This window comes from Salmo salar, chromosome ssa01 (assembly GCF_905237065.1).
Source record: "Salmo salar chromosome ssa01, Ssal_v3.1, whole genome shotgun sequence".
Classification (NCBI taxonomy): Eukaryota; Metazoa; Chordata; class Actinopteri; order Salmoniformes; family Salmonidae; genus Salmo; species Salmo salar.
Genome location: NC_059442.1, coordinates 125,342,961 through 125,487,139, shown reverse-complemented (window position 1 = coordinate 125,487,139; position 144,179 = coordinate 125,342,961). Strand labels below are relative to the sequence as shown.

The window sequence follows — 144,179 nt, the reverse complement described above, 5'->3', positions numbered from 1 at the left end:
ATAATGGGCACAAATGGGAGACACCTGGTGGGGGGTGGAGACTAGTACAAGACAAATGAAACAGATCAGAGCATGACAGAACCTTCAGGCAAAGACTTAGATGAGAGGATTAAAGCTCCCTAACGTGTAATTATATCAAGAAGCCTTTATAACTGCCCAAATAGGCTCTCTTTATTAAGAACTCCAATAGGCCAATTTGGGTTGACGCAGAGGAAGAATGTAATGCCCCATTTGGAGCATCATATTATCTGAGTCAACACTTAAATGTGGGACTGCAGAATCCCATAATGTCCCGTACTAAGAAATATGGCGTTAGATAAATAAGAGAGAGACATCTTCACCTTTCCTGACGAGCTCTGCTTCATTATGGAACAACCATAACTACAAATTAAGAGGACAGGTGGTTTGTCTAGAAATAGTGGTATAGGTTTTGTTTTAGCCTCAACACTAATACATTTCACTTTTGCTTTTAGTTTCAACTTGAGTGTGGCTGTGGAAGACTGGTCCCTTAATGATATCTGCAAGTGGCTGAGTAGCAATGATCGCCATGATTCCATCCCATCATTCCAAGGTTCACAATTTGTCTGAAGAATGCCAACTCTATTCAATTGTCCACTTTGCAACAAACATACTTTATCTGTGTCCAGACTACTCACACATACTGGCCTCTATCACCAGCATGAACCACATTTTATAATTACCTGTGGACTTAATGGGTGTGGGAAAACAAATAGATGTTTCAGCACCTATCGGTCACACATCTACCGAAACCACAGAGAGCTTTTAAGCGCCAACTTAGATGAGAATTGGCCTCATGATAAATTTGAGACAGGGACTGATCCCATTGAAGATGACATGAGCAATGTAGAGAGTCTGCCAGAGGCTGAACATGTTCAAGCCACAGAGATCAACACTGAGCAGCTGATTGAAGGTCTCAAAAATAATGTCTGTATTTTTATTTTGAAAATCAGGGTAGAACACTGAGAATGCTATTCATTGACTAGAGCTCAGCATTCAACATCATAGTGCCCTCAAAGCTCATCACTAAGCTTAGGACCCTGGGACTAAACACCTCCCTCTGCAACTGGATCCTGGACTTCTTGAGGGTAGGAAACATCTCCACCCTGCTGATCCTTAACACTGGGGCCCCACAAGGGTGCGTTCTCAGCCCTCTCCTGTACTCCCTGTTCACCCATGACTGCGTGGCCATGCACGCCTCCAACTCAATCATCAAGTTTGCAGACGACACTACAGTGGTGGGCTTGATGACCAACGACAAGACGGCCTACAGTGAGGAGGTGAGGGCCCTCGGAGTGTGGTGTCAGGAAAATAACCTCACACTCAACATCAACAAAACAAAGGAGATGATCGTGGACTTCAGGAAACAGCAGAGGGAGCAGCCCCCTATCCACATCGACGGGACAGTAGTGGAGAAGGTGGAAACTTTTAAGTTCCTCGGTGTACACATCACGGACAAACTGAAATGGTCCACCCACACAGACAGCGTGGTGAAGAAGGCGCAACAGCGCCTCTTCAACCTCAGGAGGCTGAAGAAATTTGGCTTGTCACCAAAAACACTCACAAACTTTTACAGATGCACAATCGAGAGCATCCTGTCGGGCTGTACCACCGCCTGGTACGGCAACTGCTCCGCCCACAACCGTAAGGCTCTCCAGAGGGTAGTGAGGTCTGCAAAACGCATCACCGGGGGCAAACTACCTGCTCTCCAGGACACCTAGACCACCCGATGTCACAGGAAGGCCAAAAAGATCATCAAGGACAACAACCACCCGAGCCACTGCCTGTTCACCCCGCTATCATCCAGAAGGCGAGGTCAGTACAGGTGCATCAAAGCTGGGACCGAGAGACTGAAAAACAGCTTTTATCTCAAGGCCATCAGACTGTTAAACAGCCATCACTAACATTGAGTGGCTGCTGCCAACATACTGACTCATCTCTAGCAACTTTCATAATTAAAAATTGGATGTAATAAATGTATCACTAGTCACTTTAAACTATGCCACTTTATATAATGTTTACATACCCAACACTACTCATCTCATATGTATATACTGTACTCTATACCATCTACTGCATCTTGCCTATGCCGTTCGGCCATCGCTCATCCATATATATTTTTATGTACATTTTCTTATTCATTCCTTTACACTTGTGTGTATAAGGTAGTTGTTGTGAAATTGTTAGGTTAGATTACTTGTTAGATATTACTGCATGGTCGGAACTAGAAGCACAAGCATTTCGCTACACTTGCATTAACAACTGCTAACCATGTGCATGTGACAAATACAATTTGATTTGATTTGACTCTGTACCGGTTCCCCCTGTATATAGCCTCGCTATTGTTAATTATAAGCTTTTAAATTATTTGTTACTTAATTTTTTTAATTACTCATCTATTTTTTTACTTAACACTTATTTTTCTTAACTGCCATGTTGGTTAAGGGCTTGTAAGTAAGCGTTTCACTGTAAGGTCTACACCTGTTGTATTTGGCAAATGTGACAAATAACATTTGATTTGATTTGAATAGCATTGTTGAGGACCTCAGAACCATTTGTTAAGCATTTATGACACACTAGTGATGCCATCAGGTTTCACTTTATGAATAAGCTAATAAATGTGGATGAAAAATGACAATCTCAGGAACTTAACAACTCTGCAGTATATGAGGAATGTATTAGATGCATAAGCTATGAGTGGATGCTGGAGCATTACTGTGTGAATGAATTGGGCATGGTCAGTCCAATTGAAGTACCCCTTGAGCAACATAGAACGTTATAAAACAGGGTCATTTCAGCATGCTTTAAAAACTAGCAAGTAATGAAGAGGTCTGGGCCACCTTTAATCTGGACCAAAAGCCACAAAATGATGAAATTCTGGAAGATTTTACTGTTGGTGAATTGTTCAAATCAAATCTCAACCTAACCTAACAAAGCAAAGCCTCCAACTGCAGTTCTAGATTCATTTGAAGTGTCAATCCATTGGGTTCTAAAGAAGGCAAGCACAAATTGACCACTTTACTGTACTTTACTGTAGATTAGGAAACCTTGACCACAAGGATACTTCCCAACTTCAAAATATATACCTCTCCACACTGGTTCATGACCGCCTCATTCAAAAACAAGTCACCACTTACGTAGAAGTGTTTGAGCCTTTGATACGTGACATCCAGGAATTGGAAACACAGGGTGTGAAGTTATCATTCAACGGTGAAAACAAAACATTCTGAGGTATAATCACAACAATCTCGGCAGATATCCTCTCTGCATATGCAGTTGTAGGGTTGAGCAAAAACTTCTCCTCTAGTCGCATTTGTCGCTTCTGCTTGGCTACCAATGGGGACATTTGCTCAAAAATTACTGAAAAAGAATTCACCATGACCCAGACAACTACCATCTGCAGGCTGTGGAAGAAAATCTAGACAATGCATCGATGTATGGCATCAAAAAAGACTCTTGCTTCTCTGCTGAATCATGTTTCATCTCCAATTTACCTATCTGTTTCCACCAGACATCATGCATGACCTTCATGAGGCCATCATACCCACAATGCTCAGACTAGTGCTGAGAGGAAGGCACTAAAAATTGTCAAAGACTCCAGACAGTCATAGACTGTTCTCTCTGCTACCGCACGGCAGGCAGTACCGGAGCGCCAAGTCTAGATCCAAAAGGCTCCTTAACAGCTTCTACCCCCAAGCCATAAGACTGCTGAACAGTTAGTCAAATATGATTTTTGAATCTGAGAATAAATGAAGACAATATATTGATAAAAATCACCTTGTCCGAGAGAGATTTACATGGTTATCAAAACGTCACGCCAGGGTAAGAATACACGAAACACAGCCCTTATTTTAAGTGTTTCTAAAATCCCCTATGGGAAAAATGGAAGGGTGGAAAAATGATTGGAATCATTTCCCTGTTTGACCACTAGGTTTTATGGGTATTATGACACCTCCAATGTGGGGCTCTATGTGCATTCCAATGTGCTGATCTAGTGATGGTTCTGTACTGATGCTGCTCATTTCATGGCAAAGTTTGCAAATAACAAATAATAGGTTTTGGGGAAAGTATTTCTGTCAACCCACAGAGTGATAGACAAACGCACGTACCACACAGACACGTGTGGGATAATGTCAATGTTGCGTTGATTATATAGTAGCTGGGAGCGCATAATCGATTAACGCTTCGAACACACCGACTGCGTCATCGCATCAATGCTGCATAACATTTTGTGCAGCTACACAACTATACTGAATGCAGGTATCTACACACGTGTTGCAGGCGGTTGCGTGCGGTTGGACACATGGAGGAGAGAATCATTTTCGCAGTGTCCTCAAAACCGTGTCTTTTTGGCAACTGCTGACAGCTACAGGGACATAAACATAAAAATGCTGCTTGGAGACAAGTGTCCATGATAGTTTATTGCCAGGTCAGTTTAGTAGTGAGCTTGTGCAAGATGTGGCTAGTTAGCTAGCTAACCTAGCTTACTAGCTTGCTAACCTAGCCAAGAGAAGAAGAGGTCTGGGTCAGCAGCTTCAGGCCAGCAGCCTTGGTGCTTCTGCCACATTCTTTCTTTCCTGGATCCATTTATTGTGCCTATGGCAACGAGTGTCAATTTTACAGCCAGACCCTCTACTACGTCATCCACAAGTGTGGGTGCCACCGGTGCATCAAGACCCTCTACGTCATCTACTAGTGCGACCATCGCCTCCACCGGTGCAGCGAGACCCTCTACAATGTCTACATCATCCACAAGTATGACCACCACCGATGCAGCCATGGAAGAGGATGAAATGGAGGAAGCACCTCTGGATCTAGGACCACCTGAGATTATTATGAACCTCACGGAAGTGACCACTGAGGACCTTGTTGAACAGGATGTGGCCGTGGAGACAAACGAGGAGAGAAACAGGGAGAGAAACGAAGAGGAACAACGTCACACCAGGCATCATCGGAGGTACCAGCCCCCAGATCCACTCAACTCATTTCAGTAGAGGCTCCTCCAAGCCGTCGAGAGGGATGCAGCCCAAGCTGATGCTCACAGGAAGGAGGATGAAGAGACCCTCTTTGCCATGAGCCTGGTGCCAACCCTGAAGAGGCTACCTCAGCAAAGAAAAGCAGCAGTCAAGGTTAAATTGTATGAGCTGCTTTTCCAAGCCGAGTTCAATGGTACATTTTTTTTTTTTTTTTTTTACACAGGTAGTGTCATAAGTATTGCGACAGTGAAGTAAAGTAGGTCATTTTTACAGTACTCATGTAGGCTAATTGGTATTTCAGATCAAAGGATTAATATGAGGCAAATGTATAGCTGCTGTATCTGGATTAGAAAATATCCCAAAACAACAGTTTGCTGTCTAAATATTTGCCTGTCATATTCATCTTTTGATCTAAAATCCAAATTCCATGAGTAAACAGCGAGTAATACCAACTATACCACACTGTTCCAATATTTATGCCTCTAACTACACTATACAAGCAGTATTTAGTTAACATAAATCTCACCTTTTATGGTGTTATATTATGTAATGCTTGTATGTGTTGTTTTTCTCTTCCCTTCCAGAGATGGAGTCAGTTTAGCCGACCAGCTCACAGGAAGGACAGGAAGAGGAGAGGAGTTGTCTGTTTGTTGTTTTGACCTCCCTCATTATACCTTTCCTTTCACACACAGTAGTTCCATTTAAATTCAGTCAAGTCATAAAATTATTTGTTTCTAAAGTCTTAGGATAGCATTCATTATTGTTACGTAGATTTCTGAATTGACAGAATTGAAACTCATACACTGGAGAATTAAGATGCTCTTGTTGGTCTCTTACAAGACTAAAGGTCAATATATTTCTTTAATTTAAAACCACTTGAAAACCAGGGTGTTGAATCTTTTTGTGAAGGTATGTTCCATCGACTGGTCCATGACGTCCAGGGGCCATGTGTTTGTTTAGCTGTGTTATGGCTACACATTATTTAATTTTTTCAGAGACAGAGACACACACACACACCTCTCCTCCACTCCTCTCTATACCTCAGATCTCCAGTGCCCTTCCCTCTCTCTCTTTATGGCCATGTCTGAAGTTCCCCTACTACGTCCAGGCTTTATGAGTGGTCCCTGTATCTGTCTGCAGTTCCCCTACTACGTCTAGGCTTTATGAGTAGAGTCCCTGTATCTGTCTGAAGTTCCCCTACTACGTCTAGGCTTTATGAGTAGTCCCTGTATCTGTCTGCAGTTCCCCTACTACGTCTACTAGGCTTTATGAGTAGTCCCTGTATCTGTCTGCAGTTCCCCTACTACATCTAGGCTTTATGAGTAGTCCCTGTATCTGTCTGCAATTCCCCTACTACGTCTAGGCTTTATGAGTAGTCCCTGTATCTGTCTGCAGTTCCCCTACTACGTCTAGGCTTTATGAGTAGTCCCTGTATCTGTCTGCAGTTCCCCTACTACGTCTAGGCTTTATGAGTAGTCCCTGTATCTGTCTGCAGTTCCCCTACTAAGTCTAGGCTTTATGAGTAGTCCCTGTATCTGTCTGCAGTTCCCCTACTTCGTCCAGGCTTTATGAGTAGTCCCTGTATCTGTCTGCAGTTCCCCTACTTCGTCCAGGCTTTATGAGTAGTCCCTGTATCTGTCTGCAGTTCCCCTACTTCGTCCAGGCTTTATGAGTAGTCCCTGTATCTGTCTGCAGTTGTGCCAAAAATACATGCTCTTGTTGTTCTCTTACAGATTACAGGCTACACATTCATTTTTTAAAAATGTTTACACACACACACCTCTTTCAATAGTTTTATTTGTAAAATTTTTACAACACACATACCTGTCATGTTCTTTCCTGTACTTGAATAATTATTAAATTCTAATGTTTTCATAGTCAGTTATTTCATTTCTTTATTAATATCTCATTTAGACTTAAATCTGCTTATCTCTTCCCTACACCTTCGCAGATCTAAGACAAGATGAAAGTAAAAACACATTCTCTTCCCAATTAGTTTTTTTTTCCACCTGCATTTTGTCAGACCAGTGAACATGGTGGTAAACTGTACTATTTGTATGGAGCATAGGTTTCCCTTTGTTATCATACTAACTGTATGTCGTATAACCTTAATTAGTGCCCCTGCTCACCTGATGTACCATGCCAGGTGTGTATAATAGTGACGTTAATGGGAGAGGGAAGGGGTTAAGGTGTGGTCTTTACTCCCAAATGTCACTTAAATATAGCTTCCAAATGAAGAGAGACAATGGTACATAAAGTAATCTGGGGAAAAAAATGCAATTTTATGGACAATGTTGGATGGTTCTTAAAATAAACTTTGCGTTAGGGGGCTCTTAAAAGAGCTGTTTCACTCCACGGCATACTGCCATGGGACTTCACCTGCTGGCGACGAGAAGTAGGTGGTCAGCTTCTCCCTCACCTGGAGTGCCTGTCTGGGGGCGTTGTTGGCACCTGCCCTGGTGACATCAGGTAAGTGACCATTTGGTGTGCCCATCTCCATCCGGAGCGGCTCCTGGAATGACCTCTGCAGGTAGTTGTGGAGAACAGATGTGGCCTTCACGCAGGCATCGACATTTGAGGGGCTGAGACCAAGCACTCTCCGATACATTCTCCACCGGGCTGCCAGAATCCCAAAGGCGCATTCAACAACTAACCTTGCCCTGGACAGTCATTTGTTAAAGATCCTTACAGGCTTTGGCAATAGCAGCTGGCGTAGGGCCTCAGGAGGTTGGGTCTCAAAGGGAAGGCCTCGTCGCTGACGAAGACGTGGGGAACGGGTCCCAGGTCTTCAGCCCCAGGGAGTGATGCAGGTGGTGGAATCTCCAGGGTGCCATCCTGAAGTGGGTCCCGCCATCACTTCCCTTGCCGTAAGCACCAACATCGACAACACGGAAACAGTAGAAGGCATGAATATGTACCCTTGTAGTTGTAGAATTGCGAACCAGAACAAGTTGGAGCCTGGTTTACTACATGTTTCCAGTCAATGGAGCCAAGACAGTTGGGGAAATTCCACCTCTCCAGGAACTCGGCAGCGATGGCCCTCCAGTCTTCCTCCTTGGGGACAGGCATGTATTCACCAACCAGACAGTCCCAAATGGCTTGTGCCACAGAGGGGACAATGCCTGCCACCGTGGACCGTCCAACTCGGAAGCTGAATCCTATGGTCCTGTAGGAGTCCCCTGTCACCAAGAATCTGAAATATAATTCAAAATAATGATCAATATTGTGTGTAACTTGAATTCCACCACATATTCTATCATATAGCTACCTCACTACTGTTTATTATGCTCTACCAAGTATATTGTAATACTCAACAACCATCATTAGCAATGCCTTGAAGTGCAATTCAGTCTGACTATTTAGTCTGACTATATCAAAAAACTGGAGCCCAGGCCTACTCTACTCTTAGAATGAAATCGGGATGCACCGATATGACATTTTTGGCCGATACCGATATCCGATATTTTCGTTGCCCCAAAAACCTGATACCGATATAAAAAATTTGAGCGGCCTTTTAAGCATTCTAGTACAGTTAAATAGTTAACACATACACACACCGGTCTAAAGCACTGCATCTCAGTGCAAGAGGCATCACTACAGTCCTTGGTTCGAATCCAGGCTGTATGACATCTGGCCGTGATTGGGAGTCCCATAGGGCGGCGCACAATTGGCCCAGCGTCATCCGCGTTTGGCCGGGGTAGGCTGTCATTGTAAATAAGAACTTGTTCTTAACTGACTTGCCTAGTTAAATTAAAGTTGCACACACACCACACTTACCGAAACGTTATTTTGTTGGCATTTACGTATGTCCCCATTACCAGTAAAACATCATCAAAACCAATTTCTTTCACTTACTTGCTGTGTTCATTTGTTCAGTTGTTTCATTCTCAACCAGGATTTCATCACACGTCACAAAGTGAAGTTTCAGCTCTGTCTGTCCATGGCCTCTCTTCCTCGGTGCGCACTGTCATGGTGTCCGTTTCCATCTTGTCCAGCTGTGTATGTAACATTTCACATAAATGTATAAACCCTGTTTCTTGTCTGCATCTAAGTAGCAGTCCTTGTACCTAGCATTGAGCATGGTGGCGACACAGTGAAGAGGCTCAAAGAGAATGCCATCGAATCGCTTGATCACAGCCTCGAGTACTTTTGTCAGTTTTAATCCCACGGTCTGTGTCGGCAGTTTTGTTGAGCAGGCGTTTCAATGCCATGACAGAGGGTATCAGGTCTGCGGCAGATGCAGTTGGTTAGCCTATTTCTCGAGTCAGTTGTTCGAATGGCGCTAGGCGTGTGTTCATGTTTCCAAGTTTCAAACATGTTCTGAAATGCCATTGAAATGGCAGCAGCAGTATGAGAACCAGCACATTCTTGAGCATGCAATATACGGCTTTTCTCAGTACGGAATCCTCGTCGACCCACTGTGCTGTCAGACTCAGCATGCTCATGGGGCTAACTAACATCGCTGGTCCAAATGTCAGTCGTGGAGTTAATAGTAGTGACGCCCATAGCAAGTAGCTCATGGATGTGTTTCAACAATACTGTGCAACATCTGAAAAATAGCGCCTACTTGGTAGCGTGTACCGGTGCTCAACCAGTCAGCGAAAGCCAACATCATCCACAACAAAGAACGGTTGATTGTCAAGGGCAATGAATTCCATTATCTTCGCGTTAATGGATTTAGCTTTTGAGCTGTCTCGCTGAAATTTCCTTACTCTTTCAAATGACAGATCAACTTAAACTTGTTTAGTTGTTGGAAGTGTGGGCTTTGTATTTTTCTGCTTTTGTTCTGTGTAGCGCTGTATTTTTTGTGGCGTCATTATGTCATGTACCTACGTTATATAGGTATGCACGTCAGCTTTGACATCGATTTTGCACATCAGCGTTAAACTAGACCTCGGGCCGATGCTGGCATTTTTAGCCAATATCGTCCGATTCCGATATGCTCACCAATATATTGTGCATCAATAGAAAGGTACTATCTATAATCTAAAAGGGTTCTCTGGCTGTCCCCATAGGATAACCCTTTGAAGAACCCTTTTTGGTTCCAGTAGTACCCTTTTTGGTTCCAAGTAGTACCCTTTTTGGTTCCAAGTAGTACCCTTCTTGGTTCCAAGTAGTACGCTAATGGGTTCTATGTATAACCTTTTCCCCAAAGGGTTATACCTGGAACCAAAAAGGGTTATCCTATGGGGAAAGCGGAAGGACACTTTTGGAACCCTTTTTTCTAAGAATGTACGTGATTCCAACAATAATGTAATGAATGACTAACTGTCTTGAACAACAAGGGGTCCTGGAGATGACTAGCCTACCTTCATCAGGGCAGAAGGCACCTCAACTTTCTTTTAATTTGGTAACATTGCATCATGAAGGGTGGTTATTATACAGTGATGGCGCTGGAAGGGATGGCTGCCGTCTTATCGGCTCTTAACAAACCATGCTATTTTGTTAGTTTTTGTGTTGTTCATAACTTGTTTTGTACATAATGTTGCTGCTACCGTCTCTCATGACCGAAGAGAGCTTCTGGACATCAGAACTGTGATTACTCACCTCAGATTAGACAAAGAGTTTTTCTTCAATGAGTCAGACGGGATATACTATAGACACTCGACCAGGCACAGATCCCTGTCATTCGCTGGGGAAGGAAACTGAGATTTTGCGGGAAAGGATCAGGGTGCCTTGTGAGGATCAGGCGACGAGTGGCTAATCTGTTTTTGCCTTCCATCCTGCTAGCTAACGTTCAATCGCTGGAAAATAAATGGGACAAACTGAAAGCATGTATATCCTACCAATGGGAGAATTAAAAACGAATATCTTATGTTTCACAGAGTCGTGGTGAACGACGACATTAAGAACATACAGCTGGCGAGATATACACTATCGGCAGGATAGAACAGCAGCCTCTGGTAAGACACGGGCGGGGGCCTATGCATATATGTAAACAACAGCTAGTGCACGATATCTAAGGAAGTCTCAAGGTTTGCTCACCTGAGGTAGAGTATCAGGGTAGCCTAGCGGCAGGGTAGCCTAGCGGTTAGAGCATTGGACTAGTTACCGAAAGGTTGCAAGTTCAATTCCCCGAGCTGACAAGGTACAAATCTGTTGTTCTGCCCCTGAACAGGCATTTAACCCACTGTTTCTAGGCCGTTATTGAAAATAAGAATTGTTCTTAACTGACTTGCCTAGTTAAATACAAATCTCAGGATAAGCTGTAGACCACACTATCTACCTAGAGAGTTTTCATCTGTATTTTTTGCAGCTGTCTACATACCACCACATACTGATGCTGGCACTAAAATCGCACTCAATGAGCTGTATACCGCCATAAGTAAACAGGAAAAACTCATCCAGAGGCGGCGCTCCTAGTTGCCGGGGACTTTAATGCGGGGAAACTTAAAAAAATTGTCGACCACCTTTAACCCACACACAGAGATGCGTAAAAAGCTCTCCCTCGCCCTCCATTTGGCAAATCTGACCATAATTCTATCCTCCTGATTCCTGCTTACAAGCTAAAATTAAAGCAGGAAACACCAGTGACTCCGTCTATAAAAAAAGTTGTCAGATGAAGCAGATGCTAAACTACAGGCCTGTTTTGCTAGCACAGACTGGAATATGCTCCGGATTCTTCTGATGGCATTGAGGAGTACACCACATCAGTCACTAGCTTTATCAATAAGTGCATTGAGGACGTTGTCCCCACAGTAAATGTACGTACATACCCCAACCAGAAGCCATGGATTACAGGCAACATTCACACTGAGCTAAAGGGTAGAGCTGCCGCTTTCAAGGAGCAAGACTCTAAGCTTATAAGAAATCCCGCTATGTCCTCCGATGAACCATCAAACAGGCAAAGCATCAATACAGGACAAAGATCGAATTGTACTACACCGGCTCCGATGCTCGTCGGATGTGGCAGGGCTTGCAAACTATTACAGACTACTAAGGGAAGCATAGTCGAGAGCTGCCCAGTAACACGAGTCTACCAGACTAGCTAAATAACTTCTATGCTCGCTTCGAGGCAAGTAACACTGAAACATGCATGAGAGCATCAGCTGTTAAGGACGACTGTGTGATCACGCTCCCCGCAGCCGATGTGAATAAGACTTTTATACAGGTCAACATTCACAAGAACACAGGGCCAGACGGATTACCAGGACGTGTACTCCGAGTATGCGCTGACCAACTGGCAAGTGCCTTTACTGACATTTTCAACCTCTCCCTGTCTGAGTCTGTAATACCAACATGTTTCAAGCAGACCACCATAGTTCCTGTGCCCAAGAACACTAAGGTAACCTGCTTAAATGACTATTATCCCAGAAACCCTAGACCCACTCCAATTTGCATACCGCACCAACAGATCCACAGATGATGCAATCTCTATTGCACTCCACATTGCCCTTTCACACCTGGACAAAAGGGACACCTATGTGAGAATGCTATTCATTGACTACAGCTCAGCGTTCAACACCATAGTGCCCTCAAAGCTCATCAATAAGCTAAGAACCCTGGGACTAAACACCTCCCTCTGCAACTGGATCCTGGACTTCCTGACGGGCTGCCCCTAGGTGGTAAGGGTAGGTAACAACACATCCACCACGCTGATCCCCAACACGGGGGCCCCTCGGGGTGCTTGCTCAGTCCCCTCCTGTACTCCCTATTCATTCATGACTGCACAGCCAGGCATGACTCCAACACCATCATTAAGTTTGTTGATGACACAACAGTGGTAGGCCTGATCACCGACAATGATGAGACAGCTTATAGGGAGGTCAGAGACCTGACTGTGTTGTGATCAAGACACAGGAGATGATTGTGGACTACAGGAAAAGGAGGACCGAGCATGCCACCATTCTCATTGACGGGGCTGTAGTGGAGCACGTTGAGAGCTTCAAGTTCCTTGGCGTCCACATCATCAACAAACTAACATGGTCCAAGCACACCAAGACAGTCGTGAAGAGGGCACGACAAAACCTCAGGAGACTGAAAAGATTTGGTATGGGTCCTCAGATCCTGAAAAGGTTTTACAGCTGCACCATCGAGAGCATCCTGACGGGTTGCATCACTGCCTGTTATGCAACTGCTCGGCCTCTGACCACAAGGCACTACAGAGGTTAGTGTGTACGGTCCAGTACTTCACTGGGGCCAAGCTTCCTGCCATCCAGGACCTCTATACCAGGCGGTGTCAGAGGAAGACCCAAAAAATTCAAAGAAACCAGCCACCCTAGATATAGACTTCTCTCTGCTACCGCACGGCAAGCGGTACCGGAACACCAAGTCTATGTTGCCAGTTGATGTTATTCTTCAATAACACAAACTCCAAAGCAAATCAGGGGGAGAAAAATTGATTTATTTGAAAAGGACAAATCATAGACGTTATGCTGGGAGGTAGATGGTAGATGTTCATTCTCCCTGTCATCAGCTTTTCTCCACAGAACAAAGCAACAGGATGTAATTTATAACCCCCTACCCTAGCCTGGGGTTAACCAATATGTCCTTGCAGTACAACTGGGCCAATGGCCAAATAACAAGTATCCTGCTCCAGACTCAATGTACAGAACATAGCACATGTAGCTCTGAGTTCAGGACTGACATTCCACAGATTCTAAAACAGCTGTTGAACTGAAAACCAACTCCTATTTACATGGACAATTCCCTATTGACCATTAGTACTCTATTTAGCTTTTAGTCCTCTCATCCTCTGCATTGTGCATTTATCTTCAAAATATTCTTATATCTAGGTCCAAGAGGCTTCTAAACAGCTTCTACCCCCAAGCCATAAGACTCCTAAACAGCTAATCAAATGGCTACACAGACTATTTGCATTGCCCCCCCCCCTTCTACGCTGCTGCTACTCTCTTATCTATGCATAGTAACTTTAACTCAAATCAAATTTTATTTGTCACATACACATGGTTAGCAGATGTTAATGCGAGTGTAGCGAAATGCTTGTGCTTCTAGTTCCGACCATGCAGTAATATCTAAAAAGTAATCTAACCTAACAATTTCACAACAACTACCTTATACACACAAGTGTAAAGGAATGAATAAGAAAATGTACATAAAAAATATATGAATGAGCGATGGCCGAACGGCAGTAGATGGTATAGAGTACATTATATACAAATAAGTTAAGTAATGTAGGGTATGTAAACATTATATAAAGTGTCATTGTTTAAAGTGGCTAGTGATACATTTATTACATCAATTTTTCATTATTAAAGTGGCTAGAGATGAGTCAGTATGTTGGCAGCAGCCACTCAATGTTAGTGATGGCTGTTTAACAGTCTGATGGCCTTGAGATAGAAGCTGTTTTTCAGTCTCTCGGTCCCCGCTTTGATGCACCTGTACTGACCTCGACTTCTGGATGATAGCGGGGTGAACAGGCAGTGGCTCGGGTGGTTGTTGTCCTTGATGATCTTTTTGGCCTTCCTGTGACATTGGGTGGTGTAGGTGTCCTGGAGGGCAGGTAGTTTGCCCCCGGTGATGCGTTGTGCAGACCTCACTACCCTCTGGAGAGCCTTACGGTTGTGGGCGGAGCAGTTGCCGTACCAGGCGGTGATGCAGCCCGACAGGATGCTCTCGATTGTGCATCTGTAAAGGTTTGTGGGTGTTTTTGGTGACAAGCCGAATTTCTTCAGCCTCCTGAGGTTGAAGAGGCGCAGTTGCGCCTTCTTCACCACGCTGTCTGTGTGGGTGGACCATTTCAGTTTGTCAGGGATGTGTACACCGAGGAACTTAAAAGTTTCCACCTTCTCCACTACTGTCCCGTCGATGAGGATAGGGGGCTGCTCCCTCTGCTGTTTCCTGAAGTCCACGATCATCTCCTTTGTTTTGTTGACATTGAGTGTGAGGTTATTTTCCTGACAACACACTCCGAGGGCCCTCAGCTCCTCCCTGTAGGCCGTCTCGTCGTTTTTGGTAATCAAGCCCACCACTGTAGTGTCGTCTGCAAACTTGATGATTGAGTTGGAGGCGTGCATGGCCACGCAGTCATGGGTGAACAGGGAGTACAGGAGAGGGCTGAGAACGCACCCTTGTGGGGTCCCAGTGTTGAGGATCAGCGGGGTGGAGATGTTGTTACCTACCCTCACCACCTGGGGGTGGCCCGTCAGGAAGTCCAGGACCCAGTTGCACAGGGCGGGGTCGAGACCCAGGGTCTCAAGCTAAATGATGAGTTTGGAGGGTACTATGGTGTTAAATGCTGAGCTGTAGTCGATGAACAGCATTCTTACATAGGTATTCTTCTTGTCCAGATGGGTTAGGGCAGTGTAATTCCAATTGCGTCGTCTGTGGACCTATTGGGGCAGTAAGCAAATTGGAGTGGGTCTAGGGTGTCAGGTAGGGTTGAGGTGATATGGTCTTTGACGGAAGTGAGTGCTACGGGAGATCAGATCCTGAAAAGGTTTTACAGTTGCATCATCGAGAGCATCCTGACGGGTTGCATCACTGACACCGCCTGGTATAGAGGTCCTGGATGGCAGGAAGCTTGGCCCCAGTGAAGTACTGGACCTACATGTACATATTACCTCAATACCGGTGCCCCCGCATATTGACTCTGAACCGGTACCCCCTGTATATAGCCCCGTTTTTGTTATTTACTGCTGCTCTTTAATTATTTGTTATTCTTAATCTCTTTTTTTTTGTATTTTCTTAAAACTGTATTGTTGGTTAAGGGCTTGTAAGTAAGCATTTCACTGTAAGGTTGTTGTATTCGGCGCATGTGAGAAATAAGATTTGTTTAAAAAAGGGATTTTAAACCAACTTTGGGAAAAGTTATAGTCATAATGAACATTCTGTAAAAGTACATCTGATATCAAATAGGGGTTATTAACTAGAGAGCCCTTTAGCTAGCTAGGTTGCACATCAAATATATCTAATATCAATCGTTTATGGTATCAAAGGCTTTAAAAATGTACTAGAATGTAGCTTACCAGAGACAAATTGCCAGACGTTCAACTGGGCTGATGGACTCCCGGTAGTCATCCATCCAGGCGATCCTGGCTCCAGCCATCTGGAGCAGGTGATCGAACTGGCTTCGGCCCAGATGAAAGTAACTTCGGAATTCCTTTCCAAACATTCAAAGTTCTTGAATGAGATGGTGGAACTCCCCTGCCTGCTTTCGGGACTTCTACCATCTCTGGACCCACACAGACCTGCGCTTTCGGCGAGGCTGGTCCCGGCCCAACAGCGCGATCAAGACCACCTTTCTCAATGTTGATCTTATTGTTTAAAGAGCCTACTCTCTGCCATCTTGACTATTTCTTATTGCATTTCGCACCAAAACTATGCATTTTGGAAGGAAATTATATTATAGGCTCTCACAATTCATTTTTAGTTGTCATCGAATAAATAATGTGCTACTTGGCAAATAAATGAATAAAAAATTTAAAGGATTCTACAGTCAAACTGTTTTTATGTAATCCCACATTTTTTTTACTGGATATGTGTGCAACAAAAATTCAACATTCACATTTTGCTACTTTCTGTTAAGTCTACCCATACAATTTGATGCATACGTTCGATAAATCCAATGTACGCACCACACAGAACGCACTGTAACTGCCTCTGCAACGCAATGCTGCAAGGCAAACGTAGGGTTCCATTGGAAATTAATGTAAAATGTACAGTCGGGGTGTTCGAACAAATTCTTATTTACAATGACGGCCTACCAAAAGGCAAAAGGCCTCCTGTGGGGACGGGGCCTGGGATTAAAAAGAAAAAATAAATACAATATAAATATAGGACAAAACACACATCACAACAAGAGAGACAACACTACATAAAGAGAGACCTAAGACACCAACATAGCAAGGCAGCAACACATGCTACAGCATGGTAGCAACACAACATAACATAACATGGTAGCAGCACAAAACACGGTACAAACATTATTGGGCACAGACAACAGCACAAAGGGCAAGAAGGTAGAGACAACAATACATCACATAAAGCAGCCACAACTGTCAGTAAGAGTGTCCATGATTGAGTCTTTGAATGAAGAGATTGAGATAAAACTGTCCAGTTTGAGTGTTTGTTGCAGCTCGTTCCTGTCGCTAGCTGCAGCAAACTGAAAAGAGGAGCAACCCAGGTATGTGTGCGCTTGGGGGACCTTTAACAGAATGTGACTGGCAGAACTGGTGTTGTATGTGGAGGATGAGGGCTGCAGTAGATCTCTCAGATAGGGGGGGAGTGAGGCCTAAGAAGGTTTTATAAATAAGTGTCAACCAGTGGGTCTTGTGACAGGTATACAGAGATGACCAGTTTACAGAGGAGTATAGAGTGCAGTGATGTGTCCTATAAGGAGCATTGGTGGCAAATCTGATGGCCGAATGGTAAAGAACATCTATCCGCTCGAGAGCACCATTACCTGCCGATCTATAAACAATGTCTCTGTAATCTAGCATGGGTAGGATGGTCATCTGAATCATGGTTAGTTTGGCAGCTGGGGTGAAAGAGGAGCGATTACGATAGAGGAAACCAAGTCTAGATGTAACTTTAGCCTGCTGCTTTGATATGTGCTGAGAGAAGGACAGTGCACCGTATAGTCATACTCCCAAGTACTTGTATGTGGTGACTACCTCAAGCTCTAAACCCTCAGAGGTAGTAATAACACCTGTGGGAAGAGGGGCATTCTTCTTACCAAACCACATGACCTTTGTTTTGGAGGTGTTCAGAACAAGGTTAAGGGTAGAAAAAGCTTGTTGTAGAGCATTTAACACAACATCCGGGGAGGGGCCAGCTGAGTATAAGACTGTATCATCTGCATATAAATGGATAAGATAGCTTCCAACAGCTATGTTGTTGATGTAAATTGAGAAGAGCGCTGGGCCTAGGATTGAGCCTTTGGGTACTCCCTTGGTGACAGGTAGTGGCTGGGACATCAGATTTTCTGACTTTATACACTGCACTCTTTGAGAGAAGTAGTTAGCAAACCAGGCCAAAAAACCCTCAGACACCAATACTCCTGCCTGCCCACAAGAATGAAATGGTCTACTGTATCAAAAGCTTTGGCCAAGTCAATAAAAAAAAAACATCACAATATTGATTAAAATCAAGGGCAATAGTGACATCATTGACGACCTTTAAGGTAGCAGTGACACATCCATAACCTGAGCGGAAACCAGATTGCATATCCGAGAGAATACTATAGACATCAAGAAAGCCAGTCAGTTGATGATTGACAAGTTTTTCCAACACTTTAAATAAACAGGGCAAAATAGAAATAGGTCTATAACAGTTAGGATCGGCTTTATCTCCCCATTTAAATAAAGGACAAACTGTGGCTGTCTTCCAAGCAATGGGAACCTCCCCAGAAAGGAGAGATGGGTTAAAAAGGTTGGCGATAGGCTTGGCGATGATAGGGGCAGCAACCTTAAAGAAGAAAGGGTCTAAACCATCTGACCCAGATGTTTTTTTGGGGTCAAGTTTAAGGAGCTCCTTTAGCACCTTGGACTCAGTGACTGCCTGCAGGGAGAAACTTTGTAGCGGGGCAGGGGAAAAAGAGGGAGAAGCATCGGGGATAGTCGCATTACATGGGGTGGGAGGTGAGGAAATGTTGGACGGGCAGGGAGGCATGGCTGAGTCAAATATGAATCCTGACTTAATGAAGTAGTGATTAAAGAGCTCAGCCATGTGCTTCTTGTCAGTAACAACCACATCATCAACATTAAAGGACATGAGCAGCTGTGAGGAGGAGGGTTTATTCTCCAGGTCTTTAACCGTTTTCCAGAACTTCTTGGGGTTAGACCCACAGAGAGAGAACTGCTCCTTAAAGTAACTAACTTTGGCATTCCGGATAGCCTGAGTGCACTTATTTCTCATTTACCTGAACGATAGCCAGTCAGCCTGAGTATGCATGTGCTGAGCCTTTAGCCAAATGCAATTCTTGAGGTGGTGTAACTCTGCAAGATCACGGTCGAACCAGGGGCTGAACCTGTTTTTAATTCTCATTTTCTTGATGGGGGCGTGTTTGTTAACAATACCATTGAAAATATAAAAAAGAAGGTCCAAGCGTCTTCGACAGAGGGGATCAAGCTGATTCTGTACCATTTTACAGAGGCCAGATCATGAAGGAAGGCTTGCTCATTGAAGTTTTTTAGCAAGTGTCTATGACATATCAGGACAGGTTGTTTCACTGTGAAGCCATTAGGAACACAGGCTGTAAAACAGTGATCACTAAGGTCATTACAGTAAACACCATAAAAGGTAAAACATATTATAAAAATCTCAACAGGCATGACACTGTCATTCAAATGGTCAGAATTGGTTAAATAAGGTTATGCATGACAACCTATTAGGCCAGAATTAAGAGTAGGCAAAGTCATCGTGTCAGGCGAAATGTATAGCTATCAAACGTTTTACCATGGCAACGTTTGATGTTGGCTACATTCACATTCACCGCGGGAGTGCTTAGAGTTCACAGGTGGCGATGCCTCATCGCGATTGGTTATTCCCCACTATTTGTAACAATGTCATTGAGTGCTATCACTATCTTTCCTTTGCCGTACCTCAAACCGTCACGATTACCAGCTGAGAAACTTTTATGAGTTGATTTTACTCCTGATTCAGAGTTTGTCTGAGCAGTGTCTTAACGTAATCCTAAAACCTACTCTGAGCTGGGAGTTTTGTTGTCTTAAAACAGGTTAACAGGACCTTTTATCTAGCCTAGTTCACCCATATTTTATTTTTGCCCAAAAAATAGTGTGTATTTCCAGTAGTTTGCTAACGTTACACTGGTACATAGCAACAAACATATGAACTACTGAAAACCCTACTTAAATTTGAATTCAATTCAACTACCACTAAGCCACTAGTTAAATTACTAGCTAGTTGCACTACGTGTGTAGTTCACTCCTCGCCAACATTTCTGACAGATTTTGGTGCGGAAACTGTAGAAGATGTAATTTAAAACTCTCCGCAGACACACCTCGGATTTGGGCACGGAAATAGCCTCATCTGCTGCATCTTGAACATTTTGGAGAAAGACATTTTTTTACTTAGTGCTGACGCGGACTGGGAGCTGGAGCAGCCGACTGGACTGTAAACTCCACCATGTTTCTTTGGGTTTTAGTTTTAGTGGCCTTCGTTTCCAGAACAGTTTGTTATTTTTCGGAGGAAAAATATCAAGAAGAATCGAAAATTCAGCAGCCAACAATTATTATTGCGATCATTGCTCGGAACGCGGCGCATTCTTTGCCATACTACCTCGGAGCGTTGGAGAGGCTGAACTATCCCAAAAACCGCATCTCTGTATGGTAAGTGGCAGCCAGCGCTGTTTCCCTGGACGCTATTTGTTCGAATGTCCATGTATCAAACTCGCGGGCGATCAAAGGTCAATCGCATTTAGTTTAGATTAAGAATCCCACCCCTCTTCTCCCCGGTCCCCACAATCCCTTTAGAACCCTCGACCGTCACCCGCAACATAAAATAATGAGTGCTTCTGCTGCTGTAGGCTACTCTAACTTTCTTTTCCAAGTCTGTGTCTAATGCAGAGTTTATGAAAATTGTAGGCTAGGCCGACTGTTGCACTGCATTATGCAATTCTATGATTTTCATTATAATAGCCTATACTTTACACTACAGTCCTGTTGTTTCTGTATGTTTTGCACAGATGGACATTTCCATGTGATTCCACTGTAGCCCTAAAGGGATTTCCCCTTGTGCATATTATGTTTTTCGTACGGAATCATTCTGCATATTCATGATCAACTCTTTATTAGGGCAAACGATGTTGCGTGGCTTTTCCCGATTGCATGTGTAATGTTACCACATTGGTTTATCCGATTTGCAGTGTCTTTGATTCCTAGATGTGTTGTGCTTGTATGCAAACCAAGTGGTCACGTTATACACACACTCCTGTATAAGTGCCAGACTGGTGTCTTTATTCCCATGTCTGCAGGGCAGCTACAGATCACAACGCTGACAACACTACAGCTGTTCTGAAAGAATGGCTGACTGTCATGCAAAAGTTCTATCACTATGTGGAGTGGAGGCCCATGGAGCATCCTACGTAAGTTCTGTTTCAGTTCAGCATTATCTTGTATTTTCCAAAAGTGTGTGTGTGTGATTGGAGACCTATAGAGGTCTCATCCTTCATGAGTTCTGTTCAGCATTATCATGAGTTCAACATTGTCATCCAAAAAGTGTGTGTTGTTGATACAGTTGTGCATTTCCCAAAACCTAAGGCCAAGGGCTTAAAAACATCTGGTCAACATCAGCCCCTGCTTTGTTGTATAATCTTACTAGCACACCCAGACTGTAATATTTAAAAAAAAAATGTTTATAAGGAATGTAACTTTTAAAAAAGGATGAAGAGAAAAGAGCGCTTCAAAAACAATGTTAGGGGATTACAGAGTATACTGATACAGTGTTACCTGACCTCAGTGGACTCCTAATTTTATCTCTAAGTACACACATACTTAAATACACATATACACACACACACACACCACAGTATGTGGAAACCCCTTCAAATAGTGGATTTGGCCATTTCAGCCACACCGGTTGCTGACAGGTGTATAACATCGAGCACACAGCCATGCAATCTCCATAGACAAGCATTGGCAGTAGAATGGCCCGTACTGAAGAGCTCAGTGACTTTCAACGTGGCACCGTCATAGATTGCCACCTTTCCAACAAGTCAGTTCGTCAAATTTGTGCCCTGCTAAAGCTGCCCCAGTCAACTGTAAGTGCTGTTATTGGGAAGTGGAAACGTCTAGGAACAACGGCTCAGCCGCAAAGTGATAGGACACACAAGCTCACAGAACGGGACCGCCAAGTGCTGAAGCATGTAGCGTTGTAACACTCACTACCGAGTTCCAAACTGTCTCTGGAAGCAACGTCAGCACAAGAACTGTTTGTCGGGAGCTTCATGAAATGGGTTTCCATTGCCAAGCAGCCACACACAAGACTAAGATCACCATCCGCGAGGCCTCCCGAGTGGCGCAGCGGCCTAAGTCACTGCATCGCAGTGCTTGAGGCATCACTACAGACCCGGGTTCGATCCCAGGCTGTGTCACAACCGGCCGTGACCGGGAGGGTCCCATAGGGCGGTGCACAATTGGTCCAGCGTCATCCGGGTTAGGGGAGGGTTTGGCCGGGGATGGTGGCTTTATTTGGCTCATTGCACTCTAGCGACTCCTTGTGGCGGGCCGGTGCCTGCAGGCTGACAGCGATCATCAGTTGAACAGTATTTTTCCTCCGACACATTGGTGCAGCTGGCCTCCGGGTTAAGCGGGTGGGTGTTAAGGAGCACAGTTTGGTGGGTCATGTTTCGGAGGATGCAAGACTCAACCTTCTCTCCCGAGCCCGAATTGCAGAGATGAGACAAGATCGTAATTGAAATTGGGAGAAAAGGAAGTAAAAAAAAAACATTACAATGTGCAATGCCAAGTGTCGGCTGAAGTGGTGTAAAGCTCACTGCCATTGGACTCTGGAGCAGTGGAAACACATTCTCTGGAGTGATGAATCACGCTTCACCATCTGGCAGTCCGACGGACGAATCTGGGTTTGGCGGATGTCAGGAGTATGCTACCTGCCTCAATGCATAATGCCAACTGTAAAGTTTGGTGGAGGAGGAATAGTGGGCTGGGGTTGTTTTTCATGGTTCGATCTAGGCCCCTTAGTTCCAGTGAAGGGAAACCTTTACGCTACAGCATATGATATTCTAGACCAGGGGTCACCAACCTTTTTGAAACTGAGAGCTACTTCATGGGTACTGAGTCATACGAAGGGCTACCAGTTTGATACGCTCTTCTGAAATAACACATTTGCTCAGTTTGCCTTTAGTTATACGTTATTAATAATGATTAATGATACTCATCTATGTGAAGACACTGATCACGTTAATAATTTCGCACAATTATCAACAATGACAGTAAGGTGGGAAACATATCAATATTCAGCACTTTAATCTCAGTAATTGTTAAATTTTCAGATGATCACTTACATCACTACATTTCATAGGAAAAATGTCCCATTTTCACTAGCCACTGACAAACCCTTTTAACAAATCATGAACTATGTTGCACTGTGTCTCAAAAAGTTATCAATTATGTAATGTTAGAAAAATCAACTTATTTTTAAATAAATCTTGTCACATTTTGAACTAATGACCAAATCTGCTGCATTTTTTAAACTTTTAAATTGAACACAATTCTTCAATAGTTTAATTCAACCTCGCCATTGCACTGCCATGTTGCCACTGACAACATCTGGTATCTGTTTCTTTGTTAGTGGGAAGACTGGCATTGCATGCTGTTCACCAGTGTATTGTAATCTGGTGTGTAACTTGACACTGCAATTGTGAGTAGTGAGTCTTTCAGATGTGCATCAGTGAGGCGTGTTCTGTGTTTGTTCTTGATGAAGTTCATGTCAGAAAACGCTGATTCACAGAGATAGGTTGCTAGCCTGTTAGGTTGAACCTTCATAGCTGCTGTGCATACTCCACTGTACTTCTGTGTCAACAAGGCTCCAAAAGTTTGATACAGCCTGGTAGGCTTTGAGGTGGAGGTCATTTTGCAATGTTATGATTTCAATCTCCACCTGTCCAGCATCCAAGTTGAACGTTGCACTTAGTTGCTCAGCAAAGAATGTTGTGTCCACATTCATGAAAGGATTGGAAATTAACGACAAACATGGCTCAAGCTGATGAAGGTCACAAAACCTATTCTCAAACTCTTGCCCAAGTCTGTTTATGACTTCACAGTACTTTTCTGCAACTTTGTCAAATGTCTCAGATGCAGAAGCATTGTCTTTCAGCACCGACTGCACAGAGGGAAAGTGCAGCACCTTTTTTTTCTGTAAATCCACAGAGAAAATGTTCATCTTGGCTTTAAATGCATTTAAAGCACTTATCAGATCAACAACAGTCTTACCTTTGCCCTGCAGTTCAAGTCGTTTAGTTTCCCAATAACGTCCGTCAAAAATGCAAGGTCAAGTGTCCACTCTGTGTCCTCTAGCAGTGAGACGTCTTCGCCTTCGGACTGCTTGAACTCTTTGATTTCACCCAAAAGTGACACAAAACGAAGTAAAACTCGTCCTCTGCTGAGCCATCGGATTTCTGTGTGTAGCAGCAGGTCACCATATTCAGCTGACATCTCCTCCAATAGCACCTTGAAAATCCTGTTCTGTTTTGCTTTGGAGCGGATGTTTATGATTTTTACAACGGGAGTCATCACGTGCTCAAAGCCGATCACTTTTGTTTTCTTCGCTGCGCCCACTAGCTTACTCTCCACGAGAACTGTTTTTTTCACGCGCACAATACTGACCTTTGAATTAGAGTAGGTCAGAGTTCACCTAAACTTATCTAAACTCATAATGAAAATATTTTTAAGATATTGTCATTTTTAAATATATATAAATGCAAGTGTGATTGAAAAAGAATAGCAACAGAATACAATTACATTTCAGACGCAGCTCACTAGTGAGTTGTGCTATTTTTAGACCAGGCCTGCGGGTGACTCATGTGGTCCCTGGGGGCGACCTGGTGCCCGTGGGCACTGTGTTGGTGACCCCTGTTCTAGACGATTCTGTGCTGCCAACTTTGTGGCAACAGTTTGGGGAAGGCTGTTCAAGGTCCATACAGAAATGGTTGGTCGAAAATCAGTGTGGAAGAACTTGACTGTCTTGCACAGAGCCCTTACCTCAACCCCATCAAACACCTTTGGGAGGAATTGGAACACCGACTGCGAGCCAGTCCTAACCGCCCGACATCACTAATACTCGTGGCTGAATGGAAGAAAGTTTCCGCAGTATTTTTTTCCAACATCTAGTGGAAAGCCTTCCCAGAAAAGTGGAGGTTTTTTTTATAGCAGCAAAGAGGGGAACCAACTCCATATTAATGCCCATTATTTTGGAATGAGCTGTTCGACGATCACATACTTTTGGTCATGTAGTGGGTACCTCAAAGCCATGCAGGCGGGGCTAGTGGGTACCCCCCCAACCCCATTTTTACTCGGCTGCTACTCTGTTTATCTATGCATTTTCACTTTACCTCTACCTACATGTACATATTACCTCAACCAACCTGTGCACCTGCAAATTGACTCATTGGCTTGTAAGTAAGCATTTCAGTGTAAGGTCTATACCTTACATACCTGTTGTATTCAGCGCAAATTTGATTTGATACTGTAGCACGTGTGTGTGCGCATGTGATTAATTGTGTGTCTTGTTCGGCCTGTGCAGGTCTTACCCAGGAGAGATGGGGCCTAAATACTGGAGCAATGGCAGATATGAATACCTGATGAAACTCAAACAGGCTGCTCTCAACTTCGCCAAGCAACGCTGGGCTGACTACATAATGGTACAGTACCAAATCTCTACTCTGTCCACTGACTAGAAGTTATAGGTTTATTGCATTAGTTCATCCACTGCCTAGAAGAAGAAATCAAGGGTTGTTGGGGTCAATTCTATTTCAATTCAGGAAGTAAACTAAAATTGCAAATCTCATTGGTTTTCAATAACCCTGCCTCTATCAAGATCTGACTCTTTACTCGAACCTAAACACTTGAAAAAAACACACTCTCATACTCCTTCAGTATGCAGACACAGACAACATCTTGACCAACCCAGAGACCCTCAACCTCCTGATAGCAGAGAACAAGTCTGTGGTCGCCCCCATGTTGGACTCCCAGGGAGCCTACTCTAACTACTGGTGCGGCATCACGCCACAGGTAAGTGTGTGCGCTTGTGTATGTGTCAGATTACAAATACCCGTGTGAAAATTAAATGTGTAATATTGCACACTGGGTTTTGTTTGAATGAAAGATTGATCTGTGTGTCTGTACTCAGGGTTACTACCGGCGTACGGCTGAGTATTTCCCCACTAGACACCGCCACCGGCTGGGCTGCTACCCGGTGCCCATGGTCCACTCTACCTTCCTGCTGGACATGAGGAAGACGGGCATGAAGAAGCTGGCCTTCCACCCCCCTCACCAGGACTACTCCTGGCCCTTCGATGACATCATTGTCTTCGCCTTCTCCTGTCGCGTCTCAGGTAGGGGCCCATAGTACAGTAAAGCACGCACAAACACTTTCGCTCGCTCTAGTAACATATCATCGCAAACGTCAGTGAGTTCAAAGAGGCCAGATGGTTACATTCACATGTTGCTGGTACTCCATGTCGACATTAGCCGTTTGATGACAGAGTTGACTGTGCGATTTCAGAGGTGCAGATGTACCTGTGCAACAAGGTGAGGTATGGATACCTGAACGTCCCAGCCAAGCCTCACCACACCATAGAGGACGACAGCATCAACTTCAGCCACCTCATCCTAGAGGCCATGAGTAAGAAACTTTATTTCATATTATAAAGTTATTTAAGAGTAGGTGCTATATTCTGTATGTTTATTATGGTCTATAACAGTGAAGATCTGTAATACCTTATAGATGTGTATTAATAACAGCTCTGTTCTCCTTCCAGTTGACGGTCCCTCCATGGCCCCCTCTAAATATGTCAGCCTCTTCCCCAAACGGAGAGACCTCATGGGCTTTGATGAGGTGACAGAGGCCAGGGGCGCCCAAACCCCTCAAGGACTAGAATAGATCAAATAAGTAGAACTGGTTTAAGGAAAACTGCTGTAGACGAATGGCGTTATACTCTCACTCAATCTATGGATCATTGTGTCTTAGTTGACCTCTGACCCTGACTCTTCTATAATGTAGGTGTACCTGATCAACCTGCGTCGGCGTCAGGACCGTAGGGACAGGATGCTGTACTCTCTCAACGAGCTGGAGATAGACGTCAAAGTGGTGGACGCCATAGATGGAGGGTGAGAATTAGCCTGATAATCCAGACCGAAGAATTCTAAACAGAGCTGAATTCAGTCTGATTTCCAGGCTGGGTGAGGATGCAAATCTTGGCAGAGCTGTAGCACTGAGGGATATGTACTTACACACACACACAGTGTCCGTCTTTCTCTTGTATCTTACAGAGCTCTGAACAGCAGTGATATAAAGATCCTGGGAGTGGACATACTGCCTGGTTACTATGACCCATTCTCTCGCCGCACCCTGACCAAAGGAGAGGTGGGATGCTTCCTCAGCCACTATTACATCTGGAAGGAGGTGAGGATCAGACACATACACGCACACGGACGCACTTGCACAAATATACATCCACAACAAGAAACCAAAAATTGTTGCTCAAACAGAACGGGGAACTAACAACAACCAAAATAAAACAGGTGGTGTTCTAGGAGGGCTTCTCAAAGACACTCATGGGGGTGTCCACTGAATGTTGACTAGCAACAAGAATGACAATTTATGACTAAATGACAATGTACTAAATGTAACTGAAAGTGAGACCTAAAAGACACCCAACCATGTGTGCCCACAAAATTCGCCCCAGACAAGGCAAACAAAAATAAAAACCCACACCAGCTTATAATATGGAGTTAAGTGGCGCAAACTAAACCAAACCCATGGCGATGCAAGACAGAAAGGCTTTGTTTAGCAACTTAAAGAAGCAACGCTATAAAAAGGTGCAGCTCTTCCAACATCTTTCATGCCAACTAGAGCATTGGGCCAGCCGCTCTTAAATATCACCTGACTAACGAGATGACAAGCCAGCACAGGTGTAACACATACTGACTGACAAGGTGACTCCAATCAGTGCTAATGTCCAACCTCGAAATATAAATGGAAAAGACAAAGCCTGTAATACCTTCCCACATATTTTTGTTGGACAAGTTTGCTCACAACCAACAGGAAATATTCAATTTCACAAAATGGTCAACTTAAATGCTTTGCTGCCTAAATGTTAATTGGTGGTCTCTCATACAAGACAAAACAGCCACTTGTTTTTATATATATATATATATATATACACACTACCGTTCAAAAGTTTGGGGTCACTTAGAAATGTCCTTGTTTTTGAAAGAAAAGCAAAAAAAATTGTCCATTAAAATAACATGAAATTGATCAGAAATACAATGTAGACATTGTTAATGTTGTAATTGACTATTGTAGCTGGAAACGGCAGATTTATTTATGGAATATCAACGTAGGCGTACAGAGGCCCATTATCAGCAACCATCACTTCTGTGTTCCAATGGCATGTTGTGTTAGCTAATCCAAGTTTATCCTTTTAAAAGGCTAATTGATTATTAGAAAACCCTTTTGCAATTATGTTCGCACAGCTGAAAAATGTTGTTCTGATTTAAAGAAGCAATAGAACTGGCCTTCTTTAGACTAGTTGAGTATCTGGAGCATCAGCATTTGTGGGTTTGATTACAGGCTCAAAATGGCCAGAAACAAAGAACTTTCTTCTGAAACTCGTCAGTCTATTCTTGTTCAGAGGAAGGCTATTCCATGCGAGAAAGCGCCAAGAAACTGAAGATCTCGTACAACGCTTAGTACTACTTCCTTCACAGAACAGCACAAACTGTCTCTAACCAGAATAGAAAGAGGAGTGGGAGGCCCCGGTGCACAACTGAACAAGAGGACAAGTACATTAAAGTGTCTAGTTTGAGAAACAGATGCCTCACAAGTCCTCAACTGGCAGCTTTAAATCCTCAAGGTCCTTGACCTCTTGAGAACCACACCACTGGTCAAAAAGACATGCTTGTTGCCTTGCGAAATTCAACATGGCTTTGTGATTCTGTCTTTTTTGTTATTTTACGGAACTGTTGTCTCTAGGACTAACTTGTAAGCCCGGAGGATAGAAGCTTGTAATCTGAACTCTGGTCAAGAGAGAAAGCGGTGTACACTTTTTTTTTAGCATTTCCCACAAAAACACTTTGGAGGAGCAGTGACCAAATATCTCACGGCCATTTTAGGGACCTGTCAAAATCCTCTCAAACAGAGGAAAATATACATCCACCTCCTTTCGTGGAAAGGCGGTACAAGCCGCCTGTTCTGACCAAAATGAAACTCTGAGGGTACAGGATGTCCCGTCTTGATTCTGAGTACTCCATCTCTTTTTGTCATGTTTCCACCGCCATCTCTTTTAATCGAATGGTATGTTCACGTTCTTGTTCTATTCTGGGTGCACATTCTCTCTTCCTTTCCTTGTGCTAAAGTTGTAATTTCTGTTGCTCCCATTTTGCCTTTAGTTGTCCTTTACCCCCTGTAGGACCCTTTTCATCATCCTCCCTCTCCAGGATTTCCTCCTCCACCAAAGCTGACTACTGCTTTTGAATCAGCATTGGCCACTTTGATGTCATAATTCTTTGTTTGCATTGATGAGCAGATTCGTCTTCGGAAATGTATCTACCAACTCCCAAGTAGGGTTTTCCACAAATTCTTCCAACTTAAAATTCCATGGCATTAAAAAAAAAAATATTAACCTGTGTGTTTATGCAACTTTCTGATCTTATAACCCCTCTGAGTGGTTGTCAGTGACAGAAACTCTACCAAAAAAGTATATTTTGAACACTCAAATATCTGGCTACAGTAGAGCTTCAGAATAGGTGATTAGAGTGACTACCATACTCATGGGGAAACAAGATCCCGGAGGAGCACACACACACACACACACACACACACACACACACACACACACACACACACACACACGAGACCTGGGGGTTTATGTTAGAAGCAGCTTAATTGACTTGTTCAGTGAAGCAGAACTGCTTCTCTGGTCTGTCATTAGAGCTTTTCTTAACTACTATTTATCACCCATTCTCATCCATCTCTGTCCCTCTCCGCTCTCATCTCCCCCTACTCTCTTTCCCTTGCTCCCCCTTCCTTTCTCCCCCTCTCTCCCCACCCTTCTCTCTCTCTGTATCTCTCTGTATCTCTCTCTCTCTCTCTCTCTGTATCTCTCTCTCTGTATCTCTCTCTCTCTCTCTGTATCTCTCTCCCTCTCTCTGTATCTCCCTCTCTCTCTCTGTATCTCCCTCTCTCTCTCTGTATCTCTCTCTCTCTGTATCTCTCTCTCTCTCTGTATCTCTCTCTCTCCCTCTCAGATGGTAGACCAGCAGATGGATAAGGCTCTGATCTTCGAGGACGACGTGCGTTTCCAGGCCAACTTCAAGCGGCGCGTGCTCCGTCTGATGGAGGAGGTGGAGATGGTGGAACTGGACTGGGACATCATGTGAGTCAGTGTCACGGTCACCCAGGCGACCATGCAACAGCCGCCCACCCGCGTTGTCATGGAGACGGAGAGGAAAGGGCCGAGCTGCCCTGGAGTCATTTCGTATGATGAGCTAAACTGGGTTGGGGGGGTGCCATTAATTGTTACATCTAATGTAATAATTGCCTATTAAGTTGATTGTTTCTTTTGTTATTACACAAGTGGAATAAGTAATAATCCAGTTCCACAGCAGTTACTACACTAGCAATATGTCATCCTCTGCCTGACCTGTTTCTCTCCGTCCTCTGTCCGTAGTTACCTGGGCCGTAAGCAGGTGACGCCGAGTGACGAGGAGGAGGTGGTGGAGAACGTGAGGAACCTAGTGGTAGCAGAATATTCCTACTGGACCCTGTCCTACGCCATCTCTCTCCAGGGGGCCCAGAAGCTGCTCAACGCTGAACCCCTCTCCAAGATGCTGCCCGTCGACGAGTTCCTACCTATTATGTACGACAAACACATCAAGTAAGTATAATTTGACATTTCTTTATTTCTTCATTTCTTTAGCCGTTCGCAAGTCCTCCTTAAGTCATTGAGACCAAACACACCAAGTAAGTGGAACTGAAACCTGAAGAATTGTGTTAAGTACACCCAAGATAATCCCCTGACTTTAGCTCAAAGGGATAACAGTCTTGTGGATTGCGGAAGACCTGGGTTCAAAACCCAGTCAGTGAGAGAACCAGTGTCACAAGTATCCAACCTGTCTTTGATGAATGCTGTCACTCTCCTCAACGAGCCAGCTCCAAGAGTCCAATACTAGGCTGAGTTTCCTGAACGTTTTGTATCACTAAGATCATCCATTGCCAACAATGGACATATAAGGATCACGCTACCAAGCTGTAACTCTGCTTTGTGCCACTCAATATTGCAGTGCATCATGAGAGGTAAACAATGTCCTGTTAAGGCTTGAACAGCCATGTCTTGAAATATGCAGACAGACAGATTTGAAAGTAAGTTTACATTGTAATACTTCTGACAGCCAACTTTCTAGATCCGCCCATAACTTTTGGACTTTATAACATAGCTGCGGAAAGTAGGGGTGCTGAATCCGAATAGATTTTATGTATTAATATTTTAAAGTCTTTTTTTCCCCTAACCCAGACGACACTGGGACAATTGTGCGCTGCCCTATGGGAGTCCCGATCACGGCCTGGTTGTGACACAACCTGGGATCGAACCCGCGATTGTAGTGACACTGCGACGCAGTGCTTTAGACCGCTGCGCCACTCGGGAGGCCTTATAAATGCTCTTAACTGTGAAGTTGTTAATGTGCCACAATTTATTACATTTCATGACTCCTTTCTATGCGCACCAAAAGTACGATGCGCTTTACTGAATTTCCCTGTGAATGCCTAACACTGTAAGATCATATTTTTATAAGTTAGCTAGTCATGTTGGAAATAGAACGAGCTTTCAAAGGATGCCCACCTGAGCCAGATTGCGATTTATAATGGGCTGTTTTTGGATTGCGTAAACAACAACAGAAATTGTTTGATGGTGGGGATGCAGGGCTGTGTTCCAAACAGAACAACTACAAGTGTCCTTGCTCTAGTTCCTCAATAGTTAAAAGACTCTTCTTTCAATCATAAAAGTGCACTGAAATTATGTAGGAACTGGGCACACTTTGGAGAGGTGTGTGTCCACTTGGAGTCACCAGTTAGTCCTCTCACTCAAACCCTTGTCATTTATTTGTCTTATGTTGCACCTACCCCACCTTTTCCAGGAATATTCTTATCGCGTCACTGAATGTATGCGGTGAAAAGTACAGTCAATGTAAAATGCACATAAACTCAATAGTGTAATGTTTGGCTTCAGTCTTGTCAGGTCAACAGTTTTGTCCTCAACTTTTGGTCTAATTTTCCAATAATCTCCAAACTGTTCCCTTTCAATTGCTGCCATGCTTATGCATATGCTTTTCATATTTCTTCTGTAAGAAACATTTCAGTTTAGCCCCGTCCATATAGGCCAATTCCCACATGTAGCGCATTCTCATTTTAGATCAATCAAAAAGCGCTGCTTTGTTCATGTGAGTGTCTCCAGGCTTTCTGCAGACTGACTTGGCTTGTTGTAGCATTCCAGTTTCATGTGGTCAACGCTCTCTCTCTCTCGCTCTCTCTCTCTCTCGCTCTCTCTCTCTCTCGCTCTCTCTCGCTCTCTCGCTCTCGCTCGCTCGCTCGGTGGCTGCTAGACCAAGTTAATAAAGCCCAGAGACTTTCTTCTGAGCCTTGGGAGAAGGCTGTTGGAATGCTTTGGTGTCCTTTTAAGACTGCCTTAGTGTTCCGTCATGCGTGGAAACCTGGCCCGCTGCCATAATCCCCATTCCCTGCTCCACCTTTCCCTCTTCCCATTCTCTTTTTCCCCTCAGTGGTTCTTCTGATTTGATAAGCTTGACTTGTCCTGAAAGGAATTCACTAGGACCACATGGAGTTGTATCTGGCCATTCTGACACACTGACTCATTTCTTCCAGAAAGTTGTCATTCCTACAGAAACCTGATATCCCCAGTACTTGCGTTTATAATAACCGTGTTTCCACAAAATGTTGAGCGTGTTCTCACATGCTTGTATTAATCTCTCACTCTTGAATGTTCTTTTGTCATTTTTAGAGGTCACGTTCAAAACTCTTATCCTCATTAAGATTATAGTTTTGTTGAGAGTAGCAGCAAATTGTGGCCAACAATAGGCTTCTATACTCAACAAAGTATGTCCGTGATCTTCTAATCTGGACAGTACTCTCAGCCATGTAGCTGCTAGTTTTCTAGTGGAATTGTACATTTCTCAACGTGTCATCATTGTCTATAGCCTGTGACCACTAGTAACTCTCTCACTTAGAAGTTTGAATATGTTAATATGGCCACCTGACCTGATATCTAACCTCCCTCTTCTGTTCCACAGTGAGGACTACAAGTCTCACTTCGCTAACCGTAACCTGCAGGCGTTCTCTACGCGCCCCCTACTGGTGCAACCGGCCCACTATGCTGGGGACCCCGAGTGGGTGAGCGACACGGAGACCTCCACGCTGTGGGACGACGACAACGTACCAACAGACTGGAGGGGTTCCCACAAAACCCTGAAGGGGGCACCTCAATCCGACATGCTGCAGGCAACGTATAAGGATGAGCTCTAGTTAAACCGTAGTAGTGCCTGATTCACACTGTAGGGGACCAACTCAAACCCTACTGGGCTGACTTGGATATTGTCTTTTCCCGTTTGTTCTTTTACAGCAAGGTTCCAGAAACGAAAGTAGCCAGCACAGATTGGATCCGTTTGGCTCATTAGGGTGAAAAGTGTAATGGGTTACTGGTTATAGTGTCACTGTTGACAGAGAGGAAGATATCTGCTATTCATAAGTGCCTTCATTTCTGACTGTTTATTTCGCCATTTTGTACTTGGTATGTCTGTGCATAGTCACTGGGAATGACTGGATATACATACAGTAGTGAAGCCGGCTGAGGCTCCAGAGAGTTGGTCTGCTCACATCAAGTGACCCCAGACCTGTTTTCAAAAGTGTTTGTGTGTGTGGCTTTGTTTGTGTAAGGATGCTGCCGGTTTTTTTATATGGCTCATGAACATTGTTCTTGGCTGTCCATCTGTACACCCGCTGAGCATTCCAGGGTCTGGGCTCACCTCACTGTACACTTAGTCCCTGGGGGTCTGACGACAGAAATACTGGAGGGGGCCATTCTCTTTTATATCACATTCTACTCTTATTCAGTATGTTGTGAGAACAGTCTTAAAAGGTTTTCTTTACTTTAGTAAAGTAACCACATACAAGTTGAACTGCGAGCCCTCACACAAGGTAAGGATCCTGTAGCTAGCAGTGTGACTGATCTAATGATAGGAGCAGTGTCTCTCTCTATGCCTGACCTCGTGGTAGAGTCTCTCACTAGAGCAGACAGAAGTCAACAGACCAGAGAGAAGCTTTAGGTGTTGTTAATGGTGCCAATTGCTACAGCGATCATGTTACAATCTGACTGAGCTCATTGGTATTGGTTTGTGTTGGTGTTTTATAAATGCATACAAATTCCATTATTTGTACAATTCTTATATACACTTTTCCTAATTTATTTTTAGCATTTTATTGTGATTTTTTTGAATGCACAATATTAAACCCAAGTGCAATGTCTTAAGGGTAGTAAAATTCCCTTTTTTGTCAAAGAAATGCATGTACACTGAGTGTACAAAACATTAGGAACACTTAATATTGAGTTGCACTCCCCCTATTTTGCCATCAATAAGGGATCACAGCTTTCACCTGGTCAGTCTGTCATAGAAAATGTTTTGTTCACTCAGTGTTTATGTCAAGCAAAAGTAGCACATTTGACAGGAGCCTTGCTTGTGTTAAAAATGGATGTTAATTGTTATTACATGAATAAAAATCTACTTCATTTTTTTTATTATGCGTTAATAGAAATGTACTCTAATTTTGAAGATACATTATGTGCTGACATGAAAGTACCACAAGAGGGCATACATACCCCTTTAACCAATCAACATGTTGGCCATAAAAAAAAAAGTGTTTAAAATATTGATTTAATCTGTTACTTATTAAAACTTTGCTGTGCAGTGATGGTATTCTGTAAACCTTGACTGGAGTTTTGAAAAGGGAAATTCTCTTTTTCCCCTTTTGTAGGAAGTGTCATTTTTAGGGAAGTGTAGTAACTCTGAAATTAGTGTCTTCTACTCACACCCAACTTGGGCAGGAGCTGGAAATGTATTTTTAAAAAAAAGTTTAAAATCTACACTAACTGTTTGCACAAGAGCTCTCTCTCTCTCTCTCTCTCTCTCTCTCTCTCTCTCTCTCTCTCTCTCTCTCTGAAACACAAACCATGCTGTGGAACAAGTTTGTCTATCCATCCATGTCACAATATTAACCCCCCCCCCCCCCCCCCAGATAACAAGACTTGCCTAAGCTGATCAGAGATGGGTCTGAAATAGGCGGGTACATAACTTCCCAGACATTCCTGAGACTCCCCGCACGCATGCATGGTAACCTATATACCAGGGTTCACTGAACTGCACACATGCGTAGTAACCTTTTAGTTAGGGACATTCTGTCAACTGCATATGATTCTGTGAACTTGATGACCTAATTTCTCCAGAGCCAATAGTCAGCAGAAGGTCCCGGAATAACATCTTCAAATGAAATCCGTCATCAGAACGTTCTATAATTTAATAGAAAAATAACTGTAGCTCAAAGACAACCTTTTCAAGAACTGTTCTTCAGGAGGAACTTGATTGAACCCGTTCTGAGTGTTCCCCGTGGCATGGGGTATGGCCAATATCTACCAATTTAGGTGTGTGCGGGGATGTGTGTCCATATGGGCGTAGTACGTAGGTGCACGTGCGTTATTTCATGTGCGCGTGTGTGGTTTGTGCTTACGTACGTTCATGCACACAGCGTGTGTGTTTATTCAAGTGTGTGCACGTGGCACAGTTTCCCACAACGTCCTCTCTTCATGCACCCTCGTCTCTATGCTGTATCTTACACGTGCATGTGTGTTTATTCAAGTGCTTGTGTGTGTGTGTGTGTGTGTGTGTGCGCGCATGGCACAGTTTCTATGTTGCAGCCAGTTCAGAGCTCTGAGTTCACTGCTCCTTCATATCTGGCTAGAGGCTGTCTGGACTGGAGAGAACCCGCTTCCAGGGGTGGGGACATCACCAAGCTCTCCAATTGGTTCTGAGGGGAAGGTTCCGTGAGGTCACAGAAATATGGGTTGGCACAAGGCAACTTTCTCAGATCTCCTTATATGACCACTGCAGAAAAACAATGTAGTATAGGTGATCCACATACCTTTGGAGGTTGCGATTGTAGGTGTGATCCGTACCATATATTTATATACTTTATATAATACACCTGCATATATACAGTCACCCTTGATAAAGATGCTAAATAATAGAAATACTGAGTTATATTGTATGCTCCAAAAAATTGGGAAATTATATTTTATACTAATACAATTGCTCAGAGAAAGTCATTTTTGTTGACTTTCTGAAAAAAATCTGAAAAAGATAGGGGTTGAAATTATTGGCACGGTGGCAGCCCTGTTGTCAATACTCTAGCACGTCCCCTTGCGAGGATGACAGTGAGCCTTTTTTCTAAAATGTTTTATGAGATTGATTGGAGAACACATTGGGAGGGATCTTAGACAATTCCTCCATACAGAATCTCTCCAGATCCTTGATATCCTTCATCTGCTCTTATGGACTACCCTCTTCAATTCAAACTACAGGTCTTCAATGGGGTTCAAGTCCGGAGATTGAGATGGCCATTGCATAATGTTAATTTTGTGGTCAATTAACCACTTATTTGTGGATTTTGATGTGTGGTTGGGGTTATGGTCTTGCTGGAAGATTCACTTGGGGCTAAATGTCAACCTCCTGGCAGAGGCAACCAGGTTTTGGGCCAAAATGTCCTGGTACTTGGTAAAGTCCATGATGCCGCTGACCTCAACAAGGGCCACAGGACCAGAAGAAGCAAAATAGCACCATAACATAAAGAATGCACTACTATATTTTACTGTAGGTATGAGGTACTTTTCTGCATATGCCTCCGTTTTTCGACACCAAACCCAACACTGGTGTGCGTGGCCAAAGAGATCAATCAGGTCATCTGACCATAGCCAGTGCTTGACTTGGACATAAATAGGTGCTGGTACTCATTTTGGCATCTGGTACTGTTTATATTTAGGTGCTAGGAGCGCCAAATTGCTTTTGAGCTAATATTCTACAAGAGGAACAGGAGCTCAAGCAGTAGATAATTTGAGGTGCCGCTACTCATCTCCGGTGAGCTCCTTCCCAAGTCAAGCATTTACCATAGCACCGCCTAGAGTTAGATAAACGGCTTTGGCACTTGGATTGGAACCGGTGCTATGGTCAGAGGACATACAAATCTATATATATATTTTTTTAAACAAATAATTTCAAATTAAGAGCTGAAATGCCTTAAGTCTATCAATATTGGCTTAACAAGTCACATAATAAGTTGCATGGACTCTTGTGCAATAATAGTGTTTAACATGATTTTTGAATGATTACAGTACCTCAACTCTGTACCCCACACATACAATTATCTGTAAGGTCCCTCAGTCGAGCAGTGAATTTCAAACACAGATTCAACCACAAAGACCAGGGAGGTTTTCCAATGCTTCGGAAAGGAGAGCACCTATTGGTAGAGGGGTAAAGAAGCAGACATTGAATATCCCTATTAATTACACTTTGGATGGTGTATCAATAGACCCAGTCACTACAAAGATACAGGCGTCCTTCCTAACTCAGTTACCGGAGAGGAAGGAAACCACTCAGATTTCTCCATGAGGCCAATGATGACTTTAAAACTGTTATAGAGATTAATGGCTGTGATAGGAGTAAACTGAGGATGGATCAACAGCAATGCCATTACTCCACAATACTAACCTAATTGACAGAGTGAAAAGAAGGAAGTCTGTACAGAACAAAAATATTCCTGTTTGCAACAAGGCACTAAAGTAATACTGCAAAATATTTGGCACATCCATTAACATTTTGTCCTGAATACAAAGTGTAATGTTTTGGGCAAATCCATTACAACACATTACTGAGTATCACTCTCCATATTTTCAAGCATAGTCGTCGCTGCATCATGTTATGGGTATGCTTGTAATCGTTAAGAACTGAAATTGGCATGCTGACTACAGGAATGTCCACCAGAGCTGTTGCCAGATAATTTAATGTTAATTTCTCTACCATAAGCTGCCTCCAACATCGTTTTAGAGAAATTGGCAGTCAGTAAAACCGGCCTCACAACCGCAGACCACATGTAACCACGCCAGCACCGGGCCTCCACATCCGGCTATTCAAACTGGTCCGCCTGGCACCTTCTACCATACTGATAAGGGAATAATATGTTCAAAGGTAAATGATTAAAGAATCCAACCCTGTCACGTAACCAATTAGTAATTAGTAGTTATGTAGCATGTATAATGAATAATTAAAGTACTAATCAAAAGGCCCATAAGGTCTAGTAGAGGCCCGGGACAAAAATTAAATGCGTGTGTGTGTGTATTAGTGGGCCTAAGAAAACAACAAGTAGACTGTGATTGACCCGACAGCTGAGGAACTTTGAGTAACTTAGAGAAGAAAGGAGTGACCCTCAAGGTCTCTCTAATCTCGGGGGAAAGGAACAGACAGCGCTGGGTAGTGATTAACAGTGGTGAGAACTCCGGGGAGGGATACAACTCACCTACTGTTTGTGTGGAGGTATGTGCGTAAGTGGAGAGTGAGCATAAAATGAATGTCTTTGTGTAATGGACTTCAGAACGTTCTCTGAATAAACTGTAGGTACCTTTTGCAGAAAGCTGAGTCCTTGACTAATTATTATTAACCCAGTGTCTTACAAACCTTGGGGATTAGTCAAGGCTTACTGATTGTTAATTATTATCATTGGGATAGTAAATTCCACTGACACATGCCCTGTTCAAAGGCACTTAAATCTTTTTTCTTGCCCATTCACCCTCTGAATGGCACACATACACAATCCATCTCTCAATTGTCTCAAGGCTTAAAACGTATTCTTTACCTGTCTCCTCCCCTTCATCTACACTGATTGAAGTGGATTTAACAAGTGACATCAATAAGGGATCATAGGTTTCACCTGGATTCACTTGGTCAGTCTATGTCATGGAAAGAGCAGGTGTTCGTAATGTTTTGTACACTCAGTGCATATATAGCTCTAGATCATTACGGTAACTTGTAATGGTAAGAACTTACAGTATGAGGAACAGATGGGCCATGTTCAGTGGGTAGACGTTGTGGAACGTTGCGGATAGAAACTTCATGAATAGAAAGGACACGATTCCTTATTCTACATGTCAGAGAACATAAACTCAGCAAAAAAGGAAACACCCCTTTTTCAGGACCCTGTCTTTCAAAGAGAATTCGTAAAAATCCCAATGACTTCACAGATCTTCATTGTAAATGGTTTAAACACTGTTTCCCATGCTTGTTCAATGAACCATAAACAATTAATGGACATGCACCTGTGGAACGGTCGTTAAGAGACTAACAGGTTATAGATGGTAGGCAATTAAGGTCACAGTTATGAAAACTTAGGACACTAAAGAGGCCTTTCTACTGGTTCTGAAAAACACCAAAAGAAAGATGCCCAGGGTCCCTGCTCATCTGCGTGAACATGCCTTAGGCATGCTGCACGGAGGCATGAGGACTGCAGATGTGGCCAGGGCAACAAATTGCAATGTCCATACTGTGAGACGCCTAAGACAGAGCTACAGGGAGACAGGACGGCCAGCTGATTGTCCTCGCAGTGGCAGACCACGTATAACAACACCTGCACAGGATCGGTACATCCAAACATCACACCTGCGGGACAGGTACAGGATGGAAACAACAACTGCCCGAGTTACACCAGGAACACACAATCCCTCCATCAGTGCTCAGACTGTCAGCAATAGGCTGAGAGAGTCTGGACTGGGGGCTTGTAGGCCTGTTGTAAGGCAGGTCCTCACCAGACATCACCGGCAACAACGTTGCCTATGGGCACAAACCCACCGTCGCTGGATCAGACAGGACTGGCAAAAAGTGCTCTTCACTGACGAGTCGTGGTTTTGTCTCACCAGGGGTGATGGTCGGATTTGCGTTTATCGCCGAAGGAATGAGCGTTACATCGAGGCCTGTACTCTGGAGCGGGATCGATTTGGAGGTGGAGGGTCCGTCATGGTCTGGGGCAGTATGTCACAGCATCATTGGACTGAGCTTGTTGTCATTGCAGGAAATCTCAACGCTGTGCGTTACAGGGAAGACATCCTCCTCTCTCATGCGGTACCTTTCCTGCAGGCTCATCCTTCATGACCTTCCAGCATGACAATGCCACCAGCCATACTGCTTGTTCTGTGCGTGATTTCCTGCAAGACAGGAATGTCAGTGTTCTGCCATGGCCAGCAAAGAGCCCGGATCTCAATCCCATTGAGCACGTCTGGGACCTGTTGGATCGAAGGGTGAGGGCTAGGGCCAGTCCCCCCAGAAATGTCAGAGAACTTGCAGGTGCTTTGGTGGAGGAGTGGGGTAACATCTCACAGCAAGAACTGGCAAATCTGGTGCAGTCCATGAGGAGGAGATGCACTGCAGTACTTAATGCAGCTGGTGGCCACACCAGATACTGACTGTTACTTTTACTTTTGACCCGCCCCCTTTGTTCAGGGACACATTATTCCATTTCTGTTAGTCACACATCTTGTTCAGTTTATGTCTCAGTTGTTGAATCTGATGTTCATACAAATATTTACACATGTTAAGTTTGCTGAAAATAAACGCAGTTGACAGTGAGAGGACGTTTCTTTTTTTGCTGAGTTTATTTCTATCTGAATCCCACATAAGGTTGTGCCCTGCTGAACACGCCCCATGTCTCATTCAGTGGCAGTGCTAATAACCATGTAGCCCTAATCCAAGTCACACCAACATTTTTGACTTCTTTATGAAGTTCACATTAATCATTCTAAAAAGTTTAGCAGTTTAGAGGACTGGACTTCTCCATGGAACTAGATATGGCCTTGGGGCAATTCCAGGGTAAACATGCGAAACAGAAAACATTGATTCAAAGTTTAACAAACCATACAACTCTATGCACAAGGGCTACCTTTAACAATTTACAATTGACAAAAACACTTTTACTGGAAGAACTTTGCAGATTGGTTCGGGAACAGAATTTCAGTAAAATCTCTCTTCAGTTTTTTATGTCCACGTTTACCAAAAACTCTTAAGTATCTGGTCCGAATTAAGATTCAACGATGTCTGCAGAAAGAATGGGTTATCAGCTATAACATGACACATTGACTTGGCGATGTATCCTAAATAGGTACACAAAGGTATTATTTTAATGAGCTCTGCTCCCAAACAAGACCACATTTCGTTTGTCCTGATAATCAAATAATCACCAATAATCAAAACCTCAAATTGTATATGTCACATGCTTAGTAAACAACAGGTGTAGAGTAACAGTGAAATGCTTACGGGTCCTTTTCCAACAATGCAGAGTTAAAGATTAAAAAAATCAAATAGAAATAGTGACACAAGGAATAAATACACAGTGAATAATGAAAAACAATAATAATAACATGGCTAAATACAGGGAGTACCAGCACTGAGTCAATGTCCAGGGGTACGAGGTAATTGAGATAGCTATGTACAAATAGGTAGGGATAAAGTGACTAGGCAACAGGATAGATAGTCGACTGAGCTGAAGCAGCAGCGTATGTGGTGAGTGTGAAAGTATGTGTGGGTGTGAGTGTGTGTGTGGCGTCAGTATGCACGTGTGGGCATGCTATGTGTGTGTGGGCGTATGTACTGTGTGTGTGTGCGTGTGTGTTGGGGTGTCAGTGTAATTATTTGTGAGTGTCTGGGTAGAGTCCAGTGTGTGTGCATAGAGTCAGTGCAAGAGAGTTATAATAAACATTTAAAAAAGGTAAATGCAGGTAGCCATTGGATTAGCTATTTAGTAGCCTTGTTTAGCAGTCTTATGGCTTGGGGGTTGAAGCTGTTCAGGACTTGATGCACTGGTACCACTTGCCATGCGGTAGCAGAGAGAACAGTCTATGGCATGGGTGGCTGGAGTCTTTGACCATTTTTGGGGCCTTCCTCTGACACCACCTGGTATAGAGGTCCTGGATGGCAGGGAGCTCAGCCCAAGTGATGTACTGGGCCATACTCACCACACTCTTTAGCGCCTTGCGGTTGGATGCCTTGCAGTTGCTGTAGCAAGCAGTGATGCAGCCAGTCTTGATGGTCTCAATAATGCAGATGTATAGGTTTTTGAGGATCTGAGGGCCCATGCCAAATCTTTTCAGTCCCCTGAGGGGGAAGAGGAGCTACCGTGCCCTCTGTGTGGGTGTGTGTGGTGGACCATGATAATTCCTTAGTGATGTGGACACCGAGTAACTTGAAGCTCTCGACCCACTCCACTACAGCCCCATCGATGCGGAGGGGGAAGTGCTCGACCCTCATTTCCTTTAGTCCACGATCAGCTCCGTTGTCTTGCTGACATTGAGGGAGAGGTTGTTGTCCTGGCACCACACTGCCAGGTCTCTGACCTCCTCCCAATAGGCTGCCTCATCATCGTCGGTGATCAGTCCTACCATCGTCGTGTCATCAGTAAACTTGATGATGGTGTTGGAGTTGTGCAGACCCACACAGTTGTGGTTGAACAGGGAGTACAGGAGGACTCTAAGCACACACCACTGAGGGACCCCCATGTTGATGCTCAGTGTAGTAGATGTGCTGTTGCCTACCCCCACCGCCTGGGGGACGGCCCGTCAGGGAGGATTCAGTTGCAGATGGAGGTGTTCAGTCCCAGGGTCCTGAGCTTGGTGATGAGTTTGGAGGGGACTATGGTGTTGAATGCTGAGCTGTAGTCAATGAACAGCATTCTTACGTAGGTATTTATTTTGTCCAGAGGGGTGAGGACAGTGTGGAGTATAGAGATTGCGTCATCTGTGGATCTATTGGGGCAGGGTGCGAATTGGAGTGGGTCCAGGGTGCCTGATATGATGGTGTTGATTTCAGCCATGACCAGCCTTTCAAAGCATTTCATGGCTATAGATGTGAGTGCTACAAGGCGATAGTCATTTAGCCAGGTTACCTTGGCTTTCTTGTGCAGGGGGACTATGGTGGTATGCTTGAAACAAGTTGTTTGTCACACCCTGATCTGTTTCACCTGTCTTTGTGCTTGTCTCCACCCCCCTCCAGCTGTAGCCCATCTTCCTCATTATCCCCAGTGTATTTATACCTGAGTTCTCTGTTTGTCTGTTGCCAGTTCGTTTTGTTTCGTCAAGCCTACCAGCATTTTTTCCCATGCTCCGTGTTGTCTCTAGTTCCTGTTTTCTAGCTTTCCCGTTTTTTTTACCATTCTGTCTGGCTTGACCCTGAGCCTGCCTGTCGTTCTGTACCTTGTCACACCACCCTGGATTACTGACCTCTGCCTGCCCTTGACCTGTCGTTTGCCTGCCCCACTGTTTTTGTAATACACTTTTGTTACTTCAAAACTGTCTGCATCTGGGTCTTCTCCTGAGACTTGACATTGGTATTACAGACAAGGTCAGGGATAGGTTTAAAATGTCAGTAAAGACACTTGCCAGTTGGTCAGAACATGCTCTGAGGACGTGTCCTGGTATTCCGTCTGGCCCCGCAGCATTATGAAGTTTAATCTGTTTAAAGGTCTTACATCAGATACGGAGAGCGAGATCACACAGTCGTCCAGAACAGCTGGTGCTCTCGTGCATGGTTCAGTGTTGTTTGCCTCGAAGCAAATATAGAAGGCATTTAGCTCATCTGGTAGCCTTTGCTTATTCCACATTTTTTAGAATGGAATATGGTGGGAGATGTATATATGCCTTCTGTAAAATAATATAGACTCTTAGCTTTCATTTGATAACCTATTTGACATGCTCCTATGAACTTCACATGTTTGTGCTCATGCGTCTTTTCACACTGAACAAAAATATAAATGCAACATGTAACAATTTCCAACATTTTACTGAGTTACAGTTCATATAAGGAAATCAGTCAATTGAAATAAATGAATTAGGCCCTATTCTATGGATTTCACATGACAGGGAATACAGATATGCATCCGTTGGTTACAGATATCTTTAAAAAAAGTTATGGGTGTCGATCAGAAAAGCAGTCAGTATCTGGTGTGACCACCTTTGCCTCATGCAGCGCAACACATCTCCTTCGCATAGAGTTTATCAGGCTGTTGATTGTGGCCTGTGGAATGTTGTCTCATGCCTATTCAATGGCTGTGCGAAGTTTCTGGATATTGGTTTGAACTGGAATACGCTGTTGTGCACGTCGATCCAGAGCATCCCAAACATGCTCAATGGGTGACATGTCTGGTGAGTATGCAGGCCATGGAAGAACTGGGACATTTTTAGCATCCAGGAATTCTGTACAGATCCTTGCTACACGGGCCATACACTACCATGCTGAAACATGAGGTGATGGTGGCACAATAATGGACCTCAGAAAATTGTCACGGTATCACTGTGCATTCAAATTGCCATAGATGAAATGCAATTGTGTACATTGTCCATAGCTTATGCCTGCCCATACCATAACCCCACCACCATGAGGCACTCTGTTCACAACGTTGACATCAGAAACCACTCACCCACACAACGCCATCTGCCATCTGTCTGCCATCTGCCCGGTACAGTTGAAACAGGGATTCATCTGTGAAGAGCACACTTCTCCAGCGTGCCAGTGGCCACCGAAGGTGAGCATTTGATAGCATCATGGTATTTTGGTACACCAGAAGTACACTCATTTCCAATGGGACGCTCCGTTTGCCTTACAGCAATGTGTTGCAGAGGCAGTTACAGTGCGTTCTGTGTGGTGCATACGTTGAATTTATTGAATGTATGCATCAGACTGTATGCGTAGACTGCTTGACACAAATGGTCGGTGAATGTTGAACTTTTATTGCACCCATATCCAGATGATGCTGCGCACCATTTTGCTCAATGACGCTGTCGGTGTGATCAAGGCGTAAAACCTTCACAAACTGCTACAGATGCACCATTGAGAGCATCTTGTCGGGCTGCACAGCAACTCCACCGTCCGCAACTGCAAGGCTCTCCAGAGGGTGGCGGAGACACCCTAATGCTTCACCAAGGCACACTGCCTGCCCTCCAGGACATCTACAGCACATGGTGTCACAGGAATGCCAAGAAGATCATCAAGGACCTCAGCCACCCGAGCCATGGCCTGTTCCCCCCCCCCCCCACCATCTAGAAGGCAGAGAGAGTACAGGTGCAACAAAGCTGGGACCAAGAGAATGAAAAACAGCTTCTATCTCCACGCCATCAGACTGTTAAATAGTCACCACTAGCTGGCCTCCGCCCAGTACCCTGCCCTGAACTTTAGTCACTGTTACTAGCCTGCTACCACCTGGTACTCTACCCTGAACCTAGAGACTGTTGTCCTGTGTACATAGTAATTGAACACTGGTTACTTTAATAATGTTTACATACTGTTTTACCCACTTCATATGTATATATTGTATTATAGTCAAGGCCTATCCTATATAACTACTGCTGTACACACCTTTTCTATTAATTTACTGCCCATAATGTCTATACACACCATCATATAGTTTACTTTTATATTTATATTCTGGACTCTGACATTGCTTGTTCTAATTTTGGGATTTGCATGTATTGTTTTGTATGGTCAGGTATTACGGCTCTGTTGGAACTAGAAACATAAGCATTTCCCTATAGCCGCTATAACATCTGCTAAATACTGTATGTGTTCTCAACCAAAAACATTGTATTTTATTTTTATTTGATATCCACAACTCTGGAGGGTGCACACCTTGTGTAAACATCTCCCAATAATCTCCCGTACTCACAATACTGGTGTATTAAATACAATACACTATAGCCTACACCTTTAGCCTACACAATACAGGTAATACAATGCACAATACACTATAGCCTACACAAAGCAGGTAATACAATGCACAATACACTATACCCTACACAATACAGGTAATACAATACACTATAGCCTACACCTTTAGCCTACACAATACAGGTAATACAATACACAATACACTATAGCCTACACAAAACAGGTAATACAATGAACAATACACTATAGCCTACACAATACAGGTAATACAATACACTATAGCCTACACCTTTAGCCTACACAATACAGGTAATACAATACACTATAGCCTACACCTTTAGCCTACACAATACAGGTAATACAATGCACAATACACTATGGCCTACACCTTTAGCCTACACAATATAGGTAATACAATGCACAATACACTATATCTTACACAAAACAGGTAATACAATGCACAATACACTATAGGCTACACAAAAAAGGTAATACAATAAATAATACCCTATAGCCTACACAAGTACACAAGACAGGTAATACAATACACAATACACTATAGCCTATACAATACAGGTAATACAATATTTCCATTAGTTCTTTGCTTCAACTACTTCCCACGGTCTTAGCATATTCAGCCATTTTGTTATGATTATTCAGTCATGTTATGAGAGTGGCTGATGGTTTGGTCCGGGCTCTGCATGGTTTGGTCCAGGCTCTGAGAAGAGGAGGGGAGGAGAGAAAAAACAGCTGTGGCCCCTGCTGGGGGCCTCTCCTGCCATGTGCAGGGTTAACCCCATCCCTCATCAACCACACACACACTGCTCTGCTCTGGCTAGCAATATATATATATTGCTAGCCAGAGCAAATCAAAATCAAATCAAATGTATTTATATAGCCCTTCGTACATCAGCTGATATCTCAAAGTGCTGTACAGAAACCCAGCCTAAAACCCCAAACAGCAAGCAATGCATGTGAAAGAAGCACGGTGGCTAGGAAAAACTCCCTAGGAAAAAACTCCCTTGAAAGGCCAAAAACCTAGGAAGAAACCTAGAGAGGAACCAGGCTATGAGGGGTGGCCAGTCCTCTTCTGGCTGTGCCGGGTGGATATTATAACAGAACATGGTCAAGATGTTAAAATGTTCATAAATGACCAGCATGGTCTAATAATAATAATCATAGTAGTTGTCGAGGGTGCAACAAACACGTCCGGTGAACAGGTCAGGGTTCCATAGCCGCAGGCAGAACAGTTGAAACTGGAGCAGCAGCACAGCCAGGTGGACTGGGGACAGCAAGGAGTCATCATGCCAGGTAGTCCTGAGGCATGGTCCTAGGGCACAGGTCCTCCGAGAGAAAGAAAGAAAGAGAGAAAGAGAGAATTAGAGAGCATATTTAAATTCACACAGGACACCGGATAAGACAAGAGAAATACTCCAGATGTAACAGACTGACCCTAGCCCCCCGACACATAAACTACTGCAGCATAAATACTGGAGGCTGAGACAGGAGGGATCAGGGATGTCTCCAACCACCAACTTACCGTCCTAAGACAAGGCCGAGTATAGCCCACAAAGATCTCTGCCACGGCACAACCCAAGGGGGGGGCGCCAACCCAGACAGGAAGACCACGTCAGTGACTCAGCCCACTCAAGTGACGCACCCCTCCCATGGACGGCATGGAAGAACACCAGTACGCCAGTGACTCAGCCCCTGTAATAGGGTTAGAGGCAGAGAATCCCAGTGGAGAGAGGGGAACCGGCTAGGCAGAGACAGCAAGGGCGGTTCGTTGCTCCAGCCTTTCCGTTCACCTTCACACTCCTGGGCCAGACTATACTTAATCATAGGACCTACTGAAGAGATAAGTCTTCAGTAAAGACTTAAAGGTTGAGACTGAGTCTGCGTCTCTCACATGGGTAGGCAGACCATTCCATAAAAATTGAGCTCTATAGGAGAAAGCCCTACCTCCAGCCGTTTGCTTAGAAATTCTAGGGACAATTAGGAGGCCTGCGTCTTGTGACCGTAGCGTACGTGTAGGTATGTACGGCAGGACCAAATCGTAAAGATAGGTAGGAGCAAGCCCATGTAATGCTTTGTAGGTTAGCAGTAAAACCTTGAAATCAGCCCTTGCCTTAATAGGAAGCCAGTGTAGGGAGGCTAGCACTGGAGTAATATGATCAAATTTTTTGGTTCTAGTCAGGATTCTAGCAGCCGTATTTAGCACTAACTGAAGTTTATTTAGTGCTTTATCCGGGTAGCCGGAAAGTAGAGCATTGCAGTAGTCCAGCCTAGAAGTAACAAAAGCATGGATTAATTTTTCTGCGTCATTTTTGGACAGAAAGTTTATGATTTTTGCAATGTTACGTAGATGGAAAAAAGCTGTCCTTGAAACAGTCTTGATATGTTCTTCAAAAGAGAGATCAGGGTCCAGAGTAACGCCGAGGTCCTTCACAGTTTTATTTGAGACGACTGTACAACCATCCAGATTAATTGTCAGATTCAACAGAAGATCTCTTTGTTTCTTGGGACCTAGAACAAGCATCTCTGTTTTGTCCGAGTTTAAAAGTAGAAAGTTTGCAGCCATCCACTTCTTTATGTCTGAAACACAGGCCTCTAGCGAGGGCAATTTTGGGGCTTCACCATGTTTCATTGAAATGTACAGCTGTGTGTCGTCCGCATAGCAGTGAAATTTAACATTATGTTTTCGAATGACATCCCCAAGAGGTAAAATATATAGTGAAAACAATAGTGGTCCTAAAACGAAACCTTGAGGAACACCGAAATGTACAATTGATTTGTCAGAGGACAAACCATTCACAGAGACAAACTGATATCTTTCCGACAGATAAGATCTAAACCAGGCCAGAACTTGTCCATGTAGACCAATTTGGGTTTCCAATCTCTCCAAAAGAATGTGGTGATCGATGGTATCAAAAGCGGCACTAAGATCTAGGAGCACGAGGACAGATGCAGAGCCTCGGTCTGACGTCATTAAAAGGTCATTTACCACCTTCACAAGTGCAGTCTCAGTGCTATGATGGGGTATAAAACCAGACTGAAGCGTTTCGTATACATTGTTTGTCTTCAGGAAGGCAGTGAGTTGCTGTGCAACAGCTTTTTCTACAATTTTTGAGAGGAATGGAAGATTCGATATAGGCCGATAGTTTTTTTATAATTTCTGGGTCAAGATTCGGCTTTTTCAAGAGAGGCTTTATTACTGCCACTTTTAGTGAGCTTGGTACACATCCGGTGGATAGAGAGCCGTTTATTATGTTCAACATAGGAGGGCCAAGCACAGGAAGCAGCTCTTTCAGTAGTTTAGTTGGAATAGGGTCCAGTATGCAGTTTGAGGGTTTGGAGGCCATGATTATTTTCATCATTGTGTCAAGAGATATAGTACTAAAACACTTTAGTATCTCCCTTGATCCTAGGTCCTGGCAGAGTTGTGCAGACTCAGGACAATGGAGCTTTGGAGGAATACCCAGATTTATAGAGGAGTCCGTAATTTGCTTTCATGATCTTTTCCTCAAAGAAGTTCATAAATGTATTACTGCTGAAGTGAAAGCCATCCTCCATTTGCGAATGCTGCTTTTTAGTTAGCTTTGCGACAGTATCAAAAAGAAATTTCGGATTGTTCTTATTTTCCTCAATTAAGTTGGAAAAATAGGATGATCGAGCAGCAGTGAGCAGAGCAGTGTGTTTGCATGCATATATATATATATATATATGTTTTATGGTCACATGCAGTGAAATGTGTTGTTTTACAGGGTCAGCCATATTAGTACAGCGCCCCTGGAGCAAATTATGGTTAAGAGCCTTGCCCAGGGGCACATCAACAGATTTTCACCTTGTAGGCCAGGTATTAAAACCAGCAACATTTCAGTTACTGGCCCAACACTCTAATCTTTAGGCTACCTGGCACTAGGGGATAGAGATGCACGATGCGCATCCCTCCAGGGGTGTATTCATTTGGCCAAATCTGTTGCAAAACGTTTTCCTTAAACGGATTTTTTTTTTACGAAACGGGGAGGGACCTACCTGAATTTGCCCGAAAGAATCTCGTCTTGCTCTGTTTACTTCCGTTTGGTTCATAAACGATAAACGGTTTCTGTAATGAATACACCCCAGGAGTCACAAATTATCCTTGCTCAAACAATTAACCTTTATTTTTAGACGGTTACTTAGATGGTCAAATAAGGTGTACAAAAAGTTAAGTGTATTTAAGTGACAACTATATATTTCAAGATAGGCGCTAAAAGGCAAATATGAATGAAAAAGCTGGTTGAAATAATGTATGATAATTTCGTTGCAAAAGTGTTCCAGCAGTTGGTTTCGCACGCTCTCAGCGGACAACATTGTATCTTCATCCTTACTTCTTGTCCTCGAATGTTTCAGTGCTGATTAGCCAACATTGTACTCCTGAAGTTGTCTGTGATGATCTAGCCTCTACAGAGATATTAGAGAAACGAGACAGGAATCCCATTGCAATGAATGACGAGCATTTAACGCTTCACCCATCAGACTGTAGAATCGCTTTCAATCCCTTTTCAAAATCAGGGTATGAGTCGAAAATAAAATATTTGTAATGTTGTACTTGTTGTGGACGAAATTCATGCTAATGTTGAGTTTTTGAGCTAGCGCCCAATTGAGTATGGTTAAATGCACACAATAATGTGATTTTTGTAGAAGGTCAGATTAATATAATAGTTCGATTAAAACGTTTAGATGCTTTACAAAAACGATTTCCCTAATAATCCTGTTTACATGGTCACATCTGAAAGCAGGCTACCTGATGGCACTCTGATAAATGCAGAAAATAAACGTTCTACCACAGCGACCATGTTATTTTTGGAAGTATATCTGATTTTGAGTTCGGACATATAAAGTTTGTATGTGAAAAGTACTTCTAAGACTCATACATGGGTTCCAAACTCACTCCACTCATGCTCGAGGCTCATTTGACTGCAAATATATGATAGAACGCTCCAATAGGATCTCGCTAGCAAGTGCTTGGCTCTGCCAACTTCCTCTTTGTTCCGGTCACTATGATTCATTTGCTCCCATTTGAAACGACAGGCCGTGGTCTATCTTGGGTTAGTTCTAAAAATCTTTGTTAACAAGGCGACACTCCATTTTAACTCCTCCTCCACATGTACTGGATCGGTTGAACAGTGCAGAAGACAATCTCACTCGAAAGTTTTTTTCTACGTTTTAGGTTAGGGGTGATCAAACTGCTGCCACCGATAACCACGCTTTGAGCTCGGGCTCAGACACCACACGGGCATTTTCGAGTGAGTTTCATATAAACGGTCTCCGGCTGTATGCTTTTCCCCTCTTATTGCATTTTTTGGGGGGATCAACTTTAATCAAGAACAGAAGCGTATAGGAGCAAAGTAAGTGTTTGCGTGTAGGGGAGCACACAACACCGTCAATTTACTTTATATTACACAACGGGTGGGTCTAATCCCGGATGCAGGTTGGTTAAAACCGCATTCCAGCCTCTGTCTATTCCACAAATTACCACCGGCTGAAACTATGACGTTGAAATGCCTATGTCCTCTTCGATTTGACTGGGTAATCAATTGTCACATCAACCAAGCTAGACAATTTGTAAACTTGGTCTCCAGTGTAAAACGCATCTAGACATTATCTCCCATGTATTTTAGACTAGCACTTGGCTTTCAATAGCGGAGATTTGTATAAACCTTGCTGACTGTCTCTGACATTTACAACATTGTTTCAGTATTGAAATTCGATCTCCAGTTGTATAGTTAAGCAATAAGGCTCGGGGGCGTGTGGTATATGGCCAATATACCAGGGTTAAGGGCTTTTCTTAGAGTGCCTGGAAACAGCCCTTAGCCGTGGTATATTGGCCATATACCCACTAGCGGTTCTGGGGGAGGGGGCAGGGGGGGGGGCAGTGCCCCTGTGACAACAATTTTGGACCCCCTTGTGGCCCCCATAAATGTGGAGTATGAAATCATTTTTACATAACTCATTTTTGCTATCGTTCTTTTTTTACATCCATTATTAGACAGTGGCAACTCGGAAAACACTATTTTAACCCACACATTTTCTAGAGGGACGGCTTTAGGCGGAACACAACAGTATCGTACCACATGCATCTGCATTATGAACATGGTCTTTTGCCTGCTAATGCCTACAATGCAGTGAAGAAAACGATATGACAACAATATCATATAATGTAACTGGCCCCTCTAACAGTACAACTGGCCCCAGCTTGGCCCCCCCTCAGTTGAAATGGTCTAGAACCGCCACTGCATATACCACAGACCCCGCGGTGCCTTATTGCTATTGTAAACTGGTTACCAACGTAATTAGACCACTACAAATAAATATTTTGTCATATCAGTGGTGTATGGTCTGATATACCTCAGACAATCAGCATTCAGGGCTTGAACCACCCAGTTTATAATTGCATATATACCTTTCTGTATAGTTTATTGCACACACACCGTAGGCTACAGCGCATCTAAGTGTTGGCCTACCAAATGTTGTCGAATGTTTCATTGGCATGACACGGAGTATAAGGAAAACCGGTATCAGATTTCAGGCTAACAAATTCAGGCTACATTGGTAAAAATATTGACTCTGTTTACTTGCGAAGGCCTATTTGGCTAATAACACATCAAACTCAATTGGAACATTTTCACTAGGCTATTCCATTTAGACAAAAGTGAATGTTGTTTCTGTGGATGCACTATGCAGTGCTACAGGAGCTCCCATTAGGGCCCCAGGTAAAGTATTGGTAGCTGCCAATGGCCCTCTGTTTAAATCCAACTTTATTTAAAGTGCATTTTAAAACGCAACACACTTTACAGTAAAACAACAACATTCAAGAGATACAAGAAAAACATGTATAAGGGCTGTAATGTCACTACTGTTATTAGTGTGTCCAGGTTGAGTGATTCTATTGACAGGTACCTTTCAGGTATGGGGAGGATGAGTTCTCCACACTCTCTTGCTTTGACCACCATGTGACAGAAAGAAAACAGCTGAGCGTAACAGTATGCCAGTGGAAGGGAGGACAGTAGCAGGTGACAATTCAGTTGCAGCCATTCTGTAACATATTTGGTAACAGAATGACACATTTTAATCATTTAATAAATCACAAACCAAGTTATCAGTTAAAACACTAACAATACTGAACAAAAATATAAACGCAACATGTGAAGTGTTGGTCCCATGTTTCATGAGCTGAATAAAAAATCCCAGAAATGGTTTCAAATTTGTTTACATCCCTGTTAGTGAGTATTTCACCTTCTCCTTTGCCAAGATAATCCATCCACCTGACAAGTGTGGCATATCAAGAAGCTGATTAAGCAGCATGATCATTAAAGGTGCACCTTGTGCTGGGGGCAATAAAAGGCCACTCTAAAATGTGCAGTTTTGTCACACAACACAATGCCACAGATGTCTCAAGTTTTGAGGGAGCTTGCCATTGGCATGCTGACTGCAGGACTGTCCACTAGAGCTGTTGCCAGAGAATTGAATGTTTATTTCTCTACCATGTTTATTTCTCTACTTCTCATTTTAGAGAAGTTGGTAGTACGTCCAACCAGCATCACAACCGCAGACAATGGGTAACCACGCCAGCCCAGGACCTCCACATTTGGCTTCTTCGCCTGTGGGATGGTCTGAGACCAACTACCCGGACAACAGAAACAATTTATGAACAAACTGTCAGAAACCGTCTCAGGGAAACTCATCTGCATGCTTTTCGTCCTCACCAGGGTCTTGACTTGACTACAGTTCAGCGTCGTAACCAACTTCATTGGGCAAATGCTCACCTTCGATGGCCACTGGCACGCTGGAGAAGTGTCCTCTTCGCAGCTGAATCCCGGTTTCAACTGTACCGGGCAGATGGCAGACAGCATGTATGGCGTCGTGTGGGCAAGCGGTTTGCTGATGTCAACGTTATGAACAGAGTGCCCTGTGGGAGTGGGGTTATAGTATGGGCAGGCATCAACTACGGACAACGAACACAATTGCATTTTATCGATGGCAATTTGAATGCACAGCTATACCGTGACGAGACCCTGAGTCCCATTGTCATGCCATTCATCCGCTGCCATCGCTTTATGTTTCAGCATGCTAATGCACGGCCCCATGGTGGAAGGATCTGTACACAATTCCCTAAAAATGTCCTAGTTCTTCCATGGCCTGCATACTCGCCAGACATGTCACCCATTAAGCATGTTTGGGATGCTCTAGATTGACATGTACGACAGTGTGTTCCACTTCATGCCAATATCCAGAAACTTCGCACAGCCATTGAAGAGGAGTGGGACAACATTCCACAGGCCACAATCAACAACCTGATGAACTCTATGTGAAGGAGATGTCTCGCGCTGCGTGAGGCAAATGGTGGTCACACCAGATACTGACTGGTGTTCTGATCCACGCCCATACCTATTTTGTAAGGTATCTGTGACCAACAGATGCATATCTGTATTCCCAGTCACGTGAAACCCATAGATTAGGGCCCAATGAATTTATTTCAATTGACTGATTTCCTTATATGAGCTGTAACTCAGTAAAATCTTTGAAATTGTTGCATGTTGCATTTTATGATTTAGTGTAATTGGTATTAGCTTAAAAATATTTTCTATGTGGGGTTTTTTGTAACAGAATGACAAGACACTAGGCAATATTTCTTACATTTACAGAAGGCAAAACTAAATATAAATGTTTTATTATTAATTATTCCACATTTTTAGGATGGAAAATGTATATATGCCTTCATTTCTAAAAAAAATATACTCTCTTAGCTTCCAGTAGTATATTTTTTGGCCAAGGTCTTGATTTTCAGAGTTTGGTGGATGTGTAACTTGGTTGGGTAATAGAAGATATGGGAATCGTTAAGCTCTTTCCCCTCTGCCATTTTCCTATCCGTCAGTCAATGGTGGTTTTGGTCCAATGTCTCAGTGTTCATGTAACCAGACAAGGATGTCTCTGATTATTGTGGAAGCCCCCCGCACCTCTCTGATTCAGAGGGGTTGGGTTAAATGCGGAAGACACATTTCAGTTCTACAACTGACTAGGTATCCCCCTTTCCCTTTACTAGCTGTAAAGTCTGACATAAGAGATTGGTCTATGGCTACATTTACATTTTAGTCATTTAGCAGACGCTCTTATCCAGAGCGACTTACAGTAGTGAATGCATACATTTCATAAAAAAAAATTCTCCGTACTGGTCCCCCGTGGGAATCGAACCCACAACCCTGGCGTTGCAAACGCCATGCTCTACCAACTGAGCCACGAGGTTTGTTGACATTGAGTATGGAGGATGCATTAAAAACGGCATCCTATTCCCTACATCGTGCACTACTTTTGACCAGAGCCGTATGGAACCCTTGTCAAAAGTAATACACTATATGGTGACATTTGGGACAAAGAATTAACACTTTTTCTTCCCAGATGTGGATAGTCAATTCCATGCAGCACAAAGAGAATCAGTGACATGGCTTTGGCCCGTGACGTTTGTTTACATGCTGCGCTTCACATCGAGACTGGCGTAATGGTTGTCGTGGCACAAGGTTCATGAGCAGATTCCGGCTCAGGTTGGCTCTGTGGTATGAGTCAGACATCTGTATCGTCTTGCAGGGATGACTAGGACTCACGCGCACGCTGTTGCTCCACCGTCCCTGCAATAGAGCGCGTGGGTCCTTATTCATCTCCCTATTCATTTTCCTTAGCCGAGAACGACCCCCTAAAGCACAGGCGTCAACCGCATTCCACAGAGGGCCGAGTCTCTATGGGTTTTTGCTTTTCCCTTGTACTTGACTGATGAATTAAAGTCGCTAGTTAGTAAGGAACTCCCCACACCTGGTTGTCTAGGGTTTAATTGAAAGGGAAAAACCAAAGACCTGCAGACACTGGGCCCTCCATGGGATAAGTTTGACACCCTAAAGGGATGTGCTTTTGACTATATTGACTGTCCGTCTGTAGGAGGCATAGCTCTGGTAGCTGCGTAGGCAGGCCAGAATCAGACCGATATGTGTCTCTGTGTGCAGGGGCCATGGCCTTCCTGGGGACAGCAGTGAGGAGGGTGGCTAGCTGCCGTCCGACCATCTCCCCCCTGCGCCGCTCTGCCACCACCTCCCGTCGCTACAGCTCCAGTTCAGAGCCCACCACGGAGAAGAGCGTCCCCTACGAGAATGTACTCAAGGTCTGTGTGATGGTTTTTGTGTCATCCTCTATGGTTATGTCCGAAATGGCACCCTGAACCTTAGTCCCTATCGGCCCTGGTCAGAAAGTAGTGCATTATACACTGAATATACCAAACATTAGGAATTCCTTCCTAATATTGAGTTGCCCACCCTTTTACCCTTAGAACAGCCTCAATTTGGCGGGGCATGGACTCTACAAGGGTGTCGAAAGCGTTCCACAGGGACGAAAGCATTCCCCATGTTGACTCAAATGCTTCCCACAGGTGTGTCAAGGCTGGATGTCCATTCTTGATACACACGGTGAAAGAACAGCTAGCAGGAGCTCGTCTGAGCGGTTGGCTTCTGAGCCCTCACCTGCTATGTCCAGTACTTGTGCTGATTCAGACCCTCTACAGCAGTGTTTCCCAAACTCGGTCCTGGGGACCCCAAGGCGTACACTTCTTGGTTTTTGCCCTAGCACTACACAGCTGATTTTAAAATAATCAAAGCTACATGATGAGTTGAATCAGCTGTGTTGGCAAAAACCAAAACGTGCGCCCCTTTGGGCCGCCAGGTCCAGGTTTGGGAAACGCTGCTCTATGGGACGTTTTTATTCCTTTTCTTCCTCACCACCACAAATGAGGCACACACACACACACACTTCAGGTATTTATGATGGATCTTGTAATAACTTGGGATCTTACTTGTTGTGGTTATTTCGATGTTCGCACAACATTGACATTCGTGTTACTGTCGACAAAAAAAAGTCCTCAGAAACCGTACTCTTTCCGGACGATGATAACACTCTGACCTGAGTGGGCGGTGCAGTGTCCAGATGCACATTTCCAAGCGCTCTGATTGGTTTGGAATGGCAGCGCTAGGATTGTTGCGTAACCCCTAAGTTAGACTGAGCAGCCAAACTAATCGCATTGCAGTTCTTCACAAACCGGTGCACCGACTACCGTACCTCGTTCAAAGGCACTTAAATCTTTTGTCTTGCCCATTGAATGGCACACATACACAGTCCCTGTCTCGATAGTCTCAAGGCTTAAAAATCCTTCTGTAACCTGTCCCCTCCCCTTCATCTACACTGATTGAAGTGGATTTAACAAGAGACATCTATAAGGGATCATAGCATTTAACTTGGATTCACCTTCACCATGTCAGTCTGTCATGGAAAGAGCAGGTGTTCTTAAGGTTTTCTGTACTCAGTGTATAGCGTTTTATTTATGTACGTTGCAAGGCCGTCAATGTAAATAAGTATTTGTTTTTAATTGACTTGCCTGGTTAAATAAATACATAGGTTAAATGAGGACCACAATGATCATGTGTTTACAGCTTCTGCCCCAAGCATTAGACTCCTGAACATCTAATCAAATGGCAACCCAGACTATTTGCATTGCCCCCCCGCTGCCCCTTCTATGCTGATGCTACTCTGTTATCATCTATGCATAGTCACATGAATAACTCTACCTACATGTACATATTACCTCAATGAACCGGTGCCCCCGTACATTGACTCTGTACCAGTACCCCCCTGTATATAGTCTCACTTGTTATTTTACTGCTGCTCTTAAATAATTTATTTTTTATTTAACACTTATTTTTCTTAAACTGCATTGTGGGTTAAAGGCTTGTAAGTAAGCATTTCACTGTAAGGTCTACACGTGTTGTTTTCAGTGCAAGTGCCAAATAACATTTTTCACTCAACAATTTGGTACATGTATTTGTTGTTTTATTTCATATAAAAAATAAAATCTAATAAGAAATGTAGTTTTACTGTGTGTGCCTTTAAAAAAAAGGATTCTATTTAAACAAATCTCATGGTAGGTGGAGGGTGGCAGTGGGCCTACCAAGCCCCTTCCCAAGTCAGCAGAGGCTGTGGTAATCGGAGGGGGAAGCCTGGGATGCCAGACCGTCTACCACCTAGCCAAGATGGGCATGACCAACGTGGTCTTGCTAGAGAGAGACAGACTGACCGCCGGAACCACCTGGCACACAGCAGGTAGGTAGTACCCACCTAAACACCCAGAAACCTATCCGGGCTGTGGCTTTTGCTACTATGGATTCATTAATGTGTAGGGTTGTTTTGTAAATGGATCCATAATGTATATCAGTGTTTTTTTTTAAATCCTGGTCCTGGGGACCCAAATGGTAATATGGAGGATGTATTCAAGGTAATGTCACATTAAATGCCAATAGAAAAATAAATGCTTACAGATTTTTTTCACTTTTGGTTACTTGACGTAAATCGCATACTCTATGAAGTGACGGGGGCATTCTTATGACATTGCCGGCAGTAAAATTTGAGCTCAATTTCCAAAAAGACAAGTTCTGTAGCTTTCGAGTGATATGCCACCGAAATTGACAGTGGGTAAAGCACTGCAGACCCGGTACTGGGTCCAAAACAACCATGCAGTTTAACAGGTTTTAAAGGAGAAAACTATAACCTCTGGGATTGTTAAAGGGGAGTCTAATTGGGTGGAAAACACATTTACTTACATATTAGTCTCCCTCTCCCCCCTCTGTCTGTCTTCGTCTCTTTCTTTCCCTTTTGGTCTCTTTTTCTCTCCTGCTCCCTCACTAATCATCACCATCTCTTGTGGTGTCTCTGTCCCAGGTCTGCTGTGGCAGCTGAGGCCCAGTGATGTGGAGGTGGAGCTGCTAGCCCACACCAGACAGGTGATCAGCCACGACCTGGAGCAGGAGACCGGTCTAGAGACGGGCTGGATCCAGAACGGAGGCCTCTTCATCGCATCCAACAAGCAGAGGCTGGACGAGTACAAACGCCTCATGTCGGTACGCTCATACAGGACCAGACTACACTGGACTGGGGTCTTAAGTTAGACTGGTTGGGGTAGAGGTGTCTCTAACAAGCAGAGGCTGGACGAGTACAAACTTCTCATGTCGGTACGCTCATACAGGACCAGACTACACTGGACTGGGGTCTTAGGTTAGACTGGTTGGGGTAGAGGTGTCTCTAACAAGCAGAGGCTGGACGAGTACAAACGCCTCATGTCGGTACGCTCATACAGGACCAGACTACACTGGACTGGGGTCTTAGGTTAGACTGGTTGGGGTAGAGGTGTCTCTAACAAGCAGAGGCTGGACGAGTACAAACGCCTCATGTTGGTACTTATTGTAGACTGGGCCCTGCTGCTCCAGACTGGACTCAACTGAGTGAACTTGTATAACTTGTTGGGGTAGAGGCTGGGTACTGTACCTATGGGCCTTACTGGTCCAGACTAGACTGAGTAACCTACCTCTCCAGCGAATTCAGTAAATAGGCCAGAGGTAACTTGCAGTGTGGGTGTGAGATGAAATACCCAGTTTGATTTTTATTAGGATCCCCTTTAGCCGACAGCTAGTCTTACTGGGGTTCGACATAACGAAAAAGACATTCGACAATAGACTTTACAATTTGCATGCATTTAAAAACATTGTGTGTGCGTGCATCTATCAGTTCCACATACATGTCAGTACATAAACACAACAAGTAGGTCACATGGGGGAGAGGCATTGTGCCGTGAGGGGTTGCTTTATTTGTTCTTTGAAACCAGGTTTGCTGTTCACTTGCGCTCATGGCCCTGTAAAATACTGTCGGTTTCCTTGAATTTGTTCTGGACCTGGGGACTGTGAAAAGACCCTTGGTGGCATGTCTGGTGGGGTAAGTGTAAGTGTGTGTAAGTTGACTATGCGAACAGTTTGGAATTTCCAACACGTTTGTTAATGTTTCTTTTAAAAATGAAGTGACACAGTCAGTCTTTCCTCAACTCTTAGGCAACAGAGACTGGCATGCATAGTATTAATATTAGCCATCTGATTACAATGTAGAGCAAGACGTGCCGCTCTGTCCTGGGCCAGCTGCAGCTTAACAAGGTCTTTCTTTGGAGCACTTGACCGTTTTGCTTATTGCACAAATAATCTCAATCAAATCACACAACACCCATATGGGGCAGGGGGAGACAAGTTAGCAAATATAGAGGATTTATGAAATGTAATATTGCAGTGTCAACATTTCAGTCTTTGAACTAGGGAAATTCCATGGTAACAGAATTATGCTCAGACTTAGATTTCACTTTTAAAATGTATGCCAAACAAAAAAATGATTGCAAAGCTAGTCCTACTCCAGTCTCCTTTTCAGCTCATTTACTTAAGGCATAGCTCAATAGGTGGTCCAGGTATTCTCATGACATAGCACATTTTTCTTCAAGCAAGGGAGGCAGATGACATCCCAAATGCCCTAATCCTTGAAGTTAGCAGTTGTGTATACATTTTTTAAACAATGTTGTAGCAAGCTCAAGGTTGTGGGGTTTCCCCATCACCAAGTTCAATAACAAAACAGGCACCAGTAGCCCAAATAGAATGCGAAGGGGAAGTTTTAGGGATTTTGGTACACGGGGAATTCACCAACCACCTCAGTCCACAAGCCATCTCTTTGTCTGGTACACGGGGGGGCGTAGTCCAAGTCACAACGTGCAAACACACAGCTCTCACGCTCGTTTCTCTCACCTCCTCTGCCCTTTTGTGCAGGCTGCTTCCCCCTTTATCCCCAAACACTCCCTGGTTTAACGAGTCAGTCTTGCCTTGTTGGGGCAGGAAGTCCATATAAGGCTTGCGGGTGGAGCCAGCGATCTGCAAGATATCTCCTCAATTACCAGCCCCCTCACCTCTCCCCGCCGGCTACCTCAATGTCTTTAAAGAAACCATACAACTCTTTGCATAAGGAGGACTTAACAATTTCCACTGAACATTGTGCATAGAGTTGTATTGTTCATTTAACTTTGCAAACATTGATTTTTGTTTTCCATACATTTTAAACTGAAAAGTCTGTTGCAGTTGGTTTTTAAAATTATTATTTTCCCTTAACGCAACCACCCCTTCCCTAATTGGAGTAAACTAATGGACAACAATACTTAGGCTTCCACTTCCAGCTACATAAACTTCACAGACAGTATATTTTTCATTAGTTGTCTTTTTGTTTGTTTTTAGTCCCAGCCTTCAGCTACCCTCAACCCCTCACATCTATCTCTGAAGACCATCCAGTTTTGATTTCTAGCTGGAATATATTTTTCCGCTGTGATTCTTCACAAAAGTTCCTAACCTTTCTATTCTCATAGTTTCTACAGATAAAAAAACTTAGCTAAGAGTATTATTATATTATTGATCGATAGACTGTCACCCAGCTGTGCTCTTGGCAGAGTAACTCCAAGTAAATGTTGCATTTTTCAGCCTTTCCTGAACCTGTAACCAAAAACAAGCTACAAATGGGGAGTACCAAAACAAATTATCGGATTATTCTGTCTTTCCGCCGCAAAATCTGCAGAGCTGGAATGGTTGTATCCCCCATATATATAACGTTATATTGGTTTCAAGAATTTTGTATAATAATTTATATTGAAAAATTAGAAGATTTCTGGCGTCATTTTGTGTATCAGTTCATAAACCATGTGCCATGGAATCGGTACACAGAAAATCTCCTCCCAACTATTTTGCAACCTGTATAGTGCAGCTGTGAATTTTTTGGTCCTTAAATGACACTGGTATACTTTTTTTATTTAGCACAATTTTATTTAGCCTATTTTTGTCGTTAATGCAGGGCCAACAGACAAGTTCCTTCCCTTCTGCCCTTTCCACTTGCCTCTATTTTTGCGGTAATGCAGTCGGTTGTATTGGATAGAGCAGACATTTCCATATATTTTTGTTAACTGCATGTGTGTCCTACTTATGATATCATTTCCAAAGATTTTACCCTTTTTTAAGTATTTCCCCAAAATATAGTTTTTTATCAATTAGTATATTTGAGTTTAACCATAATATTTGTTCTAGTAAAGTGATATGTGTTTGCTCATATAATAAAAAAAATCAAGTTGTTAGATTTAGGCAGGGCCATAAGTAAATAGGTAAACTGGGATATGACTAAATAATGAATCAGGGTGATTTTTCTACAAATAGACAGGTAGCCAAATTAGATAAGATTTTGCTAACTTTCTATTAAAATGTATTGTAGTGACGTGATTTATTTATTTCGGGATATGACTACAGAGTATGTCCACTTCACCGTCGGACCATTTTATTGGTAAACTACACGGTAATGTAATGTCATCTTTTTTTTAAAAGATTTTGAGTTGAGTAATATGGTGCACTTGTCATTCGGTTTCAATCTAGAGAGGTTAGAAACATTATATAGATCCTCTGAGGCTATATACACCTTTTTGTTTTTAAGCCCTGGATTTCTAGGCCCCTGATATTATTGTTGGATCTGATTTTAATAGCTAACATTTCGATGGCCATAATGAATAGATATTCCGATAGTGGACAACCTTGTTTTACTCCTCTCGACAGTTTAATACTTTCTGAGAAGTAGACATTATTTACTATTTTACTCCTGGGGTTACTATACATAACTTTAACCCATTGTATAAGAGATTCTCCAAAATTAAAATAGTCCAGGCATTTATATATACATTTCAGTCATACTTTATTAAACGTCTTTTCAAAGTCAGCTATGAATACCAGGCTTGTTTTCCCAGATTTTTCATAGTATTCTATTGTTTCCTGTACTTGTCTTATATTATCTCCAATGTATTGTCCATGGTCTGATTTAGGATTAATAATATCCGACAATACCTTGTTTTAATTCTATGCATTTTGCTTGGTTTTTGGCATCGCAACACGGAAGTGTAAGGGCTCTCCAGTTTTTTTAGGTGGACTGGCTCTTTAAATTTACCATCTGGGTCCTGTTTCAGTAATGGTGAAATCAGACCTTCTTGCTGAGTATCTGAGATTCTAGCATTTTTAAGAGAGTGGTAAAAACATGTTAATAACAGACCTTTTGAGTGGAATTGCCATGCAAAATGGAAGTGTGGTGCTGTCTCACGAGGATGATGTAATTTATTGTTCTTCTCTCCAGTTGGGAAAGGTGTACGGTATTGAGTCCCACGTCCTGTCCCCCGCTGAGACCAAAGACCTGTACCCTCTGATGAACGTAGATGACCTCTATGGCACGCTGTACGTCCCCAAGGATGGCACCATGGACCCCGCTGGCACCTGTACCACCCTGTCCAGGGCAGCCACTGCCCGTGGTGCCACGGTAAAGATAACACTCACGCATGCATGCATACACAGGCTCATGGTCTTGTGATGAGTAAGCCTTGCCTGCGACTTCAGAATCAGTGTCACCCTCGGCCCAAGAGGGGAATCTCCTATTGGGCTAACAGGTTAAGATGTTGGTTTCTCCCACGGGAGACCAGCGTGACACGCACGCACACAAATATGCCAAGTTACTTAAGCGTTACATGGCTTGAGTATTGACTGTTATTTGCTTAATTTTTCTCTTCCCACTTGTGTACTATTAAAGATGGAAACATTATCTTGACACCGGCGTACAGTTGCACCTTTAATGGTCAGTAAAAGACATTGAGTGGGCTATAAACCTGCAGTTCCTTAAGGTAACAATGTTTTTTCTAGACAGCTCAGGGGCTGAGCTTCTGTCCAGTTTATCTGTGTTTTGTAGTGTAGGGAGGTCGGTGAACCCTGAGCATCAACTCGGCAGGGTCCAGTCTACTGTTCCATATTCTCTTTTCTGCTATTAGTGATAGTAATGAATATTAGACAGTAAAACCTTTAGATGGCCAGCAATAGATACCAAACTATGGCACTTTATACTCTGTTGGCACTACTGTTGGCATTGCTCCTGTAACACCCACTCACCTACTCTCAATGGCACAAAAAGCTCCTGAAGAATTCATCTCTATGCTATTATGGTTTTACCATATAACTATTATGTGATTGTATGTTATAACCAATGTTCCCTCTAAGCTGTGGACGTAGCTCCCCAGAGACTGCCATGCAGAATGAAAAATCAGCCCACGCAGAGAAGCACGAGATTGAACTTCACTCAACTTCCTAGAGTTTTCCCCATTAGTTAACACTATCAACTTTTCCCTTTACTGTGGGAATTGTGATCGAATTAATGCAATATTTGCCACCAAAACGAACTATGCAAGAGATTTTGTTGTAGGCAGAGCATATCGGTGTAGGATTCTATTGTATTGACAAGCTCTACACAGACCGGTGCGCCATAACCAATCTGAGCTGCAGTAGGCCTATATGCAAATAGACCATTGCCATATATGGATTTGTGCCATTCATTTTGAACTGGACTGTTTTACAGCATGAGCTGTCGTGATTATTATGCATTTGTTTTCAGATCAAAGCAAGAGCAGCATGTAGCCACGTGTGCTCATTTGTTTACATTCTTTGCTAGTTAATGATTTAGTAGCCCAGTTATTGCTAATTTGTTGTCAGCAATATGGGAGTGATTGCTTCCTATAAGAGCACAAAACGTGTAGATTTCTAGCCATCTCTGAAAAGCTAGTCTGGTAAATACCTTTATTGTATCTTAGAAGGGCAGTGTTTTATTTTGAGACAGGCTTGAATAAGCTAAGTAGCCAGTAGGCAAAGGGTAGCATAATTTGTCTGATTCTCTGTAATGATGGTATGGAAATAATAATGAATTGTGGTTTCTTGCATCAAAGAACACAACAAAATGTTCAGTCACCTCTTTGTCTGATAAACTGCATGTTTTCTTTTCAAAAGGCTCATGGAATTTAGGCCTAAATTGAACCCCATACATGGCTGCTAATGTCGGCTGAATGATAGAACCGCTCTTTCCATGTTAAAATGTTATGTGATGCATTTTCTCCATTGGTTTTTATAGTAGGCCACTCTGGTAGGCCTACATTATGATCAAATAGCCACAGTAGCCGACATGGCCACTGTTAAAACAGTAAATTAAAGCGGGTACAGCCTCATTGTTCAAAGTAAACGCGTGCCTGAAGATGCACAGAAATTTCACAAGGTTCAAGTTTGCACTCAGCAGACCTGAAATTGTCTCCGTGCTTAGAAATATTAGAGGGAACATTGGTTATAACATAATGGATCGTACCTGGCTCCACCAGGGGTCTAAAGGGGGATTAGCCCCCTCAGTTCAAACTTTTGCCCCCTTAAACTGTAGTTCTATATCCCTATATAAAAATGGCAAAAAAGTTCAAATGATTGAGTGACAGGTTGGCGCAAAAAAACTAAAATCTCCGCTGTGCTGTGTCAGCACAATGGACAGAGCGTGCCGCGGTGTGTCTGTAGGGGGGCTATGGAAAGCCACTGGGGTGGTTATGCATGATTCCTTTGGGTTTCCATAAAAGCAGGAAAAACCGCTTCTCATCTCTGTGGTAGACTAAATGAGTAACATGATACGCCTCCGCTTGTAATATTTGATTTAGATTTATAAGGGTCGAACTGTCTCCTTTCTGCTCCTCTGCTGTTCCTATGGGCGGTGCTCTGCAGGAGTGTCTGACCTATGATGGGATGTGTAAGGTTTTCATCCCGACATTGACCGACACTGAATTGATTATGACTGAGCGCTCTTCGGTGCCTGGAGAGAAGGTGTGCTGTGTCCTTTTCCCAATGCTTGGAGAGAAAATGACTCCACCGCAAATGTCCCTGGGTGTGGAACTTGTCACTGCTGGGGGGTCAGGAGACAACCCCAGTGTCCACTGTGCATCGTTCGGGAGAGAATGCTCCCTTACCTGCTTCAACAAAGGCCCATACGGGGAGGTTTGTGCCCTAACATCGCCAAAAGGTTAGTGGACAGTGTTTAGGGCCTGGGCAAAGTGTTCATCTGCTATGGTGTTCCTTTATTTGCGTTACCAACCTACATTCACCAAATGGACATGCCATGTTGGTCAATATGTATAATGTAGTCATTGCTCGGTTGGAATGTGCCATTCTGCCCTGCTGATACATGTCTATTAGTTTGGATAGTGTGGTTAGAAATACTGAACAGTAATGATTTTAGTTAAAGGGAAAATGACCACTGCTACGTTCTGACAATGTTTGAGGTTACTGCTTATGTGTGAAGAACATGTCTCCAGCATAGTTAATAATGTCCAGACCAGAATAAGGGGAGGGGTATGTGGTGAAGAAGCGCTATAGGCACGTCTCTCTCCACTATTGGGCACCGACTCCTGCCAATTTGTTTCATTGTGTCAATTTTTATCAATGCCCCGTGAAATATACACTGAACAAAAATATAAACGCAGTTGCAGCTCATATGGAAATCAGTCAATTGAAATAAATTCTTTAGGCCTTAATCTATGGATTTCATATGACTGGGAATACATATATAAATAAAAAGGTGGGGGCGTGGATCAGAACCAGTCAGTATCTGGTGTGACCACCATTTTCCTCCTTCGCATAGAGTTGATCAGGCTGTTGATTGTGGCATGTGGAATGTTGTTCCACTCGTCTTCAGTGGCTGTGCGAAGTTTCTGGATATGGGCGGGAGCTGGAAAAACGCTGTCGTACATGTCGATCCAGAGCATCCCAAACATGCTTAATGGGTGACATGTCTGGTGAGTGGTGGTGATGAGGTTATGGCGGCGGATTAATGGCACGACAATGGGCCTCAGGATCTCATCACGGTATCTCTGTGCATTCAAATTGCCATTGAGAAAATGCAGTTGTGTTCTCTGTCCTTAGCTTATGCCTGCCAATACCATAAGCCCACCACCACGGGGCACTCTGTTGACATCAGCCAACCGCCAGCTCACACGACACCATACACGCTGTCTGCCATCTGCTAGGTACAGTTGAAACCAGAATTCATCCCCGAAGAGCACACTTGCACACAGCGTGCCAGTGGCCATCGAAGGTGAGCATTTACGACGCCGAACTGTAATCAGGTCAAGACCCTGGTGAGGACAACAAGCATGCAGATGAGCTTCCCTGAGACGTTTTCTGATTGTTTATGCAGAAATTCTTCAATTGTGCAAACCCACAGTTTAATCAGCTCTCCGGGTGGCTGGTCTTAGACCATCCCACAGGTGAAGATCCTGGGCTGGTGTGGTTACACATGGTCGGTGGCTGTGAGGCCGGTTAGATGTACTGCCAAATTCTCTAAAACGACTTTGGAGGCAGCCTATGGTAGTGAAATGAAAATGTAATTATCTGGCAACAGCTCTTGTGGACATTCCTGCAGTCAGTATGCCAATTGCATGCTCCCTCAAAACTTGAGACATCTGTGGCATTGTGTTGTGTGACACAACTGCACACTTTAGAGTGGCCTTTTTCTCCCCAGCACAAGGTGCACCTGTGTAATGATCATGCTGTTTAATCAGCTTTTTGACATGCCACACCTGTCAGGTGGATGGATTATCGTAGCAAAGGATTAGTGCTCACTAACAGATGTAAAAATTTGTGCACAAAATGTGAGAGAAATGTTTTTTTGGGGGACCAACACTTTTTTTGGGATCAACACTTTACATGTTGCGTTTTATATTTTTGTTCACTGTGTATATTTGTCAATATTACCGTCATCTTTGAAACACCAGCGCTGTGAAAATAAATCCAACACTCGTTTGCACCTCTACCTACCTGCCTGCCTCCTGATGAATCTTTGTCCTTAGAACTGCTAGAAGGCCCCTATTTTATGCTGACACGGCGCAGCGGAGATACATTAGGCTACAGATTCCACGCCAACCTGTCACTTCGAAAGCACTCAATGAACTTTTGTTTATTGTGGTATAGCATGATATAAGCAGAATTCAATATAATTCCAATGCGAGAACCCCCCCCCCCAGAATTGTGCCCCCTCACCGATTTTCAACTGCCCCCTTAGTCACTTTATCCTGGCTCCGGGTCTGGTATGGATAAGTCTTGTTTCTGGTCAAGTCACACAGTCAGAAAAAACTCCTGGCGATAGCCATGAGTATTATAACTATAGATACGTGTGGGTATACAGTACATGGGGTTGTCTTTCACCTCATCTCTGATTGGCTCGCTCTCCTGTCAGGTGATAGAGAACTGTCCAGTGACGGGGATCCAGGTGAGCACAGACGACATGGGAGTGAAGAGGGTCAAGGCTGTGGAGACCTTCCACGGAACCATCCAGACCCCCGTGGTCGTAAACTGTGCAGGTTAGGACAGTCGTCTATCACAGCGATTCCCAATTATTTATTTTTTTGGTTACTGTACCCCAAATTACATTTTGCTCTGTCTAGAGAACCCACAAAGTACCCCCTTGTGCATTTTACCAGTAGGCATATGTTCTGGCCTCCTATTTAAGCATCTGGACGCTATTCAAGATCATTGAACCATTACAAAAAGCCCTTAACAAGAAATAGTGTTGATTTTGACGGCTCATTGATGAGTAGTTATTTAGGATGCAAGGTGATTTTGTAGGTCAGGGATTCTGCACAGTCGGACTGCAATGTTGATCTGTAGCACGCACTGTCTCTCTTTGCCCTGTCAGGAGTGTGGGCCACTAAGCTGGGTGAGATGGCAGGAGTCAAGGTGCCACTCATCGCCATGCACCATGCCTACGTTGTGACAGAGAGGATCGAGGGCATCCAGGTACGTCCATACGCACTCATGTTGCACGCGTGCCGCGCACACACAAACAGCACCATGCAGACATGGTGATCGAGGGCATCCAAGGAAAAGGAAGAGCCTGTCTTGTTTTTACCATTGTGTAGTTGTAATAGTATTACTTTATTGATCTCAACTTGGGAAACTGATTTATCACCACAAAAATAATCACTGTCAGAGGGTCAGTCCAGGTGACACGTGCTATTTGACCGGAACTTTGATCTGCAATATTATCCAGGTTGCTCATGCATGTCGTACTGCTGACTAGAGGGCCAGCTGAGGCTCCAGTCTGCTCTCGGTTGTCACTATCTGGCCAAGCTGCAAAGCTGGAAGTTCTACAATTGATCTTCTTAAAATGTTCAGCCTAACCTTAACCCCAACCACACTGCTAACCTTATGCTTAAGCCTAACCTTAAATTAAGACAAAAGTTTATTTTAGTTTTCATACATTTGTTACGATATGGCCAATTTTGACTTTGCAGCTTGGCCATATAGTGTGAACCAGTCCTTTCCTCTCTCCCACCACCAGGTCTCTCCAGCAGGGGGCACTGTGACACTGCAGGCCCCTGTCTTACTTCTTCCCTTCAGTGTAGAGCAGGTATTCCCAAACTGGGGTATGCGTACCCCCAGTACATTAGTGTCTAGTTTGAGAAACATACGCCTCACAAGTCCTCAACTGGCAGCTTCGTTAAATAGTACCCGCAAAACACCAGTCTCAACAGTGAAGAGGTGACTCCGGGGTGCTGGCCTTCTAGGCAGAGTTGCAAAGAAAAAGCCATATCTCAGACTGGCCAATAAAAATCAATTATTAAGATGGGCAAAAGAACACAGACACTGGACAGAGGAACTCTGCCTAGAAGGCCAGCATCCCAGAGTCGCCTTTTTACTGTTGACATTGACTGGTATTTTGCGGGGACTATTTGTCACGAACCGGCTCATAGTCCGTAACAAAAAGGGAGACAACATGGAGATCAGTTAATAAATATTTTGTTATTCCTTAAGTAAACTAAATACAGTTAACAATGGTGTGTGTGTGTGTGTGTGTGTGTGTGTGTGTGTGTAATCAGTAGTGTAAGTGAGTGGTTGCGTGCATAAATGTGATAATGAGGGGTGTTCAAAAAGGTGCCAAAGCAAAGAAACGGCCACAAAAATACCACAACCAAAATCTATAAGTGTCTGCATGGAGTGAGTCTCCTCAATGAATGGGGAAGTGGTGCATTTATCCTGGGACACACCCGGGCCCAGGTGTGTCCCATGTCGCTGACGACCCTCCCATCTCCGCCCGCCGACCTCCTAATAAGGAAAACAAGAGCAAAGAGAAAGAATACGGCAGACACCCCCCCCCCATAAAACCGGGGACCAACAAGGACCCCGGAAATCCATACCAGTCACACAAACAAATTGACCCAGCCTCTGCGTTCCAAATTGACCCAGCCTCTGCGTCCCAAATTGATGAGGGGGTACGTGTTCACACTTCCACTTGCCCAGCCAACCTCGTCCTCCCCAGACCTCAGCAACCTTTGTGCACAGGAAGCAACCTTTTAAGAGGAAAGAAGAAAACGAGACCAGAAGAGAACAGACAGGAGCGACAGAACAGGACAATACCAATCAATGGTCAGTCATGTAAACATTCAGGAGCAGGACAATACCAAACAATGGTCAGTCATGTAAACATTCAGGAACAGGACAATACCAAACAATGGTCAGTCACGTAAACATTCAGGAACAGGACAATACCAAACAATGGTCAGTCACGTAGACATTCAGGAACAGGACAATACCAAACAATGGTCAGTCACATAGATATTCAGGAACAGGACAATACCAAACAATGGTCAGTCACATAGACATTCAGGAACAGGGTGAACGAGAGCGCATCAGCAACAAGCTCCAACGAAAATAACATCTCAGGGTCCTTCTCATTAAATTTTGGCAACATAACAGATTATTTTTGTTGTTGACGTTTATCACTAATTTCAATCTTGAGGTGTTAAGCGATCTTCAACAGCTGTTCTTTAGTACATCATTCGAACAGTTCCTCTGATGGGAAGCGAATGAACTCGTCTACATTAGACACCGTAGTCAGAAGTAAATACTTAAAAGATTATCGCTCTTCCCTTCTGCTGAGCACACCAGACCGGACCACAACAAGAGAAATGACAATCACACTGGGCACCACAGAAGAGATCTTAATGGATCTTCCCCAAAACCTACAGTAACTCAACCCTCGTCTTCGTGCGGATATGCGGTGGGTGATTACGCACTATAGCCCGCTGGCAAGGAAAATAAAAAGCACGTCGCTAAGCCTAACAGGGGGAAAAAGAAAGGCTATAGCTCCGGGTAGCAAGTGGCACTACCCAAATCTCCCACTGAGGTACACATCGGATTGTATTCACCTCAGACCGATGTCCCAACAGCGAGTAGAGCAAGAGTTTCCAGCCTGGGCAGGGGCCTGAAAACAAACCAATGTACTCTCTCCAACGCAGCACACAACCAACTATCCACCGCAGTGGCCATGGAGAGAGTCTCCTCAATGAATGGGGAAGTGGTGCATTTATCCTGAGACACACCCGGGCCCAGGTGTGTCCCATGTCGTTGACGACCCTCCCATCTCTGCCCGCCGACATACTATTAAGGAAAACAAGAGCAAAGAGAAAGAATACGGCAGACAGAGTGGGAGGGTCGTCACATATTTAATGAAGCTGCCAGTTCAGGACTTGTGAGGCGTCTGTTTCTCAAACTAGACACTCTAATGTACTTGTCCTCTTGCTCAGTTGTGCACTGGGGGCTCCCACTCTTTCTATTCTGGTTAGAGCCAGTTTGCGTTGTTCTGTGAAGGGAGTAGTACACAGCGTTGTACGAGATCTTCAGTTTCTTGGCAATTTCTCGCATGGAATAGCCTTTATTTCTCAGAACAAAAATAGACTGATGAGTTTCAGAGGAAAGGTCTTTGTTTCTGGCCATTTTGAGCCTGTAATCAAACTCACAAATGCTGATGCTCCAGATACTCAACTAGTCTAAAGAAGGCCAGTTTCATTGTTTCTTTAATCAGAACAGTTTTCAACTGTGCTAACATAATTGCAAAAGGGTTTTCTAATGATCAGTTAGCCTTTTAAAAGGATAAACTTGGGGCTTCCCGGGTGGTGCAGTGGTCTAAGGCACTGCGCCACCCAGAGACTCTGGGTTTGAGCCCAGGCTCTGTCGCAGCCGGCCGCGACCGGGAGGCCCATGGGGCAGCGCACAATTGGCCTAGCGTCGTCCGGGTTAGGAAGGGTTTGGCCGGCAGGGATATCCTTGTCTCAGCGCGCACTAGTGACTCCTGTGGTGGGCCAGGCGCAGTGCACGTTGACCAGGACGCTAGGGGTACGATGTTTCCTCCGACACATTGGTGCGTCTGGCTTCCGGGTTGGATGCACGCTGTGTTAAGAAGCAGTGCGGCTTGTTTGGGTTGTGTTTCGGAGGACGCATGGCTCTTGACCTTCGCCTCTCCCGAGTCCGTACGGGAGTTGCAGTGATGAGACAAGACAGTAACTACTAACAATTGGATACCACGAAATTGGGGAGAAAAAGGGGGTAAAAAAATAAAACATTAGTAATTATAAACTTGGATTAGCTACCACAACGTGCCAAATAACACATGATGGTTGCTGATAATGGGCTTCTGTACACCTATATTCCATAAAAAATCTGCCGTTTCCAGCTACGATAGACATTAACAATGTCTACACTGTATTTCTGATCAAGTTGATGTTATTTTAATTGACAACAAATGTGCTTTTTTTATGCATTTCAAGTAACAGGTAAAAGTTAATTTGGGGAATTTCTTCCCTTCTTAATCCGTTTGAGCCAATCAGTTGTGACAAGGTAGAAGATTTGTTAAGACCAAGTCCATATTATGAACCGCTCAAATAAGCAAAGAGAAACGACAGTCCATAATTACTTTAAAACATGGTCAGTCAATGCAGAACATTTCAAGAACTTTGAAAGTTTCTTCAAGTGCAGTCGCAAAAACCATGAAGCGCTATGATGAAACTGGCTCTCATGAGGACCACCACAGGAGAGGAAGACCTAGAAGTTACCTTTGCTTCAGAGGATAAGTTCATTAGATTTACCAGCCTCAGAAATTGCAGCCCAAATAAATGCTTCAGAGTTCAAGTAACAGACACATCTCAACATCAACTGTTCAGAGGAGACTGCGTGAATCAAGTCTTCATGGTCGAATTACTGCAAAGAAACCACTACTAAACACCAAAAAGAAGAGACTTGCATGGGCCAAGAAACATGAGCAATGGACATTAGACTGGTAGAAATGTGAGATTTTTGGTTCCAACCACCATGTTTTTGTGAGACGCAGAGTAGGTGAACGGATTATCTCTGCATGTGTGGTTCCCACCGTGAATCATGGAGAAGGAGGTTTGATGGTGTCAAGGCACACTTAACCAGCATGGCTACCACATCATTCTGCAGCGATACGCCATCCCATCTGGTTTGCGCTTAGTGGGGCTATCATTTGTTTTTCAACCAGACAATGACCCAACACACCTCCAGTCTGTGTAAGGGCTATTTGACCAAGAAGGAGAGTGATGGAGTGCTGCATCAGATGACCTGACCTCCACAATCACCCAACCTCAACCCAATTGAGATGGTTTGGAATGAAGGAAAAGCAGCCAACAAGTGCTCAGCATATGTGGGAACACCTTCAAGACTGATGGAAAATTATTCCTTGTGAAGCTGGTTTAGAGAATGCCAAGAGTGTACAAAGCTCTTCTAGGCGAAGTGTGGCTACTTTGAAAAATCTCATTATATTTTGATTTGTTTAACACTTTTGGGGTTACTACATGATTCCATATGTGTTATTTCATAGTTTTGATGTCTTCACTATTATTCTACAATGTAAAACCCTCGACTGAGTAGGTGTCCAAACTTTTGACTGGTACTCTATTTGACATTTTTATCATAATTGAGTAATAATTAATTGGAGTTGCCCGATTTATTAAATTCTGGCATTACCCACGCCTCCTTTAAGACTCCATATTGTTTAATCTGTAGGTGCTACAAAAATTGGTGTCATATGAAGCTTTACTGCTTGCTCTATAATATGAGTAGTATTTTGATTTCAATAATATAAACATGAATATTGAAAATATTTTTTTTTTACAAATCTATATTGTTGAACATAATATATATACTCTACTGACAGAATGGGATTTCTGCTAGTTTTGTTTTATACAAATAAATTGGCATAGACAATTTAACCAATCACAGCCCTCCTTTTACTTGTATCATTGCACATACTGCAAATCACCAGCAAAGTGGGACCATTTTTTAAATCCATTTTCACATTCACTCTGTTGGTAATGCTTGTTTTCATGTTATTTGATCAATCTTTTTTTTTTTTGATGTGGATGTTTTGCATCTTTGCCTATAACTTTGCACCTTTTTGATGTAAATGTTTTGAGGACTGGGTTTTGCGCTTTCTGTATTCCATTAGAATGACAATCGCAGAGAAAGGGACAGGGCAACAACTCTTACAATTCCAACTATTGAATCCTGCATGATATTGTTCTTCATTATACAAATACCTTTTTTGGCAAAGTGGAGATGCTGGAAATGTTTTTGCCCACGCTACAGGTATATTGGTCCGCTAATACTAGTAAAGGCCCAGTGCACTACTTTTGATTATTTAACCCTCACAATGGTGGAAAAAGTAGTCAATTGTCATACTTGAGTAAAAGTAAAGATGCCTTAATAGAAAATGACTCAAGTGAAAGTTACCCAGTAAAATACTATTTGAGTCTAAGTATTTGGTGTTAAATATACTTATGTATCAAAAGTAAATGGAATTGCTTAAATGTACTTAAGTATCTCAAAAGAAAAAGTATAAATGACTTAAAATTCCTTATATTAAGTAAACCAGATGGCCGAATTTGTTATTTTTTTTATTGACGGATAGCCAGGGGCACCCCAACACTCAGACATCATTTACAAACAAAGCATTTGTGTTTAGTGAGTCCACCAGATCAGAGGCAGTAGGGATGAGCAGGGATGTTCTCTTGATAAGTGTGTGTGAATTGGACCATTTTCCTGTCAAAATGTAACAAGTACTTTTGGGTGTCAGAGAAAATGGAAGGAGTAAAAAGTACATTATTTTCTTTACGAATGTAGTGAAGTAAAAGTTGCCAAAAATAATCAGTGCAGGGGAAGAGTGCGGCAGATGCTCACATGGACGGGCATGCCGCTGCTCCTCTCTACGGCGGGGCATGTCTTTTGATGAACTATTATCGGGCAAGTCTGAGACATAACTACAAGACTGCCCAGAACGCTGTTTAGGAGCCTGATGATCGCTGATCTCCTGGGGGGGGGGGGGTTCTGCTCTAGGCTAATGTTACTCATGACTATGACATGTCGTTCTGTTCTTTTTTTGTTTTGTTAAGCGTTAGATGTGAAACACAAGTATGCCTAGTAGGCTAAGTCTACTGTTTTTTTTTTATAGTCCTGTTTGTTATTCTAAGATGATCATTGTGTCTGTGATCTGTTAGGAGTATACCTTTTTTGAAGATCTAAAGAATGTCTCTCTTCCTGCTACCCTTCTAGAACATGCCCAATGTCAGGGACCATGATGCATCAGTCTACCTCCGTCTCCAAGGTGACGCCCTCTCCGTGGGGGGTTACGAACAGAACCCTGTCTTCTGGGACAAGGTATCGTGCGTGTGTTTTCACTGTGTTGACATACTGTGAACGGGATGTCATTGTGTTTGTGACACAGGAGGTTGGTGGCACCTTCATTGGGGGGAACGGGTTTGTAAGGATGACTGGAGCAGAATGGGTGGAATGGTATCAAACACATGGTTACCAGGTGTTTGATGCCATTCCATTTGCTCCGTTACAGCCATTTATTATGTGCCGTCCTCCCCTCAGCAGCCTCCTGTAGTTTGTGTGTATTGGTTTGTATGGTACTTGGTGTTGTAAACTATACGTGTGCTTGTGTGAGTGAGTGATTGTGTATACAGTATTTGACCTCTTATCTGTGAGAATCTTTGTTTGTGCGGGTGTCCATGTGCGTTTGCTTGTATTGTGCGCGCACGTGCGTTGCGAGGTGCAGTGAAGCTTGCAGAGAGGCATGCTGCTTGTCTATGTCTCACTTTCACAGGCCAGTTAATTGCATGCTCTGTTCCTCTGGCGTGTCAGTGGATTGTTGTATCCGCTCCCTACTCACACAGCCTGAGGAGAAGATCCAGCAGGATGTACACAGATAAGCACACACACACTCATTACTTCACCAGCCGCTGAGTGTCTGTGGCTACCTCTCCCTTTTACTGCACTCTCATTCTCTCTCGCTCGCTCACTTTTAGCTAGGGGGTACGCAGCCTTGTGAGGTTACAACAGGACACAGATTGAGATCTGAGTGTTTGTGTTGGTCTAGCTGGAGTGTGTCGTGTTCTGTCGGTGCGCACTGGCTCCGACTGACTCAATGTCAACACGCCCTCCTCACTCCTCTCTGTGGAGCACGCTCAGTTGGTGTGGTCCTGTTCAGTCTGGAGGTACCGTACTAAATGTGCTTTGGTCACACACACCAGCCAAAATGACCTCTGACCCCCCAACTCCGAAGCAGAGAGACCACATCACACAAGCCCGTTTAACATTCACATCCAGCCAAACGATTTAACAGCGCTAAATTACCTAACGCCTCAACCGGATAAAGGAACGTTTTTGTCCTTTCCGCTCTGTCAGCACAAGCTTTCAAGAGTTGGATACGAAGTGAGAAAATTAAAATGCATTTAGTACAGAGAGAGAAGCTGGGTTTGTGGATCGATATGTTAGAGAAGTTTAAGAGAAGTTGAAAGTTTAATCTGGTGTTGTGAGCTCCCTAGGGGCCAGGCCTCGACTGGTAATGAGGGGCTGTTGTGACGGAAAATCACTGTGTGTGCGTACGTGCATTCTTGCGGGAAAAGGTCACAGTTACTTGGCTGGCCCTGCAGCCTCCAACTTTTTTTTTCTTTAAATCTTGATCCCTGTCTTTCTTCTCTTTACAGCATCAGTTTAAACACTGTGGCATATTCACACTGTTTCATGTGTTCAGCATTTCCTTGCTGAGTGGTCTGCATCATCTCTCGCTCTCTGTCTGTTTGTGTGACATTTGAAAGATGGGTTGAACGGTGTTTGTGTGTGCTTCCATAACTGTTCACCTATGTGTACTAAATGTTTGCGAAAGCAGTGTCTTTTGAAGATGGCATAAATGCAGCACAGCATTGTTGTGTCCTTGGTTGGGTTGTGTCCTTGGTTGGGTTGTGTCCTTGGTTGGGTTGTGTCCTTGGTTGGCTTGTGTCCTTGGTTGGGTTGTTGTGTCCTTGGTTGGGTTGTTGTGTCCTTGGTTGGGTGGTTGTGTCCTTGGTTGGTTGGGTTGTGTCCTTGGTTGGTTGGGTTGTGTCCTTGGTTGGTTGGGTTGTGTCCTTGGTTGGTTGGGTTGTGTCCTTGGTTGGTTGGGTTGTGTCCTTGGTTGGCTTGTTGTGTCCTTGGTTGGGTGGTTGTGTCCTTGGTTGGGTGGTTGTGTCCTTGGTTGGGTGGTTGTGTCCTTGGTTGGGTGGTTGTGTCCTTGGTTGGGTGGTTGTCTCCTTGGTTGGGTGGTTGTGTCCTTGGTTGGGTGGTTGTGTCCTTGGTTGGGTGGTTGTGTCCTTGGTTGGGTTGTTGTGTCCTTGGTTGGGTTGTTGTGTCCTTGGTTGCGTTAACACTGGTGGGGTTGTTGTGTCCTTGGTTGGGTTGTTGGTGTCCTTGGTTGGGTTGTTGTTGTCCTTGGTTGGGTTGTTGTTGTCCTTGGTTGGGTTGTTGTTGTCCTTGGTTGGGTTGTTGTTGTCCTTGGTTGCGTTAACACTGGTTGGGTTGTTGTCCTTGTTATCAACCTTCTCCCAGCTGCCCACTGCACTGATGCTAGGAAACACTGTCACCACCGATAAATCTACGATCATTTAAATAAGCATTTTTCAACAACTGGCCATGCTTTCCACCTGGTTACCCCTACCCCGGCCAACAGCTCTGCACCCCCCTGCAGCAACTTGCCCAAGCCCCCCTCCCCGCTTCTCCTTCACCCAAATCCAGTCAGCTGATGTTCTGAAAGAGCTGCAACATCTGGATCTCTACAAATCAGCTGGGCTAGACAATCTGGACCCTCTCTTTCTAAAATGATCTGCCGAAATTGTTGCAACCCCTATTACTAGTCTGTTCAACAGTCTTTTGTATCGTCTGAGATCCCTAAAGATTGGAAAGCTGCCGCGGTCATCCTCTTCAAAGGGGGAGACACTCTAGACCCAAACTGTTATAGACCTATATCCATCCTGCCCTGCCTTTCTACAATATTCGAAAGCCAAGTTAACGAACAGATCACCAACCATTTCGAATCCCACCGTACCTTCTCCACTATGCAATCTGGTTTCCGAGCTGGTCAGGGGGGTACCTCAGCCGTGCTCAAGGTCCTAAATGATATCCTAACCGCCATCGATAAAAGACAGTACTGTGCAGCCGTCTTCATCGACCTGGCCAAGGCTTTTGACTCTGTCAATCACCGCATTCTTATTGGCAGACTCAATAGCCTTGGTTTCTCAAATGACTGCCTCGCCTGGTTCACCAACTACTTCTCAGAGTTCAGTGTGTCAAATCAGAGGGCCTGTTGTCCGGACCTCTGGCAGTCTTTATGGGGGTGCCACAGGGTTAAATTCTCGGGCCGACTCTTTTCTCTGTATACATCAATGATGTCGCTTTTGCTGCTGGTGATTCTCTGATCCACCTCTAAGCAGGCGACACCATTCTGTATACATCTGGCCCTTCTTTGGACACTGTGTTAACAAACTTCCAAATGAGCTTCAATGCCATACAACACTCATTCCGTGGCCTCCAACTGCTTTTAAATGCTAGTTAAACTAAATGCATGCTCTTCAACTGATTGCTGCCCGCACCCACCCGCCTGACTAGCATCACTACTCTGGACGGTTCTGACTTAGAATATGTGGACAAATACAAATACCTAGGTGTCTGGTTAGACTGTAAACTCTCCTTCCAGACTCATATTAAACATCTCCAATCCAAAATAAATCTAGAAATCGGCTTCCTATTTTGCAACAAAGCATCCTTCACTCATGCTTCCAAACATACCCTCATAAACTGTCTATTCTTACCGATCCTTGACTTTGGCGATGTCATTTACAAAATAGCCTCCAACACTCTACTCAGCAAATTGGATGCAGTCTTTCACAGTGCCATCCGTTTTGTCACCAAAGCCCCATATACTACCCACCACTGCGACCTGTATGCTCTCGTTGGCTGGCCCTCGCTACATATTCGTCGCCAAACCCAATGGCTCCAGATCATCTATAAGTCTTTGCTAGATAAAGCCCCGCCTTATCTCAGCTCACTGGTCACCATATCAACACCCACCCATAGCATGCGCTCCAGCAGGTATATCTCACTGGTCATCCCCAAAGCCAACACCTTATTGTCCGCCTTTCCTTCCAGTTCTCTTCTGCCAATGACTGGAAAGAATTGCAAAAATCACTGAAGCTGGAGACTTATATCGCCCTCTCTAACTTTTAAGTATCAGCTGTCAGAGCAGCTTACCGATCACTGTACCTGTACACAGCCAAACTGTAAATAGCCCACCCAACTACCTCATCCCCATATTGTTATTTATATTTTTGCTCTTTTGCACCCCAGTATCTCTACTTGCACATCATCATCTGCACATCTATCACTCTAGTGTTAATGCTAAATTGTAACTCTGTGTTTTGTCGCACTGCTTTGCTTTATCTTGGCCAGGTCGCAGTTGTAAATGAGAACTTGTTCTCAACTGACCTACCTGGTTAAATAAAGGTGAAATAAATAAATAAACACTAGTGGGGTTGTTGTGTCCTTGTTTGGGCTGTTGTTGTGTCCTCGGTTGAGTTGTTGTTGTGTCCTCGGTTGGGCTGTTGTTGTGTCCTCGGTTGAGTTGTTGTTGTGTCCTCGGTTGGGCTGTTGTTGTGTCCTCGGTTGGGCTGTTGTTGTGTCCTCGGTTGGGCTGTTGTTGTGTCCTCGGTTGGGCTGTTGTTGTGTCCTCGGTTGGGCTGTTGTTGTGTCCTCGGTTGGGTTGTTGTTGTGTCCTCGGTTGAGTTGTTGTTGTGTCCTCGGTTGAGTTGTTGTTGTGTCCTCGGTTAGGCTGTTGTTGTGTCCTCGGTTGGGCTGTTGTGTGTCGTTTTGTTGCAGGTAGTGCTGAACGATTTAGTGCTTTTTGAAGTTGGTTCGGTTTATGTACAATAGTCACGGTTTTCAATTTGTATTAATATTTTTTATAAATGCATTGTTTGTTGAATGCTTTAACAACACAGAATAAAACAATAAATAAAAGCCAGATGATGGTGACTGACCACTACAGCTAATCACTAATTAACCTCCATGCTTCAAAGAGAAACGATTCATTGAGCTCACAGAAGAAAATAAATAACTAAATGGAATTCCAAAAATTTCAACCGATGTCAGTCAATTAGTTGTTTAAAATAACCTAAATGTTGGCTAATCTCTCAGCACTAGTTGCAGGTGTTAGCTTCTTATTTCTGAGAGTAAATAACCCACGGACACTAGAGAAGCTTTAACCAAGTTTAATTCTTCCCAGCGGTTCTGTACAGCTGTAATCGGACAGCAAAACTTTTCTCCCATCACAGATATATATCCCACTTAAGACACTCCTCCTTCTCTCCAATCCTCCTTCTCTCCAATCTTTATTACTCCCTTCAGGGGATCTGACCTGACCTCCTGACCTCAACCCCTCCTTCACCTAGTCCACAGATGTCCATCTGCCTCCCCTAAAGCAATCCTGTGATCTCCTCCCGTACACCCAGCACATTCCACAGCCACTCGGTCTTTCTACAGATCTCACTCCTTAATATGCTATGCGTCTGACCTATCATGTCTTTAATATCTCAATGTTCAAAATGTCGAATCCAACACAGGTGTCTGATAAGTTTTGGTTGAGTAAAAACTGTTTTGGTTGTTGTCCTTGTGTTGCAGGTGTCTGATAAGTTTGCTTTCAGCCTGTTTGACCTGGACTGGGATGTGTTCATGCAGCACATAGAGGGAGCTATCAACAGAGTCCCTGCTTTGGAGCAGACTGGCATCAAATCCACTGTCTGTGGACCAGGTATGGCTATACAATACACACACCCACTATGGTTCCCACTCCCATAATAACTCCCTCGGTCAGTCATTTCCAGTGCCTTCAGAAAGTATTCACAACCCTTGACTTTTACCACATTTTGTCGTGTTACAGCCTGAATTTTTAATGGGTTAAATTGAGATTTTGGCACTGCCTACTCACAAAACCCCACAATGTCAAAGCGGAATTATGCTTTTAGGAATTTTTACACATTAATAAAACATGAAATGTCTTGAGTCAATAAGTATTCAACCCCTTTGTTATGGCAAGCCTACATACAAAAAAAAATATATATATATATATTTTTTAAAGACAAAAAATGTATGGAATGTATGCATTCACTACTGTAAGTCGCTCTGGATAAGAGCGTCTGCTAAATGACTAAAATGTAAATCAGTTCAATGTTAAATGACTAAAATGTAATTGTAAATAAGTTCAGAAGTCACATCAGTTTCATGGACTCACTCTGTGTTCAATAATGGTGTTTAATAAGATGATTTTGGAATGACTACCTCATCTCTGTGCCCCAGACATATTGTACAATTATCTGTAAGGTCCCTTAGTCGAGCAGTGAATTTAAAACACAGATTCAACCACAAAGACCAGGGAGTTTTCCAATGCCTCACAAAGAAGGGCATCTATTGGTTGATGATGATGATAATATAGCAGACACTGAATATCCCTTTGAGCATGGTGTCGTGTCTTTGGCATCATTAAAGTGAAGACTGTTATTTTATCAAATCAATTCTCTGTAATTACTATTATATGATTAAACTAATCATGCAAATGTAATTAACTAGGAAGTCAGGGTACCAAGGGAAATCTTCAGATTACAAAGTTATAATTTTCCTAATATAACTTTAAGATATTTTAATATCTGATCAATTAGTCTTCTAATTGATGAATTATTCTTTACCTCACGTTAGTCTCATTCCAAACGTCGTAAATTGTTGGTTATCTGCACGAACCCAGCCTTTTACTATGAATCATCCATACATCAATTGTCTTAATCATTTATTTACTAACTGACTAAATAATCACAGAAATGCATAAACAAACAACACCGTAAATATGGTTACAAGGAAATAATAGGGGAGGTTCCCTAGTGGGCTAAGCCGATATGACGGCTTGGTGGACAAAGGGCAGTGGGTGTGGACTGAGAATGGCGGGAAAGACAAAATGAGTCACTACACAGTTGATAATTATATTAATTGAAATGCTAATCCTTTGCACATAGATGTTTCGGCGGTTGTCTGTCTTCGCATCCCAGGTTCACAATTTCTAGCTGCAGACTAATAGTTAGTATCTAAGATTTGCTCTTATTCTGTAGGGATGGATAGTCTCAGAGTTTAACCATTTCCCGCCGTCTAGCCAATGCTCCACGTGGTATGGTTAGGAATTCAACAACCATTACAACCTCCGCTTATACTGAGGTTTTTGTGGTCTGAACTCAACCTGCGCCCCCTTGGTGTCCATTGAGGTACGCGTGGTCTGAAGAGGATTTCTTCAGGAGGGGGTTTTATTCGTAATTTATGACCTGAGATAACAGAACCTGGGTGTAGGAGGGAGAGAGGGGGAAGCCACTAGCTATATTGTCATGACAATGGTGAAGTTATTAATTACACTTTGGTTGGTGTATCAATGCATCCAGTCTCAGACCAGGACTCTCAGACCACTACAAAGATACAGGTGTCCTTCCTAACTCAGTTGCCGGAGAGGAAGAAAACCGCTCAGGGATTTCACTGTAAAACAGACACTGGGAGACAAATTCACCTGTCAGCAGGACAATAACCTAAAACACAAGGCCAAATACAGTTCATTCTAAAAGTGTTCAGACCCCTTCACTTTTCCACATTTTGTTACATTACAGCCATTTTCTAAAGTGGATTTAAATAAATTATTTTCCTCATCAATCTACACACAATACCACATAATGACAAAGTGAAAACAGGTTTTTAGAAATGTTTTCATATAAAAAAAACAAAAAAAAACAAGTACCTTATTTACATAAGTATTCAGAACCTTCGCTATGAGACTCGAAATTGAGCTCCGATGCATGCTGTTTACTTTGATCATCCTTGATGTTTCTACAACTTGATTGGAGTCCACCTGTGGTGAATTCAATTGATTGTACATGATTTGGAAAGGCACACACCTGTCTGTATAAGGTCACACAGTTGACAGTGCATGTCAGAGCAAAAACCAAGCCATGAGGTTGAAGGAATTGTCCGTAGAGCTCCTAGACAGGATTGTGTCGAGGCACAGATCTGGGGAAGGGTACCAAAAAGTGTCTGCAGCATTGAAGGCCCCCAAGAACACAGTGGCCCCCATTTTTAAATGGAAGAGGTTTGGAACCACCAAGACTTCCTAGAGCTGGCTGCCTGGCCAAACTGTGCAATCGGGGGAGAAGGGCCTTGGCCAGGGAGGTTGCCAAGAACCCGATGGTCACTCTGACAGAGCTCCAGAGTTCCTCTGTGGAGATGGGAGAAACTTCCAGAAGGACAAGAAACTCTGCAGCACTTCACCAATCAGGCCTTTATGGTAGAGTGGCCAGACGGAAGCCTCTTATCAGTAAATGGCACATGACAGCCCCCATGGAGTTAGCCAAAAGGCACCTAAAGGACTCTCAGACCATGAGAAACAAGATTCTCTGGTCTGATGAAACCAAGATTGAACTCTTTGGCCTGAATGCCAAGTGTCACATCTGGAAGAAACCAGGTACCACTCATCACCTGGCCAATACCATCCATACGGTGAAGCATGGTGGTGGCAGCATCATGCTGTTGGGATATTTTTCAGCGGCAGGTACTGGGAGACTAGTCAGGATCGAGGAAAAGGTGAACGGAGCAAAGTACAGAGAGATCTTTGATGAAAAGCCGCTCCAGAGCGCTCAGGTCATCATACTGGGTGGGGCAAAGTTCACCTTCCAACAGGACAACGACCCTAAGCACACAGCCAAGACAACACAGGAGTGGTTTTGGGACAAGTCTCTGAATATCCTTGAGAGGCCCAGCCAGAGCCCAGACTGGAACCTAATCAACCATCTCTGGAGAGACCTGAAAATAGCTGTGCAGCGACGCTCCCCATCCAACCTGACGGAGCTTGAGAGGTTCTGCAGAGAAGAATGGGAGAAACTCCCCAAACACAGGTGTGCCAAGCTTGTAGCGTCATACCCAAAAAGATTGGAGGCTGTAATTGCTGCCAAAGGTGCTTCAACAAAGTACTGAGTAAAGGGTCTGAATTCTTATGTAAAGGTTATATTTCCGTTTTTTATTTTTAATACATTTGCAAAAAATGATTATGGGGTGTTGTCTAGATTGATGAAGGGGGGGTAACAATTTAATCAATTTTAGAAGAAGGCTGTAACATAACAGAATGTGGAAAAAGTGAAGGGGTTTAAATACTTTCCGAATGCACTGTATACACTGGAGTTACTTACCAAGACGACATTGAATGTTCCTGAGTGGCCTAGTTAAAGTTTTGACTAAAATCAGCTTGAAAATCTATGGCAGACTTGAAAATAGCTATCTAGCAATAACAACCAAATTGGCAGAGCTTGATAGATTAAAAAAATAATAATGTGCAAATGTTTTACAATCCAGGTGTGCAAAGCTCTTAGACTTACCCATAAAGACTCACAGCTTTAATCACTGCAAAGGTGATTATAATATGTATTTTCTCAGGGATGTGAACAATTATGTAAACAAGATTTCTGCATTTCATTTTCAATAAATTTGAACAAAAACTACAATTGAATACATTTAATTCAGGCTGTAACACAACAAAATGTGCATTTCTGAAGGCACTGTATTAAAATTAAGACGCTCCTAAAAGACAATTCTTTGCTGTACAACATTCTTTCACACACAATTACAAACACTAACAGACATCAATACTCATTTAATATATAGTCCTCCACAGACATAAAGATATTTTCCACATCTCTCTATCATTTAATCCCCCCTCTACAGTTTTTATGATTTGTCTGTGTCCATCCATTCTGTGCTGTGGCAGCTAACCCCAATAGTCCTTCTCTGTCATATTTGTATTCCTCATCTCTGTGGCCTCTCATTTGGATCAGTGTTGAACTTTTACCATAGTCTGGTGACTTGGGGCAAACTGTATCTGATCGAGGTCGGTTTCTCTGGGACTGGAGGATATCACTGGTCAAGGCCCGTTTCCTGTGAGAGGCTCGAGTCCATGGACTCTGTGACTCCAGGGATTACTGTCTGATATGAGAGCTGACAGGTGTGAAACGTTGTGACTTTCTCTCTTGGGAAGAGAGGTGACAGACTGGTAAGAGACTGACCGTCTGGTGGTCTCACACTAGTGGTAGGTAGTCTCTGGGGCATGCACACTCACACTTAAGTCCCGTGTTGTCTGGATGGTCTGTCTGCTTGTCTCTCGCGCGCTCTGTCTCTCTTTCGCTCCATCCTTCTGTATTTCTGTCAGTGGTTGGATTTAATTGATGGTGACCAGTGTTTAATTAGCGTCTGTTAGAATCATGCTGGTTCGTTAACTTTCGTCTGTCTGGTCCTGACTCACTGGAAATGGACATGATGAGAGGATGCTAGCAGATACCCATAGACTTCGTCATTGCGCTAATGCTAGTTAGCATTGGTTTTGCAAAACGACCTCAATTCCTTTGTACTGGACACAGAGACATAGAAATGGTATCCACGAGTTCATCTGACTCTGGGGAAGTAGTTAAAGGGCCTCTGTCAAAATCCCGAAGTATCCCTTTAAATGTTTTTAACGTTTAAACATTCACTCCCCTAGTGCACGTCTGTATTCACGTGCACGCCTTGTGGACCTCTGCCTTTCTAGACTAGACAACTGATGAGTTTGTGTGCGTGCGCCCATAAATACGCTTGTGTGTAGTACGCGTGCGTTTTTTACAAACCTCCTAATGTATGTCCAAAATACAAATGTATGTTATGTTTTTAAGACGGCATGGCTGCTAACTCCCCAGTGAGAGGGTTGGTATCTCACCACTACAAAACAAACACAAGCCTGTTATTTCAGTGTGTTTTTGTTTCTTAGTGGCGAATGAATGCCTTATAGGAACTTACATGTCTCCCTAGAGAGGCCAGTGTAGATGTGAGCGACGCCTACCTCCAGACTTGATTTTACAACCAGCACATGTTTAATTTTGTATTAAGGGTCCATGTGAAATCTGACCTCGTGGGAAGACCAAAAAGGACTAGTAGAGCAGTGAGTGGCAAAGTCACTGATTGGTAAGGTACCTTAGTTTGTGGAGCTGTGTATAAGCAGCGACGCTATTCTGCCTTGTTCTGTTCTGTTCTGTGAGACTCCCTACTTAGCCTTCCCCGTAGCTCAGTTGGTAGAGCATGGTGTTTGCAACACCAGGGTTGTGGGTTCGATTCCCACGGGGGGCCAAGTACAAAAAGAAGAAAAAAAAAATTGTATGAAATGAAAATGAAATGTATGCATTCACTACTGTAAGTCGCTCTGGATAAGAGCGTCTGCTAAATGACTAAAATGTAAAAATGTAAAATGTACTTATTGGAGAGGAGAGCTCTGGGCGCTCTCGTACTTCATTACTTATCCCTCGTGTGTAATAATGGCAAAGGTGTGTTCAGATCTCCCGTCTGCCGCCCCTCTCTCTTTCCTTACCCTCTTAATGTTCTCTCTCCCTCACTCTCACTTTGGATTTGATCCCTCACTCACGTGGTAAGATGGAGGTCATAGTAGAGTAGGGTTTGGCTCAACTAGCTGAGTGGAGAAGACATGTTTGGGGGTGGTAATACTTCATTGTAATTCGATGGAAACATGCCTTGTCTTCCGCATTGTGACTGGATTAGACTCTAGTGGCGGTAGATATTCACACAGTGGTGGCCAGAGCCATACAGTACCAGTCAAAAGTTTGGACACACCTACTGTACTCATTCCAGGGTTTTTCTTTATTTTGATTATTTTCTACATTGTGGAATAATAGTGAGGACATAAAAACTATGAAATAACACATAGGGAATCATGTAGTAACCAAAAAAAAGTCAAAATATATTTGAAATTCTACAAAGTAGCCACCCTTTGCTTTCCACACTCTTCGCATTCTCTCAACCAGCTTCATGAGGTAGCCTGGAATGCATTTTAAATTAACAGGTGTGCCTTGTTAAAAGTCAATTTGTGAAATTTCTTTCCTCAACTTCTCTAGGGCCGGCGGGACGAAATCGTCCCACCTACGTAACAGCCAGTGGAATCCTGTGGTGCGTTATTCAAATACCTTAGAAATGCTATTACTTCAATTTCTCAAACATATGACTATTTTACACCATTTTAAAGACAAGACTCTCGTTAATCTAACCACACTGTCCGATTTCAAAAAGGCTTTACAACGAAAGCAAAACATTAGATTATGTCAGCAGAGTACCCAGCCAGAAATAATCAGACACCCATTTTTCAAGCTAGCATATAATGTCACAAAAACCCAGAAGACAGCTAAATGCAGCACTAACCTTTGATGATCTTCATCAGATGACACACCTAGGACATTATGTTATACAATACATGCATGTTTTGTTCAATCAAGTTCATAATTATATAAAAAAACAGCTTTTTACATTAGCATGTGACGTTCAGAACTAGCAAACTTCTGGTGAATTTACTAAATTACTCACGATAAACGTTCACAAAAAGCATAACAATTATTTTAAGAATTATACATACAGAACTCCTCTATGCACTCGATATGTCCGATTTTAAAATAGCTTTTCGGTGAAAGCACATTTTGCAATATTCTAAGTAGATAGCCCGGCATCACAGGGCTAGCTATTTAGACACCCAGCAAGTTTAGCACTCACCAAAGTCAGATTTACTATAAGAAAAATGTTATTACCTTTGGTGTTCTTCGTCAGAATGCACTCCCAGGACTTCTACTTCAATAACAAATGTTGGTTTGGTCCCAAATAATCCATTGTTATATCCAAATAGCGGCGTTTTGTTCGTGCGTTCAGGACACTATCCGAAAGGGTAAAGAAAGGTGACGAGCGTGGCGCATTTCGTGACAAAAAATGTCTAAATATTCCATTACCGTACTTCGAAGCATGTCAACCGCTGTTTAAAATCCATTTTTATGCCATTTTTCTCGTAAAAAAAGCGATAATATTCCGACCGGGAATCTGCATTTAGGTAAATAGACGAAAGAAAATAAAGCATGGGGTCGACTCGGGCACGCGCCTAAGCCCATTGTCCTCTGATCGGCCACTTGCCAAAAGCGATAATGTGTTTCAGCCAGAGGCTGCCTCTATCATTCAGCTTTTTCCCGGGCTCTGAGAGCCTATGGGAGCCGTAGGAAGTGTCACGTTAGAGCAAAGATCCTCAGTCTTCAATAAAAAGAGCCAAGATGAACAACAACTTGTCAGACAGGCCACTTCCCATATAGAATCCTCTCAGGTTTTTGCCTGCCATATGAGTTCTGTTATACTCACAGACACCATTCAAACAGTTTTAGAAACTTTAGGGTGTTTTCTATCCAAAGCCAATAATTATATGCATATTCTAGTTACTGGGCAGGAGTAGTAACCAGATTAAATCGGGTACGTTTTTTATCCGGCCGTGTCAATACTGCCCCCTATCCCCAACAGGTTAATGCGTTTGAGCCAATCAGTTGTGTTGTGACAAGGTAGGCGTGGCATACAGAAGATGGCCCTATTTTGTAAAAGACCAAGTCCATATTTTGGCAAGAACAGATCAAATAAGCAAAGAGAAACGACAGTCCATCACTTTAAGACATGAAGGTCAGTCAATTGGAAAATTTCAAGAACTTTGAAAGTTTCTTCAAGTGCAGTCGCAAAAACCATCAAGCCCTATGATGAAACTGTCTGTGAGGACCGCCATAGGAAAGAAAGACCCAGAGTTACCTCTGCTGCAGAGGGTAAGTTCATTAGAGTTACCAGCTCCAGAAATTGCAGCTCAAATAAATGCTTCAGAGTTCAAGTAACAGACACCTCTCAACATCAACTATTCAGAGTAGACTGCGTGAATCAGGCATTCATGGTTGAATTGCTGCAAAGAAACCACTACTAAAGGACACCAATAAGAAGAAGAGACTTGCTTGGGCCAAGAAACATGCGCAATGGACATTTGACCGGTGGAAATCTGTCCTTTGGTCTGATGAGTCCAAATTTGAGATTTTTGGTTCCAACTACTGTCTTTGTGAGACGCAGAGTAGGTGAACGGATAAGCTCCTTATGTGTGGTTCCCACCGTGAAGCATGGAGGAGAAGGTGTGATGGTGCTTTGCTGGTAACACTGTCAGTGATTTATTTAGAATTCAAGACACACTTAACCAGCATGGCTATCACAGCATTCTGCAGTGATACGCCATCCCATTTGGTTTGCGCTCAGTGGGACGATAATTTGTTTTTCAACAGGACAATTACCCAACACACCTCTAGGCTGTGTAAGTGCTATTTGACCAAGAAGGAGAGTGATGGAGTGCTGCATCCGATGACCTGACCTCCACAATCACCCGACCTCAACCCAATTCAGATGGTTTGGGATGAGTTGGACCGCGGAGTGAAGGAAAAGCAGCCAACAAGTGCTCAGCATATGTGGGAACTCCTTCAATACTGTTGAAAAGCATTCCTCATGAAACAGGTTGAGAGAATGCCAAGAGTTTGCAAAGCTGTCATCAAGGCAAAGGATGGCTACTTTGAAGAAACTAAAATATATATTTTGATTATTTTATGCTTGACTGGTACTGTATATACATCTCTGTACTGTACATGGCACTGGTGGTGTTTCAGAATGGATGGAATGTTCCCTTAACACTACGTGTATCCTTTTACCCAGAATCATTCACAGCAGACCACAAGCCCCTGATGGGTGAGGCTCCAGAGGTCAGGGGATTCTTCCTGGGCTGTGGGTTCAACAGTGCAGGTGAGTGACTGTAATGTTATACATGCATACATACATACATACATACATACATACAAGATTAATCTATTTCCGTACAGTCCACGGAAATGTGTCTTTTTGCTTTTAACCCAAAACCCCAAGACATGGACAGACACAGGGGTTGGAGGCACATGGTCAGAGGGAGGAGTGGATGTTGGTGGGTGAATGGTGGTTATATGGGATGTACATGTCACGGATGTATGTTACAGCTGTTTAAACATTCATGGAACCACCATGTGCTTACCAGCACACGCCAAAACAGACTTACATTTCACTCTAAACTAACCTATAGTGAACCCAAACTACGTACACACACACACACACTCTCCATCAATGGGTATCTTAAGGCCGCTGTGGTTACAGTGGTGTGTAGAGACATAGGACAGAGGGCAGGGATGAGTGAGGAGAGGCCTGCCTCACTGCACCACACCGATAGGGGCTGTAACCCTCTCCACTCCCCACTGAGTCCAGAGAGACCAAACACACACACACACGGGAACTCCTGTCACACTTCATTAGTCCATCCCCCCCACACCCTCACATATCAGTGCATCATGGGAGGTTAAACGAACCCTGTTTATGGCAGATCAGCTACTTACACCACCAGCTACGTTCTCAGTGCTGCTGCCTGCTCTGTTCTGTTTCTCTCTCTCTCTCTTTCTCTGAGGTAATGCAAAAAATGTCATCACACACACACACACACACACACACACACACACACACACACACACACACACACACACACACACACACACACAGTACCGCTCTGGCTGTGTCTGAATCATTTACACACTTAACACGTGTATGTGTCCCAAATGGCACTGTATTCCCTTTATAGTGCACTACTTTTGACCAGGGCTTTTAGGGAAATGGGTGCCATTTGGAACGCACAAATGGCCTTTTTGCCCGCTGGCTCAGCTGGGGTTTCATATATTTCCTATACAGCTCACTCACTCACACAATAGCCTTCCTTTTACCAGGAGCTTTTTAAAGAAGGGGGAATATGGAAGTGGGGAGGAGAAATAGACTGGCAGGGACAGAAATAGAGGGAGAGAACAAAAGAAAGAGCAGCGAGCGGTGTGAAAGACGCCGAACCCGGAGGCAGCAGACGACCGTGGCGTAGAGTGGTTCTAGTGCTCTGTCCTCCTAGCGTTGGGCTGATGTGGCTGTCCCTGAAAACGTCCCCAACGCTGGGTCACTCCTGCACCCATTACCCTCCATGTACCCCCCTCTGTTCTCCATTTTACCTTTCCCCACTCATTTTAAAAATGTTGTCATTTAGTAGACGCTTTTATCCAGAACGACTTACATGAGCAATTAGAGTTAAGTGCGTTGCTGAAAGGCACATTGACAGATATTTCACCCAGTCGGCTCAGGGATTTGAACCTGCGCTTAATCACTAGGCTATCTCCCCCTCTCTTCCCTGTGTCACCTTCCCCTTTCCCCTCCTTACCAGCTGTGGCCCAATCCCAAATCATCCCCTAAACCATGCACCCTCTGCACTGGTGGAGTTCAGGTGCAATCAATCTGGTAGTAGCTCCACATTGCCCTCTGATAGGCTGGTTTCCCCCATGTTGCTTATACCAATCCAATCCTCTGTGTTTTAGGGGATGATTTGGGATTGGGTCACTGTCTGTGTGTCCCCAAGGCCAGGTCACTAGTTCTGCACCCCCCCCCACCCCCATCCCCTTGTTTCTTTTTTTTATAGATGACCGCGATGAGTTTGGGTCAAAAATTCTGATTGGGTTTCACCTTCTCTCGTCTGCACTGATCTCTAATGACAAAGCATCATGATAGGACTTTTCTTTCCCCTGTCTGGCCTGTCTATGTAGATCAGTGCAGATGAAGGAAAGGAGATGAAGGAAGAGAAGTAGACTGGAGTAGACGGTAGATTACGCACCGAAATCGTTGCAGTTCCACTTCTCACGGTTGTGAGGGTGAAGCAAAACATCAGTCTAAACGTCAACAGTGAAGAGGCAACTCCGGGATGCTGGCCTTCTAGGCAGAGTTGCAAAGAAAAACCCATATCTCAGACTGGCCAATAAAAATAAATTATTAAGATAGGCAAAAGAATACAGACACTGGACAGAGGAACTCTGCCTAGAAGGCCAGCATCCCGTAGTCGCCACTTTACTGTTGACGTTGACGTGTTTTGCGGGTACTATTTAATGAAGCTGCCAGTTGAGGACTTGTGAGGCGTCTGTTTCTCAAACCGGACACTAATGTACTTGTCCTCTTGCTCAGTTGTGCACCGGGGCCTCCCACTCTTTCTATTCTGTTTACAGCCAGTTTGCGCTGTTCTGTGAAGGGAGAAGTACACAGCGTTGTACGAGCTCTTTAGTTTCTTGACAATTTCTTGCATCGAATAGCTTTAATTTCTCAGAACAAGAATAGACTGACGAGTTTTAGAAGAAAGTTCTTTGTTTCTGGCCATTTTGAGCCTGTAATCGAACCCACAAATGCTGATGCTCCAGATACTCAACTAGTCTAAAGAAGGCCAGTTCTATTGCTTCTTTAATCAGCACAACAGTTTTTAGCTGTGCTAACATAATTGCAAAAGGGTTTTCTAATGATCAATTATCCTTTTAAAAGGATAAACTTGGATTAGCTAACACAACGTGCCATTGGAACACAGGAGGGATGGTTGCTGATAATGGGCCTCTGTACACCTATGTAGTGTCTTTGGCTATGTCGGATTAAGTGATATGACATGTTATTCTATCAAATCATTTCTCTGTAATTAATATTACCTGATTAAGCTAATCGGGTAAATAATTAACTAGAAAGTCGGGGCACCACGAAATAATGTTTATAGAGCTGTTATCTTCCGAATAAACTCTTGAAGACCTTGTAATCTTTTACGTCAGTAGCAGTCAATATTTAATCCTCACCTTATTTAGTCTCATCTGAAAGTTGTAAATTCTTGGTTATCTTCACGAACCCTGGCTAACAAGTTGAATCAGCAATACAAAATTTGGTTTAATTATTTACTTACTAAATACTTAACTAATCACACAGAATTACATATACACAGAATGAATCATACATTGATGGACCTGGTGAACGGAGCCGATATAGCGGCCGGTTACACAAAGAAAAGGGGGGGTTTGAGTGAAAGAGCGGGAAGACTGAGGAACAAAGGGATAACTATGCTATCGTAAATACAGTATCTTATGTATTCTAAATTACCCCCCATTTGAAAAAGGAGAATGCAATTCATATTTACTCTGAGCTGCGCTTCGCTAGATTGGTCGTCGATGGAAGGCCGGTTTGTCCTTTGAAGAATGTCTCTTGGTGAACTGGAGCGTGGTAGAATGGATACTCTGTCCGTCCTCTCCTAGCCCACATTTAGCGGGTGGAGGGGGTAGCACTTCTTTAGTGAATAAGAGTTCAAAGTTAATACCAAGTTGCCATACTTTAAGCTCATGCTATATTCTGGCTGGTATAGTCAAAATTCATCCTTCGGGCATGTAGGTCGTTACCTTCACATTGAAATTCGATGCTAATTTCGTTAGGTTCTCTAAGGTTGGCTTAGTTCTGTAGGTGGTCTTTGTCCTTTCAACGTGGGAACCTCAAGTCCACACGTCCTTGGAAAAGCTTATTATCTGAGCCCTCTTAACGTAGGACCGTCGCCCTAACGTCCTCGGAACAGAAAGTTACATTTTCGTCAAGGGGCTTATATAGGATTGGGAGAGAGGGCCGTGTTAACAAAGGGATTTTCAATAGTCACATCGGTAGAGAGAGGAAAAAGGGGAAAGGTATTTATGGGGGTCATAAACCTCCCCCAATAAGTCCACTTAGATATCCCAGAGTGCTTTGGTGTCCCTGCTCCTGGTGTGGGAGTGGTTCCTCCCCCCTCCTCCCTGTCTTCCACCTCGTCCCTCGCTGTGAGACACCTGCTGGGGGTGACCTGTTCCTTCTTGGCTGAGCAGACTCTCCCTGTGAGGTGAACAACCAGACAGTAACGTCTCTCTCCCTCTGCATCTCTCTCGCTCCTCTCTCTCGCTAAATTATCTCTTTCTCTCTCGCTAAATTATCTCTCTGTACTTTTTCTCTCGCTCTTTCTACTCTCTCCTCTCTCCCGCTTTCCATTTTTCCCTTTTTCCTTCTCGCTCTCTCTCTCTCTCTCTCTCTCTCTCGCTAAATTATCACTCTCTTCCCTTCCTTTCTCTCTTACCCATGCGCTCTCCCCTCGATCTCCCTTCCTCTTGTCTTTCTCTTTCACTCTCTCTGCTCTATTTCTCTCCTTGCTCCGGCTTTCCATTTTGTCCTTCTCTCTCTCTCACTCACATCTCCTCTGACATTTACAGAAATACCGGCAGTGATTCAGAGGCTCCTTTTGAAAGGAGAACCGAGAACAGTCAGCCCCCGTCGCTCGCTTTCGGTCCCTTCCTTCCCTCTCTTTGTGCTAAAGCAGAAGGCTGTGCGGACTTCGTTGGCACCCTCGGTCGTGCCATGCCACCCTCACACAAATATAAACTAGTAACAACAAAGCTATGCTGCTGCTTCTAACTCCAGTCAATCTGTTTGGCTCACTTGGGTGTATATGGAGTATTTCAGAAGCAGCACCAAGCACTCTCTGAGAGCTGGATTTTTTTCTAACCTCTAACCTGCCAGGTTACTTTACCCAACCCATACCTCTCCAGCTGTCTTAAGAGTTAGTCAACAGCAGTGGTGGAAAAAGCAAAGACGCATTAATAGAAAATGACTCAAGTAAAAGTTAATGTCACCCAGTAAAATACTACCTGAGTAAAATGATTTGGATTTTAGATGTATTTAAGTATCAAAAGTAAATATAATTGTTAAAATGTACTTTATCAAAAGTAAAAGTATAAATCATTTCAAATTCCTTATTAGGCAAACCAGACAGCACGATTTTCTTTTTCTTTTTTTTAACGGAAAGCCAGAGGCACACTCCAACGCTCAGATCATTTACACACTCCAACGCTCAGATCATTTACACACTCCAACGCTCAGATCATTTACACACTCCAACGCTCAGATCATTTACACACTCCAACGCTCAGATCATTTACACACTCCAACGCTCAGATCATTTACACACTCCAACGCTCAGATCATTTACACACTCCAACGCTCAGATCATTTACACACTCCAACGCTCAGATCATTTACACACTCCAACGCTCAGATCATTTACACACTCCAACGCTCAGATCATTTACACACTCCAACGCTCAGATCATTTACACACTCCAACGCTCAGATCATTTACAAACAAAGCATTTGTGTTTAGTGAGTCTGACAGATCAGAGGCGGTCTGTATGACCAGTGATGTTGTCTTGGTAAGTGCGTGAATTGGACCATTTTCCTGTTCGTCTAAGCATTCAAAATGTAACAAATCATTTTAGGTGTCAGGGAAAATGTATGGAGTAAAAAGTACATTCTTTTCTTTAGGAATGTAGTGTGGTAAATATTAAAGTACAGATTTTACCATAAACTACTTGAAGTAGTACTTAGTATTTTGCTGTTCTATGAGTGTCGAGCCATAAAGGACCACATTAGCTACAAAGTACTCTTGAAACTCACCCCTGTTAAGCATCATCTACCCTATCTCCTCCGGCCTTGTTTGGTTCTGGAGGGGGTCCCAGATCTGTCGGCGGGGGACAGGTGAGGGTTGGAGTGGGACAGGCGACGCACGACTGATGGGCAGAATGATGGCGTTAGTTAATTAGCAAGGCTGTGTTGCTGGGCCCATTTTAGTGAGTGTTTCGTTGCGTCCGTCTCAACTGTCTTGTCTGTCTGCTAACATGCAAAACGTCCTTCAGAGACACGGCTAGCCAGGCCAGCCAGCTAGACTGCCGCGCTATACACACATACACACAGCCCCCCGGGCAGGCCAGCCTCCCCTCTGTCTCTGTTTCACCCTCTTCTTTTCACTCGTTTTAATTGTTTAAGTTCTCGCTCTCTCATCGCTGTCTCACTTTGTCGGTCTCTCTCTCTGTCACTCGCTCTCTCTCCCCTTGCCACATCTCACCCCTTATTCTAATCTACTCTATTCTCTCTCTTCTTCCTTCTCCACCTATTCTCATTCCCTATGTCTGTGTTGAGTGATCCTCTACCTCTCCTTCCCTGTCACCTGGCCTTTTGATGTTACATCTGTGATGTGTGTGACGTGACATTAGTGAGAGATGTCCTGTATTTTACATTAGTAATGGATAGACGGCCTCTCCTCAGCCCTGTGTGTGTGTGTGTGTGTGTGTGTGTGTGTGTGTGTGTGTGTGTGTGTGTGTGTGTGTGTGTGTGTGTGTGTGTGTGTGTGTGTGTGTGTGTGTGTGTGTGTGTGTGTGTGTGTGTGTGTGAGAGAGATACAGGACATGGGAGAGGATATAGTGGGAGATTGAAGGCTACTGTCGTGTCTTTGGCTATGCCGGATTAAGTGATATGACATGCTAACCTATAAAATTCTTTCTCTAATTAATATTACCTGATTAAGCTAATCATGTAAATGTAATTAACTAGAAAGTCGGGGCACCACGGAAGAACGTTTATGGAGCCGTTATCTTCCGAATAAACTCTTAAAATACTTAGTAATACTTTACATCGGTAGCAGTCAATATTAACCCTTATCTTATTTTCAGTCTCATAATGAACGTTGTAAATTCTTGGTTATCTTCACGAACCCTGGCTAACAAGTTGAATCAGCAATACCAAATTGGGTTTAATTATTTATTTACAAAATACCTAAACTAATCACACAGAATTACATATACATAGAATACAAATGATGTCATACAGAAAATGTCCTGGTGGACGGAACCTGTATCATGGCTGGTTACACAAAGGAAAGGGGGTTGGGCTTGAATGAAAGAGCGGGAAGACTTAGGAACGAAGAAACAGCAGCTATGCTATCGTAAATACATTATCTTATGCATTCTAAATTACCGCCCATTTGGAAAAGGAAAATGCTATAAATATTTACTCTGAGCTGCGCTTCGGTAGATTGGTCGTAGATGCTGGCCGGGTTGGCCAACAGATCTTCCTGTCCTCGGAAGAATGTCTCTGGTGGTAAATTGGATACGTGGTGGTATCTTCGTCTGTTTGTTAGACTGGATCCGTCGTCCGTCCTTTCCTAGCCCCCGTCTACAGCGGCCGCTGCTAACTCAACGGCTAGGAAGTATCACTTCTGTAGTGAATAAGCTCAAAGTTCATACCATTCGCCACCAAAGCTCACGCCGAGGTTGGCTTAGTTCTGTACTTGACGTGTGTCCTTCTAACGTAGAGGCTGCAGACCTCACGTACTGGAACAACGGTTATCTTTTCATCAAAGGCTTATATAGTGGAGAGGGGGAAGGATGTGTTTCATCGTTTATAACCCCTGTCTCTTCACAGGGGTGGGCCACTGATCAAGCAGGGCACTTTCCTTATGAAAACCCAATTCTCTCATTTGGAAGCTAAAATTACATTTAATCTCCTAACAAACAATTTCAATATCAAACATTTCAATTGCATAACAATTCCATGTGACTCTGATAACTAGAGGGTGTATACTTTCCCAGGTACAGTTTATGTCGTCCTGTCATCAGTCATAATGTCTCAGATGACAACCGAACTGACATACATACTCATTACGTTCCCAAGCATATTTCCAACTGGTTTTATTACCAAAATATGGTTCCTTTTCCCCATTTGTTTGATGTTCCCAGACTCTCTATATTTAACACAGGCTATTCAAGTCCTTCAGTAGGGTCAGAGAGGGGAAGGGAGAAAGGTATTTTTTGGGGGGGGGTCATAAACCTTACCCACAGGCCAACGTCATGACATAACCTATCTAGCTGTCTCTAAGTGTGTGTGTGAGATACTGATCTGTCTATCTGTATGTGTGTTGCAGGTATGATGCTGGGAGGAGGCTGTGGCAGGGAGCTAGCCCACTGGATCATCCATGGACGTCCTGAGAAGGACATGTATGGCTATGACATCAGGTATGTACACACACACCACACACACACACACACACACACACACACACACACACACACACACACACAGAGATAGTTGTCAAAGCTCTCGTTCTGCTCAACAGGCGGTTCCACCACTCCCTGACAGACAACAATAAGTGGATCAGAGAGAGGAGTCATGAGTCCTATGCTAAGAACTACTCTGTAGTGTTCCCCTTTGATGAGCCTCTGGCCTCTCGCAACATGAGGACAGACCCCTTCCACAAGGTATTGCTTGGTCACCACAAGTCATTACTCCCCCTCTTATCCACTTCCTGACTGCCTTGCCTCTCTCTTCACCAGCTCTTTTCTCACCACACCCCTTTTTCCCTCCCTCTTCCTCTACATTTTCATCTTTCCTTTTCTCTCATTTGTTCATGTGAAGCTGCAGTCTCTCTCTCTCCCTCTCTACCTACCCCTCTCTCTCTCTCTACCTACCCCCTCTCTCTCTCTACCTACCCCTCTCTCTCTCTCTACCTACCCCTCTCTCTCTCTCTACCTACCCCTCTCTCTCTCTCTACCTACCCCTCTCTCTCTCTACCTACCCCTCTCTCTCTCTCTACCTACCCCTCTCTCTCTCTCTACCTACCCCTCTCTCTCTCTCTACCTACCCCTCTCTCTCTCTCTACCTACCCCTCTCTCTCTCTACCTACCCCTCTCTCTCTCTCTACCTACGCCTCTCTCTCTCTCTCTACCTACGCCTCTCTCTCTCTCTCTACCTACCCCTCTCTCTCTCTCTCTACCTACCCCTCTCTCTCTCTCTCTACCTACCCCTCTCTCTCTCTCTCTCTACCTACCCCTCTCTCTCTCTCTCTCTCTCTCTCTCTCTCTCTCTCTCTCTCTCTGTCTCTCTCTCTGTCTCTCTACCTACCTCTCTGTCTCTCTACCTACCTCTCTGTCTCTCTACCTACCTCTCTCTCTCTCTACCTACCTCTCTCTCTCTCTACCTACCTCTCTCTCTCTCTACCTACCTCTCTCTCTCCCTCTCTACCTACCTCTCTCTCTCCCTCTCTACCTACCTCTCTCTCTCTCTCTACCTACCCCTCTCTCTCTCTCTACCTACCCCTCTCTCTCTCTCTACCTACGCCTCTCTCTCTCTCTCTACCTACGCCTCTCTCTCTCTCTCTCTCTACCTCACCTCTCTCTCTCTCTCTCTACCTACCCCTCTCTCTCTCTCTACCTACCCCTCTCTCGTCTCTCTCTACCTACCCCTCTCTCTCTCTCTCTACCTACCCCTCTCTCTCTCTCTCTCTCTCTCTCTCTCTCTCTCTCTCTCTCTCTGCCTCTCTCTCTCTCTCTACCTACCTCTCTGTCTCTCTACCTACCTCTCTGTCTCTCTACCTACCTCTCTGTCTCTCTACCTACCTCTCTCTCTCTCTACCTACCTCTCTCTCTCTCTACCTACCTCTCTCTCTCTCTACCTACCTCTCTCTCTCTCTCTCTACCTACCTCTCTCTCTCCCTCTCTACCTACCTCTCTCTCTCTCTCTACCTACCCCTCTCTCTCTCTCTACCTACCCCTCTCTCTCTCTACCCACCTCTCTCTCTCTCTCTACCTCTCTCTCTCTCTCTCTACCTCACCTCTCTCTCTCTCTCTCTCTACCTACCCCTCTCTCTCTCTCTCTACCTACCCCTCTCTCGCTCTCTCTCTCCACTCACCTCTCTCTCTCTCTCTCTACCTACCCCCTCTCTCTCTCTCTCTCTACCTACCCCTCTCTCGCTCTCTCTCTACCTACCCCTCTCTCTCTCTCTCTCTACCTACCCCTCTCTCTCTCTCTCTCTACCTACCCCCCTCTCTCTCTCTCTCTCTCTCTCTCTGTCTCTCTCTCTGTCTCTCTACCTACCTCTCTGTCTCTCTACCTACCTCTCTGTCTCTCTACCTACCTCTCTCTCTCTCTACCTACCTCTCTCTCTCTCTACCTACCTCTCTCTCTCTCTACCTACCTCTCTCTCTCTCTACCTACCTCTCTCTCTCTCTACCTACCTCTCTACCTACCTCTCTACCTACCTCTCTACCTACCTCTCTACCTACCTCTCTCTCTCTCTCTCTACCTACTTCTCTTCTCTTCTCTTCTCTTCTCTTCTCTTCTCTTCTCTTCTCTTCTCTTCTCTTCTCTTCTCTTCTCTTCTCTTCTCTTCTCTTCTCTTCTCTTCTCTTCTCTTCTCTTCTCTTCTCTTCTCTTCTCTCTCTCTCTCCTAAAGCCTCTGTCAGCTGGGAGGCTAACCAATGTTAACACATAATAATAGACAGACAGTTGTCTGGATTTAATTCAAGTGATAGAGATAAAGGAGAGCGATTCCTCAGGAGGAGAGGAGGAGAAGCAAGGGTGCCTCTGGTTGTTTTATTCTATTAGCCTCTCTCACCTCACCGTGCGATTTGGCTAATTGACAGAGTATTGTGACGATAGAACAAATGGAAATTGTGTGCGTGCTTTTGTGTTGCGGGTGGGGGGGGGTGTAGTGGTCTATGTGTGTGTGCGCACTCCTGTCTCTTGTGTTTTACTCTGAGTGAGCCGTGAAGCCATACTCTACAACGACTGCATACAATAAATTAGCTACCATATTTTCACATAGTATGCCTCAATTGACATCTCAGCCCTTTTGAGACAATTACAGTACATCATTAACAGATGGAATTAGTTAAAACCCCTCGCCATGTCATTTGAAGAAAGTCACTCGATTAAAAAAAAAAATATGAGCATGATCAACAACACATTCAACTCAATCGTGTAATTGTGCGCCTGAAGTAAGCAGTGTGCGTGTGTAGGACTTGTTGCTAAGCTACTGAATAAAGAGAGAGCACTGCTTTAGTGTTCCAAAAATACCTTTTAACTGGCAGCCAGCCCTCTCCCCTCCGTTAATCTAGTGAGCAGATCATCCCACTTTGGAATGGCCTGTTGAATTAGACAGTTAGCAATAAAGCTGCTAGCTGCTCGTTTATTACACGTGCGATCCCTGCTAAGATGGCTCCTAAACGAGACACTTAAAATATTGAGGTTATCTCAGTCTTATAAGAAATAAAGCTTCTCTCTCTGTGTTTGTGTGACTGTTGATCAAGGGTGCTGTGTGTTGTGCGTGCGTGTGAGAGAGTCTTGTTCATATCGATTGAGCTTCAGTCACATACTATGAATACTTTGTATGAACAGGAACACACACGCATACACACGTCGATACATTGTATTCTCTTTTTCAAGTTGTTTGTGCTGTTCCGTCCTCATCACAACACACTCAAGGTTCAAAACACACTCACAATAACAAAGGTTTTATCTGTTGTTCCAGCTGACTTTATCCATCTGCAGTATAAAGATAATATTGGATTAAATCAATGCTGCCCTCAGCCAACTCAGCTCCCAACTCAAGGTAATGGAAGGGCTCCATTGGCATGGCAACAGCAATCAAAACAGCTGCTATTATTTTTGGAACTATATGTACTGAACAAAAATATAAACACAACATGTGAAGTGTTGTGTTTCATGAGTTCCATGTTTCATGAGCTGAAATAAAAGATCCCAGAAATGTTCCATATGCACAAAAAGCGTATTTCTCTCAAATGTTGTTTACATCCCTGTTAGTGAGCATTTCTCCTTTTCCGAGATGATCCACCTGACAGGTGTGGCATATCACGAAGCTGAGTAAACAGCATGATCATTACACAGGTGCACCTTGTGCTGGGGACAATAAGGCCACTCTAATGTGCAGGTTTGTCACACAACACAATGCCACAATGTCTCAAGTTTTGAGGGAGCATGCAATTGGCATGTTGACTGCAGGAATGTCCCCTAGAGCTGTTGCCAGAGAATTGAATGTTAATTTCTCTACCATAAGCCGCCTCGACGTCGTTGTAAAGAATTTGGCAGTATGTCCAACCGGCCTCACATCCGCAGACAACGTGTAACCACGCCAGCCCAGGACCTCCGCATCCGGCTTCTTCACCTGTGTCATCGTCTGAGACCAGCCACCTGGATAGCTAATGAAACTGAGGAGTATTTATGTGTGTAATAAAGCCGTTTTGTGGTAAAAAAAACTCATACTGATTGGCTGGGCCTGGCCCAACCATGGCTGCGCTCTTCCCAAGTCATGTGAAATCCGTAGATTAGGGCCACAGATGATGTGTAATCTCTATTGCACTCCTCTTTCCCAGCTGGACAAAAGGAACACCTATGTGAGAAGGCTATTAATTGACTACAGCTCAGCATTCAACACCATAGTGCCCACAAAGCTCATCACTAAGCTAAGGACCCTGGGACTAAACACCTCCCTCTGCAATTGGATCCTGGACTTCCTGACGGGCCGTCCCCAGGTGGTAAGGGTAGGTAACGACACATCCGCCCCGCTGATCCTCAACACGGGCCCCTCAGCGGTGAGTGCTCAGTCCCATCCTGTACTCCCTGTTCCTTCATGACTGCATGGCCAGGCATGAATCCAACACCATCATTAAGGTTGCCGATGACAGAGCAGTGGTAGGCCTGAACACCAACAACGATGAGACAGCCTATATTGAGTTCAAAGACCTGGCCGTGGGGTGCCAGAACAACAACTTCTGCCTCAACGTAATCAAGACAAAGGAGATGATTGTGGACTACAGGAAAAGGAGGTCCGAGCACACCCCCATTCTCATTGACGGGGCTGTAGTGGAGCAGGTTGAGAGCTTCAAGTTCCTTGGTGTCCACATCACCAACAAACTAACATGGTCCAAGCACACCAAGACGGTTGTGAAGAGGGCACAACAAAGCCTATTCCCCCTCAGGAGACTGAAAAGATTTGGCATGGGTCCTCAGATCCTCAAAAAGTTATACAGCTGCACCATCGAGAGCGTCCTGACTGGTTGCATCATCGCCTAGTATGGCAAGTGCTCGGCCTCCGACCGCAAGGCACTGCAGAGGTTAGTTCGTACAAGCCCAGTATATCACTGGGGCCAAGCTTCCTGCCATCCAGGACCTCTATACCAGGCGGTGTCAGAGGAAGACCCTACAAATTGTCAAAGACTCCAGCCACCCTAGTCATAGACTGTTCTCTCTGCTACCACACGACAAGCGGTACCGAAGTGCCAAGTCTAGGTCCTAAAGACTTCTTAACAGCTTCTACCCCCCAAGCCATAAGACTCCTGAACAGCTAATCAAATATTTACCCAGACTATTTGCATCTCGCCCCCTCTTTTACACTGCTGCTACTCTGTTTATTATCTATGCATAGTCACTTTAATAACTCTACCTACATGTACATATTACCTCGACTAACCAGTGCCCCCCGTACATTGACTCTGTACCGGTACCCCCTGTATATAGCCTCGCTATTGTTATTTTACTGCTGCTCTTAATTTTTTAATTTTTTTATTATTACTCATCTATCTTTTACTTACCACTTATTTTTCTTAACTGCATTATTGGTTAAGGGCTTGTAAGTAAGCATTTCACTGTAAGGTCTATACCGGTTGTATTTGGCGCATGTGACATACAAATTTGATTTAATGAATTTATTTCAATTGACTGATTTCCTTGTATGAACTGTAACTCAGTAACATCTTTGAAGTTGTTGTATGTTGCGTTTAATATTTTTTTTCAGTATAATTATGATACGGCAGCATTATTATCATTATAAAAGCAGGAAAATACATGTTTTCTGGTTGAGAAGACAGCAGCCTGTGACTCAGACTGCCCACCTCTCCGCTCCTGGCCAAGAGAGCCTTCCTTCAGAATCTCAGAATGAGGAGGATCGCCTAGCAACCAGGGTTATAACTGTTGAGAGAGAGAAATTACTCATTTCTAGGCACTTAAAATATTAGAGTCCATTAGTGACCAAAGAAAAGTAATGATAATGCCTGATGGTGTCGTGACTTTACTTTTAACTTGAATCTGATGACTGTTATTTATCTAATCAACTAACTATGTTTAATTGTTACCCCATTTAGATTAATCTTGTAACAATTTACTCATTAGGAATTGAGGCACCATGATAGAGGTTCTTTAAAGAGTTACCATCTCCCAAATTAAACTCTAAAGGCTCCCCCCCCCGACCAGCAGTTGGTGTTCGAGGCACAAACGAAAAGGTTGGACCCTTTGTACGGGTTGTTAGTAGATTGGCTATAACCTTTCAACCCAATCTCCTGGTGTTGTGGTCTGCCATTCACCACAGCGTCCGTGTGTGGCAACCGTTCCAGTACCTGCGAACTGAGACGAGGATATCTTTCAGCGATATTGCACAGTGTTTCACCAGTCGGAGTCGCCGGGTCAGTGGCAGGACTGACGCCATTAGTTTTATTGTAAGGACAAGAGAAGTTAATCTTAGCTACAGTATCGCATGACTCCAAGAAGGTGTGAAGTTGCTCACTCACGGACACCTCTTGGTGCAGAATCTGACTCAAGCTGATATTACGATATCTCGTCACATTCAATCAGCAAACCTGAGACTATTCTTTTCATGATTTCAAGCCAGCATTCACCATGAGTGTGTAACTTCACTCCTTCTTGGAGTCTTGCGATACTGTAGCTAATATTAATTTCTCTTGTCCTTCAGACATTTCCGCAAGCACCACGGCAGTCTCAGGAAACAAAGCATCAACGTTTAGAGTGGACTCTGCTTCCGATGATATATTTTCCGTTTGAACGGCATGATGGGTCATTTGTGTTCATGGTGAAAACAGATCGACATATTGGAGTTTGAGTGGAAAGTTTGAGTGGAATTGACTGTTCTGATGTGGGTTACCTTGTGCGCCACAACATTTGTATCTGAGTCTATAGTCAAAGCCCGTGGGCTTGTTTGTTGATCAAGTGGGCCCTGGGTAGGGTTTCGAGTGAGAGCGTCCTCACTAGTGGTGTTTAATTTTGACGGACCTGTTCTCCGGCAATTCCACGCCTAGTCATGGTGACTTATCTTATCCTCTTTCTCAAATCTTTTGCGCTTTTTTACATCTCTTAGCATATCTTCTTGAGCAGGTATTCCCAAACTGGGTGTCGGGGGTACGCCAAATAAAAATGTGTACATTTATATTTTCCAACGGGGCTATACATTTGGGTGAGGTTTTTATCTCTCCTGAGTAGCCTCATTTCACTGCCAAAAATAAAATTAAACCATCTAGTGTTCAGCGAAATAACAACACAATGTCAAATACAGGAAGCCTAGTCAAATAATTAACATCCAATCACATTAACCGTTACTCTAGGCCAGACATTTAGATACATGACAATTTCGAAAAATAAGCCACAGAATTTATTGAGCGAGAATAAAGATGACTTTCGAGTAGTAAGACATGTATAAAAGCAACAGATACCATTAATAAGAAGGGGCTAGAAGCATCTTATATGGTGAGCTACCGAGTGTCTAGGACAGGCAAGCCCCATACTATTGTGGAGGATGTAATACTTCCTGCTGCTGCGGATATGTCTGGGACAATGCTGGGGGAAAAGGCCCAAAAAACTATACAGACAATGACTTCATCAAACAACACTGTTGGAGGTTTTTTGAGAAGTCTGGGGTGACTACTCTCACTTATACTTTGCACACGAACCGCGGCCTGCTTGGAGTAAGAAAACATGAATGTATTTACGTGAAAATGCCTTGGTTTACTGTGTATCTCTCCGAACCGGGCCGCCTTGGAAAGGGGGTTGAGCATTTTCGCGGCACGCTTGTAAGGCTCTTATTGTCCAAAAGGGGTTTCTCTGTTTTTCTCCTCTGCAGTCATCCGGTATCATGTGACTTGTTGTGTAGTCCTGAACAGAAATAGAGTTTATTCTACTTCCATTCACTCTTGAAGATGCTTATTTGAAGATAGGCTAGCCAGCCATGTCAATGGTTCCCAGTGGGGGTGATGAGAGTAGCGGAATACAATGGTTTGAAAAGAGTAGTAGAATGGTCACACTTTAATGAACTTTTCTAGATACTTTACTTATGACAGCTATTCAGCCGTGCCAGTGATTGTCCAGAAGGTGACTTTATCGTCTCTACCTCGTGTTGACATTGAGTTCAAACCACTTTAAACCTGAGTTGCAGCTCTACATCTCTATGGTCTGATATGTTAATTCTTAAACCATAATTTTATACAGTTTGTTCAAAAGGGCGTTTCCGTCAGGCTGACACGCTCTCTGACCTCACTCAGGGGCGTGACTTGTCACTGTGCAGAGTTATGTAAAACCATTATCTCTTATGTCTCCTAAAATCATGTCCTTCTCTTAAGAAAAACACTTTAATCATTTTTCATATTTCATGCGCGAAGATTTGGTTGGAAACTTTACGTAGTGTATATACTTTCCAAGTTGCAGTATTTCCTTTATAACATTTTTAATGACATCACAAAATAACACACCATACGACATTAGTGTTCTTTAGATCGCCCCTGACCATTCCCCACGTTCTATGTTTGAAGACGTCGATGTCCGCGACGTGGCTGGTTTTCCCTTTGTAGTCCGCGATTGTCTGTAGATCCTGCCAAATACGTCTCAGACACGTGGGCAATTTTTTACAACTTTGGCAAAGCGTCTTGTCTCCAAAATGCTGTGTTCGTAACATACTGTAGTTTTGGGAACCGACAAAATGTATGGAGATCAGATGTTTCTTCGATGAGAGAATTTGCTTTATGTCGGCCTAGTTTCACCTAGCTCCGTCCGTTCCCACTACCCTTGACTAGACTTCCTCCTCTGACTACCATATTTGGTGGTGAGAAAACGTTGTAGCCCCTGTGACGTGTCTGGTTTACCCCTTCTGTCTGTGTTATTAGTGTGTGAAGGCTAATTGTAATGCTAATAGTTGTGTCACTGTTTCTCTAGATTCTGACGGAGCAGGGCTGCGTGTTCCAGGAGAGACATGGTTGGGAGAGACCAGGATGGTTCAACCAGGACGGTGCTGCTCCAGTAAGAAACACGCATCTGAGCGGTTGCTGGTCTGAAATCCTTGATCTTTCTCCTGCCGTTGTGCCCTTGGGCAAGGCACTTAAGCCCTAGAAACGGTTCCAGGGACACCTGTCACAATGGATGATAATGAATTGTTCTTCTTGAAAGGATTTGAAAGCAAGTTCATACCATCTGATAACATAGGGTCAGGTGGTTAGTACAGAGAGGAGGTGTAAGGTTTCTGACCATTGTCCTAATGTGTGTTTGTGGTTATAGGTTCTGGACTATGATTGGTACGGGGCTTATGATATTAGCAAGAACCAGAACTACAAATACAACGAGCTGCTTGGCAAGGAGTACACGTTTGACTACCCTCCACATCACCACGTGGTAAGCGTCTGTTTGTACTCTCAACTTCTACCCGGTACAACCAGAGGATTGTACTCCCCCTCTGAATCTGGTTCCTTTCAAGGTTTATTCCTTCTAGTATTTTTTTCCCCTTGCCACTGTGCTGGCAGTTGCTTTTTGGGTTCTTGGTTGGGTTACTGTAAAGCACTTTGTGACCAAATGTTGCTTCATGAATTCATTTGATAGATTTTTCAGCTGATTTTTCAGTCCTTTCAGTCCTGTGTATTTGTTTTTCAGATAAAAAATGAGTGTCTGACGTGCAGACATGGAGTCTCGGTGTTTGACATGTCCTACTTTGGAAAGTTTTACCTCACCGGGCCAGATGCTAAGAAGGCTGCCGATTGGCTATTCTCCGCAGATGTCAACAAAATTCCAGGTGAGTCTTCGTGCACGACTACCACAGAATGTTTGCATACACAAAAATGCGTGCACACACACACCCACCCACACTGCTGGCGCCTGAATAATGTAGCCCAGCAGTACCCAGTGAGGCAGGAGAGGAGATGCAGGACTGTTTAAATTACAGATGAGTTTTGAGGTACAGTCCAATCCATCTGTCCCCACACACATCCTCTGGCCCATGCTGCATGTGAACACTGGAACATTGTGGCTTTGATCTCACTTAGTCATAGTGAGAGGTCTTAGCTAACCTCATGCCACCACATGGCCTAGCCATGACCCCGTGTCTAACACTAGGATATTCTTCATCCATAGGGCCTTGAACTTCTCCTGACTAGGAAAAATGGCTATACATTAAATAATGTTATAGGTCAGGTGACATGGTCAGGTCCTACTAATCAGTCAATCAATGACGTGTGTGTGTGTATATAGCCCTTTTTCGAGCAAACATTTGCCACAAAATGCTTCATAGGACTACTCATCACACCTCCCTTCTGCTGTATGTGTGTGTCCTCCAATGTGCTGGTTTGATTGACAGCTGGATCCTTGTGTTGCAGGCTCTACTGTGTACACCTGTATGCTGAACAAGAGAGGAGGATCTGAGGCTGATCTCACAGTCAGCCGGCTAGAGGCTGGCACTGCCAACCTGCCCCTGGCTCCAGAGGCTAACGGTAAGAGGAGAGTAGGATGGGGATTTCATTCATTTCAATATTCGTTTTTATTATGTATTTGACAGGGACATTGCACATGTAGACTTCTCTGTAGAGAAGCCCTTGTAGAATATTTAAGTAACACGGCGGTAGCTTGCTTGTAACTAGCAGTGGTCAGAGACGCCGTGGCCGAAATCTGTCTTGCGTACGACTTGCTAAAATGACATACTGCCCAGTCAAAGCTCTTCTCTGTCCTGGCACCCAAATGGTGGAACTGGCTTCCCCCTGAAGCTAGGACAGCAGAGTCCCTGCCCATCTCCCGACTATCTTAAAAAATCATACAGCACCTCCTCCTCTCCCCTCCCCCACCCTGTGTGTAAAATGAAGAAAAATACAAATAAAAACTTTTGAACTAACATTCTCAGTAGACTTTTCCCCCTTACTAGCACCGACTTTGCAGATAGTACATTTTTCCTCTATAATGTAGCTATGATACAGTATGTGTTTGTCCCATCTAGCTATCTAAAGATGAATGCACTAACTGTAAGTCGCTCTGCATAAGAGCATCTGCTGAATGGCTAAATGTCTACTTTGAAGTATATTGTAGAGACACTTTTGTAGGAGGGCTTGGGGTGTGATCACCATGAAGTGTGGAATAAATGTAGAGACTTTTTCACCGGGAATCGATGAGTACAGACCTTCCTGCTTTTTGCTACCTTGAAGAATTGCCTTGCCTAACCTCTTTCCCGAATCTGCAATGTTGTGTGGTTCGTTCCACGGAAAGTGTGCCTTTTGTGTCCCTTTTTGATATTTTAAGTAGAAATTGTGCACCAATATTGAATTTTAAGTCTCTTATTGAATGAAAATGTATGAATAAAATTGACCACGTTGCGAATTCAAGAAATCTGATTTGTAGTATGACTAATGACCAGTATTTTGACATGTTCCTCCGTGCACCTTCTGTGACTTTTAACCCACTTAACCCTGACATTTCTCCCAAGTTTTCACCATCATTGTAAAGCCCAAGTTATTTTGTTGCTTTGACAGTCATCTCTGAATATGTATTATTTATTTCATGTGATTTAGGGTCAACCCTATCAAGTGAACTGAACTCTCATTTTAATATGTTGAAACTATTCCTTTTCAAAATAAACATTGAACATCTAATAGTCGAATCATTGTGAGCTGGTCTTTATGGCCATTTTCTGTTGTTTTTTTTGTGGTGGAAAACTGAGCCGGTTGAGCATAACACGTCAACCCTGTTACCCATAGATAAACAGGCTAGAAATGTTTTGACAATTACATTTTTTTGATTGATGTTAACTTTTAACAAGGCACAATTGAAATGCATTCCAGGTGACTACCTTATGAAGCTGAGAGAATGCCAGGAGTGTGCAAAGCTTTCATCAAGGCAAAGGGTGGCTACTTTGAAGAATCTAAAATATATTTTGATTTAACACTTTTTTTGGTTACTTCATGATTCCATATGTGTTATTTCATAGTTTTGATGTCTTCACTATTATTCTACAATGTAGAAAATAGTAAAAATAAAGAAAAACCCTTGAATAAGTAGCTGGGTCCAAGCTTTTGACTGGTACTGTATATACATTTTTTTTATCTCTTGAGATGGGAAAATGTGTTTTTTATGAAGCTGAACATGTGCTCTCTCTTACAGAATGTGAAATGTAAAGTTATTTTTGATCAAGTTGCACTCATCAAAAGGCTCTGAATGGATGGGAACGTCCCATGTACACAGGAAATGCAACACAGGAAAATAGTATCGGTGCAAAGTGCTCCTGAATGATTTCTCCTGCTTTGTAAACAAGCAGCTTGTTCACAAAGTCGACTTCTGAAGCAACATTGAAGTCATTCGGGGACTCATATGAAAGTGGAAGGGAAAACAAATTGAAATCTGAGAACTTCTCTGACGGGTTGTTTGCCTGATCAATGCCCTCCAATGTGGAAATGTGACTCCATATCCACTGGTGTGTGTGTGTGTGTGTGTGTGTGTGTGTGTGTGTGCGCCTGCACTGTCTGTATGTGGGTACTCACTTTTCTGCATGTTTGTGTTTACTGTACAGTATAGATGAGTAAACACCTATGTCTCATTCTTTCTGTCTGGAATCTCGCTCTCTACCAGGTGACGCATACTACCTGGCCATCGGTGGAGGGGTAGCAGAACACAACTGGAACCACATCAAGACTGTTCTCCAGGATGAGGCTTTCAACTGCCAGCTGACTGACTACTCTGAAGACATGGGCATGATCAGCATCCAGGGGCCCAAGAGGTGAGTGTGACCCCCCCCCCAAACAGGTGCCTTAATGTTACCCTTACACTAACCATCCAGTGGCCTAAGAGGTGAAACTTGCTTATTGGTGCATCTCAAAGGGAACCACACAGGGTGGCAGGACCATAGGTTTGGGGGAGACAATGACAGAGGTGAGCCCCCCTCATGGGTGAAATAACAGGTCCTTACCACTGTCCTGAGCAAATCAAATCAAATGTATTTATATAGCCCTTCGTACATCAGCTGATATCTCAAAGTGCTGTACAGAAACCCAGCCTAAAACCCCAAACAGCAAGCAATGCATGTGAAAGAAGCACGGTGGCTAGGAAAAACTCCCTAGGAAAAACTCCCTAGAAAGGCCAAAAACCTAGGAAGAAACCTAGAGAGGAACCAGGCTATGAGGGGTGGCCAGTCCTCTTCTGGCTGTGCAGGGTGGATATTATAACAGAACATGGTCAAGATGTTAAAATGTTCATAAATGACCATCATGGTCAAATAATAATAATCATAGTAGTTGTCGAGGGTGCAACAAGCACGTCCGGTGAACAGGTCAGGGTTCCATAGCCGCAGGCAGAACAGTTGAAACTGGAGCAGCAGCACGGCCAGGTGGACTGGGGACAGCAAGGAGTCATCATACCAGGTAGTCCTGAGGCATGGTCCTAGGGCTCAGGTCCTCCGGAAGCAGAAAGAGAGAATTAGAGAGAGCATATTTAAATTCACACAGGACACCGGATAAGACAAGAGAAATACTCCAGATGTAACAGACTGACCCTAGCCCCCCGACACATAAACTACTGCAGCATAAATACTGGAGGCTGAGACAGGAGGGACCAGAAGACACTGTGGCCCCATCCGATGATACCCCCGGACAGGGCCAAACAGGCAGGATATAACCCCACCCACTTTGCCAAAGCACAGCCCCCACACCACTAGAGGGATGTCTCCAACCACCAACTTACCGTCCTAAGACAAGGCCGAGTATAGCCCACAACGATCTCCGCCATGGCACAACCCAAGGGGGGCACCAACCCAGACAGGAAGACCACGTCAGTGACTCAACCCACTCAAGTGACGCACCCCTCCCATGGACGGCATGGAAGAACACCAGTACGCCAGTGACTCAGCCCCTGTAAAAGGGTTAGAGGCAGAGAATCCCAGTGGAAAGAGGGGAACCGGCAAGGCAGAGACAGCAAGGGCGGTTCGTTGCTCCAGCCTTTCCGTTCACCTTCACACTCCTGGGCCAGACTATACTTAATCATAGGACCTACTGAAGAGATATGTCTTCAGTAAAGACTTAAAGGTTGAGACTGAGTCTGCGTCTCTCACATTGGTAGGCAGACCATTCCATAAAAATGGAGCTCTATAGGAGAAAGCCCTACCTCCAGCCGTTTGCTTAGAAATTCTAGGGACAATTAGGAGGCCTGCGTCTTGTGACCGTAGCGTACGTGTAGGTATGTACGGCAGGACCAAATCGGAAAGATAGGTAGGAGCAAGCCCATGTAATGCTTTGTAGGTTAGCAGTAAAACCTTGAAATCAGCCCTTGCCTTAACAGGAAGCCAGTGTAGGGAGGCTAGCACTGGAGTAATATGATAACATTTTTGGGTTCTAGTCAGGATTCTAGCAGCCGTATTTAGCACTAACTGAAGTTTGTTTAGTGCTTAATCCGGGTAGCCGGAAAGTAGAGCATTGCAGTAGTCCAGCCTAGAAGTAACAAAAGCATGGATTAATTTTTCTGCGTCATTTTTGGACAGAAAGTTTCTGATTTTTGCGATGTTACGTAGATGGAAAAAAGCTGTCCTTGAAACAGTCTTGATATGTTCTTCAAAAGAGAGATCAGGGTCCAGAGTAACGCCGAGGTCCTTCACAGTTTTATTTGAGACGACTGTACAACCATCCAGCTTAATTGTCAGATTCAACAGAAGATCTCTTTGTTTCTTGGGACCTAGAACAAGCATCTCTGTTTTGTCCGAGTTTAAAAGTAGAAAGTTTGCAGCCATCCACTTCTTTATGTCTGAAACACAGGCTTCTAGCGAGGGCAATTTTGGGGCTTCACCATGTTTCATTGAAATGTACAGCTGTGTGTCGTCCGCATAGCAGTGAAATTTAACATTATGTTTTCGAATGACATCCCCAAGAGGTAAAATATATAGTGAAAACAATAGTGGTCCTAAAACGGAACCTTGAGGAACACCGAAATTTACAATTGATTTGTCAGAGGACAAACCATTCACAGAGACAAACTGATATCTTTCCGACAGATAAGATTTAAACCAGGCCAGAACTTGTCCATGTAGACCAATTTGGGTTTCCAATCTCTCCAAAAGAATGTGGTGATCGATGGTATCAAAAGCGGCACTAAGATCTAGGAGCATGATGCAGAGCCTCGGTCTGACGTCATTAAAAGGTCATTTACCACCTTCACAAGTGCAGTCTCAGTGCTATGATGGGGACTGAAGAGTTGCGTATACATTGTTTGTCTTCAGGAAGGCAGTGAGTTGCTGTGCAACAGCTTTTTCAAAACATTTTGAGAGGAATGGAAGATTCGATATAGGCCGATAGTTTTTTATAATTTCTGGGTCAAGATTCGGCTTTTTCAAGAGAGGCTTTATTACTGCCACTTTTAGTGAGCTTGGTACACATCCGGTGGATAGAGAGCCGTTTATTATGTTCAACATAGGAGGGCCAAGCACAGGAAGCAGCTCTTTCAGTAGTTTAGTTGGAATAGGGTCCAGTATGCAGCTTGAGGGTTTGGAGGCCATGATTATTTTCATCATTGTGTCAAGAGATATAGTACTAAAACACTTTAGTATCTCCCTTGATCCTAGGTCCTGGCAGAGTTGTGTAGACTCAGGACAATGGAGCTTTGGAGGAATACCCAGATTTAAAGAGGAGTCCGTAATTTGCTTTCTAATGATCATGATCTTTTCCTCAAAGAAGTTCATAAATGTATTACTGCTGAAGTGAAAGGCATCCTCCATTTGCAAAGGCTGCTTTTTAGTTAGCTTTGCGACAGTATCAAAAATAAATTTTGGATTGTTCTTATTTTCCTCAATTAAGTTGGAAAAATAGGATGATCGAGCAGCAGTGAGGGCTCTTCGATACTGCACGGTGGTTATGCCCATTTGAAACCATTTGAAACTGACCCCTGGAACATCTCATTCCAAAATCATGGGCATTAATATGGAGTTGGTCCCCCTTTGCTGCTATAACAGCCTCCACTCGGAAGGCTTTCCAGTAGATGTTGGAAAATTACTGCGAGGACTTGCTTCCATTCAGCCACAAGAGCATTAGTGAGGTCGGGCACTGATGTTGGGCGATTAGACCTGGCTCGCAGTCGGCGTTCCAATTCATCTCAAAGGTGTTCGATAGGGTTGAGTTCAGGGCTCTGTGCAGGCCAGTCATGTTCTTCCACACCGATCTCAACAAACCATTGAATGTCATTGTTTGCTGTAGCGTTACGATATCCCTTCAATGAAACTAAGGGGCCTAGCCCAAACCATGAAAAACAGCCCCAGACCATTATTCCTCCTCCACCAAACTTTACAGTTGGCACTACACATTTCATGAAGCTCCCGACTAACAGTTCTTGTGCTGACGTTGCTTCGAGGCAGTTTGGAACTCGGTAGTGAGCGTTGCAATGGTCTCTGACGTCAAACGCGGCAAGGAATGTCATCATACACAGAAATCTTGCCTCAGGAAAGGGCCTGTTATTTCCAAGTCAAACCTAGGAAGGATTGCGTCATACGTTACACTCAGGAAAGGGCCTCTCCTTGTGATGAAACACTAGTCTGTAACTGTGTTCTGTAACTGTTAGAGCCATGGGGAATAGGTGCAACAATCATAACATCTTGACCATACTCATTGTGGTCTGATTTCATGCCACTTGAGCATAACAGCCTTGCGTATGCCAAGTTATATGAAACCATTGACATTGGAACTGCAATGTTCGTTTTCTCTCTCTCACTACACAGCAATTTAATCAACCCTACAGTTCCCTTACTGCATCTAGTATGGGCAAACTGTGTGTGTGGCAGCTACATTGCCATCCCCCTGGGTTTATCAGTATTAAAAACGGTAAATGATTCCCTGAATGCTTACGAAACGGAATGGCAAATAACCCTGCTCAATAAAGAGTCCCTCATTTCTCATATGTCTTCAGTTTCTGAGATGAGGCTCTCACTTCTGCTTAGGGTAAGCCACTAGTCATCAGCACAACCACTACACACACACACACACGCACATGCACAGTTACGCACACGCACAGTTACACACACACACATGCACACAGTTACACAGACAGTTACAGACACACGCACGCACATAGTTAAACGCACGCACACAGTTACACACACAGTTACACACGCTCGCGCACACACAAGGCACACACAGACAGATGCACACGCACAGTTACACGCACGCACGCGCAGTTGCACACACACGCACTCACACGCAGTTGCACGCACTCACAGTTGCACTCACACACAGTTTCACGCACATTTGCACACACAGTTGCACTCATGCACAGTTTCACGCACAGTTGCACTCATGCGCAGTTTCACGCACAGTTGCACTCATGCGCAGTTTCACGCACGCGCAGTTGCACACACGCACGCGCAGTTGCACGCACAGTTGCACTCACACGCGCGCACAGTTGCACACACGCGCGCGCACAGTTGCACTCACGCTCGCGCATAGTCGCACGCGCGCACTTGCGCATAGTCGCACTGTCGCCCGCACGCACTCGCGCAGTCGCCCGCACTCGCGCAGTCGCCCGCACGCACTCGTGCAGTCGCCGCACGCACTCGCGCAGTCGCCCGCACTCGCGCAGTCGCCCGCACTCGCGCAGTCGCCCGCACTCGCGCAGTCGCCCGCACTCGCGCGCAGTCGCACGCACGCACACACTCACGCGCAGTTGCACCCATGCACGCGCAGTTACAACTGTGTACAGTTGTGGCCAAAAGTTTTGAGAATGACACAAATATACATTTTCACAAAGTTTGCTGTTTCAGTGTCTTCAGATATTTTTGTCAGATGTTACTATGGAATACTGAAGTATAATTACAAGCATTTCATAAGTGTCAAAGACTTTTATTGACAATTACATGAAGTTGATGCAAAGAGTCAATATTTGCAGTGTTGACCCTTCTTTTTCAAAACCTGTGCAAACTGACCTGGCATGCTGTCAATTAACTTCTGGGCCACATCCTGACTGACTGATGGCAGCCCATTCTTGCATAATCAATGCTTGAAGTTTGTCAGAATTTGTGGGTTTTTGTTTGTCCACCTGCCTCTTGAGGATTGACCACAAGTTCTCAATGGGATTAAAGTCTGGGGAGTTTCCTGGCCATGGACCCAAAATATCAATGTTTTGTTCCCCGAGCACTTAGTTATCACTTTTGCCTTATGGCAAGGTGCTCCACATGCTGGAAAAGGCATTGTTCGTCACCAAACTGTTCCTGGACGGTTGGGAGAAGTTGCTCTCGGAGGATGTGTTGGTACCATTCTTAATTCATGGCTGTGTTCTTAGGCATAATTGTGAGTGAGATCACTCCCTTGGCTGAGAAGCAACCCCACACATGAATGGTCTCAGGATGCTTTACTGTTGGCATGACATAGGACTGATGGTAGCACTCACCTTGTCTTCTCCGGACAAGGTTTTTTCCGGATGCTCCAAACAATCAGAAAGGGGATTCATCAGAGAAAATGACTTTACCCCAGTCCTCAGCAGTCCAATCCCTGTACCTTTTGCAGAATCTCAGTCTGTCCCTGATGTTTTTCCTGGAGAGAAGTGGCTTCTTTGCTGCCCTTCTTGACACCAGGGCATCCTCCAAAAGTCTTCGCCTCACTGTGCGTGCAGATGCACTCACACCTGCCTGCTGCCATTCCTGAGCAAGCTCTGTACTGGTGGTGCCCCGATCCCACAGCTGAATCAACTTTAGGAGACGGTCCTGGCACTTGCTGGACTTTCTTGGGCACCCTGAAGCCTTCTTCACAACAATTGAACCGCTCTCCTTGAAGTTCTTGACGATCTGATAAATGGTTGATTTAGGTGCAATCTTACTGGCAGCAATATCCTTGCCTGTGAAGCGCTTTTTGTGCAAAGCAATGATGTTGGCACGTGTTTTCTTGAAGGTAACCATGATTGACAGAGGAAGAACAATGATTCCAAGCACCACCCTCCTTTTGAAGCTTCCAGTCTGTTATTCGAACTCAATCAGCATGACAGAGTGATCACCAGCCGTGTCCTCGTCAACACTCACACCTGTGTTAACGAGAGAATCACTGACATGATGTCAGCTGGTCCTTTTGTGGCAGGGCTGAAATGCAGTGGAAATGTTGTTTTGGGATTCAGTTCATTTGCATGGCAAAGAGGGACTTTGCAATTCAACTGATCACTCTTCATAACATTCTGGAGTATATGCAAATTGCCATCATACAAACTGAGGCAGCAGACTTTGAAAATTAATATTTGTGTCATTCTCAACTTTTGGCCACAACTGTACACAGTTTCACAGTCACTTTTACTTAGAGTAAGTCACTAGTCATCAGCACAACTAATATGTCACTTACAGTAACTGCTGGTTTACTTACAGCAATAGCACAACTAACATGTCACTTACAGTAACCTGCCGGTTTACTTACAGTAATTCATCAGCACAACCCGTAACGTTAGTCACATACAGTTACCCTAGCCTTACTCACTGTATAGCCTCCATTAAGTCACCCTGGACAGACGTGGGTGAGCAAAGCTGCTCTAGGCCCAAAACTTTTTTAAACGTTCCAGTTGAAAAGGATTTCACTGTGACTGTGAACTTGCTGTGGACCTTATCATTATGGCTGTCCCCGGGCCACCTTCTGCTCCGTCTGTCTCTCTGTTGGAACAGACTAACTCCAGCTAGTAGAAATGACTGTCCCCAGCCCCCATACATATTAGTGTCTTTTTCATCATGTCTCCCCCACGCATCATCTCTCCCCCTTCCTCCCTCGTCCCCCTTCCCACAATCCTGAAATATGAATGAAATGCTGTCACAACACATCTGAAACTCAAATGAGTCCCCTGCGGCAGTGTAGCTAGCGACGAGGAGACAATGAGAGGATATTGAAGACGGGGGGGTTTCTCTCTGGTCTGATTTGTATCTCAGAGTACACGGATAGGCAGGGGCCACATACTTGTTCCCTTGTACTGTGTGGGCTCTGTGTATCACATATACATAGTTGGGACTGAATGAGTTGTTCTGCAAATAATTTGATTAAGTTTAATTAGTGCAATCTCAATTTAGAAATGTTTTAATTCGATGTTGTCACATAATAGTGCAATAGGACTTTTACAACAACACAAATTAGGAGTTTGGTTAGATTTGGGGGTGATATGCAGCCAGCTGTGTGTGTGTGTGTGTGTGTGTGTGTGTGTGTGTGTGTGTGTGTGTGTGTGTGTGTGTGTGTGTGTGTGTGTGTGTGTGTGTGATTTTTCATTAGGAACAGATCTGTGATCCTGCGCTAACTTCCACACTAAATGGGTAGTCTGATCAACTAATTGGCTGTTTCACAGCCCGCACTATCCACGCACTAACGCACGCACTCACACAGAGGGTTTATAATTAGACAGCTTGTCGGCCTCTACAGTTCAGTAAGCATGATGTTTCAGAGGGAAGGGAATGGGTGGAGGCTGTTCATGAAATATCGGAGCGCTTTATACCACTGATCCATTCGAACAGCAACTCATCACATTGCCTCATACATTAAAAAAAGACCCTGAAACCACCTACCTTCACGAAGAAAATATATTATCTCTCTACCTCCACATATTCCCCTGGCCCTACACCTTATCTCCCTCTGTACCTCATACATTTATTTTGTCCTTATGAGTTCCTCTGCTTAGTGGTACCTGCTTGCACACACACACACACACACACACACACACACACACACACACACACACACACCCTGTACACAGACACGCGCGCGCGCTCTGGCAGAGCCTAAACATCCATTACTCTTCCGCCGTCCACCGGCAGCCGCTCCAACTCTGAGATTTACCTCTAAAAAATGATGCGTCTGCAATCTCAGCCAGCCGTTCAGCCATTCCTGTACCTAGAAAAGCCCCGGTCGTTGTCGTAAATGGCATATTTTGGCATGTTTTTATACAGAGGTTTGTTTATCAAAGTAGCGTGGCAGTAGCGGCTCACAGTCCACGTCTCTGCCCTAGTGTAAACATCCATCACTTTGACTGCCGCCAATGTAGCGACGCTGTGTGTGTGTGTCTTGAGGATGGAGCCTTATTGACCTGTACCCGGAGACACTGACGCTGCCACCGGCCCCTAAATGAGGAAGCCATCTCTATCTCAATGTAGAGTGCAGTTACTCAATCGTTTAAAATGCTGTCCCCTGTCTCCTCGCCTTCTTCGGGCACTTGTTGTAAAGGATTTGATGGGTGAAAACAATATGGTAGAAACTCGTCATTATGCTGGAGGAAAGAGGGGTACGAACCAAATGAGAGAGAAGCATCACAGTGAAAGAGGAGCTCCCTCTGAGCTCATCGTCCAGGCTGTTTTAGCCCAATAGCCCTGCAAGCCCTGCAGCTGCTACCAATGACTACAGTCAGGGGCCCTTCAGTGATAGCCTGATCGCAAATTGGTTTGTGTTGTCTTGCCAGCTCCTTACAGTCATTGTCTAGTTTGGCAAGACGGCACAAACAGATCTGGGATCAGGCTACTTCAGTGACAAGGCACTTTCCAGAAAGCAGATTGTGTGTGCGCGCAGAAGAACTCAGAAGGACAGACCTGGGCCCAGTGTCGCAGACAACACCCAACCAAACCTGAACACTGGCATGAAATATTAATGATAATGTTTTGTTTTTGTCTACTAACTGACTGTGAAAAACACTGCCTGTCTGACTTACAGTTGAAATCGGAAATGGCCAAATATATTTAAACTCAGTTTTTCACAATTCCTGACATTTAATCCTAGTAAAAATTCCCTGTCTTAGGTCAGTTAGGATCACCACTTTTATTTTAAGAATGTGAAATGTCAGAATAATAGTAGAGAGAATTATTTCAGCTTTTATTTCTTTCATCACATTCCCAGTGGGTCAGAAGTTTACATACACTCAATTAGTATTTGGTAGCATTGCCTTTACATTGTTTAACTTGGGTCGAACGTTTTGGGTAGCCTTCCACAAGCTTCCCACAATAAGTTGGGTGAATTTTGGCCCATTCCTCCTGACAGAGCTGGTGTACCTGAGTCAGGTTTGTATGCCTCCTTGCTCGCACATGCTTTTTCAGTTCTACTCACAAATGTTCTATGGGATTGAGGTCAGGGCTTTGTGATGGCCACTCCAATACATTGACCATGTTGTTCTTAAGCCATTTTGCCACAACTTGGAAGTATGCTTAGGGTCATTGTCCATTTGGAAGACCCATTTGCGACCAAGCTTTAACTTCCTGACTGATGTCTTGAGATGTTGCTTCAATATATCCACATAATTGTCCTTCCTCATGATGCCATCTATTTTGTGAAGTGCACCAGTCACTCCTGCAGCAAAGCACCCCCACAACATGATGCTGCCACCACCATGCTTCACGGTTGGGATGGTGTTCTTCGGCTTGCAAGCGTCCCCCTTTTCATCACAACCTAATGATGGTCATTATGGCCAAACAGTTCTATTTTTGTTTCATCAGACCAGAGGACATTTCTCCAAAAAGTACAATCTTTGTCCCCATGTGCAGTTGCAAACCGTAGTCTGGCTTTTTTATGGCGGTTTTGGAGCAGTGGCTTCTTCCTTGCTGAGCATCCTTTAAGGTTATGTCGATATAGGACTCGTTTTACTGTGGATGTAGATACTTTTGTACCTGTTTCCTCCAGCAGCTTCACAAGGTCCTTTGCTGTTGTTCTGGGATTGATGTGCACTTTTCGCACCAAAGTACATTCATCTCTAGGAGACAGAACACGTCTCCTTCCTGAGCGGTATGACGGCTGCGTGGTCCCATGGTGTTTATACTCGCATACTATTGTTTGTACAGATGAACGTGGTACCTTCAGGCGTTTGGAAATTGCTCCCAAGGATGAACCAGACTTGTGGAGGTCTACATTTTTTTTCTGAGGTCTTGGCTGATTTCTTTTGATTTTCCCATGATGTCAAGCAAAGAGGCACTGAGTTTGAAGGTAGGCCTTGAAATACATCCACAGGTACACCTCCAATTGACTCAAATGATGTCAATTAGCCTATCAGAAGCTTCTAAAGCCATGACATCATTTTCTGGAATTTTCCAAGCTGTTTAAAGGCACAGTCAACTTAGTGTATGTACACTTCTGACACACTGGAATTGTGATAGTGAAATAATCTGTCTGTAAACAATTGTTGGAAAAATGACTTGTGTCATGCTCAAAGTAGATGTCCTAAACGACTTGCCAAAACTATAGTTTGTTAACAAGAAATTTGTGGAGTGGTTGAAAAACGAGTTAATGACTCCAACCTAAGTGTATGTAAACTTCCGACTTCAACTGTACATTTTCTGTAGTGGACTTTTCTCAGATGGACAGGTTGACTGCTAGGTACTTAGGCTGACGCGATTGGTGATTGACAGATATTCTGTTGATTCACTGATGATCCCTTTGGCAGTTGCTGGTTAGAGCAGTTCCTGATTGACCGGTGATTGGCTGATACTGGTTGATTGACAGCTGATTTGCTGACGTGGTGTTCTGTGTCTGTCCACAGTCGAGAGGTGCTACAGGAGATCCTGGATACAGACCTGAGTAACGAAGCCTTCCCTTTCTCTACACACAAAGTCTGTAACGCTGCCGGACACAAGGTAAGAGAAAAGACCTGTCTGTCTGTCTTCCTGGCTGGCTGGCTCTATTGGTCTGTCTGGCTAGCAGTTATTTTCCCCTTTCATTCCCACCCTTACACTCCTGCCTCATCAAATGTATAATTTAATATGGTACAAATTACTCTTCTTCACACAGTGATGTCAATTGCCAATGGAATTCAAGTAGTAAATTCGAATAAATGTACATTTCATGGCGCCGCTTGAAGAAGGGTTGTTTTCTCCTGAGTGTGCACGAGAGAGAGCAAGGAAAGAGCGAGGGTGCATATCTTTGCGTGTGTGCGTTCATGCGTGCACAAAGGTGGTTGTTGTATGTGCGCGTTTGTGTGTAGCTGCCTGCGTGTGTGTTTTGTTGTGTGTCTTGGCCTAGTTGTGTATTGTGTGTGTGTGTGTGAGGAACCTGAGTGAGTGTGTTGTGCCTGTTTATGGGACAGATGGCCTGGCTCACATCACCCCTGTGACTGACTGAGACCTCATGTCAAACACTCTGCATACTTCTCTAACCTCCCTCTCTCTTTTTTTTCTATTGCGCTCTCTCTCATCTGTCCCTCTCCTCTCCATTATTCATATCTCCCTTGAATCTAAACATTTTAGTCTTTCACCATCCAGTCTTTTCCTCCTCTCTGCCTCATTTCAGAGTTGTAGAAAACATTTACGTCTCTGTACATTTAACACATACCATCTTAATTTGACAAGTTTCTCACAGCAGTAAAATAATCCTGCAGGAAATCTGAATTATGTGGATTATAATTAATGGATATTTTTGTAGGGGTTGATGCATTTTTCGTTGGGGCAAATCAAGTTTAAGTGGAAATGTTCCAAACTTTAGAAACCTTTTTAAACCTTCAACACACTACAAGTTGCAACAATCTGACAACACTGATCAAATTAAGAGACAACATCTCTATACATGTTTTAGCTTGGTAGCTGTAATACATTTTGGAGTGTTTTATAAACATCCAATACAGCTCTAACTATTACACTGTAATTACAGTACAGTATAAAACACTGGGTCCTCTGTATGTTTCCCAGTAGATGAGCAGAGCAGCGTTGGAACGGAGTGGCTCTCCTCTCCCAAATAAAGACAGCTCTATTTCGAACTAAGCCTCTGGCTCAGTGTCGCTAATGCATTCTGTTTTGATTTAGCTGAATTATGTCATCGTTTTTTTCTGGATCCCCCTTGTTCTTTGGCATCTGCCTGCCTTCACTAATGCCCCATCCTGTCCTACATTAAGTACGGTCTTGATGGCATTTTAATCCCAATGATGGTCTCACTGCTGTGCTGAAAACACTGTCTTTGCCTGTGCCCCAACTCACTCAATACACATCATTCTCTCATACAGGTTTACCATACCGTGAGGCGGGTTGTTTGGTTTGGAGGGGGTGTGCATGCACGTGGGTGTGCATGTGTGCCTGCATGTGCATGCATGATTATTATTATTTGTGTATGTGTTATGTGTGAGGATCTTGGCCTAGTTCTGTCCGGATCCCTAGAGTTTCCTGCTGTGTGTGGGGGGGATAAAGGGACCTGTGTGAGGCTGTGCTGGCCAGATGGTGTGGCTGACAGGGCCTCCTCTGGGGCTGCCTCTTCAACTATCCTTGCTGTTGTCACGTCTCAGCTTCTCCTCATATTCCTCCTGCTGTCCTGCTTCACCAGTCTCTCACCCTCTCTCCTTCTTTAGTCTCTCACCCTCTCACCTTCTTTAGTCTCTCACCCTCTCACCTTCTTTAGTCTCTCACCCTCTCACCTTCTTTAGTCTCTCACCCTCTCTCCTTCTTTAGTCTCTCACCCTCTCTCTCCTTCTTTAGTCTCTCACCCTCTCTCCTTCTTTAGTCTCTCACCCTCTCTCCTTCTTTAGTCTCTCACCCTCTCACCTTCTTTAGTCTCTCACCCTCTCTCCTTCTTTAGTCTCTCACCCTCTCACCTTCTTTAGTCTCTCACCCTCTCTCCTTCTTTAGTCTCTCACCCTCTCGCCTTCTTTAGTCTCTCACCCTCTCGCCTTCTTTAGTCTCTCACCCTCTCGCCTTCTTTAGTCTCTCACCCTCTCTCCTTCTGCTCCTCCTCTTCTCCGTATCCAGCTCTATCCCTAACACATTTTTATCAGTTCCCACCCTGTTCGTTTCTTTCTTTCCCATGCTTCTGTTCATCCTCCCACGCTCTCTTTCTCTCCTCTCTGTTCCCTCTCTCCCTGCGAGGAACTTCTTCATTAGAATGTACGGCAGCCAGGCATACAGACCATGTCCTTGAAGACGTGTGTGTGTGTGTGTGTGTGTGTGTGTGTGTGTGTGTGTGTGTGTGTGTGTGGGAGCAGTAGATAGTAGGAGGGTTACAGAGCAGCTGTGCTGTTCTCCAGAAGGGTTCTCTCTGTCAGACTAGACCAGTGTGAGCTGCCTTCCTGCTCTCAAGGACAACTCGTACACAATTCCTCTATTCATTCCATTACATCTATATTACATTGGGTTCTGGCCATGCAATTTAAAGTCTCATTGTATACAGTTTGTTGGGAAGAGGGAACTATCGGTTCCAATTACTGCATCTTATTAGAGCCCCGTCATGTCCCAGGACATTTTAAATTATCACTTTGTTCGTTCGTTCGCTCACTCATTCAATCACTCGCTCATGAATTCTCATTCTGTCACCCCCCCCCCCTCCCTCTAGGTGCGAGCCATGCGTCTGTCCTTCGTGGGCGAGCTGGGCTGGGAACTGCACATCCCTAAGGACTCCTGCTTGCCCGTCTACCAGGCTGTCATGGCTGCCGGTGCCAAGCACAGCATCATCAACGCCGGATACAGAGCCATCGACTCCCTCAGTATAGAGAAAGGTGTTTGTGTGTGCGCGTGTGTGTGCCAATGATTCCCTGAGCATAGAGAGAACTGTGTACTTCAGCATTGAGAAAGGTATAGTACAGCTTAGCTCTGAAAGAGTTTGGTGGCAGAACAACAACTTAACAAAGTTTTTCTGGAACCAGCTGTGGTTTTCTGAGCTGAGGGGCTGGTGGCAACACATCACAACCACCAGCTGTGCTTCAGCTACATTTACATTTAAGTCATTTAGCAGACGCTCTTATCCAGCTATGACATGTTCCAGGAAAACATAGGGCTATTAGTGAGATGTGCCAGGAAAAGTTGGGACTTTACTACCCCTTTTCTTCTGTAACGGCAGTGGGATAATCACACGCTACAGATTGCTTAGTTTGACAATGACACGGAGTACAAGGTGTGGAATGTTAGCTGTACTAGCTTTCCCTGTAGCTCAGTTGGTAGAGCATGGTGTTTGCAACGCCAGGGTTGTGGGTTCGTTTCCCACGGGGGGCCAGCACAGAATTTTTTTTAATGAAATGTATGCATTCACTACTGTAAGTCGCTCTGAATAAGAGCGTCTGCTAAATGACTAAAATGTAAAAATGTAACTGACTTGTACCCAGGCTAAGAGTACAGTAACAGTCCTATAAATGTCTTAACTGAATGTATAAACTTCCATAGGCAGCAGACAGTGTATCAGATGTACAGATTTCCATAGGTATCAGTCATAGTGTTGTCACGATACCAGTATCGCGATACTAGGAAGTAAGGAAGCAAAGGAAACAAAACATGAAGCGGACAGAATTTCTTGAGGAAAACAGTCCTAATGTTGGAAAAAACTGCCTTATGTTGTCACCCAGAGTCACATTTGTTTTACAAAAGTAGATTTTAAAAGGACTATAGAGTTTTGTCGGCTTCGTGTTTTATTTTTTGCCAAGGATAATCTGGTATGGTAAGTATCGCGATACTGGTGTCGTGACAACATGGAGCAGAGCTGTAAGTGAAACAGAGCGTGTTTGGTTCAATAGATAGATACCTGTGTGCTTGAGAGAACAGCAGTAGCATGACTAGCAGAAATGAGAGACCCGTTACAGTGGCTGTTTGACGTGTCAGCAGTATCCTATATTGTTAGCTTGTACTTCAACATCACTTGGGATCAACCACAGTGTACAACTACCCGCTCTGATTAGTCTGTTGACAGGCCGGGGGAGCTGGCAGTGTATATGCATTACAGTAACTTATTTGTGGCGACGGGTAACCGCAGGGTACATGTGACGCGTCTAGTGCAGTAGTGCTGAGGTAGAGGTCAGTTGCATGCCCGCTTGCCACGTGCTTGAATACTCTTGCTTACAGCTTGCTGCCGCCGGCTAGCCCTTGTGGTGAATTGGGGAGAAGCTTCATGCACAAGTCTCCCCTTGCCTGGACAAAGCCTCTCCATGACCAAGACTCCTGTCAGGCCTCCTCGCGGTGGCACATGTTAACTGGTTGTCTTGAAACTCCAGTCTAACCGGCTGGGGATCTCGGGAGCAGCAGTGGGCCCCAGAGATGCATCTGTACAGGCCCACCTCTGTGTGGACAAGTCCTGGCAGCCATCAACCACTGTCCCGCTGCCTTGTGGGTTAGTCTAGTACGACAAAGGCTTGGGGAGCACTCCCTGAGAGAAAAGCAGCATGCTGGCGGCGCGCGGTAGGCGGACACCGACAGACTGGGGTTTCGGCAGCCTCCTGCAGCTGTGGAAGATACTGGTCGTCCTGGGTTTCCCCCCTTGCCACTGGAATGTCACCTTCCTACAGTGAAGTAGTGCTGTTGGGGATTGCACACACACTCAGCGGCAAGGGGGGAACTTCCTTTGCACAGGTATCCACTTCTGACCTCGGTGAAGCCATCAGCCAGAAACTGGGAGCCCTTAATCAGAGCCCTGCACGCCAGCGGCACAGGTCTATTATGGTCGCCAGCAGCTGGGACTTGAGTGGCAGCTGCTCTCGGCAGACCCCTGTGTGACTGAGCATCCTGATTTAGGAGCCACACTGCTCACCCCAGCTGAGGAGAGGCCTAGAATAGGTGGCCTAAAAATTGCCCACACACTCCATGCTGGATAGGCTACCGCACCTATCGGGAGTTGCACAACATCAGCACGGTGTGGGACTGGCAATTAAGAACAGCCTTCTACCCAGCCTCACCGAAACACCTGTCAGCATAAGGGAAAGACTCATGTCTTTCCGTATCCCCCTAGCCAAGATGTGTTATGCTACTCTTCTCAGTGCATACGCACCAACGTTACCATCTGAAAATGAGGCAAAGGACTGCTTCTACTAGTCACTAGATGAGGCCCTTCACCGCATCCCCAGGAATGACAACATCTTTCTGCTGGGTGACTTCAACGCTAGAGTGGGACAGAACAACAGGATATGGAGCGGAGTGCTGGGTAGGCATAGTGTTGGCCAGGTCAATGAGAACGGCATGAGACTGCTAACTCTATGTGCCGAGCACGATCCCATTGTCACTAACACCTTGTTCCAGCAGAAGAACAAATATAAGGCATCATGGATGCCCCCACGCTCCAAACACTGGCACCTGATGTACTACGTCATAGTGAGACGTTCTGACACTAATGAAAAACAGGAATCTCCACCTCCACACCAAGGTTGCCGTCTGTCAAGCCGTCTGCATCACCATACTTTTTTACAGCTATGAAGCCTGGGTCACTTAGTCGCCACAACATGCAGCTCGAGCGATTCCACATTAGATGCCTGCATTGCATCCTGGGAATCCCCTGGTGCAACCGTGTGCCCCATACAGAAATACTTGTTAAGACCAACTGCAAGAGTATGGAGGCCATGGTCACCCATCACCAACTGTGCTGGCTTGGAAATGTCATTAGAATGTCTCAGGAGTGCTTGCCAGGGCAGATCCTGTATGGCCAAGCTACATCTTGGCCGGCGGTCTGCAAGGGGGCAGCTGAAGCTCTACAAGGACCAGCTGGAAACATCACTGAAGAAGTGCAACATCAAACCCACAGACCTGGAGGATGCTGCTGCCGACCGTTCCACCTGGTGGCAGCTCTGCCAGAGCGGTGTACAGAGGTGGGAGAGGAGCATAAAGAGACGGCACAAACAGCTCAGGAGACATGCAACCATGCCTGCCCCCGCCAACACAGACTGCATATGCCCCACCTCCAATAAAGCTTGTGGATCTCTCATTGGTCTCTACAGTCACCAAAGAATTCACCGTTAACTCGGAAGTGATCATCGAATACGTTGGACAGCCATAAGCAACTTCTTTGAGAGTGCTTAACCTCTGCGCGCTTGCATGCGTTCGTGTTTCTGTGTATAATGAATGCAGAGGCGGCTGGTGGGGGGAGCTAAAGGAGGATGGGCTCATTGTAGTGGCTGGAATGGAATACATGTAAATGTATCAAACATATGGAAACTGCATGTTTGACTCCGTTCCATGAATTCCTTTCCAGCCATTACCCTCCTCCTATGGCTCCTCCCACCAGCCTCCACTGACTGAACGCGAGTGTGCAAGCATACATTACATCTGTCTCGTCCATTCTGTGTCCTACCTCTTCCAAGGTTTGCAGTTTGGCTGGATAGTGACTCCCCTCCTCTCTCCCTAGGCTACAGACATTGGCATGCTGACCTGCGCCCTGATGACACACCTCTGGAGGCGGGACTAGCGTTCACCTGTAAGATGAAGAGCACCATTCCCTTCCTGGGTCGGGCCTCTCTGGAGAAACAGAAGGCTGAGGGACTACGTAGACGCATTGTCTGTTTCACCATTGATGAGTGAGTGGTCACGGTCACCATGGCAACTTTTTTAGCTTGAGGACATAATTAAATGTCACCAGCATTATTTTCTCATATCCTGGGTTTCTTCCTCCTTTCATGTGGGTCTTTGATGACTCCAGTTAAAACGGTGTGTTTTATGGCCTTAATGACAACCATAGAAATAGAAATGACAGAATCATATTTTTGAAACTTAGCCCTCGAGTCTTCCCTGCTGTTAGTGTACTGTAGCAGACCTGGTTTGGTCTAAATGTGAGGGACTAAGTGATGTTTCCAGTAATTCACTAAAACTGCTGGGGTTTGATTAGAAGGGGTCAGCCTGACGTGATATCGTTTTCTTAGTTGATTCACTGAGACTACTCTATCTGGTTCAGGTCTGAGGTGCAGATAGAAATTCAATGAGTGGAGCTGACATGATCCCCTATTATACATGCAGACAATCATATCTGTTCTACACAAGACATTTCTGTCTGAACGCTCTAACGTTACATCACCTGAACAGGTCTGTTTGATGCAGTGTGAGCCGTCTGTCTCTCGCTCTGTCTCTCTCTCTCTGGCGCTCTGTCAAGCTCTCTCTCTGGCGCTCTGGCACTCTGTCTCTCTCTCTAGCGCTCTCTCTCTGGCGCTCTCTCTCTCTCTCTGGCGCTCTCTCTCTCTCTCTCTCTATGGCTCTCTCTCTGGCTCTCTCTCTGGCGCTCTCTCTCTGGCGCTCTCTCTCTCTCTCTGGCGCTCTCTCTCTCTCTCTCTCTCTCTCTATGGCTCTCTCTCTGGCTCTCTCTCTCTCTCTGGCTCTCTCTCTCTCTCTCTCTCTCTCTGGCGCTCTCTCTCTCTGGCGCTCTCTCTCTCTGGCGCCTCTCTCTCTCTGGCGCTCTCTCTCTCTCTCTGGCGCTCTCTCTCTCTCTGGCGCCTCTCTCTCTCTCTCTCTGGCGCTCTCTCTCTCTCTCTCTGGCGCTCTCTCTCTCTCTCTCTCTGGCGCTCTCTCTCTCTCTGGCGCTCTCTCCCTCTCTCTGGCACTCTCTCCCTCTCTCTGGCGCTCTCTCCCTCTCTCTGGCGCTCTCTCTCTCTGCGCGCTCTCTCTCTGGCGCGCGCTCTCTCTGGCGCGCCGCACTCTCTCTCTGGCGCGCTCGCACTCTCTCTCTGGCGCTGCGCTCTCTCTCTGGCGCTCGCTTCTCTCTCTGGCGCGCTCGCACTCTCTCTCTGGCGCGCTCGCACTCTCTCTCTGGCGCGCTCGCACTCTCTCTCTGGCGCGCTCGCACTCTCTCTCTGGCGCTCGCACTCTCTCTCTGGCGCTCGCACTCTCTCTCTGGCGCTCTCTCTCTGGCGCTCTCTCTCTCTCTCTCTGGCTCGCTCTCTCTCTCTCTCTCTGGCTCGCTCTCTCTCTCTCTCTCTGGCTCGCTCTCTCTCTCTCTCTCTGGCTCGCTCTCTCTCTCTCTGGCTCTCTCTCTCTCTCTCTGGCTCTCTCTCTCTCTCTCTCTCTCTCTGGCTCTCTCTCTCTCTCTCTCTCTCTCTCTCTCTCTGGCTCTCTCTCTCTCTCTGGCTCTCTCTCTGGCGCTCTCTCTCTCTCTGGCGCGCTCTCTCTCTCTCTCTCTCTGGCGCTCTCTCTCTCTCTCTCTCTGGCGCTCTCTCTCTGCTCTCTCTCTGGCGCTCTCTCTCTCTGGCGCTCTCTCTCTTTCTCTCTGGCACTCTCTCTCTCTCTCTGGCGCGCTCTCTCTCTCTCTCTCTCTGGCGCGCTCTCTCTCTCTCTCTGGCGCGCTCTCTCTCTCTCTCTGGCGCTCTCTCTCTCTCTGGCACGCTCTCTCGCTCTCTCTGGCACTGTCTTTCTCTGGCGCTCCTCTCTCTCTCTCTCTCTCTCTGGCGCTCTCTCTCTCTCTCTCTCTCTCGCGCTCTCTCTCTGGCGCCCTCTCTGGCGCCCTCTCTCTCTCTCTGGCGCTCTCTCTCTCTCTCTCTCTCTGGCGCTCTCTCTCTCTCTCTCTCTCTGGCGCTCTCTCTCTGGCGCTCTCTCTCTGGCGCTCTCTCTCTCTCTCTCTCTGGCGCTCTCTCTCTCTCTCTCTGGCGCTCTCTCTCTCTCTCTGGCACTGTCTTTCTCTGGCGCTCCCTCTCTCTCTCTCGCTCTCGCTCTGGCGCTCTCTCTCTCTCTCTCTCTGGCGCTCTCTCTCTCTGGCGCTCTCTCTCTCTGGCGCCCTCTCTCTCTCTCTCTCTGGCGCGCCCTCTCTCTCTCTCTCTCTGGCGCGCCCTCTCTCTCTCGCTCTGGCGCACTTGCTCGCTCTGGCGCACTTGCTCGCTCTGGCTCGATCGCTCTAGCACTCTCGCTCGCTCTGGCACTCTCTCTCTCTCTGGCACTCTCTCTCTCTCTGGCACTCTCTCTGGCGCACTCTTGCATTCTCTCTGGTGCACTCTGGCATTCTCTCTCTCTGGTGCACTCTGGCGCTCTCTCTCTCTCTCTGGCGCACTTTTGCATTCTCTCTGGTGCACTCTGGCATTCTCTCTCTCTCTCTGGCGCGCCCTCTCTCTCTCTCTGGCATACTCTCTCTCTCTCTTTCTCTCTCTGGCGCTCTCTCTCTCTCTCTCTCTGGCGCACTTGATCGCTCTAGCGCTCTCGCTCGCTCTGGCACTCTCTCTCTCTCTGGCACTCTCTCTCTCTCTCTCTCTCTGGCGCACTCTTGCATTCTCTCTGGTGCACTCTGGCGCTCTCTCTCTCTGGCGTGCGCTCTCTCTCTCTGGCGTGCCCTCTCTCTCTGGCGTGCCCTCTCTCTCTGGCGTGCCCCCTCTCTCTCTCTGTTGCCCCCTCTCTCTCTCTCTCTGGCGCCCTCTCTGGCGCCCTCTCTCTCTGGCGCGCCCTCTCTCTCGCTCTCTCTCTGGCGCTCGCTCAGCCTCTGGTGCTCGCTCAGCCTCTCTGGCTGGCGCTCTGGCGCTCGCTCAGGCTCTCTGGCTGGCTCTCTCCCGCTCTCTCTCCCTCTCTCTGGCTCGCTCGCTTTGTCTCGCACTCTGGTTCCCTCTGTCTTGCTCTCTGGTGCTCAGGCTCTCTGGCTCGCTCTGGCGCTCTCTCTCTGGCTCGCTCTGTCTCTCGCTCTCTGGCGCTCTGTCTCTCGCTCTCTGGCGCTCTGTCTCTCGCTCTCTGGCGCTCTGTCTCTCGCTCTCTGGCGCTCTGTCTCGCTCTCTCTGGCGCTCTGTCTGGCGCTCTGTCTCGCTCTCTGGCGCTCTGTCTCGCTCTCTGGCGCTCTGTCTCGCTCTCTGGCGCTCTGTCTCAATTTCAATTCACTGTGCTTTATTGTTATGATGTAACAATGTACATATTGCCAAAGCTTACTTTTGATATTTACAATATTAAAATAATAATAGTCATACTTGTCAAAGGGACAACATTAACCAAGGGTCAAAATAGCCATTGAACAATAACAATATAGAGGACATGTGCAGCGCTCTCTCTCTGTCTCTTGCGCTGTCTCAATCACATAGATAAAATATTAACATTTTCCCACCAGAGGTGTGTTTCCATCAAACTTATTTTTTAGCCAATAAAAAGCTGTGCGTGATGACGTAGTGCACATACACTAAAGTTATTTTATGTGTTCAGGTACCGAATAAAAAAAAAAACTGAAGTTTCATGTGTTTATTTGCAATTTCAACTCTGATGGTTTTGTCACAACAACTGTTGCGATAAATAGCATACCTCCTTGCCCAATCTGGTTTTGGTGCATGCTCTAATGACAACAGTTGATGATAAAGTGAACAGGGTACGTTATATGATGACATGGCTAAAAGCAATATCTTATATATATATATATATATACAGTTGAAGTCAGAAGTTCACATACATCTTAGCCAAATACATTTCATCTCAGTTTTTCACAATTCCTGACTTTTAATCCTAGTAAGAATTCCCTGTTTTAGGTCAATTAGGATCACCACTTTATTTTAAGAATGTGAAATGTCAGAATAATAGTGGAGAGAATGATTTATTTCAGCTTTTATTTCTTTCATCACATTCCCAGTGGGTCAGAAGTTTACATACACTCAATTAGTATTTGGTAGCATTGCATTTAAATTGTTTAACTTGGGTCAAACGTTTAGGGTAGCCTTCCACAAGATTCCCACAATAAGTTGGGTGAATTTTGGCCCATTCCTCTTGACAGAGCTGGTGTAACTGAATCGGGTTTGTAGGCCTCCTTGCTCGCACATGCTTTTTCAGTTCTGCCCTCAAATATTCTATGGAATTGAGGTCAGGGCTTTGTGATGGCCACTCCAATACCTTGACTTTGTTGTCCTTAAGCCATTTTGCCACAACTTTGGAAGTATGCTTGGGGTCATTGTCCATTTGGAAGACCCATTTGCGACCAAGCTTTAACTTCCTGACTGATGTCTTGAGATGTTGCTTCAATATATCCACATAATTTTCCTACCTCATGTGCCATCTATTTTGTGAAGTGCACCAGTCCCTCCTGCAGCAAAGCACCCCCACAACATGATGCTGCCACCCCCGTGCTTCACGGTTGGGATGGTGTTCTTCGGCTTGCAAGCGTCCCCCTTTTTCCTCCGAACATAACGATGGTCATTATGGCCAAACAGTTCTATTTTTGTTTCATCAGACCAGAGAACATTTCTCCAAAAAGTACGATCTTTGTCCCCATTTGCAGTTGCAAACTGCAGTCTGGCTTTTTTATGGCAGTTTTGGAGCAGTGGCTTCTTCCTTGCTGAGCGGCCTTTCAGGTTATGTCGATATATAGGACTCGTTTTACTGTGGATATAGGTACTTTTGTACCCGTTTCCTCCAGCAGCTTCACAAGATCCTTTGCTGTTGTTCTGAGATTGATTTGCACTTTTCACACCAAAGTACGTTAATCTCTAGGAGACAGAACGCGTCTCCTTCCTGAGCAGTATGACGGCTGCGTGGTCCCATGGTGTTTATACTTGCGTACTATTGTTTGTACAGATGAACGTGGTACCTTCAGGCATTTGGAAATTGCTCCCAAGTAAAAACCAGACTTGTGGAGGAATTCAATTTTTTTTCTGAGGTCTTGGCTTATTTCTTTTGATTTTCCCATGATGTCAAGCAAAGAGGCACTGAGTTTAAAAGTAGGCCTTGAAATACATCCACATGTACACCTCCAATTGACTCAAATGATGTCAGTTAGCCTATCAGAAGCCTCTAAAGCCATGACATCATTTTCTGGAATTTTCCAAGCTGTTTAAAAGGCACAGTCAACTTAGTGTATGTAAACTTCTGACCCACTGGAATTGTAATACAGTGAATTATAAATGAAATAATCTGTCTGTAAACAATTGTTGGAAAAATTACTTGTCATGCACAAAGTAGATGTCCTAACCGGCTTGCCAAAACTATAGTTTGTTAACAAGAAATTTGTGGCGTGGTTGAAAAATGTGTTTTAATGACTCCTACCTAAGTGTATGTAAACTTCCGACTTCAACTGCATATACACACAGTGCCAGTCAAAACTATGAAATAACACATATGGAATCATGTAGTAACCAAAAGTGTTAAACAAATCAAAATATATTTTAGATTCTTCAAAGTAGCCACCCTTTGCCTTGATGACAGCTTTGCACACTCTTGGCATTCTCTCAACCAGCTTCATGAGGAATGCTATTCCAACAGTCTTGAAGGAGTTCCCACATATGCTGAGGACTTGTTGGCTGCTTTTCCTTCACTCTGTGGTCCAACTCATTCCAAACCATCTCAATTGGGTTGAGGTCGGGTGATTGTGGAGGCCAGGTCATCTGATGCAGCACTCCATCACTCTCCTTCTTGGTCAAATAGCCCTTACACAGCCTGGAGGTGTGTTGGGTCATTGTCCTGTTGAAAAACAAATGATAGTTCTACTAAGCGCAAACCAGATGGGATGGTGTATCGCTGCAGAATGCTGTGGTAGCCATGCAGGTTAAGTGTGCCTTGAATTCTAAATAAATCAGACAATGTCACCAGCAAAGCACCATCACACCCCCTCCATGCTTCACGGTTGGAACCACACATTCAGAGATCATTCGTTCACCTACTCTGCGTCTCACAAAGACACAGTGGTTGGATACAAAAATCTCAAATTTGGACTCATCAGACCAAAGGACAGATTTCCACCGGTCTAATGTCCATTGCTCGTGTTTCTTGGCCCAAACAAGTCTCTTCTTCTTATTGGTGTCCTTTAGTAGTGGTTTCTTTGCTGCAATTCAACCATGAAGGCCTGATTTTTATGCAGTCTCCTCTGAACAGTAGATGTTGATGTTTCTGTTACTTGAACTCTGAAGCATTTATTTGGGCTGTAATCTGAGGTGCAGTTAACTCTAATGAACGTGTCCTCTGCAGCAGAGGTAACTCTGGCTCTTCCTTTCCTGTGGCGGTCCTCATGAGAGCAAGTTGCATTATAGCGCTTGATGGTTTTTGTGACTGCACTTGAAGAAACTTTCACATTTCTTGAAATGTTCTGTATTGACTGACCTTCATGTCTTAAAGTAATGATGGACTGTAATTTCTCTTTACTTATTTGAACAGTCCTTGTCATAATGGACTTGGTCTTTTACCAAATAGGGTTATCTTCTGTATACCACCCCTACCTTGTCACAACACAACTGATTGGCTCAAACGCATTAAGAAGGAAAGAAATTCCACAAATTAATTTTTAACAAGGCACACCTGTTAATTGAATTGAATTCCACGTGACTACCTCATGAAGCTGGTTGAGAGAATGCTAAGAGTGTGCAAAGCTGTCAAGGTAAAGGGTGGCTACTTTGAAGAATCTCAAATATAAAATATATTTATATTTATTTGTTATTATTCTACAATGTAGAAAAAATATATTTATATTTATTTGTTATTATTCTACAATGTAGTAAAAATGAAAACCCTTGAATGAGAAGGTTTCCATCCAACCATTTCTGCAAACAAATAATAAGTTAACATTTACATACACTGCTACAATATCTTTATCATCACTATCACCAGACTTTTGACTGGTACTTTATATATAATTGGCAACCGCGCACCGATCATCATTCAAATGCTATCATTTGAATGATGCTACCCTCGATATTTATTGGAAATTTGCACGAAACTCCAAGTTTACTTCAATTGTCGCATAATCTATTTCATCTACAAAAAATATATCCCACCTTGTCTAGCGTATTTTGTTTTGTCGACAAATTTGCTGTTTCCGTTAGGCCTGTCGTAACTTTTTTTCATCCGCATGAAATGGTTGGATAGAAACCTGGTTTGTCTCTCTTCTCTTTCCCCATCTCTCTAACATGACATCCTCCTGAACAGGTCTGTGTGATGTAGCTCAACCTGACACCTCTGTCTGTCTGTTCCTACTAACAGGAAAGTCCCGATGTTCGGTCTGGAAGCAATCTTCCGGAACGGCGTTCCCGTAGGCCATCTGCGGCGCTCCGACTACGGATTCTTTATTGACAAGCAGATCGGATACGGATACATCCGCAACCCTGACGGAGGAGTGGTGAGTAATGTATAGTTGGCTACACACACCATTCAACTCAGCCACCCACACAATTTCTGTCATCACCACAAGTAGAAGGAACATTAACAGGATTTTTCTTCTTCTTCGTTGGGAGATGGGATTTCTATTATAATTGGTGGTATTCTGGCCGTTACGCTCGTAACGATTGGCAGACAGGAAAACACTGCTTGTTTCCAGCTCTTTAGAAACGCTTCATTGCTGCTCTGCTCTGCTCCTCCTCCGGCTGGGAAGCGATGACTCCTCTCAGAGCCCACTGTGTGCGTGCCTGTGGGTGTGCACGTTCTGGAACTGTCTCTTTCTCCTATTATCCGTCATCATTTATTGGCTCTAGCCAGATCAACTCAGCCTTCAGACAATCTCGCCTGAGCTTTTACTTAGGATAGACAATATTCGGGGACTCTATTGTCCGCTCCTTGTGTTGGAGCAGATGCCCATATTTTCATATAATTATACCACGTCATCATATCTTGCAGTTTAACAACTTTATATTTGATTATGAGTGGCAATTGAGTCAGATGCTAGTACCAGGGCTTTGACATACACACACAAGCTTTGGTTGCTACCTCGGAAACTGAGAACTTATTTTTCCCCCCAGCATTTCAAAAGAACCCTTAATTAAAGCTGGACTCGTTAATTGGTGAAACTGCCACGTCCGTTTTTGAGATGACGACAACCAGGACATAATTGCACAGCAGAATATTTACAGCATTTGTTTTTTTTACCGCACTGCCGAACAAAACAGTTAACAATAAGTAGTCGCTGGGGTGAAGTGGTGCGGTGGGTTACATTTTAAGGCTTTATACTTTCAAAGCTGTTAACCAGGGTTTCTGGGGGGGGGCTAACCTGGTACCACCTCAGTGTGTCCTACCAGGCCGAGCAGGTTCTGACTCAGTGGATGACCGTTGCCTTGTTCACTGAGATGCTGCTGCACTGTGTGTGTGTGAGAGAGAGTGTTACAGGGCTGTGTGCGTTAGAGTGAGACACCACATGTCTAGGTCTCCACCTGTTCCACAGGATATATATATATATATATATATATATATATATATATATATATATATATATCCCCCTGTCACTTATCATTGGCCTCACATCCTCTCCCATCACAGTAGCACAGCAGAATGCGAAGCAGACACACACATCCACTCACAAAGCCCTGGCTTTGGCCCTGCAGCGCTCCACATGCCCTCCTACGCTGCGTTAAGGGTCAGTCGGCGTCAGAAGCAGCTCATCATCACATGGCTCTGAAACCTCCACCACTCAACCTCTCCTCTCCTTACTTGCTACTGCTGCTAAGGTCAGAGTGGCAGGGAGGGATTCATCCGCCTCACTGATTACTGAAAAGCAGAGATGGAGGACAGTGAGAAAGAATGAGAAAGGAAGGAAGTGAAAGAACATAAGGAAGGAGAGAGGGAGAGTAAAGAAGGGAGGGATAGATTGAGAGGAAAGAAGGGAGGGAGCGTGCAAGCGGAAAGGAGGGAGGTAATTGGGGTGGGATAGAGGAGCGAGGGAGGGAGAAAACAAGTCTGAGCAAATGAGAGAGAGTAAGCAAGAAGTACTGAGAGAGAGAATGAGGAGGGGGGGGAGAGATGAAGTGACAAACTGCTAATGATTTGGGGAGAGCAGGGCAGGGGCTTGGCTAGTGGCGGGGCCGAGGGTTAGAGGCCAGTGGACTTTGACTGCGGTTGGGCTAGGGTACAGACAAGGAGCTGGGTTAGACCTGCCTCCAGCCCAGCTCGTTTTTGGAGAGTTATAATTAGCCAGAACAGGAAAGAGCAGGGGCCACAGCGCGGCGAGGAAGGGAAGCAAAGGAACAGACTCATTGGGCCGGGATAGTTTTGACATTGAGATGTGAATGAACTGGCTGTTTCGTGACCTCTTATTACATTTGGGTTTCATTAACCCTTTACTCTTGTGGGAATTGGTCTATATGGATAGGGCTAAATTGAAACAGTTTGGAGATTATGGGAAAATGTATTAGACCAAAGATGAGTACACGACAGTATACTCATTTGTTGATAACGAAATCTGAAAATACTCTGGATACATTCAGTGACATGATAAGAATATTCCTGGAAAAGGTGGGGTAGGTGCAACATAAGACAAAGCAATTACAAGGGTTTGAGTGAGAGGACTAACTGGTGTCTCCAAGTGGACACACACCTCTCCAAAGTGTGCACAGTACCTAAGTAATTTCAATACGCTTTTATGACTCAAAGAAGAGTCTTTAACTATAAGGTGGGGATTTTTTTAGCTCTCCTAGCTGTGCTGTTGAGGAACTAAATCAAACACGCGTTTAGTTGTTTTGTTTGGAACACAAACCCCTCTACCAAATGGTAGCTAGAAATGCAGAGGATGCGCACAGTGCAACAATATGATGAAGTGTAAATATTTCTGACACCCCCACACAGGAAAACGGTTCCAAATAAATCACATTATTACGTGCTCCTCCACCCATGTTATCTACATGATTAAATGTCCATGTGGGCTGTGTTATGTAGGTAAAACCTCGAGTTCTCTCAAACAGAGAATTAGTGAACATAAAAGTTCAATCAGGAAAAACGACAGTGATTATCCAGTCACAGTACATTTTAATGGCCTCAAACATGACATTTCTACCTTTTAGATTTTGTGGCATAGAGAAAGTCAAGATATCAGACAGGGGAGGTGATAATAATGCTCTGAGCAAAAGAGAATGTTTTTGGATTTTCACCCTCCAGACATTATTTCCTAAAGGATTTAATGATGAAATGCCTATGTATATGTTATGTTGTGAATTTGAACATGAATTATGTGCCTATTTAAGATTACTCTGATGTTTTTCTTGCGCTTTACCCATTGATTTATGAAAACCTGCTTGGTAGGTCGATGTCCTCATTGTGGTTTTACAGACATGTTTAATACGTTTTATGTACACACTATTCGAATATTTATGAAAAGCATATTGTTATATTTGGTAGCTCTTATTTATTTTTCCTTTGCCTCCAACCCCTTTCCATACGTGGAACGGATGTGGGTGGGGCTAGGTCTACATAAGGGTGCTAATTTAAAAAACTCACAAAAGCTCTGACGAAGGCCGATACGTAAAACGTACTAAAGATCAGTGATACTATCAAGAAATCTATTAAAAACATTTTACCTGAGAGCTTTCGGAGGCCAAAGAAAATCTGCCGCGCACCAAATTTGCGACGCTGGGTGCCAGTTGACGAACCCTGCAGTATCTAATCAGGAATAGTGCTTTTGGAGAGAGGAGTCAGGTCATTAAGAACAGGCTAAGGTTCCCTGAGCTTTCAGATCTCAGGATGGATTAGGAACTTATTTTAAAGACTCGGAGTTCCTCCATCTCTGAGTAAAGGTGTGGATTTAACGATATCTGTGTGCTCTCTTGCATTCTTTATTCTCTCTCGCCCTTTCAATCTCACTCTTTCTCTATCCCCCTCTTGCACTCTTGCTTTCTATTTCTCTCTCGCTCTCTCTCAGGTAAATGCTGACTTCATCAAGAGTGGGAAGTTCGCTCTGGAGAGGATGGGTGTGGTGTACGAGGCCAAGCCCCACCTCAAGTCGCCCTTTGACCCCTCAAACAACCGCGTGAAAGGCATTTACCCCGACAACTACCACAACGTTTACAAGGCCAACGCACAATAATGTACATCAAGGTGTGATTGAACAATGTGCCTGTTTGTAAATGTCCCTGATCTCCCCCAGCATATCCCCATGTTGGAGTCAGACCTGAGTCCAAATACTTTAGAGATTTTGTTCTAGCCTGCCAGGAGTGCCAGTGGGCAGGGTTTTACATTTTTCTGGACTTTTCTATTGGTTCAATTGCAACAGGCAAGCTTAATCAAGCACAGCTGAAGTATTTGAAATGACATGACATAGTATTTGAACCCATGTCTGGTTGGAGTATCATGTGAGGTACATGTTTACTGTCTCTGTCTGGCGTAAAGCTTGAGAATAGCAGTGTTTTTAAGTCCATATTAATGAAGTATAATTCCATGTAAAAAGAGCCAGATTAGAGTCACAAGTTTGGTAGTCCTGCAGTACCATCCCTCAACACCATGTTATTCTCATGGCTGAAGGCGAAGCTACCAGCTACTTCTGTAAGTCTTAAAATCATCTCTGATTATCAAGTAGAAAATATGATAAATTGATTAACAAATAGTTAACAAAGGGTAATATACTGTACTTAACGTGCCTTGCTTTGTTGAACTACTAAAATAAAATGTATAAATTGGCAAACTGCAATATATTCTTAGTTTCATTAATGTCTCTGGTGCTGCTATTGGTGAGCATGTTATAAGATCCCATTGGTTCAATTGCGCTTTTATTGTGTTCATATTAGTGTATGCTAACTCCAGAGTTGATACCAAAGGAAGTCTGATTGCTGAATTGAACTCTAATAATGCATGAATAAAATGACTTGTCTGTGAAAATATAGAACAAATGAAGACTGCTCACCTGTGAAATCCTCAATACACTTTATTGATTCATTTCCAATGTAATTTGTTTTAGCGCTGTATTTTTTCTGTTCTTTGTGAACTGAACTGTTCTTTGTATACTGAACATAATGTTTCAGATGTTGCAAGGCATGCTGTGCCATGTGGTCTTAATGTTGTCTCACTTCTTCCTGCTTCAATGTGATCTTACATTTTCACATCTGAAGATCAGGTTAGTGACTTCAACGACCGCTTTAGAAGACTAGGAGGTCTAGTTTCCTGTTATTTTAGATCTCATGTATATGCAATTATTGGTGTCAATGATTGCCATACAGCTTAAAATGATAAACTATGCCCATTAAAATCGAACTTAATTTCATATTTATCTGATCTTTCCCACAGATTCCTTTACGAATAAATATCTGTACTGGACTAGGAGTGTTTTATTTATTCATTGTGAAAGTGAAGTGATCATAGAGATATAATGGAGTTACGGAGTTCTATTTTAATTGTGTGAAAGTGAAGTGATCATTTGGATACAATATAATACTATTGTATTATAGTACAATAATGGTGTTCTCTTGAATTCTGTGAATGTGATTATGATATTATGCTAGTACTGTAGTAGGCCTTCTTGATGATGATGATGCCATTGGATCAACTGGATGTGATGTGCCATCCCCTGTCCACTTGTTGTGGAGAAGTACTTCACCAGAGAGAGAAGGGGGGGGGCCTTAAATGTACTATGAACTTTTGCCTGGTCTCGTGTGATGGTGACGTGCACATTTGAACAAATGACCTGTGTGTTTTAACATGCGTGTCATGCATGGTATTTGTACATGTCTGTGCAGTGGTTCTCTATGTTTTATATGGTACAGTTAGTCTCCGGTAACGCAGGTCCCTGACGATGGGCTGTGCCAGTCTGGCATACATATGCCCATCCGAACACTGTGACCTGGTTGACAGGGAGGGCAGCACGATTCAGCCTGAGACCATGGGCGCAGGTTCAGGTGAGGATGCCATGGTAAATGAAATACTCACCGACTCCCTCCCCTGCCACTGTCCCACTGGCCATGTCTCTGTCTGTTACGATCACAGCTGCCATCAGCCAGTCAGAAACACACATCCACAGTCATAAAAATGTATTTAAAAAAAAAAGGGTTTTACAGGGCCAGCCATAGTAATATGGCACCCCTCGAGCAAATTAGGACGCATTAACAGATTTTATGCCTTGTCAGCTCGGGTATTTGAACCAGCAACCTTTCAGTGACTGGCCCAACGCTCTAACTGCTAGGCTACCTGCAACCCTCATTTCATAGAGATCTGTGGTAAAGTGTTACTGTAAATTATAAAAACCAAAAGTATTGCTGCAGGGACTTGCTTCCAGTCAGCCACGAGCATTAGTGAAGTCGGGCACTGATGTTGGGTAATTAGGCCTTGTTCGCAGTCGGCGTTCCAATTAATTCCAAATGTGTTCGATGGGGTTGAGGTCAGGGCTCTGTGCAGGCCAGTCAAGTTCTTCCACATCAATCTCAAGAAGCAATTTCTGTAAGGACCTCGCTTTATGTACGGGGCCATTGTCATGCTGAAACAGGAAAGGGCCTTCTCCAAAACGTTGGAACCACAGAATCGTCTAGTATGCTGTAGCGTTAAGATTTCCCTTCACTGGAACTAAGGGGCCAAACCAAACCTTCTCCTCCACCAAACTTTACAGTTGGCCCTATGCATTGGGGCAGGTAGCGTTCTCCTGGCATCCGCCAGGAGTGAAGAGGGATTCGTCACTCCAGGGAATGCGTTTTCACTATTCCAGAGTCCAATGGCGGCGAGCTTTACAGCACTCCGGCCGAAGCTTGGCATTGAGCATGGTGATCTTAGGCTTGTGTGTGGCTGCTCGGCCATGGAAACCCATTCCATGAATCTCCCAACGAAAGGGTTATTGCGCTGACGTTGCTTCCAGAGGCAGTTTGGAGGACAGACGATTTTTATACGCTTGCGGTCCCGTTCTGTGAGCTTGTGTGGCCTACCACTTTGCAGCTAAGCTGTTGCTCCTAGACATTTCCACTTCACAATAACAGCACTTACAGTTGACCGGGGCAGCTCTAGCAGGGAAGACATTTGACGAACTGACTTGTTGGAAGGGTGGCATCCTATGACGGTCCCACGTTGAAAGTCACTGAGCTCTTCAGTACGGGCCATTCCCCTGCCAATGTTTATCTATGAAGACTGCATGGCTGAGCACTTGATTTTATATACCTGTAAGCAACAGGTATAGCTGAATCCAATCATTTGAAGGGGTGTAAACATTCTTTTGGCCACGTAGTGTATGTTGTTAGACATCTATACTCCCATGTGGTTTATTGGTGACGCAGTATGCACTGCAAATACTTTTTTGCTGAATAGGATTTCAAATCCAGTTTTATTGGTCACATACACATATTTAGCAGATGTTATTGCGGGGGTAACGAAATGCTTATGTTGCTAGCAGTGCAGTAGTTTAACAATTCACAACAATACACAAATCTAAAAGTAAAAGAATGCAATTAAGAAATATATAAGTATTAGGACGAGCAATGTCATAGTGGCATTGACTAAATACAGTAGAATAGAATACAGTATATACATATGAGATGAGTAAAGCAGTATATAAACATTATTAAAGTGACTATAGAGTTCCATTATCAAAGTGACCAGTGATTCCATGTCTATGTATATAGGGCAGCAGCCTCTAAGGTGCAGGGTTGAGTAGCTGGATGGTAGCCGGCTAGTGATGGATATCTAACAGTCTGATGGCCTTGAGATTAGAAGCTGTTTTCCAGTCTCTCGGTCCCAGCTTTGATGCACCTGTACTGACCTCGCCTTCTGGATGATAGCGGGGTGAACAGGCCATGGCTCGGTTGGATGATAGCAGGGTGAACAGGCCGTTGCTCCACAGTGTGTATATGAAAAGTCTGTACGTGATATTTTACTGTCCTGTACACAGTGTACTCGCAGGGAATTGCTTGGTGGCGGACTTGTTACAGGCCATGTAGATCAGTGTTTCCCAACACTATTCTTCGAGTTCCCCCAACAGTACACATTTATATTGTAACCCTGGACAAGAACACCTGATTCTAATCATCAATCTCTCAATGAGTTGAAGGAGGTGTGTTTGTCCAGGGCTACAATGAAAATGTGTACTGTTGGGGGTACTGGAGGACCAGGGTTGGGGAACACTGATGTAGATGGAGGTGGAATTCTAGAGCAGGGTTTTCAGTTTAGTTTTTTTGCCCTAGCACTACACAGCTGATTCAAATAACCAACTCATCCTCAAGCAATAGTACTAACTGTAGTATTTGTGACGTGAATTGAGTATGTAGTATGCTTATTGGTCATAGTATGGATATAGTTAGCATGCCAAAAGTTCCCAGATGTCGAACTAAATTCGCCAAAATACCCCCAAGCCTAGATTGCTGAAGAATTAATCAAACGGCCACCGGTCTATTACATTGACCCCCCCACCTCCCATTTGTTTTGTACACTGCTGCTACTTGCTGTTTATTTTCTATGCATAGTCACTTCACCCCTACCTACATGTACAAATTACCTCAACTAACCTGTACCCCGCACACTGACTCAGTACTAGTACCCTCTGTATATAGCCTCGTTATTGTGTAAATTTGTATTTTATATTTTTTTACTTTAGTTTATTTGGTCAATATTTTCTTAACCAACAGTGCAGTTCAAGAAGAGTTAAGGGTTTGTAAGTAAGCATTTCGCGGTAAGGTCTTCACTTGTATTCGGCGCATGTGACAAATAAAGTTTGATTTGATTTGTTGGCTGACAATTTGTTAGCTACACTATCCTTATGAACCACATAGCATTACAGCAGTATGTACCGGTATGATATTTAGTTACCTACCCGTAATTTCCGGACTATAAGCCGCAACTTTTTTCCCACGCTTTGAACCTCGCGGCTTAAACAATGACGCAGCTAATATATGGATTTTTCCCGCTTTCAAAATTTTTTTCTCCAAAAAACACATTCTGTGACGTGCTCAGTTTTTTGGCGGCATGAAGCTTTCCAATGAAATTGCCGAACGGGTTAAGGTCAAACAACTTTTTTGTTTACTGTTTAGATTAAATCGAGCGCTCTCAAACTTCCCATCATTCTGATTACGGTAGTCATTTTGTCACCCTCATCATGGCAAAGACACGGAGAAATGCATATGATGCAGCTTTCAAGTTGAAGGCGATTGATCTGGCTGTTGGAAAAGGAAATAGAGCTGCTGCACGGGAGCTTGGTCTTAATGAGTCGATGATAAGACGTTGGAAACAGCAGCATGAGGAATTGACTCAGTGCAAAAAGACAACTAAAGCTTACTGCAAATTTTTTACTTTTTGTTACAAGCCGTGTTTCGTTAAAGCCTGTGTAAAGTTCATTTGTTTCAATGTACCGGTAGGCACCTGCGGCTTATAGACATGTGCGGCTTATTTATGTTCAAAATAATATTTGGTTTTTAATTCAGTTGGTGCGGTTTATATTCAGGTGCGCTCAATTGTCCGGAAATTACGGTAAGTTGGCTACTAATACATCGAACTTTCCAGGCAGTACAATAACTAACTACCCAGCGTTAATTGACTTGATTATTTACATCATTCTTAGCTAAGAGTGAGGTATTCTCTATTTTGTGTCTGGAAATAGCTAGCCAACGTTAGCTTGGGTGCTTGACTGCCGTTGTGAGGTCAGAACGCTCGGATCAACCCAACTCCTCGGCTAGAGCGTCCAGTGTGCGCTCTGAACGCTCGGATGTGCGAAACTCTGAATTTACGAATGGACCATATGACAACGCTCTGAATTTACGAACGCCCAGAGCACACTCTGTGTTCTTTGGCACTTCAGATTGAATTTACGAACACACCCTAAAATGAACTAATAGTATGTAGTACACTATGTTAGTATGTGCATTCGAACACAGCTCAGGTTTATATGTGGCTTAATATGAATCAGGTTAACATTATTGTTGGTGTGTGTTGCAGGGCCCGGTTTCCCAAAAGCATCTTAAGGCTAAATTCATCGTTAGAATGTAGGAGCATCGTTCAATATCTGAGACGGTTTCCAAAACCATCGTACTAAAGTTGCACTTGAAATCAGCTACGACCGGAAGTTATTTTTCTTGGCAGGTTA

The 144,179-nt window shown here is 44.2% G+C and overlaps 2 protein-coding genes across 4 annotated transcripts; both read left to right on the top strand.

Annotated features, from left to right (window-relative positions):
- Positions 1-19,551: 19,551 nt before the first annotated feature.
- On the top strand, positions 19,552-34,461 carry LOC106561586 (procollagen galactosyltransferase 2). 2 transcript variants are annotated; one of them, XM_045688291.1, is made up of 12 exons: positions 19,552-20,245; positions 20,890-21,000; positions 25,176-25,293; positions 25,529-25,663; positions 25,782-25,986; positions 26,157-26,276; positions 26,413-26,489; positions 26,655-26,761; positions 26,897-27,056; positions 29,903-30,030; positions 30,325-30,531; positions 32,960-34,461. In XM_045688291.1, exons 1-12 carry the CDS (start codon positions 20,043-20,045, stop codon positions 33,189-33,191), a joined length of 1,803 nt encoding a protein of 600 aa, XP_045544247.1. In that variant the 5' UTR covers positions 19,552-20,042; the 3' UTR covers positions 33,192-34,461. The 2 variants fall into 2 exon arrangements, with proteins under 2 accessions (XP_045544247.1, XP_013981166.1); XM_014125691.2 differs by having other exon boundaries at positions 19,557-20,245; positions 26,924-27,056.
- A 16,099-nt stretch (positions 34,462-50,560) lies between these two features.
- Positions 50,561-139,447, top strand: sardh (sarcosine dehydrogenase). Of its 2 annotated transcripts, none has more exons than XM_014125677.2 (22): positions 50,561-50,856; positions 55,501-55,655; positions 57,466-57,640; positions 58,256-58,434; positions 62,549-62,728; positions 67,490-67,613; positions 67,949-68,049; positions 74,659-74,763; positions 80,095-80,224; positions 89,056-89,142; positions 97,013-97,103; positions 97,205-97,346; positions 105,877-105,960; positions 106,216-106,329; positions 106,585-106,723; positions 107,304-107,417; positions 109,537-109,684; positions 120,400-120,493; positions 123,168-123,330; positions 126,930-127,098; positions 134,423-134,558; positions 138,060-139,447. In XM_014125677.2, exons 2-22 carry the CDS (start codon positions 55,506-55,508, stop codon positions 138,222-138,224), a joined length of 2,790 nt encoding a protein of 929 aa, XP_013981152.1. In that variant the 5' UTR covers positions 50,561-50,856; positions 55,501-55,505; the 3' UTR covers positions 138,225-139,447. The 2 variants fall into 2 exon arrangements, with proteins under 2 accessions (XP_013981152.1, XP_013981157.1); XM_014125682.2 differs by having other exon boundaries at positions 50,562-50,754.
- Positions 139,448-144,179: the final 4,732 nt, after the last annotated feature.

Bases quoted from the DNA above. Each gene is read 5' to 3' on its own strand.
- sardh (XM_014125677.2), top strand. From the start codon at position 55,506: ATGGCCTTCCTGGGGACAGCAGTGAGGAGGGTGGCTAGCTGCCGTCCG. The intron at 106,330-106,584 runs GTAAGCGTCTGT...TTTGTTTTTCAG, and splicing joins ACCCTCCACATCACCACGTG to ATAAAAAATGAGTGTCTGAC. The intron at 107,418-109,536 runs GTAAGAGGAGAG...GCTCTCTACCAG, and splicing joins CCTGGCTCCAGAGGCTAACG to GTGACGCATACTACCTGGCC.
- LOC106561586 (XM_045688291.1), top strand. From the start codon at position 20,043: ATGTTTCTTTGGGTTTTAGTTTTAGTGGCCTTCGTTTCCAGAACAGTT. The intron at 20,246-20,889 runs GTAAGTGGCAGC...CCATGTCTGCAG, and splicing joins AAAAACCGCATCTCTGTATG to GGCAGCTACAGATCACAACG. The intron at 30,031-30,324 runs GTGAGTCAGTGT...CTCTGTCCGTAG, and splicing joins GAACTGGACTGGGACATCAT to TTACCTGGGCCGTAAGCAGG.